At 35.6% G+C, this 144179-nt stretch overlaps 11 protein-coding genes, 4 long non-coding RNA genes and 3 pseudogenes across 19 annotated transcripts; 8 read left to right on the top strand and 10 right to left on the bottom strand.

The window, feature by feature from the left end:
- The first annotated feature begins 3648 nt into the window (after positions 1-3648).
- On the top strand, positions 3649-5082 carry LOC147476231 (putative galactinol--sucrose galactosyltransferase 6). The gene is made up of 3 exons (XM_086583667.1): positions 3649-4119; positions 4212-4389; positions 4491-5082. Exons 1-2 carry the CDS (start codon positions 3715-3717, stop codon positions 4260-4262), a joined length of 456 nt encoding a protein of 151 aa, XP_086439793.1. The 5' UTR covers positions 3649-3714; the 3' UTR covers positions 4263-4389; positions 4491-5082.
- Positions 5083-7383: 2301 nt separating this feature from the next.
- Positions 7384-10296, top strand: LOC147476230 (uncharacterized). Its single transcript, XM_086585659.1, has 3 exons — positions 7384-7528; positions 9031-9128; positions 9253-10296. The coding sequence occupies exons 1-3, from the start codon at positions 7384-7386 to the stop codon at positions 10294-10296; spliced, it is 1287 nt and encodes a 428-aa protein (XP_086441785.1).
- A 1778-nt stretch (positions 10297-12074) lies between these two features.
- On the bottom strand, positions 12075-20037 carry LOC147476229 (aspartic proteinase-like protein 1). Of its 2 annotated transcripts, none has more exons than XM_086583902.1 (6): positions 19947-20037; positions 13673-13811; positions 13529-13599; positions 13344-13443; positions 12754-12814; positions 12075-12656 (listed from the first exon to the last, which is right to left on the bottom strand). In XM_086583902.1, exons 2-6 carry the CDS (start codon positions 13799-13801, stop codon positions 12541-12543), a joined length of 477 nt encoding a protein of 158 aa, XP_086440028.1. In that variant the 5' UTR covers positions 13802-13811; positions 19947-20037; the 3' UTR covers positions 12075-12540. The 2 variants fall into 2 exon arrangements, with proteins under 2 accessions (XP_086440028.1, XP_086440029.1); XM_086583903.1 differs by lacking the exon at positions 19947-20037 and adding an exon at positions 16270-16385.
- Positions 19217-20619, top strand: LOC147476228 (uncharacterized). The gene is made up of 7 exons (XM_086585658.1): positions 19217-19366; positions 19446-19581; positions 19671-19722; positions 19932-20050; positions 20123-20207; positions 20289-20424; positions 20500-20619. The coding sequence occupies exons 1-7, from the start codon at positions 19217-19219 to the stop codon at positions 20617-20619; spliced, it is 798 nt and encodes a 265-aa protein (XP_086441784.1).
- Positions 20620-33470: 12851 nt separating this feature from the next.
- LOC147476227 (uncharacterized) lies at positions 33471-34245 on the top strand. Its single transcript, XR_015208560.1, has 2 exons — positions 33471-33663; positions 33773-34245. It is a non-coding gene; the product is annotated as an uncharacterized LOC147476227 (long non-coding RNA).
- Positions 34246-37162: 2917 nt separating this feature from the next.
- LOC147476226 (uncharacterized) lies at positions 37163-40540 on the bottom strand. 2 transcript variants are annotated; one of them, XM_086583762.1, is made up of 7 exons: positions 40382-40540; positions 40141-40295; positions 39957-40052; positions 39659-39812; positions 39403-39551; positions 39196-39321; positions 37163-38894 (listed from the first exon to the last, which is right to left on the bottom strand). In XM_086583762.1, exons 1-7 carry the CDS (start codon positions 40420-40422, stop codon positions 37579-37581), a joined length of 2037 nt encoding a protein of 678 aa, XP_086439888.1. In that variant the 5' UTR covers positions 40423-40540; the 3' UTR covers positions 37163-37578. The 2 variants fall into 2 exon arrangements, with proteins under 2 accessions (XP_086439888.1, XP_086439889.1); XM_086583763.1 differs by having other exon boundaries at positions 39659-39809.
- Positions 40541-40656: 116 nt separating this feature from the next.
- On the top strand, positions 40657-42521 carry LOC147476225 (uncharacterized). Its single transcript, XR_015208561.1, has 4 exons — positions 40657-40843; positions 41387-41533; positions 41618-41743; positions 42230-42521. It is a non-coding gene; the product is annotated as an uncharacterized LOC147476225 (long non-coding RNA).
- Positions 42522-42739: 218 nt separating this feature from the next.
- On the bottom strand, positions 42740-44409 carry LOC147476224 (1-aminocyclopropane-1-carboxylate oxidase homolog 1-like). The gene is made up of 3 exons (XM_086583309.1): positions 43826-44409; positions 43208-43529; positions 42740-43085 (listed from the first exon to the last, which is right to left on the bottom strand). The coding sequence occupies exons 1-3, from the start codon at positions 44248-44250 to the stop codon at positions 42831-42833; spliced, it is 1002 nt and encodes a 333-aa protein (XP_086439435.1). The 5' UTR covers positions 44251-44409; the 3' UTR covers positions 42740-42830.
- A 3295-nt stretch (positions 44410-47704) lies between these two features.
- Positions 47705-49476, bottom strand: LOC147476223 (1-aminocyclopropane-1-carboxylate oxidase homolog 1-like). The gene is made up of 3 exons (XM_086583308.1): positions 48879-49476; positions 48462-48783; positions 47705-48340 (listed from the first exon to the last, which is right to left on the bottom strand). The coding sequence occupies exons 1-3, from the start codon at positions 49424-49426 to the stop codon at positions 48089-48091; spliced, it is 1122 nt and encodes a 373-aa protein (XP_086439434.1). The 5' UTR covers positions 49427-49476; the 3' UTR covers positions 47705-48088.
- Positions 49477-61248: 11772 nt separating this feature from the next.
- LOC147476222 (uncharacterized) lies at positions 61249-65108 on the top strand. 2 transcript variants are annotated; one of them, XM_086584394.1, is made up of 4 exons: positions 61249-61564; positions 62638-62776; positions 63577-63710; positions 63819-65108. In XM_086584394.1, the coding sequence occupies exons 1-4, from the start codon at positions 61383-61385 to the stop codon at positions 64906-64908; spliced, it is 1545 nt and encodes a 514-aa protein (XP_086440520.1). In that variant the 5' UTR covers positions 61249-61382; the 3' UTR covers positions 64909-65108. The 2 variants fall into 2 exon arrangements, with proteins under 2 accessions (XP_086440520.1, XP_086440521.1); XM_086584395.1 differs by having other exon boundaries at positions 61339-61487.
- A 756-nt stretch (positions 65109-65864) lies between these two features.
- HEME2 (Uroporphyrinogen decarboxylase) lies at positions 65865-70411 on the bottom strand. The gene is made up of 6 exons (XM_086582549.1): positions 70215-70411; positions 69500-69621; positions 68518-68628; positions 67825-68013; positions 67246-67371; positions 65865-66706 (listed from the first exon to the last, which is right to left on the bottom strand). The coding sequence occupies exons 1-6, from the start codon at positions 70333-70335 to the stop codon at positions 66191-66193; spliced, it is 1185 nt and encodes a 394-aa protein (XP_086438675.1). The 5' UTR covers positions 70336-70411; the 3' UTR covers positions 65865-66190.
- A 2217-nt stretch (positions 70412-72628) lies between these two features.
- Positions 72629-73196, bottom strand: LOC147476220 (uncharacterized). Its single transcript, XR_015209161.1, has 2 exons — positions 73080-73196; positions 72629-72950 (listed from the first exon to the last, which is right to left on the bottom strand). It is a non-coding gene; the product is annotated as an uncharacterized LOC147476220 (long non-coding RNA).
- Positions 73197-73912: 716 nt separating this feature from the next.
- LOC147476219 (cysteine desulfurase 1, chloroplastic-like) lies at positions 73913-80591 on the bottom strand. The gene is made up of 7 exons (XM_086584566.1): positions 79067-80591; positions 78761-78833; positions 78203-78336; positions 77910-78069; positions 77619-77805; positions 76474-76619; positions 73913-74025 (listed from the first exon to the last, which is right to left on the bottom strand). Exons 1-7 carry the CDS (start codon positions 79180-79182, stop codon positions 74020-74022), a joined length of 822 nt encoding a protein of 273 aa, XP_086440692.1. The 5' UTR covers positions 79183-80591; the 3' UTR covers positions 73913-74019.
- Positions 80592-81394: 803 nt separating this feature from the next.
- LOC147476218 (uncharacterized) lies at positions 81395-82891 on the bottom strand. The gene is made up of 2 exons (XR_015209520.1): positions 81967-82891; positions 81395-81740 (listed from the first exon to the last, which is right to left on the bottom strand). It is a non-coding gene; the product is annotated as an uncharacterized LOC147476218 (long non-coding RNA).
- Positions 82892-84288: 1397 nt separating this feature from the next.
- On the bottom strand, positions 84289-87248 carry LOC147476217 (saposin B domain-containing protein). Its single transcript, XM_086584915.1, has 6 exons — positions 86853-87248; positions 86656-86760; positions 86421-86584; positions 86168-86353; positions 85401-85460; positions 84289-84690 (listed from the first exon to the last, which is right to left on the bottom strand). The coding sequence occupies exons 2-6, from the start codon at positions 86750-86752 to the stop codon at positions 84553-84555; spliced, it is 645 nt and encodes a 214-aa protein (XP_086441041.1). The 5' UTR covers positions 86753-86760; positions 86853-87248; the 3' UTR covers positions 84289-84552.
- Positions 87249-98500: 11252 nt separating this feature from the next.
- On the top strand, positions 98501-106224 carry LOC147476216 (protein MITOFERRINLIKE 1, chloroplastic-like; annotated as a pseudogene).
- A 106-nt stretch (positions 106225-106330) lies between these two features.
- On the top strand, positions 106331-111796 carry LOC147476215 (uncharacterized; annotated as a pseudogene).
- Positions 111797-131215: 19419 nt separating this feature from the next.
- LOC147476214 (UDP-glycosyltransferase 90A1 pseudogene) lies at positions 131216-132706 on the bottom strand (annotated as a pseudogene). Its single transcript, XR_015209249.1, has one exon. The product of XR_015209249.1 is annotated as a UDP-glycosyltransferase 90A1 pseudogene (transcript).
- Between the last annotated feature and the right edge of the window lie 11473 nt (positions 132707-144179).

Below are 144179 nucleotides of genomic sequence, written 5' to 3'. Positions count from 1 at the left end.
GTGCCTTAGAGAACTGAAAGCGAGGGAAGGAAGATCAGGGGAGTAAGATACAACCAATCTTCCGAAACCGGGATTTTGGTTGTCTAACTCGAGGTAAGCAACCTTCCTTAAGGATCCTAGAGTGCAGTTAAGGTCTTATGCTTAGAGTGCAGCAGCAGGAATGGTTTGTTGCAGGAGCGGTGCCTGTCTCTATCGTCTGTATGCCGTCTCGCATATACCGCTTTGAAAGGAAAGATAGGAACTGGTTTAGTTGAGGCAGAAACTCTGGTTGCTTTGAGCTCCCTCATTGGGAACAAACCGACGGGCAGAGAGCGAACATCCTACTTTAAGTATTTGTATGTTTATTTTTCTGATTTTCAACTTTTAGGATCTTCCTGAACTCTTAAGTTAGATCTTCAATTTATAGTTTTCAAGTGCTGGGTTTTCTTTGTAAGCGAGAAACTCGAAGGTGTTCTGAATTGAGTCGATTTATGCGTCAACACCTCATACTTTGAATATTTTTCAATCTGATTTGACAGAGGTATATTGCTCGAACACACTAGGCCGCCCAGACTTCTTTGCATGCATTCATCTCTATAAATTCTAAAGAGACTCTTAAGTTTCTCAAACCGGTATCCATTCAGAAGATTAAACTGTTTAAGTGATCTCAAAATTATAAGCATGAGGGAGTGAGGGACGTAAAATTGGTTGGAGTTTCTCTTAGACTGTTCTGTTACAGAGTTGAATGGACTCTAAAGCTTAATGGTGTGGAGTATGAGTACATAGATATCATACTCCAAGAAGTTTGCTATGGCAGCTATCATTGTAGATTTACCTGTTCCCAGAGGTCCATAGTATCATCTATTTCTTTTTCTTCTTCCTCAATGTCATAGATATCATACTCCAAGAAGTTTGCTATGGAATCTATCATTGTAGATTTACCTGTTCCCAGAGGTCCATAGAGAAGATACCCCCATAGAGAAATTCCATGCCTTGCCAATTTCCAGAGGTCCAGATAGTAGTCTTTTAGCTTTGCTAAACATTGTAAAATCGTCAATAATTAAATTTTTTCTTCTCTGCATCCATCGCCAATGTTTGGAATGTTCTTCCTTCCAATTTTTATTTCTTCTTCTAGCTCTTCCTCCAGCTCTTCTTGAGGCTTGCCAAACCACCTGCCTTGCAAGAGTCGCAGTTATAGCACAATGTCTCTTGGTCATTATTCCACCTTTGGCAATCATATGCATATAAGTAAGGGGACGGGTGAGTGGTGACTACTGATGATTAAATTAGCATGAAATTGGCCTAAAAAACCTTATTCCTATACTGTTCGTCTGTTCCTCTAGACAATAAAGCCTACATATCTAACAAGTAATAATCAGTAATTCAGAAAATGTATATCTATTTTCTCAGAAAGTTCATTAGTCTTGGGACTCACCGATATATAAGTGTTATCAAACTTAAGTACGAAACTCTGAATACTTTCTTTGATTGCAGCTATACTCATTTGTAGTACTAGATAGATAAAATATCCTGTTCTCGATAAGATTCTAACTAAAGGTATAACATCACCTAAACATATCATGATATCAACAACTCCCGTCTCCAGAGAACAGTATGTATAGAAACCTTATCGTTTTACAGTTCAAAAAGTTCATTAGTCTTGGAACTTACCAAGGCGTAGTGACCACACTATCAAACTTAAGTAGAAAACTCTGAATACTTTCTTTGATTGCAGCTAAACTCATTTGTAGTTCAGCTACAACAAAGTGAAACTATGATTGTGTCATGTTCCTCACACATTCTAATAAAAATATAAAACTCTGTGTTTCTGTTAAGATTCCATCCAAAGTCTATGTGTTTTTCATGTTCAAACAATGAAATGAACGAAAATAAAAAAGCCGTAAAAATAATCATCTATCACTGCTGTGTTGGTACCTGCTGTTTGTTGGTACCTGCTGTGTTGGCGTAAAAGAAGAGGGATTTGAATTTAGACTCTCTCATGTCATTGGAGCAGATTGATATGACGTCCTGTACGATAAATTTACAACCCCAAGATATGAGACACTTAGGATTGGAAGGGCATCCCTGTCCACATGTGAAAATTTTGAATGCCATGATTGAAAAGTTTGAAACAAATCATCAGGTGGTGTTAATACTTCTATACTTGAAGAAACCTCAATCATGATGTAATACTTCTATACTTTAAGTGAGCTATGATTCTTATTACAACAATGAGTATCTCTTAACTATTCTATATCAGCATGTAATTGTATGCGGCCTTACGGTACTGATGATAGATCACGAAGGTTTTCTGTCAGTACTTAAGATAACACAATATTGGGATGTGAATCCATAAGAGAAGGACATAATAGAATAGATAGGTGAGTGCGTTGAGTTCCGAAAGAAGAGCTTCTTCCGTAGAGAGAATCTATGAAAATCTAGCCGGGATGGATATAACCATACTAACAAAGGAAACAAGATAAATACCATATAATACATTCCTACCCCGCCTAATCTCTTCTAACCGGAAAGAACCTTTCGTAAAAAATAGAAAGCAAGGAGGAACATAGGTCCCACTTTTTTCTTAGAGGCCGCCATACTAAACTAAAAGCACTTGAAGGAAGTTAATGGCAGTACTTACCCTAATATAGATATCTCTACTCAGCTCTTCCCCTAGCTACCATAGCGACAGGAGCTACTAGAAAGGCAGGAAAGATAAAGTGCCTTAGAGAACTGAAAGCGAGGGAAGGAAGATCAGGGGAGTAAGATACAACCAATCTTCCGAAACCGGGATTTTGGTTGTCTAACTCGAGGTAAGCAACCTTCCTTAAGGATCCTAGAGTGCAGTTAAGGTCTTATGCTTAGAGTGCAGCAGCAGGAATGGTTTGTTGTAGGAGCGGTGCCTGTCTCTATCGTCTGTATGCCGTCTCGCATATACCGCTTCGAAAGGAAAGATAGGAACTGGTTTAGTTGAGGCAGAAACTCTGGTTGCTTTGAGCTCCCTCATTGGGAACAAACCGACGGGCAGAGAGCGAACAGCCTACTTTAAGTATTTGTATGTTTATTTTTCTGATTTTCAACTTTTAGGATCTTCCTGAACTCTTAAGTTAGATCTTCAATTTATAGTTTTCAAGTGCTGGGTTTTCTTTGTAAGCGAGAAACTCGAAGGTGTTCTGAATTGAGTCGATTTATGCGTCAACACCTCTTTATAGGCAGTTACATTTGAGGCAACAAAGTTCATGATATCCTCTTCATTCTCCTTTGCATTTTTGTTCATCACCACGAAGGCAACTGGTATTTCACCAGCTTTTTCATCAGGTAATCTGCATTAAATTTCAAAACCAGAACCAAGACCTCAGTTTAGGTGTACCTTAAAATGGACGAAATAAGACTCAAAAGTTGTTACTAATATAGTAAAGATCCAGTTTCATATACTTTGATACTGGGAGTCTTGGACAAGATTGAAAACTACATGATCATTATGTAGCATGCATCTTAATTATCAGTTAATATATATCAGAACTGAATTTGAGAAGATACTAATTTTTGGTATAGGTCCACCTTCAGAGCCAATTAAAGTGTCAAAGGGAGTGCTGATGAATGAACCAAATTGGAAGATGGATCCATTGGCGGTGCAGGGATTGGGCTTGGTGAGTCCAAATCAAGGTTTACAAATTTTTGAATCAGTTACATGAGTACTTGGCTTCAGCTGGTGTGGATGGAGTTAAAGTGTATATGCAGTGTGTTTTAGAAACTCTGGGTGAAAATTTAGGTTGGAGGGTTCAGCTAACTAGACAGTATCACCAAGCTCTTGATGCATCTGTTGCTAAGAATTTTCCTGATAATGGTATCATTGCTTGCATGAGCCATAATACTGATTCAGTCTACTGCTCAAAACAGACGGCAATTGTGAGGGCATTAGATGACTTTTATCCACGTGATCCTGTATCACACATCCATCCAGTGGCAGAGTATCATGCTTCAGCAAGGGCGATCAGTGGTGGGAATATTTATGTCAGTGATGCACCTGGGAAGCATAACTTTGAGATACTAAGAAAACTGGTCTTACCTAATGGTTCAACTTTACGAGCTCGATTTCCTGGACGTCCTACTAAAGATTGCCTGTTTTCAGAAAATATTGTTAATGATTCAATGATTCAAATTATGGTTATAAAATACTGTTGAGTTTGTTTTTTGGACTTTCTGACTTACATTTTGGAGTACATATGCAGGACATGCTTAGCAACAGCTGCTGCGCAATGGGATGCACCAACATACCCTGATCTTGATCCGGGCCAACTCTGGCTTCTTCGTGCTTCCAATATTAACACTGAAAAGCTTGCTCGCATTGCAGTCCGACATGGCCTTTTTCATTTTTTTAGGCACAATGCCCCTTCTCTTGATGCAAAGGTACACAAGCTAAGAATATTCTGTTGGTTTTAAACTTTAAATATTTGGTTTGATCATGCTCTGATATTCGGGTTTGTATATTGTTTTGGTACCCACGGAAGAATGCCTGAATCCTGATTGAAGCAGCCTCTTGAATTGCACTTGATCTTCTTCTTGAAGCTGAACGTAATTGGGTAACGGCAGGCGCCGGCTGTCCAACTGCCATGACCGCGTCATTACAGATACCCTGCCTCATCCGTATTATCTTTAGACAAGCTACTGAGCTTTGCTTTATTATCAGCTCCATTTGATGAGTGAACAACAGCTCCAAGGAAAACTGCAATGAGAAAGAATCCAACACCAGGGAAAAGAATTTCGGCTTTATTGATGCGGTCATCTAAGAAATAGTTCAGGGTAGTGCCTGTTCCACAAATACATTTATCACCATAATCCATAAAAAAAAGTATTCAGATGAAATATATCAGTTTGTAGATGGTACACTGGTACTATACAACAGACCTATAACAACAGTTATGCTTGAGGTGACGACCTCAGTTACTGACAGTCCTTCAAAAGAGATGCTATCCAAATTGTTTTTGTAGAAGGATTTAGTGCAAGGGTAGATTTCAGCACTTTTTTGAATGCTAAATTACTATGTGATTGCTGCGGCTTTGTTGTTGCCTTGATTATGAAACGTTTTGTTCGCTCGAATCATTCACAAAATCACACTCTAAACTGTCTGGATAATTGGTAAACATATTTGATCCCAAACCAAAAAGTAAGCATACCAAATTAATGGATCAAGAATTACATTTTCAAAACTTGATTATTAGATATTGTTAAACCTGCCGTTTTTTTTACAAAACAAATGAAACGAGATGCACAAACATAATCGGAATATACGTGTAATACAATACAATCATCTATAGTTGCCATTAGAGTATCCCGTGAACAAGTTCGATAAAAAAATGCATATCTATAATGGATTAGTTGATTGATATGTATTAGTTATTGGATATTGATATGGATATGGATATGGATTACTTAATAGATATGGATACGAATTAGTTAATAGATATGGATACGAATTAGTTAATGGATCAACAACAAAATCTATATAAAGACATCAATATTCATGAAGCATTCAACAAAAACCTATTGAAACCATACGCCAATATAGAGATAGAAATCCTAAGAAAACACATCAATATTCACGAAGCACACACCATCATCCTTCTACTGCAAGTTTTTTTTTTCCTGCCCTGGACTGAAGGTTTTTCCCTGGTACACCATCTTTCAAAGGACTCCAAATTCTTTCCACTGAAGGTTAGTATTTTTTTACTGTTAGTACATATTTTTTGGTACATAATAAATACAAACACACTTAATCAAAGTTACTTTTAAGGTATGTTCTGATGATTTAGATACTTTAATCTCTTCTTCTAAACCAATTAGACACCAACTTTCTTCCATGTGTCACACTGCACCCATTGCCATAACAGAAGCGTTATTTCCCGTTGGGTGGATCCCGACTCTTCCGGGGAACCAAGATGCTTAGCGTAAAACCATGTCAAACCAAGACCGATCAATATCCGAACGGAACGGATTCGAACTTCTTCTAGAATAGTTTCCGGTGCTATATATAGTTTCCGGATTCGACAAACTGTCCATTGTCGTCATCTGTCTCTCGCCCACATATAGGATCAATGGAACCAAACTCTGAGGACGTGATTGGCATAAACCTGAGAAGAAAATAGGTGTTAGACTCCAATAAATCACATATTAGATATAATTTTATTTTCAGAGTAAAGATAGATGCATACTAAACAACTAGTCGCATACTTGGCTACTTCTTAGCGGATTCCCAAATATGAACGGAATCAAAAGCAAGACCGCATGATAATCTGTCTAATTTCTTTGAAAGAGAGTTATTAAAACTGCTATAACAACACTTTCATGGAGTATTATGTCGATTTGTAGGTAAAAAGCACTACCTATTACCTACCATCGCATGATGTGGCATGTGGAATGCCCTATGCTTTAGACAAAAACCGAAGGCGGCACATACACCACGCCGGCGATTGCAGATGGTGTGAGCCAATTTTACTCTTATCCACCAAAGATGGTGATGGCGCAGTTGTCTTAAAAAATCCTCGGATATATTGGTAGTAATACCATAGTTTTTACTTGGAAGCCCGGTCTTGAAATGATTTTGATATATACCTTTGATGGCGATGTTTACGGCTTTAAGCAAACTTGGTTGAAATTATGGCTTAGTTGAAACTTGAGTAATATATCTTTGGGGTGGGTAGTTGTATTGTATGATTGTATCCATCGAATTCGACTTTCAATCACTAATAATGCTCTTACAAAGGAGATAACAGGATTTCTAATGTGTATGGATAGACAGATCAGTTTACATTTCACTTTAAAATCGGTCACTTCTCTATCAACGGCATATTAGATACCTCAATGGCTTTAAGCAAACTTGGTTGAAATTATGGCTTAGTTGAAATTATGGCTTAGTTAATTCTTTAGCATCCTTTTTACCTCTCTATCACAAAGAAATGGTTCAAGAACCATGTAAAACCCTTATTGATGCTCTATAGCTGTAAAACTACAGCATTTCACATCCACCTGAAGTGTCACGTTTGAACCCAGAAATCTTAGCTATGAAAGGATAACTTGCTAGCACCGGTATAGTCAAAATAAGTAAGTAACACTACCACGTGCACAAGAAATATCACTAAATTCACATATTTGTTTGATTCTCTACTTTAACTTACTCATTTTCTTTCCAGGCTTCAAAGTGATTATTGCATTCTACATGATTTCGGTTGACGAATTTATCCGAGAAAGCGATGGACACCAACAACAATCCAACTTGAAAAACTACATCAAGTATTTGATCAATTCAATGGAAGTCCAAATAAAGAGATAATTAACAATTTGAAGGCTGAACTAAATCAACACGGTAATGTTTCAGAAAAAAATATAGTTACTTGGTTTCGCAACATGCGTGCTAAGTTGAAAAGAAAAGCACTCATTAACGCAGAGAAAGATTCGGATGAAATTCAAGTAGAGATTCAAATTTCTCCAAAGAAGACCAAGCCTAATAATATGGAAGAAACTTCTAGTGACATTGTTCCTTCACAAGAAAGTATGTCTTAACTTACAACGATTCTGACAAGTACTTTATATATTCATGATACTAATGTTACTCTTAAATGAGTTGCGACATGTTATAGCATGTCAGGAGACATTATAATTATCTGTTTTCCTGCAATGAGTTGCGACATGTTATTCACTGTACTCATTGCAGTCGTGACATGTTATAGCATGTCGGGCACAAGCAACTCGAAAAATCTCTGTTTCGGCGCTCTGGCGAATCCGCCCATTTTCCAGTCGACTTGCAATGCGATTGCTATGATTGATATCTTCCTTCACCGACCGAGTCGCGGAATTAGATTACAAATGGACCTATCCTGCAGTCCATAATATGTACTTGGGGGGAGCTGATGGTTTTACCCCTCTATCTCTCGAACCTCGCAATGAAGGCCTTTAGGAGATTCAACTTCCACTTGCCAAGTCCAAGTCCACCGCATGCGAGATGAACACTAATTTCTTGGCGGTTTCTCTTGAATTTGCATCACGGAACTGGACCTCCTCCATAATGCTTAAGAGACTCAAATTTGGTGCACTTAGTGTACATTGTCCACCTCTATGCATATTACACAAGTTTCTTTGCATATTATGCAAATTTTCAACTCCCGGCAACTAGGAACGAAAGCGGATGGACATTACAAGAAAAATGGTGGGAGATCAACATCCGATGGATCTTGCGGGAATGGCTTTTGATATATCTTCGGTAGAAAAGGAATGCTGCAATAAAGAGATGGAAGAGAATAGGATATATACTATGGTAGAAAATCTACAGTAGTAGTAAATGAGCTCAAGTAATCAATTTCACACGAAGTAAAACTACGCTTCAAATTACTACAATATTTTGAAACAAAGAATGACCAAGAGATCTTTCATTATGCATGCACTGTAAGCTCAAATATCTAAAAGGTAATAAGAAACTCCGGATCAAAAATATTCGGGTCCGGCTCGATTAGGCGGAAACCAATCTCGCAAAACATTATTCCAATTAAAAGGCCATTAAATGTAATAAATATTTGAATACATTAGAAGAAAAATAATAATAAGAAGACAATATTATATATAAAACAAAACCTTAGCTCATTTATGATGGTTTACTATTAAAATGCAATTCATATTGTTACATTATTATTCTAATTTTTCATTTTTATATCAAGGCACATGGATTACTTGAGGACGACAGTGAATGGGATGACGCTATGGAGGAAGCAAGTCATTGGCAAGTTCCAAAATCTTTGAGACAATTGTTCGTCACATTGATTTTGTTTTGTGGGGTGACATATCCTGAAAAACTTTGGGAGAAACATCAAAAGCACCTCGGAGAAGATATTTTGTTTCGATATAGAAAGAAGAACAATAATGAGAATCTCCAACTCACTGAAGAACATATTAGAAATGAGACTCTCTGTGAGATTGAACAAATTATGGCTGAAAAAGGATTATCTCTCACAAACATTCCTGATTTCCCGAAATTTAATATGTCTTCAAGGATCTCCACAGATAACAGATTGATTGCTGAAGAATTAGACTACGACTGCAATGAGTTGCGAAAAGAATATGAGATTCTTAACAACGGAATGAATGCTAATCAACGTCAGGTATTCAACTCTGTTAATGATGCAGTTCAATCTCAATCAGGAGGTGTTTTTTTCGTGTACGGATGCGGAGGAACTGGCAAAACATATCTTTACAAAACAATTATATCTAAACTTCGGTCTGAAGGAAAGATTGTTCTTGCGATTCGTCTTTCGGGATAGGCTCAAGGCCCTACTTCCAGGTGGAAGGACTGCTCACTCTAGGTTTAAAATTGTTATTCCGACTGATGAAAACACCAATTGTGACATCTCTCAAGGGACATTATTACACAACCTTATCAGACGGGCTGATCTAATAGTGTGGGACGAAGCACCAATGACTCACAGACATGGATTTGAAGCAGTAAACCGTACACTGGAGGATCTTTTTAAATCACAAGGCAAAGAATTTGGTGGTAAAACATTCCTAATGGGAGGAGATTTCAGACAGATATTACCAGTCATTCCAAGAGGCACAAGAACTAATGTTGTTGATGCTTCTATCAACAAGTCAAAATTATGGAAAAACTGCAAAGTCTTTCACTTAACTGAGAACATGCGACTGAAGAATGGAAATATAGAATCAGCTACAACAAAGTCTATTGAAGAGTTTAGCAAATGGGTTTTAGACCTTGGAGACGGAAATCTTCCTACTTCTAGAATGAGTGACGAGGTGGAATCAACTTGGATCAAAATTCCAGAAGACCTGCTTATTCCGGATAGTGATAATCCAGTAGAAGATATTGTGTCATGCATATATCCGGATTTGGTCAACAAATATACAGATATTCAATATCTTAAAGAAAGAAGCATTCTAGCCCCGAGGAACGAAACAGTTGATGAAATTAACTCCACAATAATTTCAGAACTCCCAACAGAACTAAAGAGATACTTAAGTGCAGACTCACTAAGTCCAATTCAAGGTAAAAGTGCTGAACAAGATGTTTTATACCCGACAGAATTCTTAAACACTCTAGAATTTTCCGGCATACCGAACCACAAACTGGATTTAAAAGTTGGTGTTCCGATCATGTTAATGAGAAACCTTAATCAGAGTCGAGGACTGTGCAATGGGACTAGGATGATCGTCACAAAATTGGCTTCCAAAGTGATATATGCGGATATTATTACAGGCAACAGAGTAGGAGATCCAGTCTTTATTCCAAGAATAGTTTTGTCCCCAAGCGTCTGAAATGGCCATTTGAATTCAGAAGGAAGCAATTCCTGTTAAAGTTTGTTTTCGCTATGACCATAAACAAAAGCCGAGGGGACAAACATTGAAAAAGTTGGAATATATTTGCCAACAGTTTTCACTCCACGGCCGTTATATGTTGTTGGTTTCAAGAACAAGCTCACGAGGAATTTCAAGTTTTTAATCGAAGGAATGGGGACGAGCACGAAGGACATACACAAAACATTGTCTATAAAGAAGTTTTCAATTCAAATCTGAATATTATTACACTCAAAGGTATTTTCTTAAAACAAATGATTATTATATTTTTTTATATTTTAGACACCGATTTTTTTTTTTACATTGTTTAATAGGAAAATCTCCTTTCAACGGAATATAGGAAAACAAATAGAGACAGTATGGCCATAAACAACCACGAGAGATCAAATCCTCCTTACTTCAACAGAATTGATTATCTCCTAAGCCCCAGAGTACTACGGATGTAGGGAGATAATGTTAGCTACCTTAACGTTCCCTTCTACTCTGTCTTCTTCATGGTTCTATTAAATCATATTGTATGGAATCTTATATATTCTTAATTATTCTTTTTAATGTTTGGAATTCTTCTTAACATGCAAACTTTATTAAGTACATTAATGTTCGAATTGTGTACTCATTCAACAATGCAGTTGAGAAGACCATTTTGAACCGAAGGTAATGATTCTAAACACTCGATGCTTCCAAACACCAAATTTTTGTTTCTATGTCCCGATTTACATCGGTGCTCTTAAGTTTGTTAGAGTATGTATAAAAAGACATATAGTGACATGCAAATAAATTGAGGTGACCAACATGATTACTTGGGCCGGGTTCGTAGGGACGGCGGTGTTAAGCGTAGATTTCAATGAGCAAAGAATTCAGAATTCAAGACCTACTCCGTTATATATCGACGGAAATAGATCCAAGAAACGGTATATGTTTTTCATGCAAGGATAAGAAATATAACATAAAAATTAACTGAAGTCCAAGAGCCCATTTCCGCTCAACCGGAAGTGACGTCTCAAGCCGATTCCCCGATAATCCCTATACCCCACAAAGCGATGCCCCATGGCTGAAGCCGCTTGGTTCACTTGGATGCATAATGTTCAAATCGCTTTTATCCCCGCTTAAGGAGAATATAATATAATATAAAAAGAGGTCTCAAAAAAGATGGATCTTGATAAAAGGTAAACCACTTTGGGATTTATATACAGATTAGTGGTGCCACATGCCTAGAACATGACGCCAGTGAGAAAGTTAACCATGCTCCCAATTCTGAGTTTGTACATGCACTGCAGAGTGTTGATGGTATCAAAAAGAAGTTGATACCTTCTTAGTAAGTTCTTTCCTCACCAATCTCAACCAGATGAGCAGTTAGTTCCATCGTACTACCACTCTTGACATCTTCGGATGATTTCAGTACTACTTGCTTTCGGGAATAGTCCCATCGCCGCTTAACACAAGAACGATTGATTAAGATGTTAGTGAGAAGATGGGAAAAGGTGTCTTCAGTTGCTTCACTTATCTACTTAGTCGTAACTATGCAAGCGTGGTCGATGAGAGCATGTCAACAAAGCAGATCTCAAACAACTAATTTCATGGTCTCCCCGATACATCCGGTACTATGGATTGACATAGTTTTCAAAAATATAGTGCTTTGGTGTCAAAACATCCTAAAAAGTTAGGAAAAGAGAAGAAGTTACATAATACAATGTGGTATTTCAAATATATTGATGGTCAAGGAAGGAAGAGAGGGGGAAAGATCTTAAGTTAAACATAGTCATAAGAACCAAGCTGTCATCACATTGCTATACATATTAGTGGAAGGACCAAACCAAGGGTCCTGATAAAAGGTAAACCACTATGGGATTTATATACAGATTAGTGGTGCCACATGCCTAGAACATGACGCCAGTGAGAAAGTTAACGATGCTCCCAATTATGAGTTTGTACATGCACTGCAGAGTGTGTGTGTGTGTGTGTGTGTGTGTGTGTGTGTGTGTGCGTGTCTGTGACCTGTATAAGGTACATAACCATGGAAACAGGCAGTGGAACATAAGCTAATTTTGGCAGTGGAACATAATAATTTCAAATTTTGGTCGGATTTTTCAGAATATTTCAGAATTCCAAACGGAATTCCAACAATTCTGAAATCCTTAACTATGGTAGTATTACACATTAATATGCCAAGATGAAATTCAAGTTACAAACAGCTAGCGAAAACGGTTAAATTGTTATACAAGATAAATGTGAGTAATTTGTGTACTCACAATTTGAACGTGACCAATGCAGTTTCAGATTTTCCCGATCATACACAATGCGGTAGCCAGTCATAAAGTTCTCTGCATAAGCAATTCACTATGAAGTAATAAAACCAAAGGAGGAGGGGAGGGGAGGGGGGATAAAACATTAAAATTCTGCAAAAGTATCTCAGCTTACGGCCGATGATTCCAAAGTCTCCTTCGATGGACTGTATAGCTAGACAAAATCCGGTGACTCCCTGCGCCAACAAATCCAACCATTTAGGTTTGACTACTTTCTTTGGAGTTCACATAAGAACCTCCTTGCACAACAAGAGTTAAAGAAATATGTGTTCCTCAAAGAGGATTATATAATTTGAAAACAAGTTTTAGTTATTCAAGTTTTCAACAAATAAAAATAAAATTTATAACAAGTAAATGAGGAAAAATGTGGTTGGATGATGGAAGGTTGTGATTTCTAATAGACTGAGGTGTTTTGATTTTCAACACATAGCCTAACAGGGAGTTTGTAGTCATTACTCTTTAAAGAAGTTATGAGGTAATCAAAAGAGATACATAAAATTAGAAAATGGAAAAAGATATAAGACTTGAGCCTCAAGGCAGTAAAATCATAAAAGGCTCCAGGCGCACCTTGAGGCTTAAGCCTCAGCAATTTTTCTTAAACCCTATCCAGGATTTAATGCAATAGAGAATAAGCTCTAGCACACACTTTGCAGACAATTAACAAGTTAAGAGATGAAAACTCGGATCAAGAAACAAAGAACATACCTGATCGCCATGTATAAGGAAAATTGGATTACGAACGACAAAGGTATTGTTGAGTGCAAACATTAATGTCACAGAGGGAATCTTGCGCAACTCCTCAGAGCTGTTACATAAGCAGCAGCACAAATAAGCAAGAATCACGTGGGAGAAAGCTCATAAAGTACCCTTTACCAAGTGCTGCAACTTACATGGCCTCATAGCAGTACTCCCATGGGGATCCTTCATAGCTGGACCTTTTGGCATTTACTCCTCTGTCAAACTAACATAAAGAAAGAAAAGTGTTGGGCTGGTGAAAAGGAGCCAAAAACATAGTTTAAAAAGGCAAGAAATACCTCCAAAGAAACTTTCTTATAGGCTTCATCTGGAAGCAATGTGAATGATGTCCCACTATCAACCTGTGCTTGGAAGCCAGATTGCTTAATACAAGAAGTCCCAATACAACAATCCTTCACTTCAACCATGTAGGCAATACTGAATCAAAGAACAAGGTAATTAAGAAGAGCGTGAATTGAAAGGAGAAAACAACTGAAAGGGAAAACAAATCAATAAGAACGCAAAATCATCTAAGATAGATAATTAGGAAACATGAACAGCTGACCATCATCGCTTAACAAAATAACCTGATTGATTAAGATGTTAGTGAGAAGATGGGAAAAGGTGTCTTCAGTTGCTTCATCACATTGCTATACATATTAGTTTTTTATTTTTGAAAATTGAAACTGAGATTTTTGTTAAGAAAGAGAAGTCCACTATGGATCTATCTAATTTCTTGCAGTGGCCTTATCCTTCGAGTCAGTAATAGAAAATCAAATCGATTTTTTCCGATGTGAAGAATCCCATTTTGGAATTTGCCTATTAAATACCACTCTTCAATTGGGCTAAGTTATGTATTGAATGGGAAGTGGTTCTTTTCAGAGTTCAGTACTTAGCTGGTGCCTATGTTGTTAGGGGGAAGGCGAAGCACTGTGCTTCCCAAGTGGGAACCTTGCCACCCCCTCCGGAAACAACACTCAACTGTTTAAAAAAAAAAAAAAAAAATTGTCTCCTTGGGTAACTTTGGCACAGTCTTGATAAATCATTGGTGGGTCGAGTGCCGCTGTAAAGAAAACGTGTCTCATCCTGATCAAGAACCTATACCAGCAGTTAGCAAAGAAACAATAATACAAGCTGAGAAAGCGAATGTGATGTGTCTTTCATATTATTGATTAACTAAGTGGCTCAAGAAGTGAAAGTTTATAGTAATGAGTAACCTTATACTTGCAGTGTTACGAGTACCAAAAGGTTTCCAACATAATTGATTGCAGTTGGAGAGGTTACTACCATGCATGAAGGATGATACCAATACTCTGAGTATTGGAAACTTACCTCTTCAAGTTCATACTGTTTTGAGCCCTGAGTTTTTCATTGGTGGAAATCCTGAAAAGGGACCCTTGAAAGCTGACCAATCTACTTTCATGGATAACACCCACATAGCGAGATGCTTATCAGGGGTGAGGCTTTCTGTTTTCCTATTTACTATTGTTATGCATGTATTTAGTTCTATCTTTCTTTGTCCTTCTGATTTTTTTTCGTTTCTCATCGCAGGTTATTGGAGGGACTGCAGAGCTTAACATCCGTGTTGTAAGGTCTGGTCCCTGCATGCTCGAGATGGAAAAACTACACTCTTCCCTGAGTAAGCTTGAAAACGATCTAAGTCGCACTCATTTGGAGCTCCGGGCAACCAAGTATGAGCACTCACAAACAAAGGAGAAGATTCCTAATCACACTCACTTTGCCTTTAACGCATTACATTCTGATTCGAGAGAGCGGATAAAAAAGAATTTGGAAGGCATAGGCTCCTATCTCAGAGTCGAAGTTTTTTTTTCGATGTACAAGCTTCATTAATGGTAGGAGGAGTAAACATATTAGATTCGAGCATCGAGAAAAACCCCATTCTCAGAGACGTGGTTGTGGATATTTTCTGTATTCATGCTCATGAACTCGGGCAATTACAGTCAGCGATATTTTCTGTTTTGACTTTAATTACGATTGTTTAAAGTAACTTTAAACGAAGGTTCTACTCTTTGGAAGCTCGCTCGCCAACATCCATATAACAATCTTAAACTTCTAGCAGTTCCAACTTTGCTCCAGCTATTTGTCTATTTAAGGAGTTGGAACATATCGCTTATTTGTATCAAGTTGAACTTCGGAAAATCAAGAATTGGAACTCTTAAAAACATAGAAATATGTTAGAAACCACGATTCAATCCAATATGACCCTGAACGAAAATGAGCGGAACTTCCATACATTTAAACTTTTGATTACAAACAGGCCCTAAACTTCTGACTTTAGGGCTCACCTGTTTTTTTGTGTGCAAATGATCTTTAACATGGTAAGGCGGGGCTAATAGATATTGCCAAACATAGAGCACTTTAAAAGTAGTGGTACGTCCTCTGTTCTGGTGTTTATTCGCTGTATTTGTTCTTAGCAATAGAAACAATAGTGCATGTTTTACAAGCTAATACGATTAAAAACCGAATTTGAATAATAAGAAAAATATAGTTCAGTATCATATTCATATTTTCTGTTATATAGGAATCAAATTTTATATTAATTGTGACTAAAATTCGATCAAATAATGCAGGTAAACGACATGGATAGCATAGATGTTGACGAAAATAGTTTCAACTGCAATGGAATGATGATTACTCAAAAATTAAGTGATCCGTGGATTATAATTGAGCAAAACAGACTCTGTTACTGCAGGATACACAAGAATACTATTTATTGTGAAGACTACAAAGGATTGATGATGAAGTGAAAAATAAAGTCCCGGCGAGATCGTTTAAAAAAAAACCGAGAAAAAGAAGAATTTAGAAGAATAATAGGAAGAAGAAGATGAAATACCGATGAAAAGGAGCAAATAAAAAGTTGTGATGTTAGACTTACCTTTCAGAACAGATTAATTCAGATCTTCTGTAACTACTACTTTTTCTAAGTTTTTTTCTTGCATTCACAACTCTTATTGTTTCAACTACATTTCATAGAATAGGGTTGTGAATTTTGTGGTTTAATAGCGTAACTTGAGACAGTTCTATAAATAATAATATGCATATGCAAAAAACCTACAGCCTAGATATTGAGAACACTGGATGAAGAACAACGTGTTTTTACGACGTAATGGCTTGACTCGATATTTTTTGGCTTGGTTAATGAATATGTCATCCAACCTGTGGCAGTTGGGCAAGAATTACGTATGGTGTCCCATCTGCAAACTGAGGGTTTTCAACCTTGGAGGAAACAACCTTACTTGGAACAACAATGCTAATGTAGCTCCAAAGTGCATGTTGTCTCAGTTATCTTTGAGGTCATGTCGTCGAACCCGTTGATCTAAGTGAGAATGAGCTCAATGGAAACTTCCATGAATGGCTTGCTGAACACAATATCGAAACTATAATTCTATCAGATAACAAGCTCACAGCTTCTCTGCCACCACCTCCTTTTTTTAGTCTCTCAAATTGTCGATTACTTGCTTTGTCAAGAAATTATTTCTCTGGCAAATTGTCTAGAAACATGGGAGATACAACTTCCGTCATGATACTTATGTTATCAAACAATAACTTTTTAGGTACCATTCCTAAGACGATCTCAAAAATTTATCGACTACTATTGTTAGACCTGTCGCAATAAACCTCCTCAACATCAGTTTCTAAACGATAAAAATTATGCGTGTCTTAACAATTACAATGTCGGACAAAACATCTCAATAAATAATAATATGCATATGCAAAAAAACTACAGGCTAGATATTGAGAACGCTGGATGAAGAACTACGTGTTTTTACGACGTAATGGCTTGACTCGATATTTTTGGATTGGTTACTGAAAATGTCATCCAACCTGTGGCAGTTGGGCAAGAATTACGTTTGGTGTCCCATCTGCAAACGAAGAGAGTGGAGTAGATCATCATCTTATTTATTGCCCTCGCTGGAAACTTCAGTTCACTAGAGTTGAAGAGGTGCAACCTACACTCAGTGCGTCTTATGAAGACGTCTCTTCCAACAGATTGTCTGATGAGGTTCCAGTAAACTTTGCATTAGAAACAAAGATACTTGCATTAGGTCAAAATGCGTTTTCAGCTCCCTAACCTCAAAATCTTAGCACCGAGCTTAACTTCGAGCACCTCGATCTCCATAACAACAATATAATCGGAGAATAGCTAGAAATCCTCTACCAAATGTCTAGCCTTCAAGTTCTTAATCTTAAAAATAATTCTCTTGAAGCCCGAATCACAAAGACGCCAAGGTAGAACCATATACAAGGGTCGAGCATCAATAGACGAAGGAAGAGTTGATTCCTTCCATGGGAGAGCACCCATTGTTAGCAGATTCTCTGCGACGCTGAAAGGACTAGGCCAATATCCTAAGCCAATATCCTACGCTGAAAATGGAGCTGGATACGTTTTACAAGTCCAAGTGAAGTTTTACAAGCTGGATACGTTTTACAAGTCTAAAGTGAAGTTTGGGGATAAGTGGTAAAACGCGCCAAGTTCAAGGGTGAAAACTGCATTTTTGCCTATGTAAAAGTGCCTTGCATTTCCCTTCCATCAAGTGAATGAAGTCATGTATAAGTGCCTAAGTCTAAGGAAACTACCACTTCAATCGAGATAGTTGCTTAACCCGATTGCAATTCATTGGAGGAGACCCCGATTGGTGGAATAATTTGGAGTGGAGGACAAAACTATCGAGTCCAGATTCGGCTCCTCGGTCCCAACTCTATCAATCATTAAAAAAGAATAGCGGCGGCGCAAGGCCCCCGGAGCAATGAACGGCCTCAACAAGAATATATATGATCTTTGGACTAATAGTCAAAAGGGGCTTTGAAACTTAGATACTACAGTTTTTGTTTACATTTATGCATCTTTGTTCTGAGACTTCTTAGTCTCTTATTTGTGTTTACTATGAGTGTGACATGATCTACTACTTCTAGCCTGTTTGCCCTACCTATTTTATCTCCATATATGTTAATGAATATGCACTTGGAATTTAGACTATATATATTCTACAGAGAGATGCAAAATGCATGCAAGCCGGGATAGAATCTGTTACAAAGCTCTTAGATAACGAGAGGGACAGATGCAAGACAAAACAAATACAATTCCTACACTGTATTTGCAGATGCACGTGGAACCATACAAAACAGTGAAACACGTAACATCAGCGTCGGACTCGAATTGGTTTTCCACCATGCACAAGAAATGAAACTTTTCGTGATAAAATCAAGCGGAATGGTAATGGCTGCCAAAAAGAGGAGGCCAAGTGTCCCCGAGTTTAAAAACACCGAAGAGCACCTAGAGTTTGAGCTGTTCTAGCTTAATCTGTACAAGTTTAAATTGTTATTAACTCAGTTAGATTTGCACTATATACGGGCCAAACTTGGATTGGTCCGGCCTTTACCATACTAAAATTAATTCTATTTTATATACTTATCCGTTTCTAATTCAGAGAAATATTCCTTAATTCAACTTCTACCTACATTCAGTTTCAAATTTAGATAAGTATTGCCTAATTAAACTTATACATACGGTACAAGTCCAAAGCAGGTATACTTCTAAAACTAGAACAACACCTTCGGAACTTATAAATACAAGACAACCGATTAATATAATTTACAGAAAACTATAGAGCTACTCTGAGAAAAAGGTACACATGACAATAATTTCTTTTTCAATCTTATTAGATTTTTAATAGTATTAGTAAACTGTTGTTATTTCAATCCATGAACTCGGCATAAATAATACATCCGTCCATGCATACATAACAAAGCGGTTGTATATTCATCATAATTGTGATAACAATTGTAATTCTAATAATTTGGATATATCAGAATGTAACATTATGACTGGAAAATTCAATTTTTTCGATGAGGTAAACGACAAATCTGACAGTTGGAAGGTTCGAGCACACATAAGCAGAATGTGGGAAGCTGTTAATCTACAGGACAAGACACAATCATATGGTCTACACATGCTGCTACTTGGCGAAAAGGTAGAAACGGACTCAAAAATTACTTCTTTTATATCAAAATAATTTTTGAATTTTAATCCACTTATATTACATTGTGCAGTCGAATCAAATTCATGCAAAGATTTCACCAGGAATCCAACACATGTTTGAAAAGAAACTGATAGAAGGAGACATATTTGTAATTGATAAATTTGAAGTCAAAGAAACAACGGAAGATATCGTCCAAGAAGATCTAAGTACACTATTTCTTTCACAAAAGATACTATAGTATCTCCTTCGAAAGAAATTGGGACGACATTCAACAGATATAATTTTTCATTCGTAGAATTTGAAGATCTTATGAAAACAAAGGATATCTCAGTTTTTTCATACCAAAGGTGAGTTCTTTATACATACCATATTGTTTATTATAACTAATTTCTAACAATGTCTACAAATCAGATTTCATAGGAAAACTTATCGAGTCGGACCAAAGAAACCTCAAGGATTTAGGGAAATCACAATACAAAACGAAAAGGTAAACAAAATCTACATAAATTAGTTTTAACTTAATTTTTACGACTAACTATGTAAATACGTGAATCAGGGGAAGTGAGCTTACTATAGCCTTATGGGGTGACAACTCCGATAGACTAGCAAATATCAGCAATCAAGAAGAAGATATGATGCTCATCATCACATCATTATACCTGAAAATGATTGGAAGTAAGTACAATTCTTAATCATCAGTTATAATGGAAGTACAAATCTAATGTTTTGAATTTTCATATTTTACAGAGGAATACAAACTTTGTTTAACATCTGCGACAAAGTTGTACTTGAATTTGGAACATTTTGGCCACGTCGACCAGATGAGAAATAGGTGATATTCATTAACAAAAGCATTACTATTCCTCACAAAAGCATTAACAAATATGACTTATCCCTAATTTGTTTTTCGTAGATATCAAATTAGAAATACAAGAGTTCAAATTGAACAAGCAGTGACAGACGAGCCTACTTCAATGAAGGAACTAATGAATCAAGACAGAGTCTCAATTTCGGAGCTAATTTCACTAGGAAAAGAAACACACAATCAGGTATACCAAGTAAATGTCTAAATAATACCGTGATGAAATTAATAAAAACTGAACTAATAAAACATATTTTTGCAGGGAAAGCAATTCACTTGCAAGGCAAAGTTTGTGAAGATATTTGGAAACCGGTGGAGCTACAAATCATCGAGAGGCGCACTTATAAGCATGTTGACAAAGGATCGGAACCTTTTGCACTAATTGTGAAACAACATACAAGACTCCACAAGACAGTAAAGGAATCACTAATAAATACTACATCTTCGGTTTTATAATTCATTACTAATTCCAACTTTAAAACATCAACGGTACCTACTTAAACTATGCATACAAGATGAGAGGGAGATCAAAAGCCTTTTGTCGCCTTTGGTAAAAAGGCAGAAAATAGTCGAGTTTCCTATCCAAAAATAATGGAGCTGACTTCTCGAGGCAAGTACATGACTAAATACGAAAAATTATTTTATAGAATGATACAAAGTTAAGAATTGAACCGCATTACCTACATTTATTTTGTCAAAAGCAGGGGAAAAATCTTGAAGAAATTAAGGAAAAGCTTGAAAAGAATGCGGGAAGGAGTATATTTTCAAAGTTAAAAAATTTGAATGAGTATAGTATAAAAGAAAAGTTCCCTTCATTCAATTCACGGATATATTAGAAGACGATGAAGACTCGTTGAAGAAAATCGCCCATCAAAACCCCCGTAAAGATTCGTAAACAGAGGAAAATGAGTACAACAAAGAGATCAAAGGATGAAAAATATCTCCTTAGGATGGAAGATTACTAGGAATTCTATTAGGATTTATTCATATTTCATCAACAATATTTGTACTTTGAGATACATTAATGATGTTTAGGTTTTAAACTATTTGAGGTATTTAGTAGTGTCATTGGATTAATTTACTTTAATTCATTAATTCAATCTGAAATTTCTGAGTTTAAGTTGAAATCTTTATGATAATTTATTTGTCCAAGTTTGTGTACGCAAGTCCTACATCTTGCAATTGCTGCATGCCATGAAGTTGTGTCATGGGAAATTCTTAACATGATTTTCTGGAAAAGGTTCCAATAAAGTTTACTGAGAAACACAAGGAAGCTTCAAAATATGACTTCGTTATTTGTATACAAAGTTTGCATACAATGATAAAACTATCGTCTCTCATCAAAGAATCGATTCGAAATGAAGGAACAAGAGGGATCCACTGTGTCAAGATATATCTCGAGTCCAATCTATACAGCTATGTTACACTTAAGTACATTGCCAATAAATAATTCTAACAGCTATGTTACACTTAAGTACACACCTCCTTTGGGCAGTGGGTGATAGTTTCTCTGAAATACCACATGGAAGCTTCTGCCCTGTCTCTCGCTCTATCCGACTGGTGGCAGGACCGCTAGGGGATTGGCTCAGGGTGTAGATAGGGTCAAATCTGCAGGGTACATAGGCCCCCTTCCTTCTGCCAAGTGGTTTAGAAGGCGCTTTCCGATTTACGGTCCCTCAGAGCGAAGGGTTAGGCAGGTAGTACGGGTCCTCTGACTTCCAACTATGTGATGTGCGGCTCCCGCGAAGTGAATGATGGGAAGCTCGAAGAGCTTTCTCCGCCAGCGGCTTATGTAACTAATTAGCCAGCACTTGGCGCTTATCATGGCTTTCAAGATATAGAAATACCTTCGTAAGAATGATCTCATAGAGTAGCTCTTTTGAGCTCTCTATTGCCCATTTCTCCTTAGAGAAATCTGTTGTTTTAGGACTCTGACAATAGATGTAGCATTTCAGGATGGGGCCAGCCCAAGCACTACCTAGCTTATTCAAGTGGCAACCCTCATTTGAGCTCCAGTAAGCTATTTTCTGAATTCAGTCATTCAACTGTCCCACATCCCGAGAGAGTAAGGGCGATCCCTACTGCTCCCATTTCAGGCCTTTCATTGACTATACTCATTACTTGCTTTATCCCCAGCTTCACCGACTACAGCCAATTAGAGTTCTGTTCCCACTCACCGCTTCTTGAGGACTGCTCAAACTCTAGCTTCCAGTGCTTGAAGTAGGAGTGGCATGTTTAAATGCATACTGTGCTTCAAACAAGAATACTAGGAAAAGCATAAATTCTCCCCTGCGATGTTTCCTCCCTAAAGGCTTTATCCGTTCCCACCAAATTCTTGCGGCTTTCTTCCGATACCTATATATCAAGGAGCGAAGATTAACTTGCCTTCTACCGACCCCATCAAGGCCTGACCTTATTAGTATGGGGCAACCATGGTGACAAAAGAAGGTTTCTTGCTCACCAAGATAGCATTCCAGGTTTCTTGCTCACCAAGAAGCAGATTATGGTAGACCTACGGTTACCTACTCTAGGAGTCCCGGGTTCGTGATAGTTCAATCGAATCGTTCCACGGAAGGAATCTGAATTCCGATAAACAAGTTTGTTGATTCAAACCGGGACTAGATCTGTTAATAGGATTAGTAGAATCGTCTTCTCAAACAAGTTAAAACCACGAAGATACTCAGGTTGAACCACCAAAGTTAGTTATAAAGCCACTGCAGAGGTAGATAGAGACCGACCTCACAAGAAACTCATAATTAAGCACCCAAAGGGGAACATTAGTGTGGACTAGGTTCAAGAAGAAAGTAGTTCCGGGTCCCGCAAGAAAATTATAGGAAGACTAAGACTATGAAAGAGTTGTCGAAAGTTTTGAGAAGCTCGAAAACAGGGAAGGCAAGCGGTTGTCCGAAGAACCGGAAACAAAAAAGAAAAGCTAATGAGGAGAGCGATTGTGCCCCACAAAGTAAAAGTAGGGAGAAGCGAGGGGAGGTACTATTTTTAATTTTTACCCTACATTTTCTAAAATTTAGTAGGATTTTATGGTTTTTATCTAAGCATCAACAAACAGTGATTTCTGAGTTTCTTTATTGTGTTTTAGTGGAGTATCCTGAGAAGATTGGAACTACTACTCACACAAAGATGTATCTGAAGCAGTGTCGAATGATGCGAGAACCAACAAGTGTGTCGGGACCTAAAGCCACAGATCATAACAAAAGATGCACTTAAGTGCATAAACAAGATAACCAACATTTATTGATAGGCCTATATAGTTTCTCCTAATTCGTAAAGATGCAAATGTTGTTAAATGCAAATGGAAAGGTGGCTGAGATAACCACGGTAATACAAGTTAGAAAGTTCATATGTGTGGGGGGCGGGCATCAAAACACTAATCCTCTTAGTGCACCCAAAAGTACAACACAGTAGTAGTGGGTGAATTCAATATACAAATTTTAAATTATTTACAGCTTGCCACTTCATAAGGCTGTTACATTTTTTCAATACAGAGGGTTATGGCCCCTTATTGATGTACTTTACCAAAATTTGTGAAGGTGAATAGATTGTCCATAGGTTTATATTTCTCATTGTTATTGTCAATCCTGCTAGGCAAACGAATTCACCATCCTTGCAGGCTATGTGCGCTATGGCGTCTATTCAACGACCACATCGGTTTCACCTACCCGCCATGGGAAGGAGACTTTTCGATAGATGCAACACGAGGACTGCCCCCCGAAAGGCTATTCATCGCTACTTCATTCACCGACTGCATAGTCTTCGTCATCTAGAGATATTACGTTACACGCACCGCAGCATGGCAATGTTATCCGTACTTATTTCGAAGTTTATCCCATAAGAATTATGGCAGAAGATGTCAAATATTATTTTTGCTCTTGGACCTCCATCTTAATTCTAATTCCTCCATTGCCTAATGAATGGCCCATATCATCACCATCAGAATTTATTCAGAGCCTTCAATGCCTTCAATATTCCCAATCTAACACGTACGAATTCTACTTATATGGGAATTAACATCTTTATATTCAACCCACCATTTCAATCCTGTATGGCCAACATATACCTCAACTATTCAACCAAGTGATCACCAGGCCAACATCAGTTTTCTCTCTATATTCATGGAAATCTCTGGCAATTGAACACTACTAAGTTTCATTAATAATGATGAAAAGAGCTCCAAAAATCACCTCAAAGATGAAATATATGATCCCGATCCTCAAAATAGTCGACGTCCGCAAAATATTATACTGGCTTCAGCGGCGACCCATATTTCCCTCCAAGTCAAGAGTTGCCATGGGCATGCACCCCTATTAATCCCTCGCCTTCTTCAACTCTTCTCTACCAATGTATTGCATCACTACACCGTCATGAAGGAAATATTTTCTCCATTGCAAAATGGCAGCTAAATCTAACTGGTTGCACATTTTTATAGAGACAACATTAAAACTTCTTAGGGAAATAACCTATTGAACTATTAGAAGACCTGGAAAAGTTAGGCGATACATGATTGTTACAATGAGAATAAAAGGCCTATGTCAGATATATCATGTCAAGAATGATTGTGGTATGGAATGACTTTCCATTCAATTTTCCACATAAACATGTTAACAAACCAAGGCAAAAAGTTTGGAAGAGATGATAAATTTGCAATGACATCTTATTTACTGAAGGCGCTTGATTTATATTACTGGTTGGATAGTGTACAACAAAGTTTGATTAGTTCGAGATATTGCTTCTGCATCAGATGTCACTATAGAGGATTTTCTCAAGTCCAAGTCGCATGAATTCGAATACTGACTGCTTATGCGAATCCAATACTACTTAAATGAAATCATGACCAACGTATTTTCTCCTGACAGACCAATTTTGGGTGCGTCGATGAATCCGGCGAGGAGCTTGCGGCCGGCATTGGTGTATGGACGTTATAAAGGGTTATGGGTGTATTTCCTGGGCCCAATTTGTGGAGCTGGATCCTACTTCAAGAAGCATCTTGAGTTTGGATTCATTATTGCCTGAGTAAGATATCCTGAACTAGCAAGGAAGTATACGGTCTAATTCCTAGGCCTACATAACGACTTCTTCTACCCAAAGAATCCTATTTATACTTAACTTCCTAAACAAACATATCTAATAAGAATCCTATTAATACTAAACTTCTAATAACATAATAAAACCTAAACAAACCTATATAAAAAAAAAACCCACGATCCTCTAACACAAAAAAAAAACAAAGGTAAACTTTCGGTTTTTCTTTTAGTCGATTTACATTAGTTTTACATATATAACTCGAGTTTTTTCTCTTTTTTTCATTGCATGCAATAGAAGATATTCAATCAAGGCTTCAGAAAGAGTTAACAAAATCGATAAGGTAAAAAATTTCTTTTCCAGTATTTCTCTTTTATGATTCAACCGATGATAATATTAAAGTTTTAACCACATGAGATATTAGCGTTTTTTAATTCAAAATTATATTGAACTATATTGAACTTAAGACCTGTATTAGTGTAACAACCACTCACTATTAACTGTTCGCGTGGGGTCGGACCAGGGAGGACCGCATTTGATGGGCTTAGTGCTCTTAGCTAGACTAGACTTCTATAGTTCTTTCTGCGTCCATCGGTACAGCTTCTTAGTCATCTCTGGATTTCATGTTACCATGGGAAGGACCGATCACTACGCTTAGAGTATAGGCATCACAGGCTGAAAGAGTAATCACTGTCTTTTTCAGCTATCCTTACCTAAAGGCCCCGCCGATAGGGTAAATCAGACTTATACTAGGAGTCTCAGAACCAAAGAGATTTAGAGGCATAACTGGGCAGGCCTCCGATTCTATTATCCGGGATTCAATCTAGAAGAAGGAGACACTATGAAGCTCATTAATTAGAGCTTTGATTCAAAAGTAAGCTTCTCAATATTGTGGATAGACAAGTCTCGGTCTCCTTAGAAGCGATGCGCTTATCCATTTGTCTTAAACCTTCCGACCTACGACCACGAGGTCTTGGGGGTATCTTCAAACTGGAATCAACCTCTTTCCCTCTCTTCCACTTTCCTTTTCGAATTGCCTCGCCCATAGATGGGTGTAATATCAGCCAGTTACCTCCCTTTGCACACTGGGCACTCCCCTATGATCACGGTGAATATGCAACCATTGATATAAACACGGCCCGTGAGAACAAATGACCACATGAAGTAACAACTGGTTCCTTAGCCACATCCAAACACACATTGCAATCAAAATAAGCCATTCCATTCTCTTGCTCCTTTCCATCCTGTCTTAAATCCTCAACCCAACGCACGCACTATCTTTTGGGGACACACCATCCATTTCATTCAACCCCTCGAAACTATAGTACCACCACCACCACTATTTAACGGCACTGGGGTGCGCTTTGCCGATGAAAAATCTTTTTCGAGTGGGACTCCACCCCATAAGGAACCCTAGACCTATACCTCCTAACCTCGGGTCTACGATTCGCTTCAATCAATCTCCTAAAAGCGAAACTCACGGGTATTGAAGAAGGTCTCGCTGAAAAGAGCCATCATCAACCCCTCGATCTGAGCGAGTGGCGGGACCACCACCCAACCCGCCACCAATATTATCGGTATTATTGACTTGATTAGTAGTAGTAGGTGAAACCGGAAAATACTGGAACATGAGTATGATAACCCAAAACCGGCGCTTTCAATCCAACCCAAAGATGAACAAGATCGGGAACGGTTAACCTCCCACAAAAATCTCATTCACAACTTTCATACAATTGCAGCCAGTAAAGACTCGCACCACTAAACCCCAAACATCTCTCCAACCAAAAATCTCATTCACAGCAGCACTCACTCCACTAGACCCCAAACCACTCTTCCACCAAAAATCTCATTAACGGATAAAGCTGCGGAAGCAACTTTCGCCGCTTTTCGACCCCAAACCACTCTCCCACCAAAAATCTCATTGATCGCTATCGGTTGCTGGGGCATTTCGCCACACTCAAACCCAAACCATTCCCTAACGGCAACCCTTTCTCAAAGTGTTTCTAACAACAATAATGCAACTCTCTTTTCCAATCATTTGCATTTTGTTGACATAACATAATATACAAGTATATTACACAAGCTGCGACAATTCAATAAAAACATTCTAACAAGTGTACCGGTCAAATAGCGAGGCAAAAAATAATGCTCGACATTACTCGATTATATACTTTTCTAGAACATACAATGCAAATTAAACACTAATTAAGAAATTATAATCAATAAAGCAAATTAATAATGCGAAAAAAGATACTAACACCGGCAATCATTACGTGTGAAACCTTTCTTAAGTAGACTACATCCGGAATCTCCCTTTTATCTGTGAGAGACATTCGCCCTCAGAAATGTAGGGCTGGCTCATCTGTTTCCCAAGAACTCAAAATCTATCTCATCATGCTTTGAGTTTTGAGATGATAGTTGAACATCATTTCGCACATTTGCAGAAATATAAGAAATTTGGAATACTTCCCAAGTGATTAAGTGAACAAGAACTTTTGGTGAGCAGGAACCACTTACATAGAAGGCATTGCAGATTCAGTCGCTCATGCCAATCGGCAACTGTAGCATATAGGTTCCATTGTTTCCCTGTCCCATCCGGGAACATAGCTTCAAGCTCCGAGACATTAAATCGACGTTTTCCCGTGTTCGGGGAGCCCCGCCAAGTTTCTTCTATTGAAGACCTCACACAATCCATACTCGATCGTTACCTTGACCTCATTATCGGCGTCCATGTAGTTTTGCGTTTTTTGTCGACGGTACATAGTGCCGATACAATCTGTGAAGCCGTTTTATGCGCTAAGCGCAAGAAAGGCGATACAATAACTCACGTGGATTGGTCTTTGAAAGATTGTCCTTCAATTGTTTTCCTATGGCTTAAAGCTCTAGCTTTACCTGGGTCCGAAGGAGGCGGATCCATGGTGGTTCTTTGTTGATTTCCAAAGTGGATCTTCACAGTCTAACCGATCACCATGTCTCATCCGCGGTGATACCATCTTAATTTGCATCTTGAAGTGTCCAAACAAGTAAGACCCCTTTGGTGAAACCCGATTACTTGATACACAGATCCAAGTTAAACACTATCGGTACACTCGGGTTTTCCCAACAAAAAGCAGGAAACATAATTGAGTATTGCTCTTACGGTCTTACCGGTGTATTTGTCAGCGAGGAGCTGAATCTCATTACCACCATTGAAGTACTTAATGTGATCAAAAGCCCATGTGGGCACATAGTTCTGTTAAATGTAACATGAAGCGACTTTCTTTGGAGCTGCACTCATTGCTCCCCGATGCTAAGAATAAAAACACCAAACACGAATCCCCAATTGAAGAAGCTGACCATCTTTACTTCTTTTGGAAAAATAAAATGAGAGCTAATGTAACAAGAGCAATGGGGGTCTATTGTGGCTGCGTTTGAGTGTCTAATAACAACTATACTCAATTTAGTTTGAAAGGAAGTCGTCATAATGAGGGGGACCAGTTCCTTGCTTGCGTCGATTCACCCCACGGTTAAGGGTGGGTCTCATTGAAGCTTTAGACAAAGAGAGATAATGGAGGAAGAGATATGACAAGACGGATTCAACCTCTGAATCTACTTCCCGCTGGTATTCTTTGTGCCTATATGGTGTTTACGGGGTGGGACTAAAAGGTGTATACCTTCCCGCTGCCGAGCTATTCGCTATTCTAAGGCGGTCTTTTTCGACTAGAAAGGCAGGAGAAAGATGGCTACATATCACAGCTCTATACCGTCGGAAAAGAGGTACCAATTCAAATTTGAATTGATACTGATTACCAGCTTAAAACATAAGTTATAATTTGTTGGGCCCAGGCCCCAACAATAATAGTATACTTATAGGTTTCTAAACCCGGATAGCTTCTACCTAATTTTAAAAAAATAAATCTAATTTAAAATAAGGTTATTTAGTTTTAGGTCGTCCCAATAATATGGGTATTTGCATTGGACCCAAAGTTTTACGTTTCTTAGCTTTAGGTAACTCTATCGTTAGTTAACGATTCATTTACCAAGTTTGACCGTCTATTGTGGTGTGTATGGTGTTATGCCCTTTCAAAATGCAACAACAACCCTCACACGTTTTGCACGTGCCCACACTATAAAATTCAAAATCCAAATTATAATCCATGATCCTGATAAAGTGGAGGTTGCAAAAAAGGATAAGCCCACTGTTCCAAAATATCAAAATTTAAGAGATATACAAAACTAAAAACCTACGAAAATTGAACTTCCAATTCCTTAGTAAAACATAATCTATTAACCTAAAAAAAACAATTTAACTACACATATCGAAAAACCAGGTAGCCTATTTTCTTCCTCTTCTCTATTATTTACAATTGTTTATTGACTTCATTTTATTATGTATATTGCAGATAATGGCGTATGAAAATTACAGCTTATGTAAAAAAAAAATGCTAAAGGAGATTCTAAAAGCAGGACTTAACATTCAACAAGATCCAGTCTACAACACAGAATTAGAGAGCGGACGATTCAAAAGCACTGTGACATTAAAGTTACCAAAAGACTTATTCTTTAACAGTGAAGACGTCATAGTTAAAGAAATTGATGGAAGTCCAACATATTACATTTGCAAAAGCAGAGGATTCAGTGACTTTTCACGCTAATACTGGTTTATAAAGGATGAGCGTGATATGGAAATTGAAGACTTCAATTTCAAAGAACTTATAAAGAAAAGAATAGAAGTTGAAGAGAAACGAGAATCAACTCGACATCCTCAAAAAAATATTATGCTAGATTGTTTGGTTGATGATAAACACAACAAAGATAAAATATATTATCTCGAAGAAAAAATTAAAGGAATGAAAGGCATGGAGAGTTCCATAATAAAGAAAAGAAAACCATGAGGATTAGTACTTTAATACCAAAACTTTATTATGTTGGTCACATAGTATTTTTTTAATGGCCAAGGTTTAACGCTTCTTATTTATGAAAGTTTGTCACTATAGAGTTAGTTAATTTTTAGTTTAAATTTATAATATAAGCACGCTCACTTTTACAATTCTACTACTTCAAGTTATATTGTGTTCGATATCAAAAAAAAAAATGCAAAGCAAAGATAACATATCCATATTAAATTTTTTGGATGTAGATGGAGGAGGAAAACACGAGGTACGAAATCAAAATTATATTTTTTGGATTAAGGTTTGTTTTGATATTTTACATTAGTACAAAACAACATGTAAAGCTGGCTTAGGGGCTGAAAGTTTACAAGCAGAAAAATTAAACACAAATACAAATCAAAGGAATTAACACATCAACATGTTTAATCAGTCTTAACTATCGTATGTCTGAAGAACCTATATACGTCTTTCGTGGTTCTTCTGATTTCAGTCTAACCAAAGTGGGTAAGTATATTACATGGGATACAAATGCATTGAACTGACCTCATATAATAATTAATAGGAATTGAAAGCTCAAACAATATATTATTGAAAGAGGTTAGATGCATTATTTATTCGACGAAGCTTCTAACCAACTCAATTTTTTAAATTAAGTTACTTGGTCAAGCAAAATCGTTGCTTATTCACCAAGTCTTCAATTTAGTTCGGATTTTATCCAATCATATCGTTAATAAATTTCACCAATTCCAATAAATTTCACCATAACAAACAACTGTATGCAAATGCATTGAACTAACTTCAAAGAATAATTCACGGAGAATCGGAAATTGGATACAAATGCATTGAGCTAATATCAAATAATAATTAACAAAAATCAGAAACTAGATGCAACTGCATTGAACCAACCTAAATCGAATACTGAAACAAATTTATCAAACTAACCTCAAAAAATTATTAAAGAGAAATCGAGAAATTTGATGCAAATGTAACGAACTAACCTCAAAAAATAATTAATGGGAAATTAGAACATGAATGCAAATGCATTGACCTAAACACAACGAATAATTAACGGGAAATCAGAAACTGGATGCAAATGCATGAAACTGACCTCAAAGAATAATTAACGAGAAATAGAAAAATAGATAAAAACATATTGAACTAGCCTCAAAGAATAATTAATGGTAAAATCTAAACCGGATGCCAATACATCGAACTAACCTCAAAGAATAATTGAAAAAAAATCGAAACCGGATAAAAATACATCGAACTAATCTCAAAGAACAATTAATGGAAAATTGGAAACTGGATACAAATGCATAGAACTAACCTCAACAAATTATTAACGGGAAATCGAAAACTGGATGCAAATACATCGAACTAACCTCAAATAATAATTAACGAAAAAAATAAAAAATTGGATGTAATGACATCGAGCTAACCTCAAATAATCATTAACTAACATGAAATCAGAAACTAGATGCATAATCGCAAATACAACGAACTAACGAAAAATCGAAAACAGGATACAAATACATTGAACTGATACAAATGCATTGAACTGACCTCATATAATAATTAATAGGAATCGAAAGCTCAAACAATATATTATTGAAAGAGGTTAGATGCATTATTTATTCGACAGAAGCTTCTAACCAACTCAATTTTTAAATTAAGTTACTTGGTCAAGCAAAATCGTTGCTTATTCACCAAGTCTTCAATTTAGTTCGATTTTATCCAATCATATCGTTAATAAATTTCACCAATTCCAATAAATTTCACCATAACAAACAACTGTATGCAAATGCATTGAACTAACTTCAAAGAATAATTCACGGAGAATCGGAAATTGGATACAAATGCATTGAGCTAATATCAAATAATAATTAACAAAAAATCAGAAACTAGATGCAACTGCATTGAACCAACCTAAATCGAATACTGAAACAAATTTATCAAACTAACCTCAAAAAATTATTAAAGAGAAATCGAGAAATTTGATGCAAATGTAACGAACTAACCTCAAAAAATAATTAATGGGAAATTAGAACATGAATGCAAATGCATTGACCTAAACACAACGAATAATTAACGGGAAATCAGAAACTGGATGCAAATGCATGGAACTGACCTCAAAGAATAATTAACGAGAAATAGAAAAATAGATAAAAACATATTGAACTAGCCTCAAAGAATAATTAATGGTAAATCAGAAACTGGATGCCAATACATCGAACTAACCTCAAAGAATAATTGCTTGAAAAATCGGAAACTGGATAAAAATACATCGAACTAATCTCAAAGAACAATTAATGGAAAATTGGAAACTGGATACAAATGCATAGAACTAACCTCAACAAATTATTAACGGGAAATCGAAAACTGGATGCAAATACATCGAACTAACCTCAAATAATAATGCTTAAAAAAAGAAAATGGATGTAATGACATCGAGCTAACCTCAAAGAATCATTAACTAACATGAAATCGAGAAACTAGATGCATAATGTAAAATACAACGAACTAACGAAAAATCGAAAACGGGATACAAATACATTGAACTGACCTCATAGAATAATTAATAGGAATCAAAAGCTGGATGCAACTACATTGAATTAAGCTCAAACAATAATTAAAATGAAATTAAAAATATGATGCATATGCATCGAATTAACGAGAAATTGGAAACTGGATACAAATGTAAGGAATTAATCTAAAAAATAATTAACAATAAATCGAAAATTGGTTGCAACTGAATGGAACTAATCTCAAAGAATAATTGATGGAAAATTGGAAACTTGATGAAATTGCATTTAACTGACCTCAAAGAATAATTAACAAGAAATTATAAAACTGGATGAAAATGTGTTGAACTAACCGAAAAAGAATAAGTAACAGAAAATTGGATATAAATACATTGAATTAATCTCAAAGAATAATTAACTTGAAATTGGATGCAAATGCATTGAATTAACCTCAAAGAATAATTAATGGAAAATCAAAAATTGTATGCAAATACATTGAATTAAGCTAAAAAAATAATTAACAAGAAATCGATGTATGTATGTATAGACAAGTGTTTGGTGATAGACAACTACAAGTATATAGTTTGTCTTTTCGCTATCACTAAGTTTTTGAAAATAAAATAGATTTTAGTATGATCTCTAATTTATCATAAGTAAAAGTTAATAGATAAATATAATATTAATATATTTTTTTTACTTATTAAAGCAAAAATAAAAATATATGTTTTTTTCAAATCATAAGAAAAAAAATATTTTCATATAACGGCACCCGTTCGTAGGACGGGTTCGAAAACTAGTTTGTACTAATAGACAAGCAAGTTCCAAAGTACTTATCTCATATGATACTTTGAAGTTTGAATGGGCCTGGCAACACCCAACGGAATGAACGGAGTCCTTGGCTGTGAGGAAGGCTACTGTGAGTTTAAAATCCCTCTCTGGGATAGTGGGTAAGATCAAGCTTGCGTACACGATACTCACTCTTCCACCCTGGCAGAGGTAAAACTTCTAATAGTAGGTTTTAAATAAAGTTATTATGCCTACTTTATCGCTTTGCTTAAGAATAAACTGATTAAAGCAGTTTCACTCTTTTGCTTTTATTGTCCAGCTTGAAGCTCACGGGGAACTTCTTTTCTACAAAATACATGAAGAATACTGTTGGTTCCTCAAGTTTGCCAAAGCAAATGAAAGTCCAATTTTATCCAATGGATGAACTTCCATGCTACACGGGTGACCTGGATGAACTGGAAGATAATGATTTGGATGATGTAGATGAAGATACTGAAAATGGAGGTCCCAACAGACCTGTAGGAGCAGCTGATATATCAGTGGACAGCATACCAGGTTATAATCATAATAGTGTAAAGACGGTACATGACACACTGAATTTGGACAAAAATGATGCAGTAAGACAGACAGGAGACCGTTCTCCCTAGGTGGAGATCAGGCAGATGCTTGGGTTCAAAACAGAGACATCCTTGGGTTGACTGACAGAAGTAGGTTGTCCACCAGTGGACTTCATGATACTGAAATCAGCTCCATACTACCAAATGACTTATCGACTGGTAGTCATGTCGATGGTAGACTCTACTATTCTCTTATTGATACCCCTGTGAAGACCATTTTTTCAGTACTTCTGGCTTTGGCTCATTACAGTCAATTAACCATTCCACTCGTGGACAAGAGAAGACGGTAGAGTGCAGTTTGATCTTGTCAACACCCCTGTGAAGACACCGTTATCCAGTAACTCAGGCTTCGTTAAGACAGTTGAGCCAGATAAAGTCTTAGACGTGCTATCACCAAATAAGTGTCAACAGACTCCATTATTTGCTGACAAAAATCAACCACCACCTGCTACGAGTCTTCTCACTACACCTAAGGTTGAGGTTATAGATATTCGGACAGAGTTTGAAAGCCAAATTCTCCGACTTAGCAAAATGGGAGAAGAATTTCTACCCAGAAACACATAAACAATCTCATGTCGTTGGCCAAATCGGTGGGATATCCCATGCAGGTCGACGCAAATACGCTGACAAGAACCTATGGGTATTATGCAAGTTGTCAGGTAGATGTAGACCTATCCAAAAACATCCCAAAACGAATTTTTGTAGAGGCAAAAGACAACGAATTTTGGTAGACAATAGTAGTAGGCAAATTGCCCAAGTTTTGCAATCACTGCAAAATTGTGGGGCATTTGGTGGGCGACTGCAAAAAGCTTAAGTCTGCCATTACACAGGATAAGAACAAAGGAGTGGTGGTCGACAACACTCCCAAAGATGGTGGTAACAATATATAGAGAAAGAATAGGAAACAAAAGCAAGGGGGAAAATGGACTGAAGTGCAAAATAAAAACAATAACCAAGAGGCTGGCTCCTCAAGGGGTGTTGAGGCAGGCACAATCACAACTCAGGTTGTAGACGCGGTCATAGCAAGCAACAAGCTCCAAGTGTTACATGAAACGGAGGAAGGGAACATCGGATTATAAGAGTTTGAGGCTGGAGAGATTCAAGAGAATATACCAATATCTATTACTGAAGATAGGCCTATTACTACAGATAGCTAGGTTTATCTATGCCCAAACTGTAACGCCTCAGGTTGCAAGTGACCACCTGGCAATCAAAATGGCTGAGAATTTTCTCCAAGCAGTTGAAATAGAAAGTACAGATAAAGAAGCTCGAAGACATGAGATTGTATAGCAAGAAAATGGGATGGTGGACAACATTACTGGGCATTTGGATGCATCACTCACAAAGCAAGAACAAGGGGCTGTTGATTCTGAGGCAGAGCAAGTCTTACAGCTGATGGAAAAACAAATTCCACCAGATAAGGGGCTCTATAATATCATATTTCCATCCAATCAAGTAAGAATTCTCGACGGCTCATTTAACTTTAAATGATCACAAGGCCAAACTGTTTGGAAGAATGTGGAACTGGATTACTAAAGAGCCCCTGTACCTTCATCAAAAGACGAAGAATACAAATAGCACAAACAGTCAAACAGATAAGTGAAACATCATAAACAAAGGACAGCAATCCAACACACCTCTGTCACTCTATGTTTAAATGAGGAGGGGGGAGTATTTCAAACCTCAGCACAAGTGTTAAACTGAACTGCATTGCAACACATTATTGACATGTAAACAACCGGTTGATGACTTGGTGAGGTGGCTGGGGACGAATTAACTGGGTCTGGATGGACCATCTCCCTCCTCAAGCATGAATCATTGTCTTCCAGTATGTGGTCATGGACGCCAATATCTATATTCCGCCCTAGACCCTCAGGTGCTAACAATTACAGAAGGTAGACAGTAGCCTCAGCTCATTGTTTACAATATCAGGCATCAGTCCAGCAGCTGATTATCAAGATATATAGCTAGCCGCCACAGCTGATTTTTCCGCTATACTGGTACAGATCCGTTGTGAAAGAACACCTGTAGAGTGTACTTAGTCCTGCAGCCAGTAGAAGAACGAACAAAAGTTCCTCTACATAGACACAGTCATTCATCTTCAACAACAATTTGGTAAAGCACATCCATCTTTTTCGATCTTGACCACTTCATTACAATTTACACCTATCAAGCTTCTTTCACAAATAGTTCAAACACGTTTATAGTCCTCAACACCTCACTAAGTTCCTCCATAGGTGCCTCTGTTTCCTCTTGTTCTTTTAAGGGAAGGAGATATTTTTAACTGCAAGACACTAGCCAATCAACGAAAACACAGAAAACAGACAAATAGAAAAAAAAAAAACATTTCGTGTAATTGTTATATCAGATACCACCTACATCTTGATTCAAATACATAATGTTTTTCTATTAATGAGTATCATTACCATTTTCCCTGGTCTAACTAATCCCTATGCAACTTCTGCAGCAGTGTTGGCATCTGCAATAACATCAACTTGCCTTCCCATTACCGGTCCATCCAAAAGTACATAAGCGTGAGCTACTACAGCTATGTGACATCCCATATCACTGCCAACAACTCAAATCCATCAGCATTAAAACAAAATAATAATTCAAATCACTGGGTATTAAACACTTACGTCTTCAAAATATCCACAGCTACCAAAACAGAATCATCGCTAGCAAGTGGAGAAAGTGACACAAGGCATTGTTCACAGATAAGCATGTCAGAAAGGCCACTTCCCTCTTAATCTTCTTCTTAACATTCTTGTACACATTTCGGGATGGAGTGATTTTCATGAAATGATATTAGTTAATATTTCGTCTTCGGAAAGAGAGGAGCCATTGGTAGATACTTGTTAGTAGCTTTGTAATACCCAATACTGCACAACATTTAGCTTGATATTGGCTTACAAAGTTCTTGACAACTTTGGGTCAGGTGAGGATAAAACCATCAGAGACAATGCATTTTGATGTGGTAAACATGTACTGTTTGTCTGTTGTCTCTACCACCCGTAATTCCATCACCACAGCCTTGAGGTCGTGCACATTGAACATTCAAAAACCACAGGGTAGAATTACTCAGAAAGATGTGGATCGGAACTGGATTACTGTAAAGTCTGTATTTTGTTTTTCAAGAAGATGAAGATTATTGAAAGTACAAGAAAAGGAGAAAAAAACAGAACAACAAAACAAAAATGAAGGAAAACAATTAAATACACCATAAAGAAGCAAGAATAAGTTTAAAAAGTGAACAGAGATATACACGCAGAACCCCAGTAGAGACAATGGCAAACCTAAACAAGTGATATACTGAACTGCACTTTTGGTCCTTGATTCTTCTTTCGTGTAGCCTACACAAAACACAGTCCAACTAACACACGAAAAATGCCCAGCTCATCCTTAAGGCTGCAGCAGAAGGTGCCCCTGCTACCAAAAGAATATTATACACTATAAGCACCGCATGGCATCAAACCCTCAACTTTAGAAACCATCTGATAGCTTAAATTTAAGTTGACGTGGGCGAAAAAACCGATGATGTGGTAGGTCCATTAATATTCGTAGAACCACCTGCGCTTGCGCTTGAGGACTCACAATACGGATAGAACGGGTTGGGAGGCGATGGAAGTTGTATATTCCCAAGAAGTACCTGCACCACAACGCTCATCAGTGGTCTGTCATTGGGCCTGTACTGAGTACACCATAACGCAACTGTAGCTAGTGTCTTTGCTTTTGATTTATCCTTTTCCTTGATGCCACAATCATCCAATATTTCATCGAGTTTCCCAATCTTGAATTTTTCCCAAACTTGTCCAGGTAACCAAGTTTCGCCATCAAGATTACTCCTCCTCCCCAAAATTTCAAATAACATCATGCCAAAGCTGTAAACATCACTTTTGGAAGTTACTGGCATTTGCATCCACATTTCTGGGGCAGCATAGCTACGGGTCCCTCTAAACTCAACCACAGATATCTTGCTTAAATCTCTTTGAGAAACCTTAGCCATTCCAAAATCTGAAACTTTAGGAGAAAGTTTTGAGTCGAGAAGCACATTACCAGGCTTTACGTCATAGTGAATTATTTCATGAACACAACCCTCGTGCAAGTAAGAAAGTCCTTTTGCTGTTCCGATTGCAATGTCATACAAATTCTCCCACTGTAGATTAAGGTAGTTCTCATATAAAATCTTATCGAAAGATCCATTGTCCAAGTACTCATAGATGAGTGCTTTCATATTGGCCTCAAAACAATACCCGTAGAGCACAACTAAGTGTCGATGCAAAGTACTACTCATTGTTCTCACTTCAGCCATGAATGTGAACTCCATGACATCCATCGCAATGCCCTTTAGTTTCTTGACGGCTACTTTCACACCATTAGGTAATGTTCCTTTAAATACATCTCCATACGCACCAGAACCTATTTGACCACTGAAATTTTCAGTAATGCTTGTCAGGTCCTTATGTGAATATTGTTGTATTTTCTTTCTTCCAAGCTCACCTAATAACATCTCAATTGAGTTTGAGCTTCCACTGGCTCCTTTAAAAACATCCACAACTTTGACAACTTCAATCACTTTCTCTTCCACTTCCTTCTCCGTCGCAATGACAACTTCTACAGGCAACTCTTCATGAGCAGTCTTACTTTTACCATCCTCAGTCACCGATTGTTTTTCAATCTCTGTAATAGGTACCCCCTTACCAACATTCTCAGTTTTAGTATCCCCAAGCTTCAATTGCCTTTCCAGCTGTATGGCAGCATAATTTTCCTCTCTGTCCTCACTCTCTACTGTCTCTCTGAATAATTGCATAAAGGTGTCGCAATCTGAAAGAAAATGCTTGTGTATGTCATTATGATAAAAAGATACTATTAAAAGTACAAACGTTATGAACTCAAGGAACCCTCCAATTGCGTGAACAAGCAATTAAAGACAGGCCTAGATAGGCACAGAGACTTATACCTGAGTAGGAATATTTAGAGGTTTCTTCTAGAAATAATTACTTAAAACCATCCTTTAAGCCATCTCAATCTCATATTAGAATTGAACATCATGAAAATGAAAATGATCTGATGATTAGAAATCTATAGAATACGGAGATGAACAGCAACAAAAAACAATACTCACTTTCCGCAGATCCGAACTGGATACGAAAGAGCTTCTCCTTTGAGTCTCCCTTAGAAAAATCAGTTGCAGCCCAGACACAGGATGTATAGTTTGATGCGTGTACATCCACTAACATTCCGGAAGAAACTGAAACAAGGTAGAATATATATAAAAAAAAAAACTCAAATAAATGAAACAACATACATAACACAGATAAGCAGATCTTACTTCGATGATTCACATAGATCTTGAGCGACTTTGATCTCATAACCAATCGAACTTTTCCAGTTATTTTGTGCTTCAATAGCTTTACGGTACCAGGACATAGTTTCTTCCATTGATCCCCTTCTCTTTCAAATTCATAAAGCTTTGAGCTCCTATAAGTCAACGACCAAAAAGACAAGCACATAAGAAAGAATGTACTGAAAATAATCTAAATTCTAAAGCCAGGGAATTAAAACAAGGTGATCATAGCCTAGCTTACATTTGAAGAAGCACATCTTCATCTTCTTCACCAGTTATTATATGTTCGAAAAGCTTCCCTTGTTTTTCCAGTTGTATGGAAGCATCATATTTCTTCATCTTCTCACTCTCTACTGACTCTGCCTCTCTGAATATTCGTGCAAATTTCTCCGCTGCTGAAAGAAAAAGGCTGGCCTATGTTAATATTGATAAGAGGATACTATTAAGAGTTTAAAATCACATATTAGTAGTTTTAGTACACTGATGCCTGTACACATAGAGCTAGCATTTGTGAAATTCAAAAGCATGATCTAACTCACTCTCGTCATAGGGGAACTGGGAAGAAAAGCGATACTGACTTGTATCCCAGTAAAAATAACGATCCCTAGTACTCCACAGTCCCATTCCCGAAGATACTGAAACAAAACAGAATACAGTCTATAAACACAATCTCAAATAGGCCAAGTAAATTCAAATAAGAAGAAACAGTAAAAGAAGTAACACTTGGATGATTTGCGTAGATGCTGTTATGCCCGAACCACCGGTCTTCTATCATACACAATCGAACATTTCCCAATTTTTTGTGCTTGAAGAGCTTCACACGACCCCAACTTTTCGATCCTTTAATGTTATATCCTTCATACTTTATATATGCGCCCCTACACAAGTGATCAAGCGCCAAAATATATATATATGTGACACAGAAAATAAAGTGAGTACTCTATATTTATTGAAGTTAACTTACTCATCGAAAATCACATCTTCATCTTCACTTTGGCTGGCCATTAATCACAGAGTCAAAGAGTGACTTCGGAGAGATGAAATGATAGAGTTGACTTGTTGGAAACTTTTTTGTTTTTTAAACCTGTTTTGCCTCGTCTTTTACGACTCGGCCGGTTCAAATTTTTGCTCATCAGCTTGTTTACAACAGAGGCTGGGTCGGACTATCTTTTAGAAGCAGTGATTGTTAATTCATGTGCATTGTCTACCAACAACACCAGAAGTGGAAATGCATTCTGTAAATCAGCAGAATTATTGTTAACAACTGGTAAAACTACAGAGACTCATAACAGTGTTAAGCTTGGTAATGCTTTAACCAAAGGATCAGTTATTCATCCCCCTCTCAGTGTTGGGGTTTAATCCGATACCAATCGATCTCCACACAAATAATTCTAAATATCAACTAAAGAAATGCGCTGAATCGAAGGTATGATAAGTACATAGTTTTATTTTCCTTCAGCTCCAATTTAGCTTATGCTAAACTTTAGGTTTAGATTAGAGTTGATAGTCCGTAGATATGGAATGGAGACGGATAATTCTGAAGACTCGAGAAGTCACCGAGTTACAAAGTTTTTCATTAGTTGTTTTATGGATTTTTGGTGTTTGTTCCCTTAAAGCATGTTATATTAATTGATGTACATACCCATGACAATTACTTTGGCTACTTCACTTGGCTAACTTGAGCGATGTATAATGGTTCTTTTGGATATGGCTTGAGAGTTGGGCATGGTTTATTGTGAATTAGCAATAGCTTCTGTAGTTTGTACCCGTGGCTTAATGATATAGGGAAACTATGGAATCTTCTCTGTCATTTGCACTGCAAGGGCTTACACCCAAGGTATTCACACCTACTTACTACTGCATGGATCACTGTTTCCGTTGGCACTTTATTCATGGTACCCCCAGGAGCACCAATTCTTCATGTTGGTTCAGTTTCTTTATCTAATTCTGCTTTACATTTGTGATGCAGGTCCGTGATAACAAAGTTAGTTTGCTAGGATCCCTGCAGTCATGACTCATGACCACGGATCAAGCTGGGCTCCAGATGTGAGGTCAAGCAGAAAGGTGTCCACTAGTAGTAGAGAACCTTAGCATGGATGGGCAGATGCTTGCGGAGGTTTGTAGAGTTGATAACACGTGGAAAATGGTGATGTTTTTCATAATTATCTAGGTCTTGACAATACTTTTTTCAACTGTTTAGATGTTATGCAAGGAATGTAACAGTTTTCTTGAGATAGCAGAGGCCATTAGAAGCTTGGGTCTTACGATCTTGAAGGGTGTAACAGAAACCCGTGGTGAGAATATGTGAGCCTGCTTTGTGGTTGAGGCAAAATTCTAGCCCATATAGCTTTTGCTGCTGTTAATGTTTTGATAACTCACTTTGCAAACAAGGCATGCATTAATTAAAATTTAGTCTTTATCACTTCACAACATTTGTTAATTTAAATTTCTGTCTACAAAAGCATTCATTTTGTTTATGTATTCCATTACTGTGATCAAGTGTTTCCTCTGACAATGTATTTTGTATTCAGTATTAATGATGAACTTTAAGGTCTCTCATCCGTTGTCATCCTGTACTTTATGTACCTATCTTCTATGGACTAAATCCCCCATAAACCATACCACTAGATGGTCTTAACCATATTTTGGAAGGGTCTATTTTTGGGTGGGTGAGGATGTAACTGAGTTTTGTTTTGAAGTTGTAACATAACTCACAAAAAGGAGTGCAAGTTAAACTTAATTGGATTATGCAGTTGCTATACTTTCTTTTATATCCATTGGGATGTAGATTCTGAATGTAGGCATCTTGCAGGGGAACAATAACAGAGGTATGCACAGGGTGGATGTGCTGTGGTCACTTGTGCAGTTATTGCAACCAAAGCATATAGTCTGAATGGGATCGTGGCTCAGGAATTGCATGCTCGGATTTGGAATTACCTAGGAAGATTGATATGGTTGCTCCTCTATATCTAGTTCAGTGCTCACTTATGTCTGTAAGCCATTCCCATTTATATGTGTGTAGAAATTTTCTCGTCTTTTCTGCTTGAGATTGATTGTTTGTAGTCTGGAAATCATTTGTTGAGAGTTTTTAGAAATATGGGAAATAAAAATAATAGTAAAAAAGAAAATCTCTTTGCGTATTCAAATTGATGTTATCTTTTCCGTCTTAATTTGCTGCCTGTGACTTGGTAAGGGATAGATGCACCAAAACCCTTACATTATTGCCTTATGAATCGATACTTTACATTTTGCCATCCTTAAGGAAACTATTCTAGAGTTGTCCATGACTGAAAATACTGCAATGAGAAGGAAAAAAGAAAAAAGAAAAAAAAATCTGGATATTGCACTTTTGTTTTGGGACAATGCATTTTATTACAACATATGAGTTTCATATGTTTCTCAGTTTTTGTACATTATAACAATTTGAAGAAGTCCAAACCAGGTTTGCCATCGAGACCTTGATGTGCAAAATGGTCCATGTATTCTTTCATCAGGATGTCCCTGTATACAGGGGGATTTTCATCGGATATGAGGTCCTTGATGGGTCCACAAGGTCTTGTGGCCACGTCAAAACGTAAACTCAGAAAGCATGCTACTGAAACTCTTGGTCCAATATGATTAGATAATGCTCTATGCTCTACGCTTTTTAGCTTGTCATTGGAGACAATCTGCATGGAAAAGAAATATCAACATTTAGTTTAAACTCCATCAAGATTTGGGTGAGACCATCTAGCACCAGCTCTTTATTGTTTTGTATTAGGATGTCTCTTTAAACTCCCCATAAACATACCTGGAGAAGATCCCCAATGTTTACAACAAGAGCTCCTGGAATAGGATGGATATCAACCCATTGTCCTTGGTGAAGAACTTGAAGGCCACCAATGTTGTCTTGGAGAAGAATACTGAGAACTATGGGGTCTGTATGCCTTGCAGCTCCAATAGTTAGTTCTGGTTCAGGACACGCTGGGTAGTAGTTACAGATTAAGGAACATGCTTCAGCACCTTCCATTTGCTTTAGAAAGTTTGCTTTGAGCCCAAGACCCTCTGATAGTAAATCGAGTAGCACATCTCCTAAATCTGTAACATGTTTTGTGTACTCAATGGTTGTATCCCTGCACATTATATAACAAGATATTTGTCGAGATCTTCTGAAAGCAAAACTTGAGACTAAATTTTCACTCGATGTATGTGGGGGACTTATGCATGCCATATAGTCTATAGACATAAATTTATTGGAACTCAAGGCATGGTTGTGGCTGAAAGTGTCTTAGGAGGCACATTAGCATAGTGAAACATGTTTTCACGATTGAATTTGACAGAGATGTTTCTAAGCAGAGGCAATTGTATTAGTATCATTGTTTTCCTACTTACATTTGAGATTTTCAGTAAATTCTAGATTTAGTCATACCTGCAGATGGTTGGCATTTCCTCTGGATTTATAGGTTCAGGAGTTGACATTAAAAAGGTTAACGTGTCTCTCCAACTAGCTGCTTTTGATGTATAAAGATCAAAGTTGCTATAGAACCTGACTCTTACCTTTGTATCACGACTGTACCATTCTTTCTTTACCTCATTATTTAGGTCATGAAATTTAGCCACCCCTTTAATCATCCCTTCCATTACACTTGAAGGCACCCCATGGTTCACCACTAGAAAAAATCCCCACTTTTCTGATGCACTTAATATCTCCTTAACAATCACCTGCTGCATTCCCTTGTCATCTTTGATGCCTTGAAGGTCTATGATGGGAATCTGGAAGTGTGTCAAATCAGAATCTGACTTCCGATCGAGTTCATTTGATGGCCTGATGAAGATCTTAGGGACTTTAAGCATGCCCGAGTCAACAAGTCCTTTAACACCAGTTTTGGTATCATCAAAAGCCTTTAGCTCCTATGCCCTGTTGTATTCTGTCTCAACTATGGAAGATGGAAGAAGACTGTCACTGCTGATCACCATTTTTTTTCTTTGACTTTCTTCGGTAGAGAGGATAGCAAGTATGTCTGAATTGGATAGTTATTATGTAGTTGTAAATGCAATAAGAAGTCTCCTTGATTATTATATTCACATATTGATTACCCCATTGGAATCATATTTAGGTGAAAGGAAGTATTATATAACTTGAGTTGATACTAATTGATGCTTATAAGCTGAAGAATTTGATTATAATAATAGGACCAACTAACAACTTCCATGTTACTTAAACTTAGTAAATTACCCAAGTTGTTAGATGCATACAATTGTTGTTGTATAACTAATACGATGTGCAGTGGGGAGATCTCCTGGGAGAGGAATTGCTCACCTGCAAAGAGTTTTCCTAAATATTTCCTAAGTGCAGGGGGAACTTCTTTATTGGAGAGGGACACATTATTAACTGCAAGGCTACAGTAAGTATTTTTATAAACGTACTTTTATATATTAGGGCTTTGGTAGTCGGAATTTCTTAAGATGTCAACCGAAGTATTGTTTTGTTACCCTGAACTATTCCAATATACGAAACTTCCTAGCATATAGTTTCTTGTTGAAGCCACATGAGAGAAAGACAATAGGTGACTCCTTGTGTGATTTCGAAACCACCTAGACTAAAACGATATCGGAGTTAAAGTTATGTCAAATCCCAGATCAATTTGAGGAAATTCCACTTTCCCTGGAATGTTGTTAAATACGATGGAGTTCACATACGCATCCTTGGCCAAGTATTTGGTGATCTAAGATATCAGATGTTTGCACGATATATTTATGAGTAATATTACCTATTTATTCTTGTTAAGGTTTTGGCCCTTTACAGAGGAGTTGGAGTTGGGGTTTTCCTCCTGATTATAGATTTTTTGCCACATCAATAAATTATATCTAGATGTGACAGAGATACGACATAATAAATATAAATTCGTTTCCACGGTGTTAGCAAGTAGCGCGTTTTAAGAAAATCCGTAGCAAGTTGAAGTGTAATAACAAACATATATACATACAGTAATTTTAATTCATGTAGTTGGTGAGAATAGTTACTATATAGGGAAAGATTGATATCAAAACTTACACTTCTTGCCGCAGACTACCATTTTACTTCTTACTATACAAACTGTACTCATAATGAAGCAGCCTTCACCTGACTTGTCCATTGCCAGTGAGCCTTTCCCTTTGGGCGCAGCCATTTTGTTTCTTGTTGTCCAGTTCACAACTTGAAATAGTCCAAACCAGACTTGCCATCAAGACCTTGAGAGAAAAAATGATCTACATACTCTTCCATCAAGATATCTCTGTAAACAAGGGGATTTTCATACGAAATGAGGTGCTTGATTGGTCCACAAGGTTGTTGAGTTTTGGGGTAAGGAAGCATGCTACTGATACTCTTGGTCCCATACGATTTGCTAATGCTCTATGCTCAACACTTTTAAGCTTGTCATTAGAGATAATCTGCAATAAAAACACGCATTTACCATTTAGTTTATAGTGAATAATCCTTGGGATCAGTTCAGCCTCATAGTGTTAAGGTGCTGTAATGTCACTTTACTATCTCAGAAAATATACCTGAAGCATATCTCCAATGTTGACTACAACAGCTCCTGGGATTGGATTGATATCAACCCATTGATCTTGATGGAGAACTTGAAGGCCACCTATGCTGTCTTGGAGAAGAGTAGTGAGAAACACGACGTCTGTATCCAGTGCAATACCTATAGTCAGCTCTGGTTCTGGACATGCTGGGTAGTAGTTAGAGACTAACGTGCATAATTCAGCATATTCGTTATTCTTTAGAAAATTTGTTTCAAGCCCAAGACCTTCTGACAATAATTCGAAGAGAGTATCTCCCAGCTACGTAACATGTTTGCGTATTCATTAGTTGGCTCTCTGCAATTCAGGTAACAAGTCGTCAAACGAATTTTTCACAACACAATGAGCTCATCAATCTTAATTTCCATCCTACACTCAAGGAACCTGTTTGAGTAAATTTGACTGGGGTTTCGTAGCCACATAAGATGGAGTAGGGTAATTGCTTCTTAGATGTTTTTGTTCATACCTGCAAATTGGCAACTCATCTGGATCTAGAGGATCAGAAGCCAACATTGAAATGGACAAACTGTCTCTCCAATTTGCTGCTTTTGACGTATAGAGATCGAAGTTGCTAGTGAACTTCACTCTTTTCTTCCGATCACGACTATACAACTCTTTCTTTACCTCATCATCTTGCTCATGAAATCTAAGCACCCCTTCAATCATTGATTCCATCACACTTATAGGGACTCCAAGATTCACAACTTGGAAAAAGCCCCAGGTCTCTGATGCACCAAGTATCTTATCAACAATATTCCGACACCATAGTTTGTCGTCTTCAATACCTTTAATGTCTATGGTAGGAATTTTGAAATGGCTGGAATCTGACTTGTGAATTGTGATCAAGTTCAGTTGGTGCCCTGATGAAGATCTTAGGAACTTTCAGTATGCCTGAGTCAACTAGGTCTTTAACACTAGTTTTGGTGTCATCAAATGCCTTAAGTTCTTCAACTCGGTTGTACTCTAACTCAACTATGGGAGATGAAGGAAGGGGTTTGCTGCTGATTACCATTCTTTCTTTCTTTGTTTCTTTCGTGATTTTCTCGGATTTAGTTCGACAATTGTTATACAGAATTTGTCAAGAAAACTTGTTATTGTCATATAATATTCCCGTAAGGATTACCTCATTGTCATCATACTCAAGGAACCAAGTATCATTGACTTTTTGGCTCTTTGTAATTTGTAGTGCCTTTTTTAATGGTTTTGAATGGAAGAAATCGGAGGAATGGTAATACACAACTCCCTTAAAAACCTCCCTAAAAGATATCGTTGGAACTAAGATTCAAGTACATGCACTTGTGGATTCAGGTAACTGATCGAGTTATGACATTTGTTGATATCTTATAGAAAGCTAAAGAACCCGACAACGATAAGATGACTAACAAGTGACTTTCCGCCTACAAATATTAGCCAGTTCGCTGGGCGAATGTGATTGTTATTACATATGAAAACCATGTGTAGATGGGGATATGCTGGAATAACTCTAAAGTCTAAACGCTTGAGGGGAAAGAGCATCCCATCCCATGGTGACTTCTCGCATCACAGGAGCCCCTGAGCTCCCATGCATTTCTTGGTTGGACAAACCCAACCGGCGGTTTCTGAAAAGGCTCTCATTATTTTATTAGAGAAAGTAGCTGAGAGCAAGGAGCATTGATTTGCTTTCATGAACAGCGTTCTCAGCCGTGCAGCTCCTGTTCTTGCAAGTTCTAAGTTCTAGGTCTCGAGTTACTACAGACAATAGTTTTAATTCATTCAAAATTATTGCTCAATTGGGAATAATTGTAATCGAAAAACATACACTTCTTCCAGCACACTACCACTTTGGTTCTTTCTATCATACAAACAGGCATTCATAGTGAAATAGTCTTAACCTGACTTGCGTCGCCGCCCTTTCAGAAACGAAATGAAACTTTAGTCTGACACTGATTATTTAGAACTTTTTTGTCCGTTTGAAACTTGGTCTGACATGATTGCAAATCTTGTCATCCTTACCAAAATTACTCTTGATATGGGAAACGAATAACTCCACGGGTCACAAGGTAAACTCGGTTACAGTAACCAGATATCATCTGGATTTGAACAATTGAACAATCCATAACCATTATGTTTCTTGTTGCCGAAGTCACAATTTGAAATAGTCCAAACCAGACTTGCCATCAAGACCTTGAGAATAAAAATGATCAACATATTCTTTCATCAAGATATCTCTGTAAATACGGGGGGTTTCATCTGAAATCAAGTCTTTGATGGGTCCACATGGTTTTGTGGACTTGTCTAAACGTTGGCCAAGGAAGCACGCTACTGACACTCTTGGTCCGTTACGATTAGCTAATACTCTGTGTTCTACGCTTTTAAGCTTGTCGTTCGAGATAATCTGCGTAGAAAACGTTAACATAAACATTTAGATTGAAATCTATCTCTTGTGATTTATTTGATCCATTAATATTAGGTGTGACAGTGTTGCAAAACTGCATTACTGTCTCCAGAAAACATACCTGGAGAAGATCTCCTATGTTTACGACCAGAGACCCTGCAATAGGACTGACATCAACCCATTGATCTTGATGAAGAACTTGAAGACCACCAATGCTGTCTTGAAGAAGAATAGTAAGAAAACCAGCGTCTGTATGCCTTGCAGTTCCTATAGTTAGCTCTGGTTCTGGACATACTGGATAGTAGTGATAGGCTAAGTTGCATGATTCAGTGCATTTCTCTTGCTTCAGAAAATTTGCTTCAAGACCAAGACCTTCTGATAACAACTCAAAAAGAGTATCTCCTAACTTCGTCACATGATTTGCGTAGGCAATAGTTGTCTGTCTGGTAATCAGGCAACAAGTTGTCAAATAAAATTGCAACAAATTAGTTCGCCTGTCTTAATTTCAATTCCTAGCACTCAACAAATTAGTTCGTACCTGCAAACGATTGGCAACTCATCTGGATCTAGAGGATCAGGAGTCAACATAGAAATGTACAAAGCGTCTCTCCAGTTAGCTGCTTTTGATGTATAGAGGTCAAAGTTGCTAAAAAATCTCACTCTTTTCTTTCGATCACGACTATACAACTCTTTCTTTACCTCGTCATTTTGCTCATTAAATCTAAACACCCCTTGAATCATCTCTTCCATCACACTTGTAGGGAGTCCATGATTCACAACTAGGAAAAAACCCCAGTTCTCTGATGCACTAAGAATCCTATCAACGATTTCCTGACGCGTTTTCTTGTCACCTTCAATACCTTTGAGGTATATGATAGGAATTTGGAACTGGCTTAGATTGGAATCCAACTTGTAATCAAGTTCATTTGGTGGTCTGATGAAGATCTTAGGGACTTTCAGTATGCCAGAGTCAACTAGTCCTTTAACACCAGTTTTGGTGTCATCAAAAGCCTTAAGCTCTTCTACTCGGTTGTAAACTGGCTCAACTATGGGAGATGAAAGAAGGGGATCACTGCTGATTGCCATTTTTTCTTTCTCTTGTGATTTCTTGGATAAGTGACCATATAGGTCGATAATTATTATGATTATTATATAGAAATCATAAAAAAAAACGTGTCCTTGCATAAAATACTCCAAGATATCTCATTGGAAATCTTACACGGGGAACCAAGTATTGGATTTTCTTGCTATGTACCAAGTTACAGTGAGTACTTTAAATATTAGGGTGTTGTTAAGAAGTGAGGCCTGGCTTAAATTTAAATACCGCCACCTCATAACTTATTTACCCATTTTTCACCAAAACGGTGAAAAACAAAGTGAAGCTGTGCAATGCAAATGTGAATAAAATATTTCGGACGGGATGTTAGATTCCGTCTTGAGGTTTTTGATTGAGACGGAATGTAACATCCCGTCTGATGACTCAATATGAACAGACGCAAACAGACTCCATTTTCACTTCCTTCCCAGCCAAAATTGCGATTTTCTAGCCTCCATTAACAAGCTTTTGACACAAACTTCCATTCCTAATGACTTATCCACCCCCAATGCATCCCCACTAACCTCACCACATGAAGAGCATTCCCGATGGTTTGGAAATGTCAAAATTTCCAAAAAAAATAGGCAAAAATAATCGTCGTCAAGAACGTGTAATGTGTAGGAGGACTTAAATTAAACTTGGGTTCAATTTTTTCCGCGTTTGTGAAATCGAGGAACATCCACCATTAAGCGTCAACATTGGTCCGACACGTAGCAAATCGAAAGTGGCGGAGTCTCAAGTAAGTTTTTGATTTTTTTTTTATGTTAATTATTATTATTTATGTTAGTTTATATCAAGTTTGTTGTTATGTAATTAGTTTGAATTTGTCGCATTGTTTTAAAAAAAAAAAAGTTGTAATTATATCGTATTGCGTGTTGGTTGAATGTAGGAAGTACACCTATGGAAAGTGCTTGTGCACTTTCAAATGTTGTGTCGTGGTGGCGTTGTACGAAATAAAAAACGGATCCTAATTTTGTCACGGTTACCGACATTATATCCGCCACACCATTTGGAAACTTTTTGAATTCTAATTTGGGATAAAATGATCAAGCGTTGTTGTTTGGGATAGTTGAGCGGTGGTGGCAAACTACCCACACATTCTATTTTCCATGGGGCGAGCTTGGGATTAGATTTCACAATGCTCACGAGTATCCCAATTGGTTATGGAGATGTCGTTCCTTTTTATGAAACTTTAGAGGTTTTTACTACGGCGATGACTTTCTTTGAAGGTTTTGATTTGGTTGAAGATGATGAGCAAGACGGGTTTTTGAGATTATCGGCTGAGCAATTTAAGGGAGCTGAGGAGCTATAAATATGAGTTGGTTTACTTCGAGATATTTGAATAGACTCAAGGAGAAGCCGAAAGACTATCATATTGGTGAGGAGTCGATCCATGAGTATGTACGTGCCTTCCTCTTCTACTTTGTTGGTGCGGTATTATTTGGATATGCTGATAGTTATTTACATATCGGGTGGATGGCCGTTGTCTCAGACGTAGAGAGGATGTGGGATTATGACTGGGGTCAATCCATCTTGCCATACCTTTACCGCTGGCTAGACCTCGCAGTTGAGACAAAAGCTGCTAAAGGCAATTTGTGCGGCTTTGTTTGGATTATACCAGTAAGTCTTATTTATTAAGGTATTGTTTCATTTCATTTATTTATCTAATTATTAATGTTGACATGTTTAAAATATATATATATATATTGATATTGTATTTTATCTATTGATGGCAGTATTGGTGGTACAAACATTTTCGTGTGATACATCCTGTGTTGAAGAGGTTGGAAGAGGATGAGACTCATGACTTGATTCCACGTATTCAAGAATGGGGGCTTCATCGTAGGCAGAGGGGGTATGGGGACCTATATATCGCATAATATTCATAACACTCGTCAACAGATTGAGCTTTTAGGAGCTGCCCGAATTGAGTGGCAACCCTGGGCCGAGCCCTTCATCTTTCAGACCCCTTATGCGGATATTCCAGATGTTCCAGAGAACACTGAGTACCGTAGACTATCCTATATGTGTCATAGAGCAAAGTTTCTTTCTCAGCGACGAATGATACTTATAGGGTCAGTCACTACATGGTACCTTGGGGACAGATGTTGGCGGCAAGTATCTGGAGAGATTGTTATACCTTACCCACCACCCATATATATGACAGCCTCTGATATTCTTCCTGCTGCTCTTTCACACTATAGAGCAAACCCAAATGAGTGGCCAGACGCATCAGCTTTCATTTTTACGGGAGACTATGACTTATATTGGAAGAGGGTTGGTCGAGGTCTCTTGCTAGGTGCGTTATACCGGGGCACCAATTTTGAAGGGGTTACTTCTGGAGCATTAAGGCCCGACATTCATTTTCCAGGAGGAGTGAAATTGCCACAGTCACAGCCCAGGGTGTTTCATGATATTCAGATGCCGCAAAGAACTCCATAGATATTTGATGATGATGACCTTTGGCACTGGAGCATGATTACTTTTCAGGGGCAAGATATGAGAATACCTATTCCACTAGTAGATGTCGTAGTGGTAGCAGATTTGTCGATCTGTTTGAAGCAGTTAGCGAGGTTAGTATGATTTGAATTTATTCATGATTTGTTATTATTAGTATTCACTATAACCCCTAACATGCATTTGTTTTGTTAAACGGGATGAAGTAAGGTCGAGCTCCTTAACTACAACTCTCTCAATTATGCCATCGTGAGTCCTTCATGGAGTCCCTCGTCACAGTTTTGAGTACTTACAAGAAGAGCTTAAATCGAACTTTGCGGAACTTCGAGAGGCGTGTGCAAGAGTTGGAGAATGCTGGAAGTGGACTACCTCAAGCTCAACCTCAACCAGAGAGGCGACAACGACGTAGGGGGGAGAGCTCTTCGATTGAGCATTCTCGTAGGGGGAGGAGGTCTCAGTAAATATTTTTTTGTAGTTTGTAATAACTGTGTGCCATTACTTGTCTTATGGCGTTTGGGATTGTTGTTTGTAATGACTTTTTTATTAGCAGGTTTTTTTTTTTTATGAGTTTTGGATATGAATATGTCATTAAACAAAGAAGGTTATGTCCAAATTTTTTTAGAAATTACAAGTTAGTTTTTTTACCGAGTTTCTGTGTTAGACTTGGGTGTTGTTCATGATTGTTGTTTGTCTTATTTATTATTTTCAAAGTATATTAGCAGGTTTTGGATATGAATATGTCAATAAAACAAATAAGGTTATGGCAAAAAAAAATTAAAAATTTATAAGTTCGTATGTTTCCAAAAATTTCACATTCGTTTCACTCATCTCCTGTCTTTATTGAAACAGAAAATTTTGATGGAATATCACTCATTTTTGCAGGTGGTTTGGTTCTGACAGGTTCTGACAGGAATAGTGTATGGGGATACTGAGACGGAATGTAACATCCCATCTGGTTTTTAAGTCCTTCTCACTGCATCTTTTACTATTCCAAACATTGGAATTATGGATGGGGATGGTGGCCCATTAGAATTATTGAGGGTACATTTGGATACATTTGGATACAATGTGTTGTCACTTGGAGAGTGAACAAAAATCTGATAAAATGTGTTGTCAATTGGACCAAAATCGAAGTATCACATGTGACCTTACCTTTCATATTTCGTTTTACTCTTCTTTCTTTTAGATCAAACAAACAAACATCCATCTTCTTCCCCACAACCAAGATAAAAATAGGAAAAATGTCTAGAGAAGAAAGAATTGCATATAACCAAAGGTTATGGGGATGATCTAGTAGTAACAGTTCGTCTTCAGGTTTTACCGGGTCGTCTTCTGGTACTTCTGCTGAAGATGACTACATGGAAAGAGTAAGAGATGAGCATAATGATATGATGAGGCGAAGGAAGAGGAGGAGTTTGCAGTTATTATCTACTGCTGGGGCATTAATGACTCAAGAAGCCATTGAAATTGAAGATGTGGATACAGACAAACGTGGTGGATCTGTGAAGGGCAGAGAGTACACGTTTAGAGATGGTGGTACGGTGATTTCAGTAAACAAAAGATAATGAGGGATTATTTCACAACACCTTGTAGGTGGCCTCCTCATAAGTGTAGATGAAGGTACAGGATGATAAGAGAGCTTTTTATGTATATGTTGCATACTGTTGCATCATTCGACGATTACTTTAAAGACAAGGTGGATGGATTGGCTCGACAAGCAATTTCTGGGTTACATAAGGGACTAGCTACAGTTGCACAATTAGCAACTGGTTGTTCTTCTTATTCAACGGATGACTATTTACAAATTGGAGATTCCATAGCAAATGTATCTATGAAGCATTGGTGCAAGGAAATAATCACGGCGTTTGAGGAAGAGTACTTGAGACCAATAACCGAGAAAGCGATTAATCGCTAGGATATTAGCTGAAAATGCGGCAAAGGGGTTTTCAAGAATTCTTGGATCAATCGATTTGTATGCCTTTGGGTGTGGAAGAATTGTCCAAGTGGATGGGCTAGAACACATGTAGGGTACAAGAAGGAACCAACTTTGATACTTGATCGGCGATTCTGCGGACAAACATTGTTGGATCCGGCAGCATTGCTTCTTCGGCTCACCAGTTCGCATAATGACATTAACGTGCTTCATTGTTCTCATGTTTTGAATCATTAGAGCAAGGTGAGGCTCTATTTGTTGCATTTAATGTGAATGGTAATGACTATGATATGGGATATTATCTTGCTGATGGTATTTACCCAAAATGGGTCACATTTGTTCAAGCCATTCGTTATCCAAGAAATAAGCATGAAAAGATCTTTACTCAACGTCAAGAAGCTGCAAGAAAGGATGTTGAAAGGACGTTTGGAGTTTTGCAGGCACGATGGCATATTGTTAAGGCTTCTGCGCGTTGTCATAGTGTTGTTGTTCTTGGAGACATAATGAAGGCATTCATTATAATGCATAATATGATTGTTGAGAATGAACGTGAAAGTGGAGTTTGGAATTGGAAAGGTCAGAGGAAAGAAACAATACATGCGCTCTTTCAGGAAGATGATGGTTTTCATTTTGTCTATCAGATGATTGAAGCAAGAAATAAGATCAGAAATGAAGTTACACATACTAATCTTCAAAAGGACTTAGTTGAACATGTTTTTAATTGGACTGACATTGAAGAAACAGCAGATCCGGTACCAATTTATGATCCAAATTGATTGGATCCAGATGAGGGAGAAGGATGGAGGCGAAAATTAAAATGGAAATGAAAGTGTATTTTCTATGTATTTCCTAACGTGAACTATCAAGTTCCAACGTATTTCCTATGTATTTCCTATGCATTTCCTAATGTATTTCCTATGTAATTCCTATAAGTTCTTATGTGTTTAATGAGTTGTGTTTTAATGAACTATATTACAATGTATTTTAATTTTATTGGTAATTGTATTTCTATGAAAATAATTATATTGGACAGAACATACATAGTGCATTAATTAAAAAAACAGTTAGATAAAAATACATAGTTCATTAATTAAAAATACAATGAAATTAAAATACATAGTGCATTAATTAAAAAGACAGTGAAATTAGAATACATCGTGCATTAATTAAAATACATAGTTCTTTAATTAAAATAAAATACTAGATATTCCATAAGCTTAGTTAGAGCTAGAACCACCTCTAGCCCTTGCCCATTCAGCACGTATTTTAGCTTGTTGTTGCTCGATTATAGAAGCGGTATCGGGATGGGGGACACTTGTATCGGTCGCTAAAATCTTAGCTTCATATTGCATCTTTTGAAGCCGATTTTTTTCCAATTGAACCTGATTTTTTTCTGCTTGAATCCGATTTTTTTCTTCTCTTGCCATCACAGTTCTTTGACCATATGCAAGTTCCATTTTCCTAAGTTCTAAGCATTTTTGTGTTTCATTTGCATCCTGTGAAAATGTATCCTCTAAACGTGTAAAGTAACCCTCTAACATACCAACTGATTTTTCTTGGTTCCTTTTGGACTTGGCTTTCTTCGATCTAAGAGGACGCTCCATTTCTTTTGGACGCTGTATTTCTTGAGAACCCTCCAATTCAACTCCACCAACACTTGGTGAATTAGAAGTTGAATCTTCACCATCATTTTTGCGACCTTTTCCCTTTGTGGGGCGGCTTGACCTTGCCTCAAAAATGTTACTCCACTTTGGATTATCCTTGAGTATAACGTAACAATGATAAAGTGAAAAAGCCGATTTTTCTTGTAGTTGGTACGTCATCTTTGCCTCGGACAACTAAAAAATAAAATGGTAGTAATTAGACTAAAATAATCAAATAAAATGGTAGTAATTAGACTAAAATAATCACTAAGACTAAGATAATTAAACTAAAATAATAATTAGACTAAGATAATAATTAGACTAAGACTAAAATGGAAATAAAAAATACACTAAGATAATTAGACTAAGACGGAAATAATTAGACTAAGACTAAGATAATCAATAAATTCCAAATTGACAACGTTGTAACTACCCGACTTTGTATTGTTGTACCACTTGCATGTCGAGCCTCCACCGCATTCACAATTGCAACAAACTTGTTCATCATTTTTGAAATATATTTCCACCTACCGCTAATTGAATCGGAAGACCTATCCGACCCACGTGCTTGATTGAATTCGTTTGTTATACGATTCCAAAATCCTTTTGCATTTTGGAAAGCACCAACAATGGAATCTTCACTAATTTTTATCCAAGCAAGACATAGAGCTTGATCATTGGACATGCTAAAGTGAGTTTTCGCTTTTGCTTGAGTGCTACCACTTGCTTGAGATGCTTGAGTTGATGCCATTTGATATTTTGTTTTTTTTAAGAACTGATTTTAAAGAAGAAGAAATATGATATATGATTGTTGGAAGTGTGAGTTGAAATGAAACAAATGTTGTATATATACCAAAGTTTTTTATTTTGACCGTTTTTACCATTCTGACTTTCTGACCGTTGGTAAATTAGTCGTTAGGACTCCGGACGGGATGTTGGATTCCGTCTGGTGAGTTTTGTAATCCAGACGGAATCCAACATCCCGTCCAAAGTTAACAAGTCAGTCACTATCTCGGTGGAAGGTTTCACCTTGTTTTGAACTGGGGAAAATAGTCACCGGGTTTTTCACCACTGCATTGCACAACATTTTTGGTCCCAACCCGATGAAAAAAGTCACAAACCCCCCTTTTTTCCCTGCATTGCAAATGCTCTTAGGAGCGTCAAGCTGAAACATTGTTTACACAATTACACCCATGATGTTTTATTGTTGAGGCAAGATATTTATCGAAAAACAAAAATTGTTGAGGGCTTTAAGGCAAGATGACAACATGAGAGAGATGAAAGTCACCAAAAAAAAATCTTATAAAAAAAAATATATGTTTTGGACTTTTGGCTACAAGCCGAGACCTATTGGCCTGTCAATAGCCCGGTCCATGGGTCCACTGAAAGAAACCCCACTTCTCTGATACAGTTTTTATTGGGTCTGGGAGCTTATCAAATTGGATTGGGCAACCTCTCAAAAAAATATATATATTACAAGTTTGCCATCAAATTCCAGGCCCAACAACCAATCCAACCGGTCTCGCCATAACGAAACTCTCGGGTCGTTTGAGTGTACACTCAAACGGTCTCGCCATGTCATTTTAATATATACTCAAACGGTTTATCCATGTCGTTTGAGTGTACATTCAAACGATCTCGCCATGTAGTTTGAATGTACACTCAAACGACCTCACCATGTAGTTTGAGCATACACTTAAACGACATCACCATATAGTTTGAGTGTACACTCAAGTGGTCTGCGCATGTCATTTGAGACAAAACTCTTGTTTTTTAGCTAGATGATATGGTGAGGTCGTTTGGGCAGTCTCCTTGACAACATGACGGGGTCGTTTGGGGACTCTCTTGGGCGACATAGCTAGGTCGTTTGGACTTAAAAAATTCAATTTGTTTGTCACAATGTTCATTTTAAAAATCAACTTCCACTTAATCAACCCAAACTCGAAACAACTTCATCAAGCTTGGGCAAACTCGAACTCAAGTTTAATCAACCCAATCTTCCTCCTAAACTCCAAAAAAACATTAAGTTTAAAATCATCAAGTTTAATCAACCCAATCTTCCACCCCAATCAAGTTTAATCAACCCAATATTTCACCCAATCAAATTTAATCAACCTAATCAAGTTTAATCAACCCAACTAAGTTTGAGTATATACTCAAACGGGACACGACTCGAATTGGGTGAAGTTGCCAACTTCAATTCCCATTGTTGATTCACAACTCAACACTCGAAGTGTGAACACGACAGAAAACTTGAAAGTTTTTTTTTTTTTTTTTGGGTTCAGTCTCGCAAGAAAGATGATACCGGCTAAAAAGGTTTGAAAAAAATGGTAGTCGGTATGCGTTGAGGGGGGGGGGGGATGTATTGGGCTATTGTTTGTGGACTTAGTTGTCGGGCTTGGATCGAAAGCTGCCCAATGCAATTTGATGAGTGCCCGATTAAATCACCTTTTTATTCCATCAACCACATGATGTTCTCCTTGAAGATCTATGACACTGGAATATGTAAGTTAGTCAGATTGGTATATAACTTCTTTTGATTATGGTCATATGGTGGTTAAATGAAAAAATTGGGGATTTTAAGAATCCCCGAGTCAACTAGTCCTTTGAATTGACTCTAGCTTTTGAGTCATTGAAAGCTTTCGCTTCTTCATCTGACTCAACAATAGGGTAATTGCCAATTGCCATTCTCTCTTTTGTGATATTAAATCCTTTGTGTTGGTAGATGGTTGCAAAATTCAGCTTTCTTATATAGGCAATTTAAGCATTAAAATATCTTAAGAATATAGTCATGTATGGTTATTAACATATCTTGATTCCTAAGAATAATCATCGCAGTTTTTGAAATTTTGGAATCTTACTGGGGGGGGGGAGGCAGATGATCACAACTTAAGCTATTTAGTTATCAAGCAGACAGAATTTTCACTTAATGGCCAGATCAGATTGTTAGGCAATGTGTGCAATAACACACGTTTTCTTTGCAGGAACAATTATGTGTGTGTACGGTGTACCTGCTTGTCAAGTTGACAAGGAACGTGACTGTAAGGGACATCCCATCAGTCACGTGATGTGCACACACAACAACTCCCTCAACATAATGTGACCCCCCCCCCCCCCAAAACATACGAACGTTCATCACACTCGCTATATCATAACACTCGCACGCTCAGCAGATTAGTGACTCGTCACTCGACTTCATCTCATGACATCATCACATATTACTGTCATGATCATTACCTGCTTATCTTTAAGCCCCTTTCCCGCCGTAATACATGCATCATTACAGTCATATACCATAATTATGAAGAACACTATCATTACATCCTACGCTTACTCAAATAAATCGACCTACAACTACTCTCCACGTGCCTCTCACAGACACATGTCCTCCATCTCGACCGCACATCTATACTCATCAGTACATGTGTCGCACCTGATGCTCACTCTCAATTACTATAAAAGCCACATTTCATAGCTACGTGTGGCTTGATATCAGTCTCACTAACACAGTGCTGGTAACGTAAGCATCTTCTTACTCATAAAGAACAGTCATTAACATCACATAATACTATCTCCTCATTATTATCCTAATTTAAAAGCTAAGAACTAAGTCTTAATCCTTGATGTAAATTTAATTAGACATTTACATTTAGCGCGTCTATAGGGGTGCGCAAAAATCTACTCTACCCGACAAAACAGACCAACCCAACTCAAACCGTGTCATATGGGTCGGTTATCTATTTAGATCGGTTCGGATCGGTTGCAACTTGCAAAGTTGCAAATATGCTAAAATTGACTAGGTCAGTTCGGTGTTCGGTTTAGAATTGTAATAACCGAAAATAACTGATCCGACATTTAATCGCGGCTATTTACACATATATCCCCATGTGTTTAATACATAAAATAAAATGTGGAGGACAAATTGGACATTTAAGTATTCAACACTCCTTCATTAGTCAAAGATATCGGCTGGAAGTAGTTAATGAATAAACAAGAAATTAGTCCTAAGGCCCAATTTCATTTCAAAACAACCCTAGAGGACATGGTTTTTTTATAATCACTCACAAACCCCATTTTCACGTTTTAATAACCCACAGGCCCAAAATTGTAATTAAAATAACCCTCAAGGACAAAATAAGTTGGCCTTTTTTTTTTTTTTTTTTTTTTTTTTTTAAATCCCAATTTTACCCTTCAAAGTTACTCTTCGCTATTTTATAAGCTATCAAAACACCCATTCTCCCATTCTCACGTATGTTTTTCTCCTTCCCAAAAACAATCTCACTGAAAAGAGAGAAAATTATGATGGCGATCTCAAGTGATTTAAGGGCATGTGCAATAAAATAAGAAGATCTAGTTCTACCTCACCTTAGAAAATAAAGTAATAAGAAGATCAAGTAATTTTTCTTTCTCATTTTTTTTTAAATTTTTGTTGATTTGAGCTGGTTTTTTGTAGTTGTGAATCATATCACATGATTTTTATTGAGTTTGATGATTTGCGTATTGCGTTTGTGGTTCTTTTGATGTTAGTTATTTTAGTGAGTGAAGTGTTTGATCGTTGATAGGAGCTTTCAAAAAAGTTTCAAAAGGCGTTCAATAAAATGCCTGTAAGAAGTTGAACAAAGATGGCAACCATTATCCAAAAAATCAAAGACATCGAAGATGAAGTACCACACCATTATCGTTTTATCTCTTTTTTCTTTTCTTTTCTTTTAATTAAACCCTGGTGGATCTTTAGCTCAAATGGCCGAGCACTTTGGAGATATCCAAAGATGATGGTGGTTCGATTCTACCAAGGTCCTCTAACATTTTAACGTTAATCAAACAATGATTGTTCATTTTTTACTGTTGAACACGTATTGTTCATACCTACTTTAAATATGAACACGTATTGTTCATATCTGTTTTGGATATAAACATTTATTGTTCATGGGTTCATGTTTTTTTGTTGGTATAAACATTTAATGTTCATATTTGTTTTGGGTTCATGTTTTTGTTTTGGGTATGAACATTTATTGTTCATATATATTTTATGTATGAACAATCAATGTTCATATATGTTTTGTGTATGAACATTTATTGTTCATATATGTTTTGGGTATAAACAATCAATGTTGATATCTGTTTTGGGTTCATGCTTATTTTGGATATGAACAATCAATGTCCATATCTATTTTGGGTATGAACATTTATTGTTCATATCTGTTTTGTTTATAGTCCAATAGGTATGAACAATAATTGGGGGTATAAACAATAATTGTTCATATCTGTGTTGGGGTATGAACAGTTATTGTTCATATCTGTTTTGGGTTCATGTTTTCATAGCCACAATCAATGTTCATAGCTGTTGTTCATATTTATTGTGGGTATGAACATTCAATGTTCATAACTAGATCAATATTCATACATGGATAGGTATGAACAATACTTGTTCATAGCTCAAATAAGTATGAACACTCATTTTTCATAGCTAATGTTGGAGGTATGAACAATCAATGTTCATAGATATTGTTCGTACATGGATAAGTATGAACAATCAATGTTTATAATCGGGTTGTTTCGGTTAGGTCGGGCCATTTATTTTTTTTCTTCAGGGATATACTTGACCTTTCATCTATTCGAGCCGTTCTTATTTCGCGTCAAGGATAAACTTGAACTTTCATTCACCTGATCCCCATGAGTGATTACAAAAAAAACTTGTCCTTTATAGTTTCTTTTTCGGCCAATTTGTCCTCTAGAGTCGCTCACAAATGAATAAAATGTCGAACTGCCTCATCAGCTTGCCGACAAAAGCTCCGAAATATCTTGCTCTTTTCAGAAACACGTGGCACTCAAGAGAAAAATGAATTTTTTGGCTAAATATTTCCAACGGTCAAATTCCAGTTTGAATTCCAAAAGAGAGTCAGTGACTGAAAAATGAGGAGAAAACAAGGAAGAAGAAGAAATGAAAATTTAAGGCCAACCCAAATTTCAAACTCCAATCAAATAGAAGAAGAAGATAAAGAAATCAAAGAAGAAGAAGTGAGTAAAGCTGGATTTTATGCATGTTATCTTTTGTCTTCATTGTGCCCCAGATTTAAAGGGCACACTTATATTGGGTAATTTATTTACCATTATCTTTAATTTGTTTAGGGTTTTTATTCATTATGGATAAAGTTTCATTCTTTGATTGGTTTTAACTTGCGTTTGTTATCTATATGTTGGGAATTTTATGAGTTATTGATAAATTAGGGAAATGTAAGGTTACTAAATTCAATTTATGGAACCATTTGGTAGAATGTTGTAGCTTGGACATTTATTTGAGCTAAGTCAACTTGAAGGATCTAGAAATTGATTTGTAAGTAGGATGTATGTATCACGGTAAAGATTGTCCATAAATAGAAGAAGAGGGTGAGGGGTGGATGGAAACATATAGAGAAAGAAAGGTAGAGATACACTAATGTATTATATTATATTGTAACATTGACATTGTCATTAGCAATAATAGTTTTTTGTTTGTAAAATGAACTAGAAGAGGAATAAGTGGGAAATTCTAGAAAATTTTCAGCGATTTTAGAATTCAGCTGAGTGCGTGAGCTCGCTTACTTTTGTTAAGATGACATTGTAGTAAATTAGCTCAGTTATTTAGTCACTGATTTTTGTCTTGTCTTTTGAGTTTGTAACTTAACATGCTGAGTTCGCTTTATTTATTTGAATCATTCAAACTTGGATAAATTTTAAGTAGATTGAGTGAAGTAAGCTTTGCTATAAGCACCCTATACAGGCTTCATTCATACTAAACTTTCCAATTCATTATCATGAAAAGTACAAAGAATGAAGTACAATGAAGTACTTGCTATTACTCATGGGTTTAGTTGGCTTTATCAGTCTTTTGGTTCTTCATTTGGTCCTATGGATGTGGAATCTTTGGGAGAAGCATTGCCTACTGTGACAATGCAGAGACTGGTTTCGAATATAATAGATGTTGCTTGTGATATAAATTTAACAATCAGTTGATTCCTTTTGATATTGCTATTTTTTATAGTGTAGAAGCCAAATGAATAGACAATATACTGGAACATTCTATGTTGTGTGCATAGGCGCACCACCCACCTTTAATGGCTGGGAAGCACCTTGTCACCTTGGGCTATGATATCTGTATATATGATTGTGGAAACTGTTGGTACTGCAGGTTCACAGTCAATCCTCGCCGCAGGATCAGGCAGCATAATGGTGAAATCACGTCTGGTGCACGGCGTACAAAGTCAAAGCGCCCATGGGAAATGATATTGTGTGTATATGGCTTCCCGACTAATGTATCCGCACTTCAGGTATGTATTCCACATAAGTTATTTTTTTATCTTATTGCGTTGTGTTTGTCTTGCTCAGCTGGGGACATTCTGAATCGAAACTACAGACAACCTGCCACACTATTAGTCTGTTAACTTAAAACTCCTTTCTATTCATTTGTATCAATTCTCTATATATTTATTTAAGTTATCTCATAGGTAGGGGTGGACCCAAGGGAGAGGGGCCGGAGGGGGCCACGGTGTCCTCCAGGTTTTGGAAATCCCCTCCTTAGTTCTGAAGAATATAAAGATATTCCTGAAAAATAATTATTATGCCCATTCGCCCCTGATGCTGGGGGGCGAGGGGGGTGTCAATTGCCCTCTTATGGGCGTCCTCGAAGGAATGAAGCACTAGACATTTTCTTAAAATTGCATCTGCATCCTATTGTGAAGTCAGAATTTGAACCCTTGTATAATCTTCTGGGTCAAACTAATATTAGCTAGTTGCAATAATATTATTATTAATAAAAAAAAATAAAAAAATGAAAAAAAAAAAAAAAAGAAAAGAAAAGAAAGAAAGAAAGAAAGAGACCAGGACTCCAATGGAAGAGTTAATTCTACTTCTGGTTTTGTGGGTCTATAGTTAATTTCTGCTTGAATGATTGAGATCTCCCACTTTGTAATAGGAATGATATTACTGCTCTCCTCATTTATTGCTCCTGAATAAATTGTGGACATTATCCATTGCATAATGGACAAATGAATGTACGGTTCAAGTGTTCAACGTTTGTACTAATATACAAGCAAGTTCCAAAGTACTTATCTCATATGAAACTTTGCAGTTTGAATGGGCCTGGCAACACCCAACGGAGTCCTTGGCTGTGAGGAAGGCTGCTGTGAGTTTGAAATCCCTCTCTGGGATAGTAGGTAAGATCAAGCTTGCGTACACGATGCTCACTCTTCCACCCTGGCAGAGGTAAAAGTTCTAATAGAAGGTTTTAAATAAAGTTCTTATGTCTACATATCTCTTTTTTTAAGAATAAATCGATTAAAGCAGTTTCACTCTTTTTCTTTTACTGTCCAGCTTGAAGCTCACTGTGAACTTCTTTTCCACAAAATACATGAAGAATACTGTTGGTTGCTCAAGTTTACCAAAGCAAATGAAAGTCCAATTTTATCCAATGGATGAACTTCCATGCTACACAGGGGACCTGGATGAACTGGAAGATGATGATTTGGATGATGTAGATGAAGATGCTGAAACTGGAGGTACCAACAGACCTTTAGAAGGAGCAGCTGATATATCAGTGGATAGCATACCAGGTTATAATCGTAATAGTGTAAAGACGGTACATGACATACTGAATTTGGACAAAAAGGATGCAGTAAGACAGACAGGAGAGCCCTTCTCCCTAGGTCGAGATCAGGCAGATGCTTCACTCTCTTCAAGGGAAGAAAATCAGCCGGAGGAGCCATTGACTTTAGGAGGTGAAGTTCATAGAGTGGCACTACATCCTTCTTTTCGGCACGGATCCTCTTCTAGAAGTACCAGCTCTGGTAACACCATAGAAATAGTTCAAAACAGAGACATCCTGGGGTTGACCGAGAGAAGTAGGTTGTCCACCGGTGGTCTTCCTTTTACTGAAATCAGCTCCGTACTGCCAAATGACTTATGTACTGGTAGTCATGTCGATGGTAGACTCTACTATTCTCTTATTGATACCCCTGAGAAGACACCATTTTCCAGTAATTCTGGCTTTATTGAGGCAGTCCAAGACAAAGATCCCGCTATTTTTCCTTCTGAATTTAGCTCATTACAGTCAACTAACCATTCCACTACTGGAGAAGATCGTAGAGTGCAGTTTGATCTTGTCGATACCCCTGTGAAGACACCAATATCCAGTAACTCAGGCTTGGTTAAGACAGTTGAGCTAGATAAAGTCTTAGAGGTGCTATCACCAAATAAGTGTCAACAGAATCCATTATTTCCTGACAATCATCAACCACCACCTGCTACGAGTCTTCTCACTTCACCTAAGGTTGAGGTTATTGATATTCGCACACCATCTTCTGACTGCATGATTAATTCATTCCGTAGAAAGAAGAAACGAAACAATTGGGTCAGTCAAAAGATCATTGACTTGACCAAGTCACCTGATTTTGTTCAATTATAGAATTTTGCGTGTGTGGTTCTGTACTACTACACCATTTCAATAAGGATACTGAGGGGTAATGCCTTAAGTTGTATACTTGTATCATTTATTTGATATTATTTGTTTCAGAGTCATAATTGTAACAAAAATTGCTCAAAAACCGAAAACATCATTGTCAGTGAAGTTATATGAGTTTGAGAATTCTCAACCTTCTTCTCCAATATACCAGGCTAAGCCCTGTGAAAAGTTTGCATTCAGTAGGTTGTCTTTGAGACACCGTTTCTATTCTTTACTGTCACCTGTGGAACACATGTAGGTTAACGATTCCATCTTTGTAGTGTGTTGTAGTGGGTGCATTGGTACTGCATTGTTAACTGACTCGAACAAATTTCCCGTCTAGGATAGATTTTTCATTATGCACAGGGTGAACCATAAATTCGGAATGAAATGAAGGCGAATCATCACATTTCAACTAGTCAATCCAGCCATATGATTGTTCCTTTAGGTTCATGCCGGAGTGTTGTTTTGTTTCTCCTGAGTGTTGTTTTGTTTCTCTGAATTCCCGGCTAAATCCCTCCAAAGAACAATTAGAACGAGTTAACCAACAGTATAGAAGTTGCCAATCTTATACCACAACGAAAATCCTTCATATCAACGAAAAAAAATCACTCCAGCCATTCCTAATACAATTTAAGCAATTTTTGTTAGAATGAAATTAGGGCGCAGACCTTCCTTTGCTAGCTCCTTCATCAAAACTCAATGTTTCAGAACACAGCAGTTCTGAAAGACTTACTCGAGAATGAACCAGTGTGCATAATTATCCAAATTATATCAGCTTTTCTCATTGAATGAACGAGCTGTGTGCTTACGCACAGAACGATTTGTAGATGTGTTCAATAGCAAGACCATCTCACAATCCTATGCTAAATTCATAGGAGTACAGATCCTGTTTGTCAAAATTCATAGGAATAAAGATATTGTTTTATGGCAAGATCATCTTTTACTCCTTTCTCATTCAGAATACCCAAATGGTTTGCCTTTCAGTACACAGCAGGAAAAAAAAATGAAACCAAAATTCCCTGCAATACATATGTTCTGAAAGCATTGCCATTTACACTTAATACATGACCCTGTTTTTCTATTTTTCACCTTAGCAGAACTGTTTGGACTTGTCAACTTTTCTAGGTTCCCACTTAATTCAAAAACAACATTATAGGACTAGTACAGCGAGGATAAAATCAACAAGAGAGGAATAAATTCCGCCTAAAAATTTGACCAAAATATTTATATCAAATGCCAACTCTTAGTATCTTATGGCTTGCGCAACCTCAAAAAAGTGAGCAACATTCTCCTCTGGAGTGCCTACTACAATCCCATGGCCTAGATTTAGTATGTGTTTTCCCTTACCAGCTTTCTTCACTGTGTCGTGAATCCTACTTGTAATGAACTCTTTTGACCCAAAGAGAACACCAGGGTCCACATTACCTTGGACGGCCACATTCGGACCCAACCGTCTCCTACCCTCTGCCATATCAACCGTCCAATCCAAACTAACTACGTCAACGCCAGTCAAAGGTAGCCTCTCCAGCAATCCCCCAGATCCACTTGCATAAAGTATTAGAGGTAGATCCGGATGGGTCTTTTTCACTGAATCTACAATCTGCTTCAAATAGGGAAGACTGAATTCCTCAAAATCCACAGGGCTAAGCTCGGTTGCCCAAGAGTCAAAAATTTGCACAGCTTGAGCTCCGCTGTCTGCTTGGTATTGGATATATTTTGCCATAGAGTCGGTAAATTTCTGAAGGAGTGCATGTAGGACCTAGAAGATAGTTAGATAAACAAAAATACATTAGATAACCGATGCAGCTCGATGAGACACATTGTAACACCAAGACTGTCTAATAGTGATACAAAACAACAAACCATTAATCACTTTCCTTTGACTACCAGAATTTAAGTACTTACAAAAGAAAAAATTATAGGAGAAGTATTTCCATGAACAGCAAAAGATCCAGAATCTTTATTTTAGAATCGTATTCGATAACTATAATCCTCTATTAACTTTTGCATATCTTTCAGAGACTAAAATGATTCTGAATTTTGAGGTTTTAGAATTTTAAGGCTCATGGAGGCAAGCAAACTTCTTACATTGCCAATTCGATCAACTTTATAAGTTGATAACAGTACAAGTTGCAAACTTTTGTACAAAGATGAACATGGTCACTGCTGCAAGTGCATATTGCAGTCCTTGTCTGACACATTCTATATTACATATTTAAAATATCTTTTAGTAACCAAACAAACTCTATCATAAGTTGCACCCGGATCACAATGCCTTAGGTTGAGAACATGGTGTACCTTAGGTTGAGAGAAAGCCAGTTTCTTTATTTTTGAGAAATGCTTTGATGAACCACCTTCAACCACGTAAGATGCTAGGGTGAATGGAGCGCCAACAAAGCCAAGAACTGCTGCTTCATTGTTTACCTGACAAAATTTAGAAAAAAATGGTTGAATGTAGGTTTTGATAACAAAAAGAAACTACTTACGGCTACACTTAAACATTTACTACAAGCTTTCACTCAAAGCATTCAAGCTATGTACCTTATATGCTACAGAATAGACCTACTAAATACAAATTTATGTCCCACCATGTACTCTGACAGATGAGGCAAGTATAACAAGAAACATAGGATCCCATTCCAACCAACAATAATAAATTACTTTGTGATCCTTTTGACGATTTTCCACAATTTTATGTATAGGATAACCGATCAAAAAGGGAGAAGGGGGGGGAGTATAAGATAAGTGGATACAATTGTACTAATATCCTTTTCAAGCAGCAAGTACAGAATTGAAAAGTGACGCTTAAAACATCACAATCACAAAGCTTTAAAAGAGAAAAACTAAGGGGGGGTGTACAAATAAGTCATGCCAAACCTCTTTCCGCAAGATAGTCAATGCTTCCCCAACATAGGGAACTGACTCCTCCGGCACAAACTCTCTAACTTCATCAACATCAGCAGCTTCTTTTACAGGATTAAATATGAGCGGGCCCTTTCCTTTTACAATGTCAAACGGTATATTCATCCCAGAAAGAGGAGTAAGAATGTCTGAAAACAATATCACCTGTCACGAGAATGTTAATATGAGGTCAATTTCACAATGTTGTAAAACCGCACACAAGATGGGCGCAAAGTGATTCAATCTTTATCATTGCAAAAATACAAGAATTATCCAGAATCCACATTGCATAAAACTTAAAATGGATGAGAACTTAAGTTCTATCAAAGATCCAAATGCTCAGTGTATTGGGAACATTTCTGAATTTACTTTCATAAGACTTGGAAGAAGAACATATATAGAATCTTAAGATTTATCAAAAAAAAAATTCTTCAAACTTAATAGGCACCAGAACACCTAGCATACAGATCCCACCCTTATTACAGGCTTAATACTTATAGAAGACGGTGAATGCTTATGGATCCTAATGCATGAAAAAACCGTAACAATGACAAGAAAGTTATTTGATATGATTTACATAAATTTTATACAGGATCGCCGTGCACATTTTCTAGCAAAACACACAGGCACACACAAAAATGAATCCGGACTAGCTAACAAGTATCGTACCCCATCAGGCTTAAAAACTTTCCATGGTTGTAGAGATATCTCAACTACAAGATCAACATTTTCTGATCTTTCGCGGAAGGAAGGATACTTCTGACATATATTTTGGTAACTCTGTCAAAGAAAACAGCCAACATGTGATTTTCAGAGTAAAGAAATCGACAAACGTTAAGAGTATTAATTAAACATATCATGCACCATGAACATCACCATCATCAACATTTATGCTGTTTCTGATTACTGCTAGTACTGTTATTGTTGTTTGAGACCTATTACTGAAACAAATATCTTAAATTTTAGCCCGCATTTTAATAAATTAAATAGAGTATGGGACCGATTACTGTAAGGATGTCATGTCAAGGTTACGAACAGATTCCCGCTTACATGTAACAGATAAAGCAAAAAATAGTTAGAAATAGAAAAAGAAGAATTACTCCATTTCTCACCTAATAATTAAAAATTAAAATAAGGTTTTGCACAATATATTGTTTTTGAACTTTTACATTATTTATTTTGAAACACAATCTTATAAACGTATGCAGTATGCACTTACGAATCGGGTAGGCGTAAAAACTGTTTACAAAGACATTCTATCTTATACCCCAAAACTATTAAGGAAAAGGGAAAATGGTTTCTGTATTGCAAGCTACATGTGTCTAAGAAAGTTGACTCATGTGCATAGCATTTGTAACACTGTTAAGGAACTTGCAGCTTATTTATGAATCTCTATCCGTTTTGCATGCTTGATGGAGTATTTCTGAATCATTTATTAATTCAATGCCCATTGTCCTGGCGTGTATGTTATTTCTTTCTTTGCTTCCTCTATTTCGGGCTCAGTGTTAGAATTATAGGTATAGATCTCCTAAACCCTCAAGAATATATTATTTGAGCATCCTAGTTTGGTCTACAAATTGGCCTCACTTTTCAAAGAATACATGAAAAATAAAAAGGGGCATAATGGTAGTGTAAAAATCATTTAACCTGCCTTCATGTACCTCCCTGCCTGCCTCATCAGCCAAACTGGGGGTCTTTCAACATTTTCTCCTCGAACAGCAGCAAGTAAAAGCGGTTCAGCAGCACTCACAGATTTAGTTTCGGCAGCAGTTTCTGACAAGTAATGCAAACTTAGAATTCATAACCACGGAATCAAGTAAATCATACACTGCTTGCATCACAACCAACTTTCCCATATATTGCCCACTTACAAAATTATCATAAAGTAAAAGGTTGTTCGTCCCATATTATACATGATCAAGAAGTTTGGTACTAAATTGTCTAGCCAAATAACTGTTTCTACTCTCTAATTCCTTTGCAAGAAACCGTGGGGCAACCCGGCCTGAATTTTAAAACCAATACCCAAATTTCTCCTTTCATTCATTCATCAAACAACCTACTAAAAAACCTAACACAAGCAAGCAATATACATACAAATGCACAACCAAATATTTCCATATTATAACTCTCTACACATTTTAACAACAAGAATAATTCTTTCTCACAATCATAAAATGAACAAAAACTAAAATGTGAGAAGAATCAATAAGAACAATGTACAATGTATTATTGCATTAGTCAATTAAATTTCAAGTTACACAAAGAACAAAACTTTTTACAAAAAAGAGTAATATATGAAGTGGGAATCAATTCATTTGAATAAATAAACTATATTAAAGATATAAAAAAAAAAAAAAAAAAAGTACCTCCAAGAGCAGTGCAGTTGATTTTGAGCTTAGATCTTGAAGTTGAGTAGAAAGAATTAGTCTTTGGGGTGTTACGCACAGTTGAGAAAGAGAATGAGCTGCTACTATACACACAAGACATGTTTCTCTACACTTTCAAGTTTTGAGCTGGTGTCTGAGAAAAGAGCAGAAGGAAGATATGGATAAAATGTGATCAGTCTTCGCTGAGAAGTTGCGAAATGCCACGAAAGTTTACGTCGAAATAACTGACACGTGATAAAGTCGTTATGATATTGTGGGTTCGAATGTCAATAATACCCTCACCCGTTCTGTATTTTAGCTGTTAAATGTGAGGTAATTTCGTTATTATTGAGTTGGTTTGGACAATTGAAGTTGGGAATAAAATCAGCTGCGTCCAATCCAAATATCGGAGGAGGATAGTATAAGATAAGAATGAAGATAAGAAATTTGTTGAAACTTGAAAGTAAATAAAAACAGTACTCAGGAATATTGAATAATCAATATTAACTAACTTGAATTATTACACCAAGATCATCATTAAATAATGGGAACATTGTAATTAGCAAAAGCAATAATAATAGCTTAATGAAGATGAACACTGACTTGCTCGTGTCGCATTTGGGCTGAATGCAAGTGCACCTGTATGCACTCTCGAATCATGAGCTTCATTGGACATAAATCTTGAGATATTAGATCCTTCTGGAAAAGACCACGACTCAATTAGAGTGTCCAAAGGTTCAATTTGAAAGACGAATCTAATTGCACATCGCACTCTCTATTCAAATTCCTCCCTTGTACTTCTGTTCAAACTTATGAATATGGCAATGGGGAGTTGACTACGTGGCTTAATAATGCATGCAACATGCCAACAAACAATTGCTCTAGAAAATTGTATAGATCTTCTACTGATGAGTAGATTCTTCCGTTGATGAAGCCTAAGATGACAGCAAGTTCAGACAATGTACTATAATTTGAACGAATTGCTTCCTCCAATCTTCTATTGATGGCCATTGCACGAACCAGATCAGAGTCGGATTCAGGGTCATCAGGTGTCAATGTACCAATAATGTCATGAGGAGGCAAAAACTTGAAGTCACTCCTATCGGCCACAGTTATTTTGCATATGATGCTTTATCCTTATTCATCGCACTCTTAGATTGTGTTGTTTGCTCAATAAAATAAGTGATTTCTTTGGCTTCCCAGAATGCTTGTAAAGGTTGAAGAAGGTTAGTTGTTGGGTAATTTTCACAAGGAATGCGATTGAAAGGGGACATACCTTCTCGACGAGGATAAGATTGATCTCTAGATTCCATGGCACACAAATGCTGAGAGGGAGATTTATGAAAAAGGAATTGCAATAGATGATTGGGGGATTGACTAACGCAAACGTCTCGAAATTTAACTATGTCCTCCCAACTTCTTCATACTAAATACTCACCAGCCGCAATTACACCTTCATGAGGGAGATCCTGGAAATAATCAAGTTTATCTAGTTTGTACCCACGAACAAGGTAGTGCACTAGCACAGCCACGGCCAACAAAGGAGCTACCGATAGAGGAGTTCTCGTGATTGTAGATGCAAAGCACCTTATATAACCTACGCAATATTGACGTCTTTTTCAAGGTCCGATTCCTTTGAATCACACCATCATATATCATTCAAGAGTGATACAACTAGCGTTTCGAATTTCATGCGGCTAAAAACAAGGCTAGCCATCCAAAGACAATTGTGGAAGTTCCTACTATGACTGAGAATCTGGGTGACAACAATTGTTTGCATTAACCATTCGTAATCAGAATTTCCTGAACAAAATTGCAGCTGCTTTAGAATAAGTGATCTTACTGAAGTTTGTATTAGGACGACTGAACACAATGGGGTGATTACGCGACAGCTGCATACATCGGGTTTATGAAAATTGTGGATCATTGGGGATTCATTGCAATAAACGTACCGGTAACACAACTCCAATCGATCGAACATGGTGCTGCTCCCTTTTGCAATTAGATCATTGAAATGACTAGGGGTAATACTCTTGTATTCTTTAGTAGACGGATAAATCTGCCAGAACATTAGGAGCAATAGCACACCAGCAGGCACAAAACAATAATATGTTCTGTGTTGAACAGAACGATCACTCCTGTAAATATTTGTATACAATTGTCTAACTGACATTTTAATTACTATTGAAGTGCCAAACAAAAATGAAGGGAAGAGTTTTTAGCTTTTAGAATGCAGGGTAGTTCTGTGCAAACAATCGTCACCAAAATGCCACCCGAAATACATCTCTTGGCTACAAAAGAAAAATGTGAAGGCCAAAAGGAAAAAATTAAAAACTTAGAACGATCAGACAATATTTTCAATCAAAATATCGAGGAACCGTTTCCAGCTTAGAAATGCAGCATATGACACCAGATTACTCCATTAGACCACATGAATATAGATTCTTCAAAATGAACAAAAACAAAAATATACATGCCAAATGACAATTCCAAACAAATGAAATCAACTAGTTAATTAAACTTTAGCTTTTACACTTCAGATATATATAAAAAAAACCTTATTTTGGCGGCTGTGTCTACAGCTTATGTCTCGTTTCCACCCCTTAAACTCCCCTTTCCCCTGCAGGCCTCCAAACAATCTCATTGAGCCGTGCCAGTGGGACCTCTAAACACTGTCGAAGCAGCAGCTTCATCCGTTAGAAACTCTGAGATACCAAATCCTCCGGGAAGTGACTACTGCTTGAAACAATTATAAAATGAAGGCAGTGTCATAAGATACAAGAAAGATGACACTACAAATTATTTTAACATAATATATATGAAAGAACACTAGTGTAAGGAATAAATTGAACACAAACGACATACAAAACTCAGATGGGAGACCCGTTATGAAGAGGAAATGAAAAAGTCAATTGTTCCCTTCAAGGCTCTAATGAATGCATCAACGTCTTCTTTTGTGTTGTAGAAGTGGAGACTAGCACGACTGCATTAACATGTTCTTAATGATGACCTGAGGATACCAGGAAACAATAAAACATAGAAAGTCAGAAACTTGTAGGTAGCTAACATGTGTTACGTGTATATATATCCATAACATGTGTTACGTGTTTTATCATTCACACATACACAACAAAATACCTCTCAGGAGAATATGATAGAATGATAGATACAGTAAAAATATGAAGACACGAGTGCTCTCCAGTCTCCTCAAATGATATAATAGATATTTAGACATAATAAACAATTTTGACTAAAGAGGAAGGTAACACACAATAAACAAGTCTCTCACTAAATTTGAAAAAGTTTCACAATCTTACCTCTTGATCGAGAAAAGTTGCAATGTCTGTTGGATGTATATTCTCAACATTGAACGAACAAAGAGCAGCACGAAGGATGTTTGAAGGAACAGGGCCATATAGACATAAGCTTTCATGAAGATATGAAGCCAGCTCTGTCTGCATGGACACAGAACAAGGAGTAGTTTAACAACGTTCTCTAAAGTCTCTAACCTTAAATTTATAGATAAACCTAACGATTTTAACAATAACTAAGTGCTGAAAAGACAGCCAGCTACAGCAAAGAGATGATTTGGCCAATACTTTCCAATTAGCTGTTCTAAAATTCATAAATAATCAAGATACCAACAAGGTGACTTCACTAGAAACATATAGAGATGAAAGAGAGAGGAGGGGGTGGGAAGGATTTGCTCACCTCATAATCATGGATCTTTTGCATGCCAATCCCCAACAAATAATCAATTGCCGCTCCAAGCCCTATAACCTCCCCAATTGCAGGAGTTCCAGCCTCAAATCTGGTACAATTGAGCAAATAAAGATCCACGTCAGAGATTGATAGTAAGATCAAACATTTTCTAGTTTCTATTTTCTTTCCTGGGATTCAATACGTATATAAGTCATAAGTAGGTGAAAGCGAGTTTTGTTACAAACAAGGTTCTTACTAAGCTAGCTAGCTAATATCTAAATTACTTAGAAACTAGACTGTCACTTTTTTTATAGTTATTAGTGACAAAACCTGTTTAAGATCTAGTGAATGAGGACCTTTTCAAAATGAAGGTCTTATATACTAATTTATTATGTAAGCAGTACCTTATAATTTGTTTCATTTTCAAAAAAAACAAAAAGGAAAAGGATAAAAAAAAAAGTTGTATAGGACCGCAAACCATGTTATTACATGCATTAGATTTATGTTACATCACTGATTTCATCTTGTTCTAGATAAACCAAAACTATATACAGAAACATTAAATTGTATATCATAAGGTTTTCAGTAGATTTTCAAACTTTGTAGAAAATAAATACTCGTTTTAGGGTAAATAGAGAACAAGAACCTAATAGATAAAGGGAAAAAATAGTTAAATTCTGGAAGTGTGTCTTCAAAGTAGTAGAAAGATAGCAAGCATGCGATATTGCCAACAAAACAAGGAAAAAGGTTATGTTCCTATTACAAACAAAAGATCAGATCATAAAGTCTTGATTTAGCAATTAGAGTTTCTAAGCTACTGTTAAAAACCAGTTCACTTCAGGAATTCAAACAATCAAATAAATACACGAATATGCATACAAAAAGACCATTTGTCCAATATGGGGTAGGCAGATGAGCAACAACAGTCTGCAGGTGATTAAACCATAGACTTGGTGTCAATAACCTAACCCAAAATGAAAGATAATATGATGTAGAACATTAGTTGAGTCCAAGCTCATGGTTCGAGTCCATTAGTTAGTTGGACACATGTCGTGTTTTTATTGGTTTATGCTTTCTAGGTTTACTTTAAATAACGGGTTTGTAGTTAGGGTTTCAGTAGTTGTGTTTATGTGTGTGATTTGTAATTGAGAGATTCAATAAAAGAGTGATTTTTAGGTCATCTTTTAATTGTGTTTCAATTAAAGTGTAAATTCAATTAAACTAAAGCTTCCGCCGGTAAGATCTACATTATTTGGTATCAGAACAGATTAATACCGGAGGGGGTTACTATTCCGAAAACTATTCATTTTTTTTTCTTGAAAAGTCAAATTTTTTTGTTCATTATGGTGACTATTCAACTTCGAGGTCATTGTTCATCCATGGATTCATGTCTCGTTTAGAAGAAAGCATGAAAAACATTTTTCTTGAAAGGTCAAATTTTTTTTGTGTTATTATGGTGAATAACAAAACAACTCGAGGTCATCTTCCATCCATGGATACTCGCATGTCTTGTTTAGAAGAAAGCATGAAGAACATGACACATATGTTCCAGAACCTGATGGAAGCAAAGTTTCCAGTCTAAAGATAGGTGCAACAACCACCTCCACCACCATAGAATAATGGTTCAGTGGCTAGTACTGATGATACATCTCAGGTTGATGGTTCAAAAATCTTATTTGGGAAAATTTTGTGACTCATTTTGACAAACGAAATGATTTGTTTTTCAAAAAAGCACGATTGCAGATTTTGATTTCTTTAAAGAAAGTCATATATGTTGGTGAAGTTACAAGCTTTCAAGACGAGTCATTGGTATTGAAATTTTTTGGTGCATCTTCTGGTTATTGTATTCATAATCTGTGTGCAAGAGCATGTTGTGAGTTACTGATTTTAAGCCAGGGAAGCTGCTACAAAGGAAAAATTCATGGTCGGATTCCTCTTAGCTGGGGTATTGGCCGATTTCCTAAAGCTTGTGGACGTGGTTCTCTTTACCTGAAGTTTTTGTTGATTAGAAATTCGATGACGAATTTTTTTCGGTTAGGAAGAGTGATGTAGAACATTAGTTGAGTCCAAGCCCATGGTTCGAGTCCATTAGTTAGTTGGACACATGTCGTGTTCTTATTGGTTTATACTTTCTAGGTTTACTTTAAATAACGGGCTTGTAGTTAGGGTTTCAGTAGTTGTGTTTATGTGTGTGATTTGTGATTGAGAGATTCAATAAAAGAGTGATTTTTAGGTCGTCTTTTAATTGTGTTTCAATTAAAGTGTAGATTCAATTAAACTGAAGCTTCCGCCAGTAAAATCTACATTATAATAGGTGTGTGGAAGCAAAATGGAAAAGGAATAGTTAATAAGCGATTAATTGACCAGGCAAATGAACTTTCTAGATAGAAACCTAGGCCATATCAATCTTCTCAGAGATATATATATCAATGCTCTTTTACAAATTAAATTATGTGACTCATCAAATAATGGATTATCATTGGGATGAAACATAGTAACAACAATTAAAATACATGTAGAAATAGGTGTCAAAAGCCTCATTTTAGATTATACGAACCTTGTGCGATGATGTAACAAGGAAATTGGCATCTAGACTTTGCACACCAACCACCATATGTGGAACACTTTGACAAGCATCTACAAGTACTTTTACCCCAACATTGTGAGACCAACTTGTAATATCCTTAATTGGAAGAACAGAACCTAAAAACACAAAGATAATCCATTATGGAAAAATGTTCAAACAACATATCGAACTAAGAACTTCTGTTAAATGCAACAAGGGCAGTTCTATTCTATTCAACAAAATAATAAACACTGGAAAAAGCCTAGTTATAATTACAATGTCACACAACAGATGTAAATCAACGAAGAAAATAGAGTATACAACACAAAATAATGAATTATACATTGTCAACCTCAGTATTGCTATAAAATGTTGACCATGGCAATGATAATTCGATAAGAATGAATTAACAAAAATCAAAAGAAATCAGGGATATCAGTCACTTCGTATCCGTGACAAAGTAACTTAGTTTGTAATAACTGGTGATTCTAAAGCGGTGAATAAATTCGTGCTGGAGTTATTTAGAATATAAGAAGAAGACGGATATAAACGACCATTTCCTCTTGGAGGTACCCCTTCAAAACGGCCCCATTTTCGAGGTGGTTTAAGTAGCTTGTGCGGACCAATCACATTTTGTTGTCCGTGGTGGGTCTTTTTCGCGGTATTCGACTCATTGCATACACCTAATCAACTCTAGCCTCCTAAGTCTATTCCTCTTGTAATTACCTAGAAAACTCTCGTCTTTTCTCCTTGCACAGTTTAACAGTGTGATAACCTGAGCTCCTGAGCTTTCAATCCACTCCCATGCCACACCAAGTTATAGTGTGAACTACGACCCACACTATCCTACTTTCCATTAATTTTTCAAAAGAATATTTCTGTCCAATAACCATCTTCATTCTAACCCTAGATTATCACTTAGCTTGAAAAATAACTGAAACCAACTAAACATAAGCATTCCCTCATCGCTCTTCTATTTTAGGCCCACACACTCTTTCGAAAAGGGTCATGTGAACATCTATGAAGGGTGAAAATACCCATCAAGCCATCACACCAGGTAGAATAAAAGCTTTAACAGAGACAAGGCATGAGAAAGGAGAACATAAAACTTTAAAAAAGAAAAAGAACATGCCTACCAAGAGTGTTGGAGACATGATGAGTGACCACAAGTTTCGTCTTCTCTGACAACATTTCTTTCAACTTATCGATATCAGGAACTTCTTCTTCTGTTAAACTAACAAATTTGAGTGTCGCACCAGTCTTTTGAGCCACAATTTGAAAAGGAACTATGGCACTGTGATGTTCGGCAATCGTAAGTATGATCTGCATGAAAGCAAAAGAAGATTTTAAAAGAGACAAGCAAAGTGCCATAAGCTTAAATGCTTGGGTAACCAGTGAAAAATAAAGAACCAAGTACAAGGATTTACCTCATCCCCTGGTCTTAAATTCAATAGGCCCCAAGAGTAGGCTACAAGATTCATAGCCTCTGTCGCATTTCGTGTAAAAACAATCTCAGTAGACTCTAATGCATTAATGAAACGAGACACCTTTATCCGCGCTGATTCATATTCATCAGCGGCTCTTGCACTAAAGTACAGGGAGAAATTAGTAAGAATATGGTGAAATTAGTTAGAATTCATGATGACGATTATTTTCAGTAAAACCTCTTGCATCAACTGTGTTAAAAGGGATCTAAAAACATACTAGATTACATAAGTACCTCAAGAAATGAATACCACGATGCGCATTGGAATTATAGGTTGAGTAATAGTTTTGTAGAGAGTCCAAAACAGCAGAAGGCTTTTGTGAAGTTGCTGCATTATCCAAGTAGACCCATTTTGACTTGTTCACATTCTACAACACCCAAAACGACCATATTAGCATTTCTCTTAAATCTTTTTTTTTTTAATGAAAACGGTAACATTGTCCAACAAAAAGACACTTTATTTATCCATAACTCTTTTCAAAGGTCCTTAGTTTATTACTTTCAATACTAAAACAAGTCTAAAACCAATATCCCACTACCCAAGATGAATTATTTGACCCACTGAGCTGTAAAACATTAAAAGAGTTGGTAATACCTGGTGGAGAATAGGAAAATCAGGTCTAGTAATATGCCCAAGTGAAATTGACTGTTTTTCAACAGCAAAACCATTTGAAGTAGTGTTTCCAAGGGTAAAAGGGTTTATGAGTTTCAATGAAGTTGGTAGTTTTCATACTACTCCTTCATTGAAATAGTAAGGATATACAATTGTAGAAAGCCCAAGAACGCAATTACCTCGAGGGAAGAATGCAGGGTAGTTCTGTACAAACAATCGTCGCCAAAATGCCACCCGAAATACATCTCTTGGCTACAAAAGAAAAATGGCGAAGGCCAAAGGAAAAAATTAAAAACTTAGAACAATCAGACAATATTTTTTATCAAAATATCGAGGAACCGTTTCCAGCTTAGAAATGCAGCAACGACACCAGATTACTCCATTAGGCCACATGAATATAGATTCTTCAAAATGAACAAAAACAAAAATATACATGCCAAGTGAATATAGTTAATTAAATTTATAAAAAATAATAATAATAAAACCTTATTTTGGCGCTTATGTCTCCTTTCCACCCCTTAAACTTCCCTTTCCCCTGCAGGCCTCCGAACAATCTCATTGAGCCGTGCCAGTGGACCTTCAAACTCTTCTGAAGCTTCATCCGTTAGAAACTCTGAGATACCAGATCCTTCGGGAAGTGACCATTGAATATGATCGTCCAAAGATTTGATTTGAAAGAGGAATTTCATGGCAAGTCGTACTCTTTCTTCCAACTCCTCAGTTGGGTTGTCACTCAAGCTTTTGAATATAGCAATCGGTAGTTGTCTAAATACCCAATGCAACATCTCGACAAACAATTTCTCTATAGATGTATATAGATCTTCAAGCGTTGAGGGGGTTTCAGCAAGGATGCGATCAATAATGTCACGAACAAGAACTCCATCAATAATGTGGATATCCTTCAATTTAAAAAGGATCTGCCGAGCACGATTCAGATCCAGATGCAAACCGGATTGACGTTGACGATTCTCTTCAGAGAGCAGACCACTAAAGTCGCCATCTCTGCACAAATCTTTTGCATATGTAAACAAAAATTTTGCTTCCGGCTCCGTTGGTGTCATTAGTGTTTGGTCAATGAAGAGAATGATTTCTTGGGCTTGCCTGAATGCGAGTACTAGAGATCCAAGAAGATTACCAGGTAAAGAAACTTGTGCAATTTTCACAAGGAGTACCATTGGAAGAGTGAAAGGATGTTCCATTCTTCGATGAATAAAATCAGAGTGGCGGTCTGGGTATTTTCGAAAGAGTTGCAGTAGATTAGTAAGTGGCTCTCTACAGCAAACCTCCCTTAATCTGATCATATCATCCACACTTTTTCGCACAATATACTCACTGGCCAAAATTTCAACTCCATGCCACCCACGGAGATAAAACATGTCCATACCGTCTATGTGCGGACCAATAAATAAGTGACACAACAGCCATACTAGCGCTATTGGGAACACTATTAACCCCTACACCATCAAGACTATTATATTGAATAAACATACACAGAACTTGTATAATCTATAGACAGTCACGGTCACCCCTCTTTTCATGGTTCGATAATGAGGTGAATTCCAATTAATTTGGATATTATCAACGTTCCATTTTAATTTCATGCGACTAAACAATGCTAGCCATCTAAAGACAACTGGGAAAGTTCCAACTATGACAGTCAGAATCTGGGTGACAACTATTATTGGCATCCACCAGTCATAATCAGACATCCCATAACAAAATTTTACGCGCTTCAAAATGAGAGATCTTATTAAAGCCTGTATTAAGATGACTAAACACAAGAGGCAGATTATGCCAACACCAGCAGATACCAAGTTTGTGCTTATTGTAAATTGTGGATCATAGCAATAAACGCATAGGTAACATCCCTTCAATCGACTTAACATGCTACTGCTCCCTTCTCTAACAAACCTATTATAGCTACTAGTGGTGAAGCTATTTTCCTTTTTAATGGACGGATAAATCTGCCAGAACATTGAGAGCAATAGCACCATAAAGCACAAGACTATGATATGTTCTATGATGAACAAAACAATAACTCCAGTATGTATTTGTATACAGATGTTTACGACTATGGATATAATGTAAATGCTCAAGCCCATCAAATTTGAAAAAATATCGGCATCCCTGTAATTTCCAAAAGAAGGCATGAGAAAACCCATACAAACACATATAAAGATAGTCCCAGACAGTTTAGACAACTGATCCAGGTCACTCAGCATTGAGGTTGTTAGATCAGCGGGGAGTTTAGTTGCTATGGAAAGAAGAGTTAGAGAAACAGAATTGAGTGTGAATAGCTTGCAAGGTAGCCATCGCTTCTTTGTCCAATACCCAACTACGATATCATAAAGCATCAGTAGCATGCATACGGAAGAAGCCGCGGCTATGTATAAGCCAATAACAGGCACAGGGGAAGAGATCTTAGAATTATGTACAGTTCCATTGATACAACCATGGTTTGCCATTAATTGTTTCTCTGTTGTCTCACAGTCTGAAGGAGTGAAGGATGTACCTAGCTCTCCTTTAATAATGGCAATCGGAACAAGTTTTTTTTCTTTTTCTTTTTTTTAGATAAGCATTACTTTTATTGATGTATGAAGCAAGGTATAGCATATCCTCATACTGTCCCTAGTATCCTAATTAAATCCCATTACTACTTAATTCTTATCATCATTTCAAACAAATAATTCTTTCTTGCGGAGAACCTTGAGAACCAATACCACAACAAAGCTTTAACATCAAGCAAGACTCTATCTATTCTTGCATTTCGGCTTTCTGAATATCTCGTCATTTCTAGCTAGCTTATGAAGTCATTGCAGTCCAAGGGACCTTCAAATTTTAAAACCCAACAAAATGGTAGTGGTAAAGGCACTGAAGAACCATTACCAAAAGATCTTACATTTCAATAGCTAGAGAAAAGTAAGAAAATAACAAAAACTAACAACTAAAAGCACTGACTGGGAAAAGGAGCAACAATCCTAATAGTAGTTAGTTTACAATAGCCAAACACTGACTTGCCGTTGTGAAAGAGAGGAAACAAACTAACAACTAAAATCCCATTTCATTGGCACTTCAATATCGTCAGATGTTCACTTCGGCTTCAGTCCCCATCCGCAAAGATGGAACTACTTTGCACTCATCAACGATGCATACGTTTCCCTATTTCAAGATTAGAAATTAAAAATTATTAGAGATAACCAAAAAACAACTAATCTTGTTAATCATTCAGAATAATTATCTCTCTATAATTTCCTTTTATAATATCCTACATACTAAAAATCACGGTTGTTAGTAAACATAGTCTACTTCTCTACTGCACCTGAAAGAAGATATGACAAACATCGTTCAAAAGAAATTTATCAAAACCACTATCCTCGAATTATACCTTGGCTGAGATACTCTTCCATTTTTTTTCCATTGAGAAGAAAATGTCTTGGTGCATAGATCTCCATCAGAGCTAACATTTTGTTGTTCAATCTTCTTGGAGTTACCCATGCTCTTGCTCTTAGACATGCCTACTTATTTATAGTTTTATACCAAGGGAATGTACCTCTGCTTTATGTAGCAATAACAGGACAATAACTTACCCTTCAAGAGAAAAAACCCCGCGTCTGTTTCCTTCTTGGTGCATGTTCTAAACCTTTGGTGAGTTCCCGCTACAGTACAGTGCTTTACCCAAGTTCTATTGACTGATGCAGCTGATCTATCAGAACCTTAATTCCCACAAATTCTGCCGTTGTTTACTCCTCATTTGTCACAAACTCTCAACTTACAGCAACCTTTTAAAACTCACACTTGCATACTTGCACTCTCCAGTACCCTTTTGAATTTTTGAGTTTAGCCTTTTATCCAAGGGTGTTTCTAGAACATAGAGGTGTTATCTTGTGCCAGCATCAAACTACCAATAATGGAGTTGGTGTTGAAATGAAAGAAGTGATAGTTTGAGATTATGGCAATAAAGTTTAAAGAGTAAATTGACTAGGTATGATGGTCAGATGATGTACCAATTTTGGTCAGTTTAAGATAGGCATTCTCAGTATAAAACACTTTAAATACCGTGTGGTTACCTGAGCAACAATGTAAGTGTCAGTTGGACTTGAAGTGAAAGTGAGAGACTCTGCAGAGTTGTCAGATTTAATCCAAGCTTTCTCTTCGATGTGAGACATAGCAATGCCCTCAAATTTACACCACAAACACATATCCCAAGGGAAAAAAACAACCCACTCTGCTCGTCGCACATCGGCACAGAACTACCCCACGGACAAATTTTCATTTTGTTAAGAGAAAGCTGACCATACATTTTTTTCCCCTCTTGGGCCCTTTCTTTAGCAAACTCATAAAGCAAGAAAACATAACATTGGCGGCTCTTCAGGGAAATTTTCCGTGATACTTCCATAGGAGTTTCAGAGAAGGGGGGACCCGTAATTTTTAATTTCTACCGTACAAAATTATTGAAAAGAAAATTTTCTCCTAAAAAAAAACACACACACACACAATCCGAATGATCCTTGATGAGTTTTACCTATGGCACAGGGAGTGAGACAGTGAGACTCTTTTCTTTGCAAAAAAAACTAAAAAGAATTCTACAACGAGTCTGAGGGGCCATTTGTTTTTGCCTCTTATAAGACCTTGAGGTCTTATAACCTCTTATAAGATGTGGCCCAGTGATTTTGGACATTTATTTGGTTTATTTTTTCTCTTATAAAGAGGCATTCTACTAGAAATGTCTTTATAAGAGTTCCAATTCTATAATACAAAAATTAGATCTAGTTCAATTCTATAAGTCTTATAAACTTGAAAAATGAATTTCAAAACGTCCATATACCCCAGCCTCGTTTATCTGTTCTTCCATTTTCATTATCTTATTTTCCAATTAACAATAATTTTTAAACCACCATTGACTACCACCACCACCACCACCTTTGATGATATTGCCACCACCACCATCACCACCACCACTACCACCACTACCACCACCATCATTACCTCCACCACCACTACCATCGAACTACTAAGACTATCACCACCACCTTGTCTTTATTAAAAACCACCACCACCACCACCACCACGATGTGAGACGTCTCGCACTATTAAGACCAATATCATCACCTCCACTATCACCACCACCGTCTTATTAAAACTATCACCACCACCACCACCGTCTTATTAAGACATCCACCACTTCTACTACCATCACCATCACCATCACCATGCTTTATTAAAACCAATATCATCATTTTCACTACCACCACCTGATCTTTATTAAGACCACTACCATTTTACCACCGCCAATTAAGGTAGTTTCCTAAAATTGATATTCTAATTATCAAAATTGATTTGAAACCGAAAATCAAACTATCGTTTATTTCAAATTAATATATTCAAGTTAAATGTAATGTAAAAGTAGGGTTATATTTGTCAAATAACCATTATAAGATGTAAATGTATTTGTTTTTTCTATTTTTAGAAAGTCTTTATAAAGGAACTTAAAATTAAAACAAACCACTTTATAAGACCATCTTATAAGACCCTCTTATAACACATGGTCTTATAAGACCCTCTTATAACTTAACCCAAAAAAACAAATAGCCCCTGAGTCTTGTCTCTCACTTCATTCGGAGTTTCATACACACAATCTATCATTCTTGTGACACAAAATATAGCTCAGTACTCCAATGACCACTAAAATTAAGAAACTGCACAATCATTTTAACCAATACAGTTGAAATAATCAATTATATACTTGAATTTCCTTTTCATTCTAATGACAATTACATAGTAGAATTACTTACAATGTACTTCCATATCTGTTTTTTGCTTATTAGATACAGTGATACACACTCGGAAGATTTCATACTACCTTCTTGTAACAAGTAGAGATCTCAGACGCTTCCACGTTTTAAAGTCAAGAATCTCATTTCTCATGTACCTATTTTCTGTCAACTTCACGAATTCGACAATAATGCCGTCTTCAATGGGATAATGCTACTCCACTTCCATCAGTGGAAGTCTTGCAGGCATGAATGGTGGTGCATACGTCATTTTTCACCAGAAACTTCTCAGCATTAGCCATTATCAGAGGCCCATACTCAAATACCAACCTTTTACACTGTTAGATAGATAAGAGAGCAAATGTGAAACCAAGTGGAAGTTGTAAATAAATATAGTGAAAGAAACAGAGAAAATATGAAACCAAGCTCAAGTTGTAAATATATATAGTGAAAAAAAACAGATTTAATGCTGCTTACTTTCATCATTCGGAAATAAAATGAGATAATGATTGATCTATTTTATTTTTTCCTTTTTTGGGGCACAGGTAAAAGTGAGACAAAATGATTATCAGAACCCTATTGTCAAGATCTGCGAAAATAGAACATGACTATCTCGGGGATTCTTTTTCTGACAGATGGATTAACGGCTGAGGTTTCAATGTATGGTGGTACAAAGGAAGGGTAAAATTAAATTTATAACCGAAAATAGTTGAATATAAGTTTTTAGTTACAATACAAGGTTTTTATTAGGAAACAACTGTACACACTTACTATAAACTTCTAAATGGGAGAAAAACTAGGAGGAATCTCAAAAACAAAAATCTTAATAAAAAACTATGTAATAATTTTTTCCTAAACTTGTGCAAGTCATATGATAATTTCTTCCCAATTGTGAAAGTCTCCCTGTTTAAGTTTCTTCTATTTATGTAAGAAATTAAAAATAAAAAATAAAATAAAATAAACTCTTTGAGATATCATAACTTGTAATCTACATATCGGATTTTAATGCAATTGGCATCATGGGAAACAATTTTTGAACTTTGCTTACCTTTTTGGCGTACTGCTCTGTCTTGTTACAGACCTTCAACAGGATCTCGATTATCTCCAACTATAAAATTATCAGCACCAAAGGAGAAATAAACATGTCATCAGCAAAAACCTATGTCAAATATAAGAATCTAAAAAGTACTGTACATATTTGTTCTCATTTTCCACATCGACAGAATACAAGCCCATAAGAGGTCACAAGCTCAGGAAGGAAAAACACAAAAGCGTATAATTATATGGATATAAATATCTGTGTTGTGGTATTTATATTACGTTTCTATAGAATCATTGAAACAATAAGACCAAATTGACATCAGTATCAAATCATTTTCCAAAGTTGAAACTCCTGTCAATTTGTTTCCTTCACAAAGCCGTTTATTCTTTTTCTTTTTGTGTGTCAGTGTTTCTGTCAGACATAGTTTTGAATGATATACTAGAAGAAAATAAGAGGGCGGTAAGAAAGATGGTAAGCTTCTGAATGTCTTCCATAAAGATCAGGTCAATGCTAGACAGCGCAAAGCTGGACCATGCTGATTTCATGTAGAAAATCACAGCAAACATAAGGATAGATACATAATTTCTTAGGTTAAGGAATTCAAGAGAGTTCGGATTTTCATGTGTAATCTACCAACATTTCTGACATTTTAGACATGAATTTGAACTACATATATATGACACACCTGGGGAAACCTCAATAGTTCTAAAAACTTCAGTAACATAAGCATAAGGAATTAATAGAGATCAATCAACTGACAATGCAAGTGTTACCTGTGTGTCGGGATCATCAAGTTTAGCGAGAACCTCTGCAACAGCTTGGTGGCAAAGAGTGCAGCTATCTTGAGTAGCAAAAACAGGGATGTCACAGAGACTCAACTTACTGCATAACTCCCCAGGTTCTACCTTACCAATCTCTAAGAAGAAAAGAGGAGCATAATAGTCCACCATTTTGAAGCACTGTCATATAATAATTAGTTAGGTTGTTAATGGCAATGAATATATTAGGTGTCCATGAATATATTACCTCCTCTTTAAACGAGTGTGTTTGAGAACAGCCCAGATGGAGAGTGTGAATGATTTCTGTCTGCGTTTCATTTGTGCTAAGGTAGTTTATTGCTAGGGAAACGTAGTCCTCACACAATGCGCAGACACCGTCAGTCTTTGTCTTTGTAGCTGCCCCTTGAGTATCTGAATGAATAATAAATTACCAAAATTTACAAGGCTGAAATTTAAGTGAAAACAAAAAATAATAAGCTTACCTAATAGATCCTCAGCCAATAAAGCCCGCGATTCCACATAATAGACCAAACTGATTCCCACCACAAGAAGAACCAATACTCCTATTCTAACGCCCATAATTAATCCTGAATCAATTAAAGTTTTATTAATTCAAACCATTTGCAAATAAAGATGATTAATTTGAGGTAGATTTAAGAGAAGAGAATTGGTTGCTTACCTTGTTGTGAAGATGAAGAGGAGATAAGAGAAGAGCCAGGAGGAGTACTAGTATTTTTTTTTTGTGTTGGCGATGCTTACAGTTACACGCCTTTATTATTAACTTGTATTTTTTTTCCGAAAAATAATAATCATACATAGAACATAGAACATAGAACCTGGATCCAATCATGTTGGGGCATCTATTTGCATGTCCCTGTCATGGTGGAACCCTTTTTAGCTTTGGTCAGACAAATAAAAAAAATAAGGCCTGGGTAATAATGAACTCTTATCTTTGATCTTATCGAATTGCCATCAGATGATCAGAACATAAACTTGTAGACTAGCCCGTTATATGAACTCCACCCTTGAACACCAAAACGTAGATTTATAATATTAACTAGTTTTCGAACCCGTCCTATTTTTTAAAATATAAATTAGAAATTTTTCATCCTTTAAGATTGAGACATTTGCCATTAGAATAAAGTCACGATACATTTAGAATTTGTACTATAATTAGCCCCTCATAGGTATATAATAACTCTGAGATATGAAAATTATATTAATCACTCACTCGGACTTTTGATAACGATCCCATTTGAAATTCCATCTTTATATTTTTTATAAGAGACATTTGCCATTAGAAGAAAGTCATGATACAATTAGAATTTGTGCGCAAAAGAAAAAAAATTTAAAAACAATCATCACCATCATATCATATATATTCGCTCTCGTTCTCATTTTCTGCTTGGTTCTCCTTGGTTTTTTTTTAGTGACTTATTGTACCATATTGGAAAGGCTTCAATTGATGTGGTACTAATTCTTGTGAGTAGGTTTGTAGTAGGTGTGCCTTGAATTACCAGTCAAGCCTTACTTTGACATCTAGTGGGATTGAAAAGTTCACTTTGTATTTTGATAATTTACATATTGATTGGATCCTCCAACTTTTAATAATTTTTATATGGTAACCTCCGATTTTGTTAGACTATGACTATCTTTGAATTTGATCAATGTTAGTGTCTTGCCCAATATCTGTAATCACCGCATGAAAGTTCCTAAACTCCACACACTTTAAGATTTAGATAAAGGAAATGGTATCCTCATATTGAAACAGTGCTCCAATAAGCTGTTAATTTGAATTCTCTACCTTTTTGAAGGATTCTCCTTCGACCCTCCCATTATCTCAAAATCTCCATAATGGACCAATCCTACTAAAAATCCTATCACCTACCATAAAATTGTCAGAGTGATCAAGAACTCATTTCCAAGACTCTCCGAAAGTGTAAGGCTCCAGGCACACCTTGTACTCTTGGTATCAACATTCCGACCACATCATTATTACTCTTCAATTCGTCACTAAGTTCATTTAAGTTTAGTGCAACATCCAATCAGAGATTTGTTTAAGGCCTGTAACTACTCACACAAAAAGGTGTTCAATCCCTTCCATTACGGTCTTTTTATCAAGTTGGTTGGTTTATTTCACCTCCTTTTATTTAATTTTTTAAGTTCATTGGTGTCATAAAAGTTTCCTATCCCAAGGTTGATGTGCTACGTTTCCATAGCGAAAGTAATTGACGAAAGTTTGGCAACAGAACAGAACTATCATGTAAATATGATTTGTAGGATATGACTTGTGTTAACAGAGGACAAAAGGGGGACATTTATGCAAATTAGGGGACTCATAAACTATTATAGTCCTTCCTAAAGACATCAATAGAACATAATGTTCATTAGATTTATAAAATTGAAATGTGTTAGGATACCTGGAATTTACTGTATGCAATCCGCTACTCAAACGCTTGGAGAAAGATGTTTTCTTCTCTACGAACGGGTACCGTTATATTAAATTATTCTAAAAAATATTAGCAACTATGCATAATTATGAGATATGAAAATTATTTTAATCACTCATTCAAATTTCTTGTACTATCTATAAAAGAAAAGCAGACATTGATAGAACCCATTAGTTAATCTCTGATTTTAGTTTAATGTCGTTGCATCCAGTTTATGATTTTCTGTTAATTATTCTTTGAAGTTAGTTTAATGCAGTTGCATCCAATTCCCAATTTTATGTTAATTACTCTTTGTGGTGAATCAATGTATTTGCATTAAGTTTCCGATTTAGTTAATTGCATTTGCATCCGGTTTCTGATTTCCCGTTAAATGTTTTTCTATGTTAGTTTGATAGTTTACAATTTCTATACAGTTTTCATACATGTAAGAGTATTGTAAGACCCCTATTTATTTTTACATTATTTTTCGTAACAATATTATTATTATTTTTTTGTATTTTTATTTATTGCATGGTCAATGTATTAGTAAATGTAGGTTGACTTTTTGATAGAAAGATAAAGAGAGGGAATCAAGATAAAATCTTAATTATATAATTTTTGAAATGGAACGGCTTATCCTAGATTCTGGGTTTTCAGAAAATAAGGTTTTCTTTAAAAAGAAAAAAAAAATAAAGAAGAACGGAGAGAGATAGGCGGATTGTGCAAGCTAGTTTGGCATTGGTTTTTATGGCGTAATTTTTCTATATTCTCTTTTCGCAATAAGGAGGTGAGTAGTTACATTTTTCTATTTCACGAGTATAAGAAAAAAAAAAACTTTACTGTTCAAATTTTTTTCAGCTCAGTATTGGTCTGTAGTTTTATTCTGCGTCCTTGGTCGAATAGTTAAAATGGTTCCTTGGTGCTGTATTGATTGAGGGATTATTGAAACTCTAGATTATAGAACTGTCGGCACTCTAAAGGGACTGTTATGAAGGCGCGAGCCTAAAAAAATTGTTAGGTCTATTGTTCTAGGTGCAGGTGATTATTTGTTTTGGTTGGTGGAGTGTTGTTTTGGTTGTTTTGGGTTGTATGGGTTTTGGTTGACTGAGGGTTAGTTGTAGTGGGTGTGTTGGAAGACCTGAGAGTGATGTGGAAGCTTGAAGGAGCGTTAATGATATGGAGTCGAAAACGCGATTTTGGAAGTGTGAGGGAATTACATTTTTAGGGTATAGAAAGATGGGGTTTTTGTCAAGGGTGAAAACCGAACGGTTTGTTGGTGGTGGCAAAGTCAGTGGTGGGAGGTCTTTGGTGAGAGGAAGGGATCTGTTGGTGAGGAAGAAGATGAACCAGCGGTTATGTTCCTTGGTTTGGACTTTGGGCCGGTTTCTTATCTTGTTGCAGGCTTAAGTTATTTTGGGGCTTAAGTTATTTTGTGGGCTTAAGTTATTTGTTTAGATGTGGGCTTAAGTTATTTTGGGGCTTAAGTTATTTTGTGGGATTAAGTTATTTTTTAGACCGTTTGGGCGGATTATAAAGGCTTGGGCCTTGGTTTTGGGTTTTGTTTTGGTTAGTTGGATTAGGACCTAATTGGATGAACCCGATTTGGGATTGGTATTTATTGAGTTTGGCCTTTACTTGTTATTTTTTTATTGTGTTACATTGTTTATATATAATTTTATGGACTAATCCCATGGTAGAATGTTATGGAAGCCTGTATAAATTGGTTTGTCATTATCTAAGAAAGATTTGACGTTGATCTTGTATAAATATTGTGACACGTGACGAGATTGGATTATTCTTAAAAGACATAGACATAAATTTGAATAAATTACATAACGAAAATCCTGGAACCTAGCTACCACAACTCATGTGATTTAGCCCTTGTGATGGGCGTATGTGATATGATTGACCCTTGTATAGGGTGTATTTATGAGATGTTGATTGACCCATTGTGTAGGGCAATCGTAGCCGAATAGTGGCTTAATTTTCTCGTTCGCAAAATTAGAATGAAATGCGCGATATTTATGCCGAATAGTGGCAGTACCCACATACTGGCGTTCATGTGAGGGTTACCTAGTATGCGATATCCCGCTTAGGGTAATTACGCACGGAGTGGTTCATTATGTGAGGGGAGGCATGTGGATGTACATGTTTGGCGTTGGGAAGCGATTGTGGTAGCCATGAAAACTAGGTAAAACCTAGATACGACGCGTTGTTAGGGACACTTGATAAATGTTACTGATATGATACTTTCCTCTGGTGTGGGTATTGTTTTAAGACTTACAAGTTAAGTTTCGTTTTATGATATGATTATTACAAATTGTTTTGCAGGAGAGTGGGTTAAACTAATTATTTTTGCAGAGAGAACCCACTCTGCGATAGAGCATGCATACATGTAAGTACTAGAATACCATAAGTTTTATTTACTCTTAGTTAGAAGCTAAGGTGCCTTTATGAAGGAACTAACTACCTTAAGCTAAGGCGCCTCGGTGGAGGAACTAATTGTCATATAAAGAATGAAGTATTATGTATATCTAAATGTTTTTCTAAGGCTACTCATACCAGTATTATTTATAATGCTGACCCGATTTGCATGTTTGCTAATCGGGTGTGTTCTTATATGAACATAGTCGATCAGCCTGGACAGGGTTAGCTGATGTTTGAGAAGGTGGCGTGCTGCTCGTGATTGATGTTAGCATTTTTTTTAATAAGATGTCGTTTCATTTTCTCTTAGATGTAGTGGAATTGGTTGGAGACAGATGTTTTAAGTTTTTCAGAATTGTTAAGTGAGGAAGTTTGTAACTTAGATTGGATTTGCAAGTTTTCAGAATGATGAGATAATTGTTTTGAATATTTATTATTTAGTTTTTCCGTATGTGTTATTATACCTTAGGGTTATACGATAGTTTGGAATAAGAAGTGGTTGGTCACATCTCGGATATGGAGAAGGCGGATATTAATTATGTTATCTGAATTATCGAAATTTGGGGTGTGACAGTTTAGTATCAGAGCTTAGATTAGCTTAGACCTGGGCAGGTCTAAGTGATTCTCGGATTTGTGGTTATGGGTAAGTTGGAGTGCTTTCAAGATCTTTTGACGTTTCTAATATTGTGGCAATCTTGTGTGAAGGTTATGGCTGGAGGACACAGTACCCGCCAAGGTGAAGCCCAAGGGAATGGGAATGTTGTTCAGGTGGATATGGGTGCAATGATGACCCAGCTCCTGCAGGCTGTTCAGAATAATCCTGGGAACCAGAACGATCCTTTTGCTAAACGTAATAAGGACTTTGCCAACCTAGGTGGTAAGAGGTTCACAGGAAACAGTGGCCCTATTGTAGCAGAGGCTTGGCTTCGGGCTTGTGAGATGATTTTCAAACGCATGGATTTGACAGAGGTTCAGGAGCAAGAATTGGCTGCCCATCAGCTGGATGACGCAGCATAGTTTTGGTAGTTGTCTATTCTTCCACATGTTACTGCTGATACAATGACTTGGACAGAGTTCAAGGAAAAGTTTGAGGCTAGGTTTGTTCCCCAGGCTGTGAAGGAACAAAAGGCAGAGGACTTTCAGAGACTGAGACAGGCAAGTTCGATGACTGTTGAACAATATGTTACTTAATTCAACGAGTTATCATGATTTGCTCCTTACTTGGTGGACACCCCTGTGAAGAATAATAAGAAGTTCATCAAGGGACTGAACCCTTACTTGTCGAGGTCATTACTTCCTTTCGACAAAGAGACATTTGACCGAGTGCTAGATCTTGCTTTGATGTACGAAGAGCAAAACAAGATGTTTCAGGAGAGTCGAGACAAGGGTAAGGGAAAAGCAGAACAAGATGTACCGAGTGCTAGATCTTGCTTTAATAAGATGTCGTTTCATTTTCTCTTAGATGTAGTGGAATTGGTTATTGGAGATAGATGTTTTAAGTTTTTCAGAATTGTTAAGTGAGGAAGTTTGTAACTTAGATTGGATTTGCAAGTTTTCAGAATGATAAGATAATTGATTTGAATATTTATTATTTAGTTTTTCCATATGTGTTATTATACCTTAGGGTTATGCGATAGTTTGGAATAAGAAGTGGTTGTCACATCTCGGATATCGAGAAGTCGGATATTAATTATGTTATCTGAATTATCGAAATTTGGGGTGTGACAAGTATGTTTTTATAAACTTATTTTCGTTTTAGGTTTCTAATTACTCATAATTACTTATGTGAGAAGGATGATTGGGAACTCCTTGCTATTCAAGTAGCTGTACTTGAAGAAATGATTACTCTTGTAAGTCTAGTTTACTTCTAAAGTACATTATCTGCAATTTTAGAACCCCTTTATGCATTTGTATCTAGTTTCTGATTATTTATGCTTTGCGCGTGGCATGCTCCTTCAATTCTATGCTTCTGCTCTGAATTTGGAAATGCAGAGGTTTCTTCAAGCACAGAACATTGTGCACCCCTTAGCTTACTGCTTACATAGCTACTGGGATATTTTTCTTGCGTTTGCTTCTCACTTGTCTATGAGCTTTCAAATGGGCTTTTAAATGAGTTATGATATATTGATTTGGTATCTACTTACTTTCAATTTCGTTATGTTATACGAAACAGAAAAATGAGTTGTAACAACACACAAAGAAAACATTGTGCGATATGCTTTTCAGTTTTTGGCACTTTGCATAATTGGTTTAGAATTAATATTTTATACCCAGCACTTTTGATTATGTTAGAATTAATATTTTAAACCTAGCACTTATGATTATGTCATACTAGCAAGTGGCAACGCAATTATTTATTTATTTATTTTTGTAATATACATGATTAGAGCAATTTATCTGTTCAAAGATACCTGCCATTCTTTCCCCATGGTTTGATGATTGGGGATAGCTCTTAAACTCCATTTGTACACAAAACCTTGTCTAAAAAATGATTACATTTATTACTAAAAATATGATTCCATATATGTAAAAATGTCTGATAAGTCATCTTATCTCCAAGATTGAATAGATAATTACGTAGAGAGAATCATAACTCTACCATTCCCTCTTTATAATTGCCTTTAGATAATCAATATCTTCTTTCAGACTCTGAATTTCTTCTTCCTGAATTTGTATGCACTGATTTCTAAGCGTGTCGTTTTTTTCTGCAATCTCAAGTTTGTTGAAAATTTCTTCTATTTCTTCGTAGTTATAGTCTACTACTTCAAAGCCTATCTCACTGCGCAGAAAATCAATTGCTTTCTTCGATGCTGAATCTTCTCGAGTTGTTGAATTTCCTTCGAATTGGTGATTGTCTCTGATGTTAAAGATTGGAACGTCAATTGATATTTGACATCTGTATTGATTTTCTCCCAATATTTCGTTGGAAAATTCTGGGTCATCTATCTTTAATATTTTAGTGCAATGCATCAGCATATCTTTGAATTTTACAGGGATAAGTTTTTGAAATTGAATTCGCTGCATCAATTTATAGATCAATTTATTATTAGTAAAACACTTAAAAAATTACAATTAACCAAAAAAATATGAATGTTAAATCTGTTTACCTTTTTATTGAATTTGTTGAGACTCGAGTACCGTTCTTTATTCTCCTTGATCATGAGTTTGGTATTGTTTAAAATAATACTTATAATATATGTACTGGATATTCCGTGTCGTTCTTCAATTCTTCCAACCTAAACTTTAAAAAGTTAGTGATATATAACATATGAAAAATCATATTAAATAAAAAAAAACTTGCCTCTGTTCGTTGTTTGATATTCATTGATTTCTCGAGGAATTCGATTCTTTCTTGTTGTTCTTTGAAGAACTTTCGCTTGATTTTCAACTCCTTGAAGTTGTAGTCAACAACTTCGAATTCATTAACTTTTTGTGTAAATTCAATTGCCTGTCTTGCTGCAGTGTTTTCAGTCTCTTCAATGGATTTTGATGGTACTCCTTTAAAACTTATGATTTCAGACGCACCTTCCACACCAACTACATCATTTCTCACCCTGACGCTTGCATTGTACATTCCGTTATGTATTAAACTCACTACAACAGAATAGCACTTTTGTGACGGCTGGGAGGCGTCAGAATTATTTTTTGTGACGCCTACAAGGCGTTGGAATTTAGGCGTCTGTGTTGGTGTCAGAATTATTTGTGACGCCAAGGTGCCGTCACAATTGCTAATTTACTGATGCCTGTACGCCGTCACTAAATATGCATTACTAACGCCTGTACGCCGTCACTAAATATGAATTACTAACGCCTGTACGCCGTCACTAAACGTGCATTACTAACGCCTATACGCCGTCACTATTGAACTTTCGAATCTCCCCAAAAACTGGCGCTATAACTTGGCGCCAAAACAAATTAACGCCTCAGTACCGTCAGTAATTATAAATTTGCATTTTTTTAAAAGGCTTACTGGCGCTGTCAGGCGTCACAAATTATTATATATTTGAAAAAATAATATTTGTTTTTGGTTTCCATCCTAATATTTACCTTATCCCACCTTCCCCTCCAATTTAACTGTACAAGAGAGGAATCTCATCATCTAAAACACGGACCAATATATGCAGAAAGCACATTTCTTCATTTACATTAAGCCACAATTAGCTGGAGTGACCACTACAAATTTCCCATAACAGCTTTACTTAATCGGTGGTCATCTACCCTCTGGGCCACCAAAGAGTCCATAACTTAATCAGCCTTCCATATCACAATGCAGCTCGGTAACCCCAAACAACCCTTCTCTTAAAAGCTCCACTTGATGCAAATTGTTAACCAGAATAGCAAGGCTTGAGCTTTTATTGTTGCAGGACTGATGAAAAGTCAAACCACAGCAAGTGTCAAGTATCATCTGCCATTTCTCCCCGAGTAAAGTAGCGCTTCGGATTGGATTCCATCACCAATATTCTTCTTGGTCTTGACCTTATCGAGACGAGCTTTACGGACAGCCTGTTGAATTTGCCTCTCATGCTCTTTAAGCATTTCGTCGAGATTCCCTCCAGGAGGCATTAAAGGTCTAGAGTAATGGATCCTATTTTTCTTGGGTGGGCCATAACCCTGAAAAAATCAATGCAAGTTAATTTTAACAAATAAATTATATTTTCATACTGATATAAAATATCAATCTTTTGCTCTGATCTGAGACATTTTAACATGGCTTATTTGTTAAGATCCATATTCTCTTTAAGGGTTCTTAAACTTTCATGTCATCACTCTATGAGATGCAATATCGAATTGAACTCACTCAGCTACCTAATTGCAGCAGATGCGATAGACACCCATTCTATAAAACAGTGGAGCAGATTATATATCTTCGATCATGACTAATCACACATCTTATCATCCTGTTAACATATCGTTTCCAAATAAAATAATATAAGCACTGGTGATAAATTATCGAAAGTCGCTGATTAAATGGACACCCTAAGAAAAAAACCTAGTGCTTTCGTTATGAGTCATGCTCATCTAATATGATGATCCAACAAATTGGATATCCAAGAATACAAATAAAGGAATCAAATACTCATATATGATTAAAGCACATACAAAGTTTTCGGGCAAATAAGATTGCATTGTTTAAATAAGACAGAGAGTTATTTAATGGTCTATCTAGTTGACTACCAACTAGTTCCTTGCTACATACCTTATCACCCTTCTTGTGGGAAGAGGCGGGCCTATCCAGTAAATGGTTGTTCCATTCCTGTTTTCTAGATGGTTCGGCATCATCTAGATGATTGTATTTAGAACTCAGTTGCTTATCCACCCACTGAGAATGTGAGTTCCTCTCTCCAGGGTTATTGAATAGTGCACTGTTTCTTGATGCCAAACCAGAGTGTTCAGAAACTCCATTGGGCATGGGCATGTATGATCTCTGAGTCCTTAAACCCACATGTCCACTCTCCATCCCCTTTTTGTTCCATGAAGATCCATACGCTTTTCGGCCCTCTGGGAGGATCAATGGGAAAGCCAGATCCAAAGATCCTCTTGTGGATTGTATTTCTCACTTGTTGCTTTTTGGTTTGACTGTGGTCGCCGCTTCTTGAAAATGCCATAGAAGTCAAAGAGAGGTAAAGGAAAGGTAAAATAAAGGCGAAGACTTCAATCAAATTGATAAACAAATATAAAAAAGGGCCAACTCTAATAACAAGATGAAGACATGGACATACTTGTAATGAGATTTGTAACTTCGGCATTCACATTTGGATCTGCTCGCTGCGGTGTTGGAGTTTCTCGAATCCTTCCTCCCATATTCGGATTCACGGCCTTTAACGAAGTTTGCTCTTTGCCCGCATAAATATCGTCGATTCAAAGATGCGGTAGAGAAAATAATTGCATGATAGAAAGAAAATAGTAACACTTTGTGCCTTTTTTGTGGAAGAGGTTGCGAGTCCCTCAGATTAGTGTTCGGATCTTCCTTTTCATTTTCATATTCAAAACAGGCGTAAGAGCTTCTAGCTACCATCTAAAACCATCTATAGAGGACTCTAGGAGATGCTACAAAAGCCTCACGGTTTACATAAATGGCCTCAAATACAAGAAAAACATTTTGAAAAATGGTTTGCCACCTAAAACAAAGAGCATGAGGGAGTCTCACTTTCGACACATTAAACCGATAGAGTGAATAGCATTTTCCGAACAAAAGAATGACATAAGCTGAAATAAATTAATTATTACATACCTTCTAGCTTCCTCATCCCGGAGTTTAGTATCAAACTCCTTGCTCGGTGGATACTTGGGCAAAGTTGATGGATCACAGGGGTATGGCTTTGTTGTAAAGAACCCGACCAAACAAATGATCTTGAAGTTAGGAAAAGGAAATAGCGGGAAGTATATATATTAAAACATTACTTCTCAAACCGGATCAAGAACATGTACTTAAAAACTTGTATAATGATTGAGAAAGGTCATCGACAATTTAGTACTACATAATGAGAAGGACGAGAAAAGAAAAAACGATATATACTGTGCATTATGTCCACATTCCCTCATGACATTTAAATATTTGCCTGTGATTAATATTAACTTTGCAACATTTGAAAGGAAGCTAGGAATATCCTCCTTGAGGCTATATCCTCTGTTGCCAATACTTGGCATCCTAATCTTGAACAAGAGCCTCCTAGTAAAATGTAAACCAAATAAGCATCTAATATGCATGCTCCAGGGGCTCACAACAATAGGTAAACTTTGAATACCTTTTGGAGTGATTTGTTTTCAGCAATGAAGAATTCTTCATAAGGATCATCAATCACACCTTCGTAGACCCATCTACCCATCTACACAGTAACTTCATTTGTTTAAGTCATACACCATTCAGTAAAACAAAGCTTGCATAGACCCCATTAAGGGCTATAAAAATGGTAAAAGAGCATCAGCTGCTAGCTGGGAAACAAATGCACATGGTGTAAATTTCGAACCAACTTAACCTGACAGAAAAACCAGAGTCCTTGTATAGAAAGTCTTCCAAGTCGAAATTGATGTCCGAGTTGCACCACCATGGCCTAGTAATCCTGATAAAGAAATTTCTCTAAGGTTAATATTATTTATGAATAATATATCAAGAAGTGTTGGAAACTGAAGTTCAAAAGAAATCAATTTGACTTTCATCAGTTGCACGAGACAGTAATCATCAACAAGAGGTTTGTGGGCCTGAGATCAAGCAAATAGAAAAGATGGTGACTACCAAATTTTTAGACCTAGGGTTGGTGGCAGACCAACAGGACTTGGAAAAAATGTGAGGAAAACCTATTGAGAAACTTAATGGAAATAAAACAAAATAAACACAATCAAGTAGTTAATGAGACTAATTAATAATATCAATCATTCAGTAAAACTATAGAGAAAATATAGTGTTCCAAGTAATAATAAATGACTTCGAACACAATCAAACCTACTAAAAGAAGTTCCGTGCAGATGAAGGTCCATGGCCACCGGTGGTGCAAGAGGGCACCGGTATGTAGCAAAGACACACCGATGGCAAAGAAAAGAACACCGGCCAGGCGATGAGGCACACCGGCGGCGGCAGCAAAAAGATCACCAAGCAAAGAAAGAGGCACCGATTGGCGAGAAACAACACCCAGCAGCAGCAGTAGGCACCAGCGGCAGCAACAACACCCAGCAGCAGCAGGCACCAGGGGCAACAACTACACCCAGCAGCAGCACGCACACACCCAGCACCAGTGGCAGCAGACATTCTAAATTAAGATTTGGAATTAACTAACCAAAATACTGCTAAATAATTCTCTTCTAATGTCTACGTCACACTGATTTATTCACTCAATAACCTGCACAGAAGTAAAACATATTGAAGTAAACATCTAGGTATTATTGAGGCTAGCATTCGAGTGCAACTAGTTGCCATGAGTGAATGGTGGAGAGTTGGATTATACCTTTTGGGCATGCTAAGTGCCAACAAGTAGATGATGTCTAGCAGCAACTTCAAACCCCTGCTCCCTAGACACAAGACATTTTCCCCTGGTTTAGTTAAAGGAGTTAATGTGAATAGACACAAAAAGTATTTTAAGGTAACCTATCAGTACAAAGAGGAAACACAAAATCAGCAGAATAAGATTAGAAAACATAAACTTGTATTGTGTTATATATAGTGCCTATTCCAACTGATCTGATATATAACAATGTCTTTTTATGGGTAAGGAAGCCCGGAGTTAAAGGCATAGGTGGGGGTTAATGGGGGCGACACTAGCCACTTCTAGACATGAGCCTAAGGATGCCTTAAATCACGAGGACCATACACCAAGATGATGAACACATGCAAGTTTTAAGCATAGATAGAGGTTGGGTTTTGGCAAAACCCACTTAATGAGGGATTTTCCGATGGCGGACAACGTGTCTCATCAAATAAAAGAAAGAAAGAAAGAAATAAGTAAAATAAGTTTCCCATGACTAATGAGTAGGATATACATCTCTTTTTAAGAAAAAAAAAATTAACAACGGATAATGAGTCTTGATAAACAACTCATTTCAAGAACCCCACGAGAAATGAGTCTGTCCTCCCCCTTTTCTCCCTCTCTCTCTCCTTGGTCTTCCTCTCTTTCTCCCTCTCCGGTTCTATCTTCTCCACCCTCCGGCTCACACCCCTTTTGCATAGCTGCATAGCAATAATCTAGTAAGGTTAAAAGCCCATCAAGTAGTACACGCAGTATGAGGCTAACCAAGTCTATTTACAATACATATTGATAATAAGGTGTATAGTATACTCAACAGCGAAAAAAAAAAAAAGATAACATTAATTCTAAAGATGTGAGTCAAAAAGAAGCTAGAGTCAATATATGTAGTGCATTATTGGCTAGCCTAAAAAGGGGTAACTATGCTACAAGCCACAAAGGTTTTCCTTATACCATCTTTTACTTGTTGAAGTGTAATTATGCAAGTAATATCCGTAATCATTTCAATTAAAGAAACACTAGTCCATTAATAGTTCAGGACCTCCACTCACTCTGTAAGATAGTATTTCAATCATCTTTTTTTCTTGGTAGTAACTTAGATGGTTAGTTTGGAGAGCACGACAGTTCCAAACTACTATAGCTGAGAGAACAACTACTCCTGAACCACTTCATTAAATTGGCATGTTGCCTTAAAGGATAGAAGGAGACTCCAAACCAATCCCCAAGATTTATATCAACCAACATAGCAAGAGATATCTTTTCTTCCTGAATAGAAAATTTATAAACCTAATTGAAAATTATGAGTTTATGCATCCAGAGTTACATAAGTCTAAGAAAAACTATATTACCAAATGAATTGAGTGCATTAAAATGCACACGACAGCTCCTTGTGAGGCGAAAAAATAAGGAAAAGATGAAAGGAAGTCACTAGCAAAATCTTTTACTACGTAGGATAGTCGTCTGTCATTACTCATGGTTAATTTCTTCTTTTCATGCCAATGACCAACAACACAATGACAACAACAACAACAACAACCAAAAGAAACAAAAGAAAATCGCAATTAAGATATGAAATATGTCAAGAAAATACTCATTGCATCACTTGCAATTAGAGTGAAATACTAGTAAATTCGAGACAACCAAATTCACGAATAATACCAACACCCCATTTCTTCCATAACTTATGTTCCAGACCACATGTTAATCCACCTTAAAAGAGCACAATACATAAATAGATAGATACTAGTTGTGGATTGAAATGGACAGGCTCATAATTATTATTGTCTCATTTTCCTATAAATGACTATGGTGTGAAATATACTTCACACCTGACTCCTCGCAAAGACCACTGTGGTGTTAGGCACGAAAGAAGCAGATGGCTTGTTAATGTCAAGAAATAAATGGAAGAAAATAACTTACTGGACTTGATCAGCATTGAAAAGTACTGTACAAGATATCCAAGCAAAGTCAGCATTTCACTATCCAAACACTTTACCTTACTTGTGCACCAAACTACCAATAGAAAAATATCCGAACATTGTTGAAATATTCAATAACACATCTCAAACAAGTTAACCAGGTCGAATTAACAAAGTTAAAAACATATACATGGATCGAGTAAGCAGTATTTTTACCTAAAGCAACTTATCGATTAATCAGAGGTAGCTTTGTCTCCCCGCTTCTCCATTTCTACTTGAGCCCTCTTTTTTAGGAACATCAATTCAATTAGAACTCAGTCTAATTAAACAATACAATCAACCTAACCTGCAATATTGAACTTTGAGAAAAAGGGGGAGAAAAGAACTGTGGAAAAAGCAAAATATTATGCAAAATTTAAAATTGATCGAACGAAAAAGGGGAGAAAGAACTAACCCTCAATTCAGTGAAGTTAAAACTCAAGGGACAAACTTGATTGCATCTCTGCACGAAATTCACTAGGTTGATCTGTTACCTCCACCGCTCGAGAGAATAGATGAGAGATTTAGGGATTTATGGAAAATCAAAGCTTTTTCGAATGTGGAGGAGTAAGTAAAAATAAAAACTGACTTCCCCTGAAACCCAAAATTGAAATGGGTTATCATTAGAGAGAGGGTGAGAGAGAGATCCTTCACTTACTGTCGATGGATGTGAGGAGTGCTTAGATTCATTGAGCGGTGGTTGAAGGTTTGAACTTTTTAGTAAGAGTGCCACTTTAATCGAAGGCGAGCATGGTTTACTCATCGGAACTGGAGAGGAGTGCCGGAGTGATAAAGAAGAGACGAGGTAGTTGGGAGAGATGGGAATAAATTTTTGAGTTGTAATTTATTCGAGAGAAAACATGGTCCCTCGGGTTGTAATTTCCTATATTCTTAGACCTTCAACAAACTTGCGTCACTATATTTCTCGAAACTCCTCAAAATTTAAATGAAATAATTATCAAATTATTGGTGACGGTTTTTGTACTTTAGTGACGCCAAAATGGTGTCACAACATTCCTGACGCCAATTTGGTGTCACTATTGAAAAAAACCCAGTGTCACAAAAATGTTGTTATGGTGTAGTGACTTTCGTAAAAAGGTTGATCCAGATTTAGATCTTTCATTATTTCTTCCAGCATAGGTTTGAATGACACTTCAATCCCTCTTGAATATTGCTCTGTTCTCATCTCTATAGTGATCCTTTTATGTTTTTTTGTATAAGATAGCCAAGAAAAAAATGTTATGTTCACATTGTAGTAAGTAGAAGATTATTTTTTTAATCGAACTAACTAAATGTAGCAATACACATTCAGAAAAAAAAAAGATACTTGTTTTAAAAAATCGTACCATTTATGCTTCTTGTAGATCCATATTGAGAACAGTATATCAACTTATTAGACATGATATGGAAGAATTATAAAAATTTGATAGGCAATATTGGAAAACTTTATTTGATTCATGTATTGGTAAAACTACCATACTCTGCCTTATGGATGTGGCATTTGGAGTAAAAATGAATGGGTGATCATATTGTTATTGCCTTTGAAGCTAATTCTAATTTGTTTTGGGCTGAAAGGTATGGCAACGAAACATTGGGTATGAATGATTTATTGGTTAAATATTGTGGGATTAGTGATATTGGTAGTTTAAAATTTGGCTGTTTTATTTTCTGCTTATTGCGCTGTCACTGGTATTCCTGCCATTATGTTTTTACCTACGGATAGAATATCGATGGTGCAATTGGTTCAACCTATTGCAAATGGTGCTTTTGTTTTGAGTCTTGATAGGAGATTACGGCTGAGTTGCCTTTGCAGCAATTTGATTGGGAAGTACCGAATTGGGTTCATGTGTAAGGAATTATGACTTGTTGATAGAATGCTTAGGCTTGTGGTTGTTAGTTCTGGTCATGGGTTGAAATTCACAGTCTAAAGCACACAACTATCTGTTTGAATATTTATGCTTAATTCATGGATTAAAATAACACATGTTAACTAATATTATTAAAAAATCTAATAAGATTGAAAAAAAAATTATTGGAATGTGTAAATTTTTTTTGTAGTAGCTCTGAATTCTTGTTTATGATGATAAGTTTTCTTAAAATTATTTTACTTGAGGCATTGTTGTGGTGTATTTATAGGTTTAAATTGATTAGGCTTCCCTATTTGATTAGAAGTTTAGTTTGTGTATTATTCTAACTTCATGTATATCTATAGTTGTACTATTCGGCTTTGGTGTCTTTAACTTGGGCTTAAGCCCATTATATTTTTCACGAATAGACTTGAGGATTTTCTTTTCTTTTTCATGTTTGAGGTCGGTTATTTCAACCAAGGAACAAAATATCGCCAATATATCCTATATCCGATATATTGCCGATATATATCGTTTTTTTGGTACACCGACATCGATATATATCCACCGAATATTGAATCTTTTTTTTCCTGATATATATCGGAATTTCTGATATAACGCTATATATCGACCGGTATATACGATATATCCGATATAAATTGTTGATTTTGACCGATAGTGTTGACTTTGACCGATATATTGACAATATTTCCGATATAATCGATGATATTTCCAATATATCGACATACAAAACAAAATTTTGACTGGTCACAAAAAAACTAAATATTTCCGATATATCCGATATATATTGGTTTTTGGGTACACTGATATATTCACCGAATTCGATATTTTGATCCTTGATTTCAACATACCACTTGATTTCACGTCTGAATCTCTTAATTTCATTTTCTTCAAGTGTTAACATTTGGGCTATATCTCATCACATTTCTTTACTTGTTTTATCATTTCCCACACTTTTTGTTCCTTGTGAGGCAGACTAATAGAGGCTTAACACGTTTTTCAATCAAATCGACTTTAAAACAACCCCAATTACCATCAAAATCGTTATGTTGGAATCATAATTTGTAATTTGATAGGTTATTATGAGAAGGTTTTTGTGCATGTCAGGTTGGTGTGATTGGGAATTTGGTCCACTCATCCCCAAACATAAAGAAGGATGTTCTAGTTGCTGGAGCTTTACAACCTGTAATTGGATTACTAAGGTACTTCTTCATTGCAGGCTTTGAAATCCTTATTATATGTTCTTATAGCAGTTTAGTATAACACAAAGTTTTCATTGGATGTTTTTTGTTTCGGTTACTGTTGTTCGGAGAGGCAATGGGAGGCAGCTTTGTTACTTGGGCAATTTGTTGGTACAGATTCAGATTGCATACTTAAAGAACAATATCAGTTATTTTTAATGTTAATAGTATTATTGTGAGTAGAAGTGTTTGTGTTGTTGAGATGCTTCAATCTCCAGATACACAGCTTAGGGAAATGTCAGCCTCTGCATTGGGGAGATTGGCACAGGTATGTAATGATTGGTTAGTTTTGTTTGATTCTTTTGTATCAAGTATTGTGGTTTTATTTGGAACTTATGTGTTCTATTTGATGTAGTCTCTTGACGCTATGAAATACATGTTATTTATTAGGTAGTAGTTAATCTTGTGGGATTTTTATTGCAAGGAGTGTGGAGCCTTCTGGCAGGTCAAGATGATGTAGGTCTTGTGTATAATCTCTCAAATGGTTTAAATCCCCAGTCAAGCATTACTTTGACATCTAGTCATCTTGTTAGATTGAAAAGTTCACTTTGCCGTGTAAGTGTATTTCTCTTTAATTTTTACCCATCCGTCTGTCTTTCAAATTTTGCAATTTCATGAAATCGTCCCCGCCCATCTATCTGTTGGCATATCTAATCTTAACAATAAGTGAATCTTTCTTCGAATCTTAGGATGGGGATTCCAAGGTGCTGGATAGTTTCCTTAGATTAAAAAATGAGCTTGCCGAACTTTATAGTTTCCTTTGAGTTGTGGGATAAAAGTTTGCGTTGCAGTTTCTTATTGATTTTGACCGCTTTACAGGGAAAGGTTTATATCCTAAATAACCTAGCCCTCCCAGTTTCTCTTCTTCCATGAGAATTATGTTATCCGCGCAGTTTTCTATTCAGCGGTCGTGGTTAATTGCTTGAACATTTCACACCTCTTGATCGGCCTAGGCTTATATCGTTGTTCACTACTACATAAAGGCTCATTCCCCACGGTAGGTCAAAGAGTATATATCCCACGGTTTCACTAATAACAGTGGCTAATAGACATTTGTCACGGTAAGAATAGCTTTTCTAATTTCGGCACAAGCAAATACCACTAGTCTCATAAAGCAGTGGCATATAAAGTGCCATATACCACGGAACGACTCAAAATCAGCTAATTTGTGCTTTGGTATTCATATATCCCACAGTTTCAACGAAAAAGGTAGCGAATATTTTGCAAAATAGCCTGGATACCGTGGACAAAGGCAGCCTACCAAACCCCGCACCCTACCTTCAAAAATGAAGAACAAGCTCTCTGCATCACTTGGTCTTCCACCTCCAAACCCGACCGCTTTACCTTTAAAGTCTCACTAATTTCGACAACCTTTTCACTCATTTCAACGACACTCTCTTATCTCTTCCAAACAACAATATCACATTCTCTTCAATTTCCATTTCAATGGAACAAAAATTTCTACCCCAAATCAAAAATGGATTAACCCCACTCCTAAAGGGAGTCCAAAGATTCAAACTTTGATGAAAAACTTGACAACTTTTGAGAAAGCACTCATTGGTTCATCAACTGGAGGTATGGCTGGTGCTTTTACTTATGTCTGTCTTTTACCTTTAGACACTATTAAAACAAAGTTACAAACCAAAGGGGCAACTCAAATTTACAAAGGAAGTGTAGATGTCATTGTGAAAACTTTCCAAGCAAAGGGGATATTGGGTTTCTATAGCGGCATTTCTGCTATAATTGTTGGTTCAACTGTTTCTTCTGCAATTTATTTTGGTACTTGTGAGTTTGGAAAGTTGTTTTTATCGAAATTTAGTAAATACCCATCTGTTTTAATTCCACCAACTGCTGGTGCAATGGGGAATATTGTGTCTTCAGCTGTAATGGTGCCGAAAAAGCTTATTACTCAAAGGATGCAAGCCAGTGTGGTGGGTAGGTCTTGGCAAGTTTTGTTGAGTATATTACGAGAAAAGACGGGATATTGGGTTTATATCTTTGGTTATACTCGCGACTTTGCTTAGGAATTTTGTTGGGGTGTTGAGTTATTCGTCGTTTGAGTATTTGAAAGCCGCAGGTGTTGGCTAAAACTAAGAAAGGTCATTTGGAACCATTTGAGAGTGTGTGTGTGTTATGGGCGTTAAGGGGCTTGATAGCAATGGCTTTTCTTCGGTAAGATTTGTGGATAATATGCTTGTTATGTTATTTTGCTTATAAACTTGTTGTTGGTTAAGTTTGAATTGTAGTGTGCTACTCAAGTTGGAAGATATCTTGTGACTATGATGAGTATTGGAGTCATACTTGCAACTGGATTTCAATTGTCAGGTTTGAATTTTTCATAATTTGGTGGGACATTTTACAATAATTTGGAATTTTTGGATTGAGAAACTTTTGTGTGAATTTTGTTTGAAAGTGGGAACAATCAATTGGATACTTTGATATGGTATAGTTGGCTTGGGGGAATTATAATCGGAACGATGATTGGTTCCAATATGGTTTTGGAAGAACATTATAAGGCTGGTCCAAGAAATATTGTCATTACTGGAAGGTAAGATTTCTTAGATTAGTTTGAAATTTTAATTACTTTCAATTTAACTGATATGTTCATTTTACTGTGATTATTCTTCTTCTTCTTGTTTTTGTTGTTCCCTTCTCAGTCTGTTTTATGTTTAATATAAACCAAAAGAAGGAAATAAGGAGTATGTTCTTGGTAATTTGTTAAACAGTTGAAGTCGTACTTGTCTAGTATTATGCTTGAAGATAATTGTCATGGTCTTTTTCAGTTTGTCAACCAGATTCAATTTAAAACATAAAAGTACTTGCTTATTGGAGATCGGTGCCAAGTTCTTGATAATTATATCCTTGTGAATGATTCCTTTGGTTATGCAACTAATTATTCTTCCCAAAGGGGCCGGTGGTGCTTAACTGACATAGTTTTATACATCATGATTGTATGAATAGATTGTCTCAACAAATTTGGTTGGGTCTTTGCTTTGCAATAACGAGAAGCCATCGCGGGTGATGAGATCCCATGAAAAAGGAGGTCACATATTTAACATGGATGGTGCAGGGATCCGGAGGTTCTAGTACCCTTTGATGGTTTGTGTAAGCTCTATTCTTGTTCATTCTTAATCTAATTTTATTCATTTTAAAGTAAACAGCAGTGTTTGTGCTTAGCATCTAAGAGTATGGCGGCAAGTTTCAAGTTGTTGTTGCGAGCGGTATGCTCAGATCCCGTGACGCTACTTGGGAACCTAGCGCTTTGCCTCGTGCTTGACAACATAAATCTAAGGTTGTTTATTATTTGTTAATGCCTTTCACTTTCGGTTGTGACTACTTTGACTTGTAGATATGGTTCGACCAAGTCGCGGTATAAGGCAACTTCAGGGCATCACTTTTGATGACGCAAGTGGTGGTGAAGGTAGGAGTACATACAGCATCTCCAGGCATGGTGCTTACAGATTTACTTCTGAGGTACCTTTTTCATGATAAGTTAAACTTCTGTTTATAGTGAACCGAAAATGGTATGGTAGGTTCCTAAAGATACACTATCAGGCACCAAACCCCCAAGCAATCACATGCCAATAGTAAAGAGTGTAGGTATTACATAATGAAGTTTATGAGAGAAATAATGGAAGCTTGTTCAGATAATTCTTTTGAAAATAAGGTATAAGTCGTCATACACTAGCATTCTCTATTTTGTGGTAATCTTCATTATTTAGTTATTATATTACTCTATGATCTTTGATCGTGCAGATAACAAATCTATCCCTCAAAGATACATACACATAAGAGGAATTTGATGTTATTCGACTTGAAATTCTTAGATTATCCAGCATAATGGAGCGTTCGAGCCAAGCGTTGTGTCTTTGCTCGGTTTTGACCCATTCCAGTTAAGGTTTGGTGTTTGGTCTCACCATTTTTTTGATATTTTAGACGGAACAAATAGATTGCTCTTTTGATTGATGGAACAAGTTAGGTCATTATTATTTTGATAGAACAACTAAATTTGGATGTTTATTTCATTATTGATGACTCGAAAAAGTTCAAAACTCTTTTAGCAATTCAATGTCTTCGTGTTGGATGTCTAAATTTATTTCTTTTGTTCGTGTTGCATTATGAATTGTTTATTTGAGCAATGTGTTTTTAAATCTAGTGTGGATATATATGGTGAAAAGGGCAGGTTGCAGGTTGAATGAATATGATTAGAATCAAATAATTAGGGGCTTTTAATTTTTTTTTTAAATGACTATAAACCACAGTTTGGTAAGAACCGAGGTATAAGTAGTTTATATACCCCACGGTGTTTATCCAACCATCGTATTTAGCATCACTATTCCCCACGGTTCAAATCAAATAGAGCATATTGTTTTGACTATTAACCATGGTTTGGAAATACTAATACCACGGGTTTAGTCAAAACCGTGGTATATAAGAGGTACTATTTCCCACGGTTTTGCCAGAAGTATTTGTCACGGTGGTTGTTACCACGGTATGAAAACAGTGGCTAAAGGCTTTTTACCATTGTAAATAACAGTGGTATATGAGCTTTTCTGTAGTAGTGGTTCAGATACTTTCTGATATAATCTGTGATAAAAATGAATGCCTCTGACAACATAGGAAGGATTCCTTCAATCTTTGGGACTTGAGTGTATATTATTTTGTTTGTGTATATAGGTCAGGCTATATTGACACCCCTATGACTTCCTGAGTTAAATTCTTTCACTGAAGCATACGACACAATATACAATTTTTTCCCAAGTATTTTAAGGAGTTTCTCTTAATCAATTTTGCGACAACTTGACATGGTTTTTGTGTCACCTATCTAGTAGCTTTTTAAGCTGCATTGATTGGTACCAAAGTTGATGTACTTGCTTTGTATCTCATGATGTAGTATATTTTACTCTGCGATTTGGAATATTAATTTAACTTAGATCTGAAAAAGTAGTCCTAAACTAATTTAACTCAAAATTTTCATATAACCACTATCAAGGCATGAAATTTTGCTGCTGTAGATATTTTCTTGACTGCTTGGTGAGCCATAAATTTCTATGCCTCGTTAAACACATTGAGTTCACTATAACGCAAAATTACCGCTGCCAAGTTTGACTATTCTGCGTTTCTAATAAAGGATTTGTGCTCTTCTGTTCACTGTTTTGCATTTCCATTCATTAATTTTGACAACCATAGCCTATTTAGTGCTCTTTGAGAATGCTTTTTCTATATGGCGTGATGAGGTGAGCGAGATGGAATTTTTTTATTAGATATATGTGTGCTAGCTATACATTTACCTTTTGTTTTTTTTTCTCTTTCATATTGTTTTATCTAGCTATAGTAATTCCTTATGGACGAAAACATATTTATTGTTTATTCTCTGGAAAATTCACACATATGAGCCTCAAGCTGTCATGTGGATGTGGGTTGTATTACCATCTACCTAATACCTTGTCCCTCTTTGACGTTTGATGATCTTGACACCACATGTTATATCTGTAGGTAGGTTCAGAGCCAGGGAGGATATATATAACAATAAAAACTCTCGTGTTACTTTACTCTAAAATATTGTACTTTCTATTATTATATGTTTATATTTTATAATAGCTTCCCTATGCATGTGTTTAGTGCCCAACCTGCATTTGCCTCCTCATGGATGAATTTTGTTTGATGTTGAATGTTCTCAGAAAGGATTTAATCATTTGAGGTTGTGTATTTTCATATCAGAAAGTATCATCAAAAGCTAAGATATATTTCTGGTGTAAGAATGTAGTATGATGTGGTTTAGGGAGAGTGATATACATATAAAGTTCCTCCGTGTCATCCCTAATACTTGGAAAGACTTGTATAGCGCACATGCGCATATTTGCAACTAATTTCAAATATCTTTTGTCTGTGTTTTCTCAATCCAAGTTTATTAATAAGTATCTTTCAGTTTTGGTCAAAGCTATTGTAATAAGGATGCTTTCTAGCTTAAACCTTTTTCATCGATGCAGCTATTGTTCTCTAGCAGGAGATTTCCTGCTTTCTAGAGCTTGTGTAACACTTGCTTCATTGAAAAATACAGAGGCAAGGTTCTTTTCTCTTCCTAATATATCTATATACGTTATCAGTAGTTGTCAATCCTTCCCATGTTACCGATTTACCCTTATGAATTCTTTGTGCCTACGAAAATTTCTAAATGGTCTCGCCGCATTATAGTTGGTCCAGATAGGGGACATCCTGTTGAAGGCTCCAATAATACAACTGTTTTTATGATTAATTTTTTTCTGTTTAAAAGATTTGCGACATCCTGCTGAAGACTCCTAGTCTTGTCTAATGGGCATGCATTCACTTCTCCATAGACTGATGTATTTACTTGCTTCCTGCATTAAAAGTACAATAATCATAATAAGAAAGTAGTCAACCATGATGCTTGCATCTAGTCAGGTTCAGGTTCACCTTCTAATTTGGCAGTGTTCTATTCCTCTCACCAGCTAGTGTCTTCTTAATCATATTCAAGACCATTTTGAGTGGGGAATAATTATACTCTTCGAACCCACTGTGCCATGCCTCTATATCACTTCAGTTTCTACTTTGAAGAGCTCTTAAGAGGTTTAGTGATGGACTACACTCTAATATTCTTATCCGGAAAATAAACATTATTTTGATATTGAAATTATATATCTAAAGCTAATATAGTTGATATGGTAATTCAATTGATTTGTATTTGTGTTTAATTTTTATGTTTGTAAACTTTCAACCCCTAAGCCAGCCTTACATGTTGTTCTGTACTCATGTAAAATATCAGAACAAACCTTAATCCCACAAAATATTATTTTGATTTCCTACCCCGTGTTTTCAAGTGTATCTCGTGTAGTTTACTTGGTTGCAAGGGCGGTTGTCTTTGGAGGAAGTGGGTTGCAAAGTAAGGAATTGGCAGAAATTTAACTTACTCAAGAAAAATCAGCACAGAGAAAGACTTTTGATTGTAACTGCAAGCGACCAGGTCATTATGCTAGGGAGTGGCCCAATGTGGCCGTTTGTAACAACTGTGGTGTTCCTGGGTAATGAAACACTCTCATCATCTATATACATCCAAAAAATTTAATATGGATATGTTATCTTTCCTTGGCATTATTATCAGGCACATTGCAGCTGAGTGTTCCACCAAGTCATTGTGTTGGAATTGTCGTAAAGCCGCCACATGGCCGATGACTACCAAAATGAGGGGATATGCCATACTTGCGGTAAGGCTGGTCACATTGCCAAAGATTTGCGGGCCTTCTCTACCACCGGTGACCTCGGGTTTTGCAACAACCGCTATAAGCAAAGCCATATAGTCATTGATTGCGACAAATGATAAGGCATGCAACAATTGCGGGGAAGGATCGCCACTGGTCATGATCGTCCGAATGAGCCCTGGTTCGTAACTTGTGCAATATCTCGGTCATGTGGCTAGGCAGTGCCCAAAATCTGAATATGTAGGAGAAAGAGGTGGTGGAGTTCGCGATAGTGGTTACAGAGACATTGTTTGCCAGAGCTGCCATCAGGTTGGGCACATGAGCAGGGATTGCACGGGGGGCTTGATGATATGCCACAACTGTGGTGGATGTGGACACATGGCATATGAATGCCTATCGGGCAAATTTATGGAGCGTGCACCCCGAAGGTACAGACACTTTCCAAGAAGAAGGTTATGGGCAGGTGGGTTTAGCGAGGATGTTGTTGTTCTTTTCATTTGTGTCAACATGGAAGTTTTCATCACTTTTTAGTTAGTTTCAAGCTTTTAGGTCATTTATAAGCTCCAGGTTCCAAAACCGGTTTTCTTGGTCATAGTGAATGGTGTAATATGTCATCTAGATATTAATTTTCTTGGTTTTTTTTTTTGACGTAGTAATGGTAGATCTTCTTGGTCGTGCTGGACACTTGGAAGAAGCCTTAAACCTTGCAGTGACGATGCCTATTGAGACGTGTGGGGAGCACTCCTTGGTGCTTGTCGGATCCATGGAAATCCTTATTAGAGAAAAAGGACTCAGAAAGAACCCTCGCTGCAACTTGATGGAAGCAGAGGATGGGATTATACATAAGTTATTTGCTGGTGACATTACGCACCCAAAGTCAAAAGAGATCAAGGAAGCACTGGAAGAGCTTTTACAGACATCATTTGGACTATTGACTATGATCTTTGGAACCCCATTAGGATTGTAAAGAACCCTCGAGTGTGTGAGGATTGCCCACCTGCGTGATGTGTGGTGCGATCTCGATTATGAGGAGAGATTTGTCTTGAGGGATAACATGAGGTTTCACCATTTTCATGATGGATTGTGCTATTGTGGTAATTTGTGGTGATTTAGGAGAGTTTATATAATGGAGTTGCAAAACTGCCCCGATAATACTAAAAAAATCTAGACATCTAAGAATGTTGCTTTTGCCTAATTTTTTTTCGCGAGACTCCCAATGGTGTTTATTTTTTAAAAGATCATCTGGTATTTGGCATTAGAATACTGAAGGAGGAACTCACTATCTTATTAATATTTGGAAGACACTGTCCAGTATTTACATTGTAGAATGTTCAGGGCATCCACTTATTGCAGTATGGAAATAGCTGATCAACTATTATTCTTCACTTGTTTTTTTATCGATATTTGTTAATTATTAGTTTATTTTGCTAAATTCGTTTGTAATAATAGTAAGGGAGGATAGGTAATGATTACATTTACTTACTTCTTTTAGAAGGTCAGCAAACGAAACAATGCTATGATACGAATACCTACTCCAAAGGAGACAAATGACTTATATTTTTTTCGATATCGAACACAATATAACTTGAAGTAGTCGAATTGGAAAAGCAAGCGCGCTAATATTATAAATTTAAACTAAAAATTAAAGGACTCAATAGTGACAAACTTTTATAAATAAGAAGCGTTAAACCTCAGCCATTAATTGTGATGATTTCCTTTTCTTTATTCTCAAATCTTTCTTCTCGTCTTTGCAGCTAATATCTTTCCAATCATTTTTCTTTTTTTTCCTTCATCTGTTTAATTATTTCCTTGAGCTCAAAGATTTTATCTCTGTTTTCTTTGTCTTGAATCATACAATCTAGCATAAGGTTATTGAGGGTGTCAAGCTGATTTTGTTTTTCTTCAACTTCTTTTCAAACTTCAACAACTCTTTGAAATTGAAGTCTTCAATTTCTATTTTACGTTCATCTTTTATAAATTTTATTGCATTAAAAGCAGCAGAATCTTGTGCCTTTTCTAAAGAATATGTAGAGCTTCCAGAGAATTCTTTAACTATAATGTCTTCATTGTTAAAGAATATGTCTTTTGGTACATGTAGTGTTACACTGTTGATGAATCGTCCATTCTCTATTTTTGTGTTGTACACTGGATCTTGTTGAACATCAAGAACTGCTTCTAGAATTTCTTTTAGCAACTAAGTTTTACGTAAGTTGTAATTTTCATACTCCATGACCTTGCAATAGAATTTTTTATATAGGAAAACACAATTAAATATATGAAACTCATAAATATAGATATTTCGATTAAATTGAATTCTTTGCTATATAGCTACACAATATTGAGGAATATAAGAAGAATTGTTTGCCTTAACTGTTTGTTTACTATGACGTATGCTCTGGTTTCAATATGAATGAGTTTTATTTTTCTACATATATAGGTCTATTTATGTAAATTGATTAGGCTTCCCTATGTGTTTTATCAAGAAATAATTAACGGAAAATAAAAAAATTATATGCAAATTCATTGAATTAATCTCAAACAATAATTAACGAGAAATTGGAAACTAGATGAAAATGCAACCTTATCGAATGATAAACGAGAAATCAAAAACTTGATGCAAATACATTAAAATAATCTTAAAGAATAATTAATGGGAAATCGGAAATTGGATGCAAATGTATTGAACTGACCTCGAAGAATAACGGAAATAGGAAATTGGAAATTGGATGCAAATGCATTGAACTAACTTCAAAAAATAAATAACGGAAAATGGGAAACTAGATGCAGCTGCATTGAACTAATATCAAAAAATAAATAACGGAATTGAAAATCAGAAACTGGATGCAAATGTATTAAACTAACCTCAAAATATAGTTGTGTTATATGTTGTGGGAATGTCTCGATAAGTATAGTTTTGCATTTAAAATAGTGTTTGTCTTATTTCTTTTCATATGATTAGGAACGTCTTGCTATTCAAGTAGCTTCAATATGAACTTCGCCTTATTAGGCAATCTCACAAAATTTCAATCAGACTTCAATTATTAAACAACAAAATGAAGTTGAAGGGTTTTATCAAGAGTGAGTTTTTTTTTAATGGATAGTGTGGTTTTCACGTTATAAAAAATTTAGATAAGTGATCAATATAATATTTATATATAATAGTTCTACATATATAGTTGCAAATATTTTTTAGAATAATTAATATGATTCAATATAGTATCGGTTTCTTACTCCATCTAGCTCAAAAGGGCGATAAAGACATCCATTATGCTACATGGAATTCCATTATGAGATATGCTGAAACAATTTGTGAGTTCTCATCAGATTCTGATGGAGGGAAAATGTATTAAATAAATCAACAATTAACTAACCTTAGTTTGAAGTTAGCAAAGTTGCATAATGATTCATGTCATACTGCTACGGAATCTTTATTCGACTTTGACTTTCGTTCTTGTATTCAAACAACAAAAAGGAAGAAAAAAAAAAGTCAATAATTTTGAAAAACAAATATCAACTCAGATGTATATATACTTAGCTATTTCGTTGATCGCTAGCAATTATTTGGGTTGCTAGATTGCCTAATTTAAGACAGCGACCAAGCTTACTCCTTGGTCAAGCTTTTCTAGATAAGAAAAACAAAAAGAATATGGCAACAAAAGTGCAGTGGAAATGAACCAACCCACAGGTGCATTCTTGAGTTCTCGAGTTCAATATAAATTGAAAATCTAAACCACATTAGAATTCCCAAAACAAATGGTAAAAACAAACAGAAATAATAATAATAATAATAATAATAATAATAATAATAATAAAATGGAAAATCGAAAACTGGATCGAATTGCAGTGAACCTCAAAAAATAATTAATGAGAAATCAAAAATTGTATGTAAATGCATTGAACTAACCTAAATTAACCTCAAATAATAATTAATGGGAAATCGGAACCTAGATGCAAATGCATTGAACTAACCTAATTAACAAGAAATCAAAAACTGGATGCAAATGCAACGAACTAGCCTCAAAGAACAATTGACGGGAAATCGAAAACTAGATGCAATGAACTAACCTAATTAATGAAAAATCGAAAACTGGATGCAAGTGTAACAAACTAACCTCTCAGAACGATTAACGGGAAATTGAAAACTGTAAGCAAACACATTGAACTAACGTCAAAGAATAATTAACAAAAAATCGGAAACTTGAAGCAACTACATTTAACTAATTAATCTCGAAAAATAATTAACAGGAACTTGGAATCTATATGCAAATGCATATATTGAAGTAACCTCAAAGAATAATTAAAGGGAAATCGGAAACTGGATGCCATTGCATTGAACTAACCTCAAAATATTATTCACAGCAAATCAGAAATTGGATGTATATGCATTGAACTAACTTCAAATAATATTTATTGGGCAATCGAAAACTAGATGCAAATACATTTAACTAACCTCAAAAAAATAATTAACGTGAAATCGGAAACTAGATGCAAATGCATTGAACTAATCTTTACAAATAATTAATTGGAAATCGGGTTCGATCAAGTCACAAATGTATTGAACTAACCTCAAAGAATAATTAAAATGAATCAGTAATTGGATGAAACTCACATTTTATTTTTTTTATTTTTTGCATGAAACTAACCTCAAATAATAATTAACCAGAAATCGAAAACTAGATACAAATGCATTAAATTAACTACAAATAATATATAACGAATGCAATTGCATTGAACCAACCTCAAATAATAAATAATGGATAATCTGAAACTAGACGCAACTGCACTAAACTAAGCTCAAAAATAATTAGCGAAAAATCGGTTTGGATGCAAATACATTAAACTAGCCTCAAAGAATAATCAATGGGAAATCGGAAACTGGATGCAAGTGCATCAAACTAACCTCAAAGAAAGTCGAAAAATTAGATGCAAATGCATATATTGAACTAACATCGAATAATAATTTACAGAAAAGCGAAAATTGGATGCAAATGTATTGAATTAACCTAAAAAATAATTAGCAGGAAATCAGATTTCTTAAAGAATAATTAACAGGAAATTAAAAATTGGATAAAACTGCATGGAGCCAACCTTTTTTTTCCCCTTGCATAGAACTAACCCCAAAAAATAATTAACGTGAAATCGGAAACTGGATGCAAATGCATCAAACTAACCACAAATAGTAATTAACGAGAAATCGGAAACTGGATTCAAATGCATTGAACTAACCTAAAAAATAATTAATATGACATCAAAAATTGAATTCAAGTACATTGAACTAACCTCAAAGAATAATTAACGGGAAATCGAAAATTGGACACAACTGCACTGTACTAACCTTAGAGAATAATTAACCTAGAAATCGTGACTAGATGCAAATATATTAAACTAACCTCAAAGAATAATTAATGGTCGGATTCTGGATGCAAACACAACGAATTAACCTCAAATAATAATTAACTGGAAATCAGAAACCTAGTGCAAATGGAATGAACAAACCTCAAAAAATAATTAATGAGAAATCGGAAATGCGTTAAACTAATCACAAAGAATAATTAATTAACGGAAAATTGAAAACTGGATACAAATGCATTGAACTAACCTCAAATAATAGTTAACGGGAAATTGAAAACTGGGTGCAAATTATTTGACCCTAAAGAATAATTAAAGGAAAATTGAAAGCTCAATGCAACTGCACTGAACTAACCTAAAAAATAATTAACGGGAAATCGGAAACTGGATGCAAGTATGCAACTGTATTGAATTAATCTCAAAAAATAATCAACGGAAAATCAGAAACTGGATGCAATTGCGTTTAGCTAAACTCAAAGAATAATCAACATGAAATCAGAAATTATATGCAACTGCATTGACCTAACTCTCAAAAAATAACTAATGAGAAATCAGGAATTGGAAGCAACTGCATTATAAACTAATAACCTAAAGAAAATGACCATGAATTCTCAAAAATTGGATGCAAATGCATTGAATGAAGTAAGTCTATTTATTTATTTATTTATTATTTTTTGCATGAAACTAACCTCAAAGAATAGTTAATGTGAAGTCGAAAACTGAATGCAAATGCATCGAACTAACCTTAAATAATAATTAATGTAAAATCGGAAACTGGAGGAAAATGCATTGAACTAACCGAAAAAAATAATTAACATGAAATCAAAAACTGGATATAACTGCATTGAACTAACTCAAAGTATAATTAAAGGGAAATTAGAATGGATGCAAATGCATTGAACTAACCTTAATGAATAATTAACGAGAAATCAAAAAATTGGATACAATTGTGTTGAACTAACCTCAAAACATAGTTGTATTATATATATATATATATATATATATATATATAGTTGGAATGTTCGACAAATATAGTTTTGCATTTAAAATAGTGTTTATCATATATATTTTCGTATGACTGGGAATAACTTAGTATTAAAGTAGCTTCAATATGATCTTCAACTGCTTATTATTGGACATTCTAACAAAATTTTAATCAAACTTTTATTATTTAACAACAAATAAATAGAAGTCGAAGAGTTTTATCAAGGTTGTGTTATATTTGTTTATAGAGGATGGGGTTTTCACATTACAAGAAATTTAGATGTGTGATCAATATAATATTCATATCTTCTAACTCTGCATAGTTACACATATTTTTCAGAATAATTTAATATAACGGCACCCGTTTATACGATGGGTTCGAAAGCTAGCTATCTAACTACTTTAAAGAGCGCGCCCCACCTACAGTTTTTTTCATACGTAGTTTTTTCATTTTTCCAATTTTGTCATCGCCAAAAACTATTATTACAACCCATGTTACAGCCCATACCATCTGAAATTTCGACAATTTTATTGGAAATTTGGACAAATTTTCACACTATTATTACAACCCATGCCATCCGAACTTTTGACAATTTCATCATAAATTCCGGACAAATTTTCAGAAATTACTTTCGTTTTTTTTTGTTCAAGGTGGGTATTTACTATATATATTTTCCAACAAATTTAACAAATTTAGTCTAAATTAGTGGGTTAGTGACATAGTTACCAATTCGTAATACAACAAAAATTCGATACGGAAAATATTCGAATAAAATTCGAGCTTCGATAAGAATTCGTTTTTTCAATTCGGATTAAAAAAAATGAAAACGGCAAAAGTTCGGATTCGTAAGTAATTCGAGTATAATATGAAGCTAAAAATAAAAAAAAAATACTATAAATCGCGAATTAATAATTTCTTGTCGAATTAATGAATTATTCTGTATCACTGAATTAATGAATTATAAATCGCGAATTAATGATTTTTAAGTGTTTTACGAATTAAACGAATAATTCACCGAATTGCTAACTATAGTCAGTAAGACCTCCTTACATCTAGAGTAACAAATCGGGTCAGGAATTTAAATTTTTAATGATCGATTCAAATTTGAATTTTGGAATCGGATTTTTTTTTATTAATCCGATTGATTTCGGTTTCGAATTGATAGCATAAAATAAATGTGAAAAACAACATGCGCAACGTGCGTGACAGAATAGGTTTCATGCTCATCGAGCATGCCCAGAATGCCAGTCGAATAATAATAATTCCTTCACCAGCATCAGCCAAAGGTCGAGGTAAGTAATTCTTGTTTAGTTTTTTTTAGTTATAATATCAAACCAAGTAATGGATAAGTGACCAAGCGAAATCAAAGCTGCAATACTTTCAAGGTTACCAACCCCGAAGACCTCTTATTGCCATGTAGGGCTTCACTCAAAATGAGCCCAATCTATTTCACTCAACTTATTAATGATGAAAATAACCTTGTTAATACAAGTCATACAAGTATTATTAAATTTTGGAACTCGGCTCATGCAATGGCCTTATCTACTATCCAAACTAAACTTGTTGCTCATAAGGACTATATGTGGTCGTTGATGATATGTATTACCTTCCTTGCGACAATCCAATTTACATTTTTAACCCCATCACTGGTGAAAACCGACAACTCCCATGTTTTGATTTTTGTAGACAATGGAAGGATGTTGTACAACTTGTGTGTGGGTTTGGATTTGATGCTTGATGCCGATAGGCGGGAGTTCAAAATGGTATTGGTGTCTTTCTGTAAACTTAATGATGGTGAGGATGTTCAGAGTGAGGTTCATGTTTATACATTAGGCAGTGATACATGGAGAAAGTTGATTGTTAATGGGTTTTTAAAGCCGAGGTAGCTGTTTCGTTTGAGTTTGCTAATGGGTCTCTTCATTGGATCTCTGTGGATGCCTGTTCTCCCAATTCAAAGCCAGTTATACTGTCGTTCCATTTGGGGGATGAAGAATTTACAGTCTTCCCCACACCCGAATCAATTGGGGTGAATCGTGATGATCCATTGGGAAATTGTGCCTTTAGGGGGTACTGGATAAGTGTCTTTCTTTGGTGGATTCGTCTTGGGAGCAGAAGTCTGATGTATGGGTTTTCAAGGATTATGATGGGAAGATGTCTTGGAACAAGCTATTTTCCATGAGGAAAAATATGATTTGTCCATATTCTGGTCGATCAGTTAGGCCAGTCCGAGGTGTGAAGAATGGTGGATTAGTAAGGCCTATCCAAGTTCTAAAGAATGGTGAAATTTTACTCATGTGTGGCTTAACTGACCTTGTTGCATATAACACCAAAAGCAACCAATGCAGGTTTCTTCAAATGGATGACCACAGGTTAGATGCCCTGGGAACCTATTACTTTCTAGCAGTTCCATTTGTTGGCAGCCTGATATCAATCAAGTCCATTTTCGCAACGAATTGTGAGGGAAAGTGTACGACCTGATTTTGGAAAAGGGTGGAAGTCGTCAGCTTCAGAGCAATCAACTCAAGAATATGTTGAGTGGTGGACTGGGGGATGACGAGGTATTTGCTAAACTAGTTACAGAAAGAGTAGAAGTTAATGCAGGCATTTTGTGTCAGAGCGGCAGATGAGCCACTTTCTATACCGGTGGCAGTTGCAACTGAGAGATTTACGACTTCATGGAGTTTGTAAGATGAGAATGATATGCTTTGTACGTAATAGACTCCTAATATGCCTTGTTTAACTAAAAACGACTAAAAAGGGTATCAAACTTTACACCTTTTGACAATATGGGGACTAAAATTTTTTTTTCCTCACACTTTGGTCCCAAACTGTTTGATTTTTGCAATGTAGGAACTTCCATTAAATTTCTCTAACACCGTTTCTAATTTGTATTAATTTGTTTTTTTTTTTCAACATTGCAAATTAGAAAATTTATATTAATTATTTTCAACATTGCAAATTAGAAAATTTATATTAATTTTTTTCAACATTACAAATTAATTTTTATTTGTATTAATTTATAAAATACAAATTAATACAGATTATAAATTATAATTTAATACAAATTTAAATTTATTCTAAAAAATATTAGCAATTATGCAGAGATATGAGATATATATAAAAATTATATTAATCACTCATTCAAATTTCTTGCACCACTCTCGATGAAAAGAAAACACCAAACCTTGATAAAATCTATTGACTTCTTTTAGTTGTTAGGTTTAATAATTGAAGTTTGATGAGAATGCTCAATGTGGCGAAGATGATATTGAAACTACTTGAATAGCAAGACACTCTCAATCATAATAAAATAATTATGATAAACACAATTTAAAATGCAAAACTATACTTGTTGAGACATTATATTCTCCCTACAAATAATACAACTATGTTTCGAGGTTAGTTCAATGCATTTGCATCGAGTTTCCGATTTTCTGTTAATTATTCATTGAGGTTAGTTCAATGTAGTTATTGCATCTAGTTTCCGATTTCCCATTAATTATTCTTTGAGGTTAGTTTAATGCAGTTGCATCAAGTTTCCGATTTTCCGTTAATTATTCTTTGAGGTTAATTCAGTGCAGTTGTATCAAGTTTATGAATTCTTGTTAGTTATTCATTAAGATTAATATAGTGCAGTTGCATCTAGTTTTCAATATTTCGTTAATTAGTTTTTGAGATTAGTTCATTGCATTTCTGTCACAGCCCGAATTTCTAAACAATAACAAAGTGAATATTTGAAATATAAATATCTCAAACATCACTATGTTCACTTGTTTAAAAACCCAAACTATGACGGGGTGGATACAACACATGCCAAAATCGAAAACCCACATCATAAAAGAAACAACTTAACCATAATAATCTCCCAAAATTATCCGTCATCACTTTATTAAACTATCTTCCGTCCAAATAAAACATTAAACAAACTCTCAGAATAAAATTCTTCACTACCATGTTCTCATGTCATGCTAAAAAGTAAACTACGTTATTGCATCTTTCCAAAAAGAATCTTACCTATTAAAAGAACTAACGGACTGCTCCAGGCAAGAATCCAAATCACACGCCGCGGTTCCACTGCCTTCCACCTATGTTCCCAAGAACACACCCATGTTGCCAAAACAAAGCAAACATGGGTCAGCAAAAATGAAATTTGATGGTATGAGTAGATTAACCATATATAACCATTTACAATCTTTACTTATCATAACTAACACTTTAAATATCATAATATAATCATTTTCAGCTTGGAAGACAGGTAGTTCCGTCATTTCAACCGGCATAGTTTCTTTCCAAGCAAGACTCCCATCTTATTAACTCGTTATAATAACTTATTTTAATAACTAAGTAATTGAATTAAAACTTACCGATATCCACTGCTATATAAAGGTAGGACCGCGTCCCTGCACAAAATATTATTAAGTCCTACCCTCCTGCAAAAGAAAGTTAGAAATTTTATATAACATATGTAGATATCCTATAGGTATTCAAATGCAAGTCTAAGCACACCCGTACAATCAATGAATACAACTAACCCATGGCGAATACCTTAGTTCCTCTCAGGGCGGTCAAACAATCAACGGTCATTCATGGCACATTCAATGAATACCGGGTCATTCATGACACATTCAATGAATACCCATTTATAACGCTTAACGGGCCATTTATGACACATTCAATAAATGCCCACCTAACATATGACATCATCGGTCATAAAACTCATTTCCAAAACTTGAAGTGGAGAGTTCTAAAAGGTGCGAAAGAATTTGTTTACGTATTATTGAACTTTATTGCATATATTATTTTAAAGAACTAAGGAGTATCTTGTTTCTTGTATTTTTGGTTTACGCGTTATTAATTATATGGATGTCTAAGTGTCATAGCATCGTATATAAAACTGAAATATCACATAGTAGTTAATACACGTACACACGTATATATAAAGGTCTTAGCCAAGCATGCTAATAGCCCTAGACCTATCCTAATAGACCGAATCATAATCCGAGTTAAAAGTCAAACTGGGTCAACTGGTCAAAGTCAACCCTGGTCAACAGTCAAAAGTCAACCTGCCAATGGTCAACAGCAGTCAACCAGACCTAAACTCCTCTAACCCAAAAGCCCAAAGCCTAAAGCCCAAAGTCTAAACTTAAGTCCAAAAGAAATGAAAATCTAAATTTAAAAACACATAAGCCCACCCACAATTTGGCCCAAGCCCAAATCAAAATTCACTGTTCACCTTCTTCTTCCTCCAGCACCTCTCCTCCACCTCCAGCCACCACCGGCCATTCATCAAGATGAGTTGGTTCTACCCAAACCACAATAGGAGGGGTTCGGCCAAGCCCAACAGAAAAAGAAATCGTTGGTCATCTTCTTCCCCTCATAGCGCCTCCACCACCACAGCCACCACCGCCCATCACTCGCCACCACCATTGAACCCAGCGGTTGGGTTCCTTAAGAAAACCCATACATACCTATATCAACCAATCGTGATTCCATTATACTGTGAAAAACTCGAATCTACTCCATTAACGCTTTGTAAAAGCTTCCCCCCACACTCTCCAGCACCCAATCAAACCAAACACCACTTCAAAACCCAACACTTCACCACAACAACCAAATATCACCAATTATAACCCTAACAGTTTAACATCACCACAAAATCAAATAAAACACATAATTCAAACACAACCAATAATAGGACGATTTGGTGTTAATGGCGACGCCATTAACAACTGGTGTCAAGGCTTCGAAAATTCAATGCTCACATTCGTCATAGTTTTATTTAATGTAGTACTTCAAAAAGGGTATCTAACAGACGACACCATTAACAGAGTCGGCACCATTAACAAAGTTACAAGATAATCAAAACAAGAAACCAGTATTATGGATATGATTAGCAGAAAACAAATATTTAAAAACATCGTCCGACTACTCATTGTTTATAAACCCGAGCGACTTTTCCGAAGCGAAAACCCCGAAAGACCAATGTCGATTGTCGCGCGAAAAGACGATCTTCCTCGTTCAAAACCTTTTCAGTAAAACTCCCTTTTTTTTAAAACTCTCGTTGTGTTTTTTCCTCAAAAACTCTACGTGAGAAAACTCTTTTTTTTTTTATTAGTTTAAAAAAAAAACTCACCGAAAAACAAGGACAACACTTATCTATTACTTACGGGACTTTTATCCCTAAGTTGATAGTTATCCTATATTATTTTATCTATTATTCATTATTATTATTATTAAGAAAAATAAAAGAATAAAAACACGGGGTGTTATAATTTCCATTCAGGTTCCAATTTCTCGTTAATTACTCTTTCAGATTAGCTCAATATATCTCCATCTAGTTTCTGATTTACAGTTAATTATTTTTAGAGGTTAGTCCGATGTTCAATGTATTTGCATCTAGTTTCAAATTTATGGTTATTTATGCTTTAAAGTTAGTTCGACCAGTTACATCCGATTTCTAATTTCTTGTTAACTATTCTTTGAAGTTATTTCAATGCATTTGTATCAAGTTTTTGATTTCCTGTTAAATATTCCTCAAGATATTGCATCCAATTTCTGATTTACCATTAGTTAATCTCTGATTTTAGTTTAATGCAGTTGCATCCAGTTTCTGATTTTTCGTTAATTATTTTTTGAGGTAAGCTCAACGTAGTTGCATCCAATTTTCGATTTCTAGTTAATTGTTCTTTGAGGTTAGTTCAATGCATTTGCATCAAGTTTTCGATTTTCTGTTAATTATTTTTTGAGGTTAGTTCAATGTAGTTGCATCAAATTTATGATTTCTCGTTAATTATTCATTGAGATTAGTTCAGTGCAGTTGCATCCATTTTTCGATATTTCGTTAATTAGTCTTTGAGATTAGTTCATTGCATTTGCATACAGTTTCTGAGTTCCTGTTAATAACTCTTTGAGGTTAGTTCAATATATATGAATCTAGTTTTTTATTATTTATGCTTTAGTTCGATGCAATTACATCAAGTTTCTAATTTTTCGTTAACTATTCTTTGAGGTTATTTCAATACATATGCATCTGATTTTCGATTTCCCGCCAATTATTCTATGAGGTCAGTTCAACGCAGTTGTATTCGGTTATTTATTTTTTGTTAATTATTTTTTGAGATTAGTTCAATGCATTTGCATCCAGTTTCCGATTTTCCGTTAATTATTATTTGAAGTTTGTTTGATGTCGTATTTGCCTACCGTTTCCAATTTCCAGTTAAATATTTTTCAAGGATTTGCATCCAATTTATAATTTCTCGTTAGTTATTCTCTGTCGTTAGTTTATTGCAGTTACATCAAGTTTTCGATTTTTAGTTAATTACTTTTTGAGTGTGGTTTATTGTATTTGCATAAAGTTTTCGATTTTCTGTTAATTACTCTTTGAGCTTAGTTCAATGTATTTGAATCCAGTTTCCGATTTTCTTTTAATTATCCAATATGGTGTGTAATACCAACTTCAAACAGAACATAAAAATAAATTATGTTTCGTTTACTATGTGGGATCATAAAAAAGTATCCAATTATCAATTTTCCATTAATTATTCTTTAAATTATATATGACTCACTATGTAGGATCTTCAAAGATTATCTACGAACGTGTGATGTTATATTAATTATTCTAAAAAATATTTGCAACTATATATGTAGAACTATTATATATGATGAATATTATATTGACCACTCATCCAAATTTCTTATAACGTGAAAACCCCAATATCCATTTAAAAAAAAATTGCCCTTGATAAAACCCTTCAACTTCATTTTGTTGTTTAATAATAGAAGTTTGATTGAAGTTTTGTGAGATTGTTTAATAAGGCGAAGTTCATTGAATCTACTTGAATAGCAAGACGTTCCCAATTATACGAAAAGAGATAAGATAAACACTATTTTAAATGCAAAACTATACTTATTGAGACATTCCCACAACATATAACACAACTATGTTTTGAGGTCAATTCAATGCATTTGCATCCAATTTCTGATTTTCAATTCCGTTATTTATTTTTTGATGTTAGTTCAATACAGTTGCATCTAGTTTCCAATTTCCCGTTATTTATTTTTTGAGGTTAGTTTAATGCATTTATATCCAATTTATAATTTCCTATTAATTGTTCTTCGAGGCCAGTTCAATGCATTTGCATCCAATTTTCGATTTCCCGTTAATTATTCATTGAGATTATTTTAATGCATTTGCATCCAGTTTTTTATTTCTTGTTTATTATTCGATAAGGTTGCATTTGCATATAGTTTTTTATTTCCCGTTAATTATTATTTGAGGTTAGTTCAATGAATTTGTATCCAGTTTTCGATTTTCCGTTAATTATTTATTGAGGTTAGTTCAATACATTTGCATCAAGTTTATTTTTTGAGATTAGTTTAATGCAGTTGCATCCAGTTTCCGATTTTCCATTAATTATTATTTAAGATTAGTTCTACACATTTGCATTATGTTCCCAATTTATAGTTAATTTTATTTGATGTTAGTTCAATGCAGTTGCATCCAATTTCCGATTTTCCATTAATTTAATCATTGAGGGGTTAGTTCAATGCATTTCCAACCAGTTTTCGATTTCCCGACAATTATTTTTTTATGTTAATTCGATGTATTTACATCCAAGTTTTGATTTTCCGTTAATTATTCTTTGAGGTTAGTTTAATGCAGTTGTATCTATAGTCCGATTTCCCATTAATTAGTTTTTAAGATTAGTTTAATGTTTGCATTTGCATCAAGTTTTCGATTTTTCATTAAATATGATTTGAAGTTAGTTCGATGCATTTGCATCTAGTTTTTGGTTTCTCATTAATTGTTCTTTGAGCTTAGTTTCATATAGTATTATATATATTTTAAAATATTTGTCATTATTGGTTTACCGTTATTTTTTAATTTTTTTATATACATGTGAGTTTGCATTAGAATGAATGCAAAATTTTATATTATATGTTTCGTGATGTTATTTTTTGTATAATTTAATTTTCCACTATAATTTGTTTTGGTTTGGTATATTATAAAATTGGAAATTAAATTATAGTGTTGACTCTTTTTTTTTATAAATTTCGAAATTTAATTGGAATATGACGTAATTACTGTGAAGGGAAAAAAGTAAACTAATCATAAAATAAGTAATAGTGTACACCCAAAACAAATAAAATTGTATTGTATGCACTATATATATGGGCCTAACAAATAAAGTTGGATCAATTTGATGCGTCATCCACTATGGGATTTAAACATTTAGTCATAGTTAAGTATTTCAAAAACCACAGGCCACAATAATTACGACATATTCTAATTAAATTTATGAATTTTATAATTTCTAATTTTAGCGGAATAATGAGATTTAGTTAAAACGGACGTTGGCTTAAATAAACTATATAATTATTGATTTAGTTAAAGTGGACGTTGGGCTTAAATAAATTATATACCAAACCAAAACAAAACAAATTACATGTAGAAAATTAAATTATATAAAAAATAACATCACAAAATATATAATAACAAAAGATAACCCCCCCCCCCCCCCCCAATAATGACAAATATATATAATACTGCATGAAACTAACGTCAAAGAACAATTAACGAGAAACAGAAAGCTAGATGCAAATGCATCAAACTAACCTCAAATAATATTTAACGGGAGATCATAAATTGGATGCACATGCAAGCATTAAACTAAGCTTAAAAATTAATTAATGGACAATCGGAATATTGATACAACTGCATTAAACTAATCTCAAATAATTATTAACGGGAAATCAAAACTTGGATGCAAATACATCGAACTAAAACCTAAAAATAATTGTCGGAAAATAAAAAATTGAATGCAAATGCATTGAACTAACCCCGAGATATTAAATTAACGGAAAATCGAAAACTGGATGCAACTGTATTGAACTAATTAATCTAAAAAAAACTATAAATTGGAAATAGGATGCAAATGTGTGAAACTAATTTTAAAAATAATTAACGGGAAATCGGAAATCGGATGCAACTACACTGAACTAATTTCAAAAAATAAATTGGATTCAAATGTATTGAACTAACCTCAAGAAATAATTAACGAAAAATCAAAAACTGGATGCAAATTCATTGAACTAACCTCAAATAATAATTAACGGGAAATCACAAACTATATGAAAATGCAACCTCATCGAATAATAAACGAGAAATCGGAAACTGGATGCAAATATATTAAACTAATCTCAAAAAATGATTAACCGGAAATCAGAAACTGGATGAAAATGTATTGAACTTAGCTCGAAGAATAATTAAACTAACTGTAAATAATAATTAACAAGAAATCGGAAACTGGATGCAACTGCATTGAACTAACATCAAAAAATAAATAACAAAAAATCAGAAACTGGATGCAAATGCATTGAACTAACCTCAAAATATAGTTGTGTTATATGTTGTGAGAATGTCTCGATAAGTATAGTTTTGCATTTAAAACGGTGTTTATCTTATCTTTTTTCATATAATTGGGAATACCTTGCTATTCAAGTAGCTTCAATATAAACTTCGTCTTATTAGACAATCTCACAAAACTTCAATTACACTTCTATTATTAAACAACAAATGAAGTTGAAGGGTTTTATCAATAGTGAGTATTTTTTTTTAATAGAGAGTACGTGGGGTTTTCATGTTATAAGAAATTTGGATGAGTGATAAATATAATATTTGTATATAATAGTTATGCATATATAGTTGCATATATTTTTCAGAATAATTAATATGACAGGACCCATTCGTAAATAATCTTTGAAGATCCTACATAGTGAGTCAGGTATATAATTTAAAGAATAATTAATGGGAAATCGGGAACTGGATAATCTTTGATGATCCCATATAGTAAATCAAGCATAATTTATTTTTATGTCATGATTGCAAGGACACTACATATGGATAAGTATAAGCTTGGTATTACACACCACATTGGATAATTAAAAGGAAATTGAAAACTGGATTCAAATACATTAAAATGAGCTCAAAGAGTAATTAACAGGAAATCGGAAACTTTATGTAAATGCAATACACTAAACTAAAAATGTAATTACCTAGAAATCGAAAACTGGATGCAACTGCATTAAACTAACGTCAGAGAATAACTAATAATGGGAAATTAGAAATTGGATGCAAATCCTTGAAAAATATTTAACGGGAAATCGGAAACGGTATGCAAAAATACATCAAACAAACCACAAATAATAATTAATTGTGAATAAAAAACTGGATGCAAATGCATTGAAATAACCTCAAAATATAATTAACATGAAATAAAAAACCAAATGCAATTGCATTGAACTAACCTCATAGAATAATTGACGGAAAATCAGAAACTAGATGCAAATGCATTGAAATAACCTCAAAGAATAGTTAACGGGAAATCAAAAACCGGATGAAATTGCATTGAACTAACCTCAAAGCATAAATAATCAGAAATCATAAACTAGATACATATATATTGAACTAACCTCAAAGAGTTATTAATGAGAAATCGGAAACTTGATGCAAATGCAATGAATTAATCTAAAGACTAATTAACGAATATAGAAACATAAAAAAAAATGGATGCAAATGCACTAAACTAACCTCAATGAATAATTAACGGAAAATCATAAATTTGATGCAACTGCACTGAACAAACCTTAAAAAATAATTAACGAAAAATTGAAAACTTGCTGCAAATGCATCAAACTAACCTAAAAAAACAATTAATGGGAAATTGGAAATTGGATGCAACTGCATTGAACTAACCTCAAACAATAATTAACGGAAAATCAGAAACTGGATGCAATTGCATTAAACTAAAATCATATATTAACTAACAGGCCGGGAAATCATAAATTGGATGCAATATCCTTGATGAATATTTAACGGAAAATCAGAAACTAGATGTAAATGCATTGAAATAACCTCAAAGAATAGTTAATTGGAAATCGGAAATCGGATATAACTACATCGAACTACCCTAAAAGCATAAATAACCGGAAATTGGAAGCTAGATGCGAACTAACTTCGAAAAATAATTAACGGAAAATCAGAAACTGGATGTAGATGTATTAAACTAACCTCAAAGAGTAATTAACGGAAAATTGGTACCTTGATGCAAATGCAATTATATAATCTCAAAGAGTAATTAACGAAATATTGAAAACTAGATGGAACTACACTGAATTAACCTTAATGACTAACGGGAAATCGTAAACTTGGTGCAACTGCACTGAACTAACCTCAAAGAATAATTAATGGAAAATCAGAAACTTGATACAACTACATTGAATTAACCTCAAAGAATAATTAATGGGAAATCGGAAACTAGATCCAACTACGTTGAACTAGCCTCAATGAATAATTAACGTAAAATCGGAAACTTGATGCAAATGCATTGAACTAGCCTTGAAACATAGTTGTATTATATATAGGGAGAATATAATATCTCGACAAGTATAGTTTTGCATTTTAAGTAGTGTTTATTATAATTATTTTATTATGATTGGGAATGTCTTGCTATTTAAGTAGCTTCAATATCATCTTTGTCACATTGGGCATTCTCACAAAATTTCAATCAAACTTCTATTATTAAACATAACAACAAAAATAAATCGATGGGTTTTACCAAGGTTTGGTGTTTTATTTTGATAGAGAGTGGTGCAAGAAATTTGAACAAGTGATTAATATAATTTTCATATCTCATAGCTATGAATAGTTGCTAATATTTTTTAGAATAATTTAATATAACAACACCCGTTCGTAGGACGGGTTCGAAAGCTAGTGTCATTCTAATGGGGATGTTAAAAGGGTCTTAAATTTGGAAGGAGTAAAAAACTCAGCCAAAGTTAAGACGCTAGCAAGATTCTTTATAATAAGTTAGGAGATGGACGACATAGTTTTTGTCGCTAAGTGTGTTAAATTCAATGATTTAGTGCCCTGTTGCCGTCCGGTAAAAAAATTTCAATTTAAGTTACAAAATAATGGACGGACGGCAAAAACTATGTCGTCCGTATCATTTAGCACTTTAAAACAGAAAACACGATTGGATTGGTTTTTTGATTTTGGGGTGCCAAATTTGGCTAGGCAAGCTAAAAAGCCTATCTAAGTATGTTATACATTTTAGCATCTCTCCATTTGACTTATAAATTTGACCCGTGCTATACTCTATTGACACATGCTAGAAAAAAACGAATCTGAAATTTAAATAATTACCATTTTGCCACTCCTAAATATAATAAAAAAATAATAAAAAATCACCAAATTAAGAAATTGCAACCGTGAAATGATAAAATAACGATTCTGGCCACCATGACAGAAACAAAGACCCCAAATTTTTTATACAGTTTAGATTTAGATGCTTAGTTGAGCATTAGAAATGATAATGGGGTTCGGGACGGAAACTGGTAGAGATGGGTAATACCAGTATATTCTCTTAATATCGTCTACCTGTGTCCTATCCTTGAGGTCACTAAGACCTAAGAGTTAATATCTTCTACCTGTTCCTATCCTTGAGGTTACTAAGACCTAAGAGTGCTTACTGGTGCACCTTAGTTTGGGTTTGTACCAGGAAGTCATTAGTACCCTAATTGCCTAACGTTAAGAGCAAACGATAAAATTAAAGGAGTTGGGAATCAATGATATGGTTCTTCAAACAAAATTACAAAACGATCACTATATTATTACAACATAGTGTAGACTTCTTCAAGTAGCTCGTCTAAAGTGCGCCATGACGACCCGCCTTCAACAACAGCCTTTCTAGCCAACTCTCCTAGCTCTTTCACTTTCTTTCTCACCTCTTTACCTTTCTCCCCCTCCATCAATTCCTTCACCATACTCTCAATGCACTCCGAACTCACAAACCCACGGACCGACCCATTTATTGCTAAAACCCTTAAACCAACCCCCAATTCCTCCACCACCATTTTGGCATTCAAATGTTGTTCAGCCATCATTGGCCATGCCAAAATGGGTACCGATTCACATATACTTTCAATAACCGAGTTCCATCCACAATGACTCATGAACCCATTCACACACTCATGTCTCAGTATTTCCACCTGGTCAACCCAGTCTCTCACTATTAGGCCTCTATCTTTCACCCTCTCTTCAAACCTATCTAAAACCTCAAAGCCCATGGACCGGACTACCCATAAGAAACTCACATTTGATCGCTCCAATCCGTTTGCTATCTCCTGCAATTGCTCTAAAGTAATCTCTGCTTGAGAACCAAATGCCACGTACATTACAGACCGTCCTCGTGTTAAACACTCATCAAGCCATTGTGCCCAACTGGGCTTTTCTGTGGCCTGGGCTTTCGGTGGTTCAGCTAAACACAAAGGCCCAACAGACCATGCTTTGACCCCAATCCCAATTTCATTGTTCCAATAGTTTATGAACTTGGCTTCAAGTTCGTAAAAACTGTTGACTAAAATTCCTTTACTTTGCATGTTGGTCTCAATAAGATCTAAAATGAATTCTGCTTGCGGGCCTGTTGCATACGGATCATTGAACGGGTACTCCAAATCGTTCTTAGTGAGTTGAATCGAAGGAAAACACGGAACAGTGAACAACTCGTCGTATGAGTCAACTTTAGCATGAGGCCGATCCCTACCAATCACTGTAGAAATGGTCGTGGCATAGTTGTTCATTCCATAGAAAATAAGTCTAGGTATGCCGAGTCTTGATGCGGTGGACTGAGTCCAACCAAAGGAAACCATCGGAAACCATGCAAGTGACACGTGGAAGAAGACTCTGGAGCGTTTGGTCGAAGTCAGGTTGCATGAGTTTGGTTGCAGTAGCAAATGGAACAAAGAGAGACATGGAGGGTAGTTTGTCGGTGCTTTCAATACCATTTGGGATTTGTGGAACGTTTTGCGGGAAAGATAGGTCGATGACAGTGGCTTTTGTGTCGGTTAAAGTTTGACGAATGAATGGAGAGTTTAATGGAGTGGTGATGATGGTAACGGAGATGTTGCGACGTAGAAGAAGGCGAGCTAGGTTAAGAAGTGGGATAGTATGACCTTTGGACATGAAAGGAAAGAGAAGAAAATGACGAGGAGTTGCCATGGCTTAGAGAGAGAGAGAGCGTGGTCGCTTACGCTTAATTATGCTTCTTTCTTATATAGATTTTTCTTATCAATAGGAAAAACAATATTTATATATATCTTTGTCGGTTGCTTACTTGCTTCTCTAAAATACTAAAATACCAAAACTGACCGAATTTAGGGAAGCAAGAAAGAAGACTGTCTTTACCAAAAAAAAAAAAGAAAAGAAAGAAGACTGTCTCTCCGGCCTCATAATATTGAATGAGTCCTTCAGTAATATATCAATCATACTTTACGTACTTGACCTTCATTTATTTGGTAACAATGTCAACTATGTTTTTTTAGTAAAGCAATAATGACAACAACTACTCACAAGTCACAACTACTCGTTTTAGTAAAGCAATAATGACAACAACTACTCAGATCGACAAACAAAGAGTTATATTTTTCAACTTAGTTGAATGACAGTCATAAGTAGCCGGTCATAAGTATCCGGGTAATAAGGAGTATTAGAATATCCAAAGAGAATTGAATAGTAGCAGATAGAGTGATTTTTTTTTGCTCCCAGCGGGATTTGCTCCAAGAGCTCCAAAGGAAACAGGAACCAACCAAGTGTCCAGTGAAAAGGAGTCAACAGTTATCAAATTTCCACTTTAATATATGCTTCCTAATTTACCCCAACCTTAAAAAAATAAAGTAAAAAAACTTAACCCTGTTACAAAATCTAGTTTTGGTCTTAATTGTTGGAAAAAAAAAGGAATAAAAAACTTGAAGTCTTTGAACTAGTGACACTTCTTTCAAACTATAAAAGATAAAAAATCTTTTAGCTAATGATGGGAAGAACTCCTATATATTTTACAATGAGATTTTTTTTTAATTTTTTTTAGTGGGGCAAATCGGGGAAGTTTGTTCTAAGGAAGGAATTTGATAATTGTCAATCTCTTTTTTTTTAGTGGACCGTGGTTGGTTCCTGTTTAGTTTGGAGCTCTTGGAGCAAATTCTCTTTGGGAGCAAAAATCACTCTAGCAGATACATGTCTTAATTTGAATACTCAAGACATGTAGGCCTTAGTTAAATAACCGCAGTGGTTACCCGTGAATCAAAATCCTATTCAAACTCTAGAAACGTATGGAGATACAATACCATTACTTTATATCAATGGGAAAGAACTGTAAAATAATCGAGAGTAGAATCAGCGACCACGACCCGTTAGATTAAATTATTCTAAAAATATTAACATTGTGCAAAGCAATGAGATATGAATATTATATTGATCACTTATCTAAATTTCTTTACAACGTAAATAAAACCCCCAGGTTTGAGAATGCCCACATAAAACAAAAAGATATTGAAACTACTTGAATAGAAAGACATTCTCATTTATAAAAAAGAGATAATAAACACCACTTTAATTGCAAAAACTATATTTATCGAGACATTCTCACTACATATAATACAATTATGTTTTGAGGCTAGTTCAACGCATTTGCATATAATTTCAAATTTACCGTTAATTATTATTTGAGTTTAGTTCAATACAGTTGCTTCTAGTTTTCGATTTCCCATTAATTATTCTTTGAGGTTAGTTCAATGCATTTGCATCCAGTTTCCGATATGCATTTGCATCCAGTTTCCGATTTGCCATTAAATATTCTTTAGGTTATTTCAATACAATTGCATACAGTTTTTGAATTCTCGTGAATTATTCTTTGTAGTTAGTTCAATGTATTTGCATACAATTAGTTTCTGATTTCATAATAATTATCCAAAGTGGTGTGTAATACCAACTTTTATTGATCATTATGTAATGTCCTTGCAAACATGACATAAAAGTAATTATATATGATACATTATATAGGGTCATCAAAATTATTAAGTTTTTTATTTCCGTTAGTTAATTATTCTTTAAGGATAGTTATTCAATGCATTTACATCCGGTTTCGATTTTACATTAATTATTCTTTGAAGTTAGTTCGATGCATTTTGTATCTAGTTTCGATTTCGGTTAATTATTCTTTGAGATTAGTTCTAGTTTTCGATTTCCTATTAATTATTCTTTGAAGTTAGTTCAATGCATTTGCATCCGTTTTTTATTTTTCATTAATTATTTTATGAGGTTAGTTCAATGCGGTTGCATCCGATTCGATTTATCCCGATTAATTATTATTTTTGGCTAGTTTAATGCGGTTGCATCCGGTTTCCCATTTTCGTTAATTATTCTTTGAGGCTTACGATTTTCTAATTATTTTTTAAGGTTAGTTCGATGCAGTTGCATTCGGTTTCAATTTCCGTTAATTATTCGTGGATGTTATTTTTATACAATTAATGCCTAGTTACCGATTTTACGTTAACTATTTTTTAAGGTTACTTCAATGCATTTGCATCCATTTCTGATTTCCGTTAATTAGTCTTTAAGTTTAGTTCAATGCATTTACATCCAGTTTTTGATTTCCGTTAATTAGTCTTTGAGGATAGCTTAATGCTATTGCATCCAGTTTTTTAATTTTCGTTAATTATTATTTAAGATTAGTTTCATGCATTTGCATCTAGTGTCCTATTTTCCATTAATTATTTTTTGAGCTTAGTTCAATGTAGTTACATCTAGTTTCCGATTTCCGATAATTATTCTCTCGAGGCTAGTTTAATGTTTTTGCATCGGTGCGATTTCATTTTAATTATTCTTTTACATTAATTGATGCATTTGTATCCAATTTTCAATTTCCGTTAGTTAACTTCTTTGAGGTCGGTTCAATGTAGTTGCATTTAGTTTTTGATTTTCCATTAATTATTCTTTAAGATTAGATCAATGCATACATTTGCATCCAGTTTCAAACTTCTCGTTAATTATTCTTTGAGGTTAGTTTAATGTATTTGTATCAAGTTTCCTATTTTCCATTCATTATTCTTTGAGGTTAGTTTAATGGATTTGCATATTGTTTAGATTTTCTGTTAATTATTATTTGAGATTAGTTAAATGCATTTGCCTCCATTTGTTGCTAATTTCCCGTTAATTATTCTTTGAGGTTAGCTCGATGCATTTGCATCAAGTTTCCGATTATTTGAGGTTAGTTCAACGTATTTGCATCCAATTTCTGATTTTTTTATTAATTATTCTATGGGGTGAATGAAGTTTTGTGAGAATGCCCAATATGACGAAGATAATATTGAAGCTACTTGAATAGCAAGACATTCCAAATCATAATAAAATAATTATATTATGATAAATATTACTTAAAATGCAAAACTATATTTGTCGAGACATTTATTCCCTCGACATATAATACAAACATATTTTAGGATTATTAGTTCAATGCATTTGCATCAAGTTTCGGATTTTCCATTAATCATTCTTTGAGGTTAGTTCAATGTAGTACGTTGCATCAAGTTTTCAATTTCTCATTAATTATTCTTTGAGGTTAGTTAAATGTAGTTGCATCAAGTTTCCGATTTTTCGTTAATTATTATTTGAGGTTAGTTCAATGCAATTGCATCCACTTTATGATTTTCCATTAGTTATTCATTAAGGTTGATTCAGTACAGTTGCATCTAGTTTTCGATGTTTCGTTAATTAGTCTTTGAGATTAGTTCATTGCATTTACATCCAGGTTCCATTCTCCCATTAATTACTCTTAGCTTTGAGGTTAGTTCAATACATCTGCATCCAATTTCTGATTCCCGTTAATTATTTTTTTAGGTTAGTTCGATATTTTACAATTTCTAGTTATTTATACTTTGAGGTTAGTGTGATGCAGTTACATCCGATTTCCGATTTTCAATTAACTATTCTTTGAGGTTATTTCAATGTATTTGCTTCTAATTTTTGATTTCCCGTTAGTTAATTTCTTATTTTAGTTTAATGCAATTGCATCCAGTTTCTGATTTCCCATTAATTATTCTTTGAGGTTAGTTCAAAACAGTTGCATCTAATTTCCGATATTATGTTAATTGTTCTTTGAGGTTAGTTCAATGCATTTGCATCAAGTTTCCGATTTCCCGTTAATTATTTTTTGAGGTTAGTTCAATGTAGTTACATCAAATTTATAATTTCCCGTTAATTATTCATTTAGGTTAGTTCAGTGCAGTTTCATCTATTTTTCAATGTTTCGTTAATTAGTCTTTGAGATTAGTTCATTGCATTTGCATCCAGTTTCCGATTTCCCGTTAATAACTCTTTAAGGTTAGTTTAATATATATGCATCTAGTTTATGATTACTTATGCTTTGAGGTTAGTTCGATCCAATTACATCGATTTGACTTCCGTTAACTATTCTTTGAGGTTATTTCAATGCATTTGCATTTACTTTCCGATTTCCCACCAATTATTCTATGAGGTTAATTCAATGCAGTTGCATTTGATTTTTGATCTTCTGTTAATTATTTTTTGAGTTTAGTTTAATGCATTTGCATCCAGTTTCCGGTTTCCCATTAATTATTATTTGAGGTTTGTTTGATGTATTTGCATACCGTTTCCGATTTCCCGTTAAATATTTTTTAAGGATTTGCATTCAATTTCTAATTTCCCGTTAGTTATTCTCTGACGTTAGTTTAATGCAATTGCATCAAGTTTCCGATTTCTAGTTAACTACTTTTTGAGTTTAGTTTATTGAATTTGCATAAAGTTTTCGATTTTCCGTTAATTACTCTTTGAGCTCAATTATGTATTTGAATCAATTTCCGATTTTCTTTTAATTATCCAATATGGTGTGTAATACTAACTTATCTTGATCCATCTATAGTGTCCTTGCAAACATTACATAAAAATAAAGTATGCTTGATTTACTATGTGGGATCATCGAAGATTATCCAGTTCCTGATTTTCCGTTAATTATTTTTTAAATTATACATGACTCACTTTGTGGAATCTTCAAAGATTATCTACGAACGGGTGTTGTTATATTAAGTATTCTAAAAAATATTTGCAACTATATATGCAGAACTATTATATATAAATATTATATTGATCACTCATCCAAATTTTTTATAACGTGAAAACCCCATTATCTATTAAAAAAAAAACTCACCCTTAATAAAACCCTTCAACTTTATTTTGTTGTTTAATAATAGAAGTTTGATTGAAGTTTTGTAAGATTGCCTAATAAGGCGAAGTTCATATTGAAGCTACTTGAATAGCAAGACGTTCCTAATCATACGAAAAGAAATAAGACAAACACTATTTTAAATGCAAAACTATACTTATCGAGACATTCCCACAACATATAACCCAGCTATGTTTTGAGGTTAGTTCAATGCATTTGCATCCAGTTTCTGATTTTCTGTTATTTATATTTTGAGGTTAGTTCAATGCAGTTGCATCCAATTTTCGATTCCCGTTATTTATTTTTTGAGGTTAGTTCAATGCAGTTGCATCTAGTTGTTGATTTCTTGTTAATTATTCTTTGCAGTTAGTTCAATACATTTGCATCAAATTTCCAATTTACTATTAATTGTTCTTTGAGGTCAGTTCAATGCATTTGCATCCAATTTCTGATTTCCCGTTACTTATTCTGTGTGAGATTAGTTTAATGCATTTGCATCAAGTTTCTGATTTCCCGTTTATTATTTGTTAAGGTTGCATTTGCATCTAGTTTCCAATTTCTCGTTAATTATTGTTTGAGGTTAGTTCAATGAATTTGCATCTAGTTTCCGATTTCTCGTTAATTATTTCTTGAGGTTAGTTCAATGCATTTGCATCAATTTTATTTTTTGAGATTAGTTCAGTGCAGTTGCATCCGGTTTCTAATTTCCCATTAATTATTCTCTTAGATTAGTTCCACCCATTTGCATCATGTGTTCCAATTTATAATTTTCTTTTTTAGGTTAGTTAAATGCAGTTGCATCCAAGTTTTTGATTTCCCGTTGATTTAATCTTTGAGGGTTAGTTCAACGCATTTGCATCCAGTTTGGATTTTCCAACAATTATTTTTTTTATGTTAGTTTGATGTATTTGCATCCAAGTTTTGATTTCCCGTTAATTAATCTTTGAGATTAGTTTAATGCAGTTGTATCCATATTCTGATTTTCTATTAATTACTTTTTAAGATTAGTTTAATGCTTGCATTTGTATCCGGGCCGATTTCTGTTAAATATTATTTGAGGTTAGTTCGATGCATTTGCATCCAATTTTCGTTCCCCATTAATTGTTATTTGACGTTAGTTTCATCAAGTATTATATATATTTTAAAATAGTTATCATTATAGCTCCACTGGTTTCCAAATATCTTCACAAACTTTGCCCTGCAAGTGAATTGTTTTCCCTGCAAAAATTATGTTGTATTATTAGTTCAGTTTTTATTAATTTCAGCACGGTATTATTTAGGCATTTACTTGGTATACCCGATTGTGTGTTTCTTTTTCCTAGTGAAATTAGTCTAAATTGAGTTCCTGTCTTGATTCATTAGTTCCTTCATTAAAGTAGGTTCTGTCATTGCTTGTTCAATTTGAACTCTTGTATTTCTAATTTGATATCTATTTAAAACAAATTAGGGATAAGTTATATTTGTTAATGCTTTTGTGAGGAATAGTAATGCTTTTGTTAACAAATATCACCTGTTTCTCATCTAGTCAACATGGCCAAAATGTTCCAAATTCAAGTACAACTTTGTTAGGATGTTAAACAAAGTTTGTATTCCTCTCAGAAATATGAAAATTCAAAACATTAGATTTGTACTTACTTCCATTATATATGTTTAACAGTCTATATAACTGATGATTAAGATTTGTACTTACTTCCAATCATTTTCAGGTATAATGATGTGATGATGCAGAGCATCATATCTTCTTCTTGATTGCCGATATTTGATATCCATCGGAGTTGTCACCCCATAAAGCCTATAGTAAGCTCACTTCCCCGACACGTATTTACATAGTTAGTGTGATAAGAAATTATGTTAAAAAATAATTTATGTACATTTTGTTTACCTTTCGCTTTGTATTATGATTTCCTAAATCCTTGAGGTTTCTTTGTCCGGACTGAATCGGTTTTCCTATGAAATCTGATTTATAGACATTATTAGAAATTAATTAGTTATAATAAACAATATGATATGTATAAAGAACTCACCTTGGTATGAAAACTGAGATATCCTTTGTTTTCATAAGATCTTTCAAATTCTTTTTAACTAAAAAAATTATATTTGATGAATGTCGCCCCAATTTCTTTTCAAGGAGATACTATAGTATCTTTTGTTAAAGAAATAGTGTACTTAGATCTTATCGACGATATCTTCCAGGTTGTTTCTTTGACTTCAAATTTATCAATTACAAATATGTCTCCTTCTATCAGTTTTTTTCAAACTTGTGTTGGATTCCCGGTGAAATCTTTGCATGATGAATTTGATTCGATCAAGACAATGTAATATAAGTGGATTAAAATTAAAAAAATTGTTTTGATATAAAAGAAGTAATTTTTTGAGTTTGTTCTACCTTTTCGTCAAGTAGCAAAGATGTGTGTAATTTCATATGATTGTGTCTTGTCCTCAGATTAACAAATTTTCCCACATTCCGCTTTTATGTGTTCTAACCTTCCAACCTGTTAGATTTGTCATTCAACCTCATGAAAAAAAATTGAATTTTTCAGTCATAATGTTCTCACATAAAGATATCGGCTATTAGAATTACAATTTTATCACAATTATGATGAATATACAACCTGCTTTTGCTATGTATGCATGGACGATGTATTATTTATGTCAATTCATGGATTAAAATAACACATGTTTGTTTAATACTACTAAAAAATCTAATAAGATTGAAAAGAAATTATTGTCATGTGTACATTTTCTATGTAGTAGCTCTATAGTTTTCCTCAAAAATTATATTACTCAAAGGCATTATTGTGTTGTATTTATAAGTTTCAAGGTCTTGTTCTAGTTTTAGAAGTATACCGCTTTGGACTTGTATCGTATGTAGAAGTTGAATTGCCAATACTTATCTAAATTAGAATTGGAACATATGTAGAAGTTGAATTAAGGAATACTTATCTCAATTAGAAACGGATAAGTATATAAAATAGAATTGATTTTAGTATGGTAAAGGCCCGGACCAATCCAAATTTGGCCTCTATATAGTATTTAGTGCAAATCTAACTGATTTAACAACAATTTAAACTTGTACGTAGATTCGCTTAGAACAGCCTCAAACTCTAGGTGCTCTTCAAGTTGTTTTAAACTCAAGACGCTTGGCCTCTTTGTTGTTATGTGCCATTACTATTTCAACTGGATCATCAAATTTTGCAGGTGGGACAAAGACACCGTGATCGCTCCGGCCCCCTACCAAATCTATTTGTGTGGATCAATCTTGACATTAAGTACATCTGCGATCTTTGGAATCATAATGCCGTGAACGGAGAAGGGAATTGGTTAATATTAAGAAGTCTCCATAGGTGGGATTTGCAACAAAAGTAAAACCTATGAATCCTAGAGCCTTGGCCGCGGTCAATAATAGCAGCCATAATAGAGGTCTAGTTGTAAAACCCAAATGAGAGTGTGACATACTCCCGTGTCCATGGAAAATTCCATTTACCTTCATCAGATCTTTAGCTAAAACCAAATTTTAAATTGGAAAAGACCCTTTCCAAATGTTGGTCCCGCTTTTGATCATAATTAGACTCATTTTCAAAACCCTTAATGCAATCCATTCCGAGTTTACAAATACCGATAATCCAATGCCTTTTACTCTTGTGCCATTTCCAAGGATAAGACTTCCGTGAAATCTTTCGTTTGTTCCGCAAGCATCTACACCTGAGATGATTGATGGAGAGGTCAAGAATGTGAAGGCTACTTCGAGATTGAAAAAGAGCATTTGGGATCCGCCTTCAAGAGAATTATTCCTAAGATTAAGAACTTGAGGGCTAGACATTTGGTAGAGGAACTCCGCAATTCACCGGGTTATATTGTTGTTATGGAGATCGAGGTGCTCGAAGTTCGCCGCCGCTAAGATTTTGAGGTAAGGGACCTGAAAACTCATTTTGATCGTAATGCAAGTATCTTTTGTTCCTAATGCAAAAGTTTACTAGAACTCACCGCATAACTGATTTGAAGAGACGCTCTACATAAGCAAGTAAAGCATCCGACCAAAGCTTTGGGAATGTGTTACCAGAAAATTGGTTTTGTGGACAGTCCAACAATAGTAGTCGATAAATTATTGAGATCGCCTTAGGGATGGGAGCTAAAAAGTTGTTGCCGGGCCAACATAAGTATCATGACGGATCGGTTGTATTCCCATGTTTCTAGGCAATTTGTTAGAGAGTGTGAGCTTGTTAATGATAGAATTATAGTTCTGATATTCTATTTAGCAAGCCATTCAGGAAGTTTCCATCGAGCTCATTCTCGCTAGATCCAAGAAATCAAGAGTCTTTTTAGTATAGATCCATTTAGAATTGGTCCAAAGAACACGACATGACCTCAAAGATAATCGAGACAACATGCACTTTGAGTTACATTAGAATTGTTGTTCCAAGTAAGGTTGGGTTCCTCCAACGCTCAAAAACCTCAAGACCTTGATATCCAAAGAACTATATCTAATGTCACCTTAAAGAAGTTACGCGTTTAACCGAAAATGTCACCAACTTTGCTCAAATTCTGGTAATGACAAAGTGATTCCACAAATTAACTGGTTCTTGCTAAGGCTAGAGTTGAAATATTGAAGAAAGTTCCAATGATGGTAGTGGAATTTGCATTGATAGAGAGTTGTTGCGCTAAATCCAAGACTTGAGCTCAGCTTAAAATGCAAAAGTGAATTTGAAAGCCCACCAAAGAATCTTATTCCTCGCTGTTTTACAATTGTCAAGAAAATTATATAGGATTTCCAATTTCCATAGAATCTCTCCATAGAGAAAAATTTTCAAATGGGTTCAAGACTCTCGTTCAAGTGGTTCTACTTCACTCGTGATTCCATGAACATATTACTATTCATATCAAGGTATTGTAGCCTTGTAAATAGAACAATTTAGTAGGAATGGATCCATTGAAGCTATTTCCCTCAAGTCGCAGGTGAAGCAACTCGTAAAGTTGACAATCCCATTTGCCGAGTTCACCTTGTATAGAATTGGAAGAGATGTCAAGCTTCGCCAAGGTTGTTATAATTTAAACAATGACGCTAACACCGCTTAAGTTTACAACAACCTCTCGAGCCGCTGAAGTAACAAATGAGTAACATCAAGAGCCACAACATTTCTTAAAGGTGGGGTTGTAGGCAGACCAAGTCCCATTAACAAATACCTAAACTTGAATTCCATGACTCTATTCCACCAAAACTCGCTCTAATGATGAGTTCATATGGTTTCATTGATGACTTTGCCCTCGCTTATGCTGTAACAATGAATTACCAGTAAATCGGAACTTCATATACACTCCATGTTTAGCCTTTAGTCCTCTAACATAACATTATTTGTTTGTTAAGTTGCTTATGATTATTTGTTATGATTTGTTTTTAAAGTAAGTTATATCTAAAATCACTGCTTTTGATGCAGTTTCTTAAACATCTCTCCATAGTTTTTCAAAACGGAGGATATAAAAATGAAAAGTTATATGCGGAGTAACCAAAATGATACGAATTAAAAAGTATAATTTTATTTTTCTTGGCAAAACCTCTATATGGATAGAGATATATTTTGAATGAAAAACCAACTAAATAAAAATAAAGTCTCTAGCGAGAATTAAACAAATAGAGTAACCCCAAAGTAATATTATTCTCATTTAATTCTATCTTTCTCCCACCTCTCTATTTTGTCTCGAGAATCGGCGTTAAAAGACTCAAAAATTTCAAATTTTCAAAATTTTCCTTTCTTAAAATCTTTTCCCCTTCTAAATCTCTCTCGTTTCTGAAAAACTTTTCAAAAATGTCTTCTATAGTAAACAAAACCACTCCACCCTGTAAAACTAGATGGATCGGTTTCAATGATTGTGTGCAAGCTTCCTGAGAACTGCAACTTAAGATATGGACACATATACTGAAAATCATTCCTGGTTTAGGTAAGAGTTCATACGCACGTAAAAGTGAAGTGTGAGGTGTGAGGTGTCTAATTTGTAATGGAGAAGGGCAAATCTATAAAAGACAAAAATAGGGGTATATAAGCTAAAAGCAAAGGAGAGAGAAACCATCCATTGTTTTAGTATCCAAACCATTTGGCTTGTTTAATTTCTTGTCTAGTTTTTCAATTCATGTTTTTACTTTCTTGTTATTTTATTTCCTTTCAATCAAACTTGTTATTTACTTGTTCTTATTTCAATCAAACTTGTTATTTACTTGTTCTTATTTCAATCTTCCTTTCATATTGTTGTTCTTATTTCAAGTTTGTTTCAATCTTCCTTTCAAAGTTTTCAAGTTATTTCAATACCCTCAATCAAAGCTTTCAAGTTTTCATTAGCTTATAGCCATTCTAATCTATACAAGAGTCTATCTTTCTTCTTCACATCTCCCCACTCAAACTCACAGCAATTTAGGATGAACCTCACTTCTAAAACAAACTTTTTGAAGTTACTACCACTATCTAAAGCTTCATTAGCCTAGGGCATAGAAAGTGTCATTGATTTCCCTTACGATGCT

This window comes from Coptis chinensis, chromosome 9 (genome assembly GCF_015680905.1).
Source record: "Coptis chinensis isolate HL-2020 chromosome 9, ASM1568090v1, whole genome shotgun sequence".
In the NCBI taxonomy this organism is placed as follows: Eukaryota; Viridiplantae; Streptophyta; class Magnoliopsida; order Ranunculales; family Ranunculaceae; genus Coptis; species Coptis chinensis.
The sequence above is the reverse complement of the archived record's forward strand: the minus strand, read 5'-3'. Positions and strand labels throughout refer to the sequence as shown.

Bases quoted from the DNA above. Each gene is read 5' to 3' on its own strand.
- HEME2 (XM_086582549.1), bottom strand. From the start codon at position 70,335: ATGTCTTGTGTGTATAGTAGCAGCTCATTCTCTTTCTCAACTGTGCGT. The intron at 68,014-68,517 runs GTACGATACTTG...TTCTCGTGACAG, and splicing joins AAGTTTTTAAGCCTGATGGG to GTGATATTGTTTTCAGACAT. The intron at 66,707-67,245 runs GTACACCATGTT...ACTATCTTCTAG, and splicing joins TGGCTTTCTCTCAACCTAAG to GTCCTACATGCACTCCTTCA.
- LOC147476219 (XM_086584566.1), bottom strand. From the start codon at position 79,182: ATGAAGCTTCAGAAGAGTTTGAAGGTCCACTGGCACGGCTCAATGAGA. The intron at 78,834-79,066 runs GTTTTATTATTA...TTTCTTTTGTAG, and splicing joins GACATAAGCGCCAAAATAAG to CCAAGAGATGTATTTCGGGT. The intron at 77,806-77,909 runs GTAAATCCTTGT...GCTTTCATGCAG, and splicing joins ATTTAAGACCAGGGGATGAG to ATCATACTTACGATTGCCGA.
- LOC147476223 (XM_086583308.1), bottom strand. From the start codon at position 49,426: ATGGCAATCAGCAGTGATCCCCTTCTTTCATCTCCCATAGTTGAGCCA. The intron at 48,784-48,878 runs GTACGAACTAAT...CCTGATTACCAG, and splicing joins GAGTTGCCAATCGTTTGCAG to ACAGACAACTATTGCCTACG. The intron at 48,341-48,461 runs GTATGTTTTCTG...TTTTCTACGCAG, and splicing joins ACATAGGAGATCTTCTCCAG to ATTATCTCGAACGACAAGCT.
- LOC147476231 (XM_086583667.1), top strand. From the start codon at position 3,715: ATGCAGTGTGTTTTAGAAACTCTGGGTGAAAATTTAGGTTGGAGGGTT. The intron at 4,120-4,211 runs GTTAATGATTCA...GTACATATGCAG, and splicing joins GCCTGTTTTCAGAAAATATT to GACATGCTTAGCAACAGCTG.
- LOC147476226 (XM_086583762.1), bottom strand. From the start codon at position 40,422: ATGGCCAGCCAAAGTGAAGATGAAGATGTGATTTTCGATGA. The intron at 40,053-40,140 runs GTGTTACTTCTT...GTTTTGTTTCAG, and splicing joins CATCTACGCAAATCATCCAA to TATCTTCGGGAATGGGACTG. The intron at 39,813-39,956 runs GTGAGTTAGATC...TTTTTCTTTCAG, and splicing joins CCAGTTCCCCTATGACGAGA to CAGCGGAGAAATTTGCACGA.
- LOC147476229 (XM_086583902.1), bottom strand. From the start codon at position 13,801: ATGGTTGAAGTGAAGGATTGTTGTATTGGGACTTCTTGTATTAAGCAA. The intron at 13,444-13,528 runs GTAAGTTGCAGC...CTTATGTAACAG, and splicing joins GAGTACTGCTATGAGGCCAT to CTCTGAGGAGTTGCGCAAGA. The intron at 12,815-13,343 runs GTATGTTCTTTG...TTGTTGGCGCAG, and splicing joins TCCTTATACATGGCGATCAG to GGAGTCACCGGATTTTGTCT.
- LOC147476224 (XM_086583309.1), bottom strand. From the start codon at position 44,250: ATGCTTAAAGTCCCTAAGATCTTCATCAGGCCATCAAATGAACTCGAT. The intron at 43,530-43,825 runs GTATGACTAAAT...TATAATGTGCAG, and splicing joins GAAATGCCAACCATCTGCAG to GGATACAACCATTGAGTACA. The intron at 43,086-43,207 runs GTATGTTTATGG...TTTTCCATGCAG, and splicing joins ACATTGGGGATCTTCTCCAG to ATTGTCTCCAATGACAAGCT.
- LOC147476228 (XM_086585658.1), top strand. From the start codon at position 19,217: ATGACTGGAAAATTCAATTTTTTCGATGAGGTAAACGACAAATCTGAC. The intron at 19,723-19,931 runs GTGAGTTCTTTA...TACGTGAATCAG, and splicing joins TCAGTTTTTTCATACCAAAG to GGGAAGTGAGCTTACTATAG. The intron at 20,208-20,288 runs GTGATATTCATT...TGTTTTTCGTAG, and splicing joins GTCGACCAGATGAGAAATAG to ATATCAAATTAGAAATACAA.
- LOC147476222 (XM_086584394.1), top strand. From the start codon at position 61,383: ATGAGGAGAAAACAAGGAAGAAGAAGAAATGAAAATTTAAGGCCAACC. The intron at 61,565-62,637 runs GTAATTTATTTA...TTGGTACTGCAG, and splicing joins AAAGGGCACACTTATATTGG to GTTCACAGTCAATCCTCGCC. The intron at 62,777-63,576 runs GTATGTATTCCA...GAAACTTTGCAG, and splicing joins CTAATGTATCCGCACTTCAG to TTTGAATGGGCCTGGCAACA.
- LOC147476230 (XM_086585659.1), top strand. From the start codon at position 7,384: ATGCGTGCTAAGTTGAAAAGAAAAGCACTCATTAACGCAGAGAAAGAT. The intron at 7,529-9,030 runs GTATGTCTTAAC...GGATCTCCACAG, and splicing joins CATTGTTCCTTCACAAGAAA to ATAACAGATTGATTGCTGAA. The intron at 9,129-9,252 runs GTATTCAACTCT...TTCGGTCTGAAG, and splicing joins TGAATGCTAATCAACGTCAG to GAAAGATTGTTCTTGCGATT.
- LOC147476217 (XM_086584915.1), bottom strand. From the start codon at position 86,752: ATGGGCGTTAGAATAGGAGTATTGGTTCTTCTTGTGGTGGGAATCAGT. The intron at 86,354-86,420 runs GTAATATATTCA...ATTATATGACAG, and splicing joins CACACTCGTTTAAAGAGGAG to TGCTTCAAAATGGTGGACTA. The intron at 84,691-85,400 runs GTAAGCAAAGTT...TCTATCTAACAG, and splicing joins CAGAGCAGTACGCCAAAAAG to TGTAAAAGGTTGGTATTTGA.